Genomic DNA, 125826 nt, shown 5'->3' with positions numbered 1-125826 from the left:
GGGGGTGGTGGTGGGATGGGGACTGTTGCCAGGGGAGGGTACATCTTCCCATTGCCACCTTCCTTTGGTTGCCCTTTTTCAGAGCCTGCACGATTTCTACTTCAACAATGGAAGGCAGGAAGGACCGGAGTCATATAGTTTTTAGGGAATGCAGCCACAGGTGTGGGCAGAAGTGGCTGACAGGTGTACCCTGGCCTTGGGGCTCCAGCACTCACCTCCTGGGCTCCATGAGGGGTCATCACAATCCCTAAGGCAAGTGTTTCCCTTTTTTTCAACAGCAGTGAAGCTCTTTGGTGACACTACACTGGAGCATCTCACTGGCCCTCATAGGGATAGCCAGTCACTCATAGAGAGCACCATACAAGGTCCATCTCTACTCCCTGGGCCTCAGTTTTCTGGTCTGTGAAATGGGAACAATGATAGTAATTGGCTAGTATTTCCTGAGCACCTCCTATATCAGTGCCAAGCAATGGAGGGAGGTGCAGATTGAGGTCAGTGGGTCCTATTAGGTGGAATTCTGTGTCTCTGACAAGCTCTGGGGTTGTGGAAGCTGCCGAGCACAGGCCACCCCTGGGAGAAGCACTGCTCTCAGCTCTTGTTCCAATAAATGCATCTACTTTCTCGTAAGACCCAAGGTGTTTCATTGTCCCCGTCCCCAACATCCTTCCTGTAGGATGCTAGCTCTGGCCACTTGTTTAACAGAATTCCACTGGTGAGGAAGCCTGGGACAGAGTAAGTCAAGGACTGGGAAGTCTGGGAGTATGGAGGGAGCTCAGCAGGATGGCCCTTCTGCATCTGCTCCACGGCTGGCTCCCCAGGTCATCCCGGCACCAGAACCATATAGCAGGCTAATGGATGTGCACCCACGGGCTCCACCAGAGCAGGGTTGCCGTTTCGGTGGCTGCAGTACCCGGCACACAGCAGCCACTCAGGAAAACAGTGTCAAAGCAGGAAAGAAGGAAAAGTGAGGTGAGTCCATTTTCCCAGTCTCTGATCCAGCCAGGGTCACCAAGCTGGGTGTGCATACTCACCCCAGGACTGGAGCTGATCCCAGAAGATCCTTTGCTGGAGTCCTAGAGACCCTGTCCTTGCTGGCTGTCCCCATAGAAGAGACAGGGGCAATTTGTTCTTTGCTGGGATGGCAAAAGGAAGGCTAAATGCTGACACCCTTTGCCTGGGTGATGGGCTGGCTCAGGGGCAGGGGTGCTGGTCCCATCCAGGAGGCTTGTCCCAGGACTCTCCAAGGAAGGCAGGACAGCAGGCACTTAGGGCACAGAGCAGGGGTGGTTATTGGCTCCCACTCACCCAGGGGGCAGTTCTAGATCCAAATGTCCCATTCTTCTCTGTCTTCAGCTGTAAGTGGGTGAAAGAGACTAAGGAAGGGGGGTGGAGAACTGAGGAAGAGCCTCCGCCCAAAGCTGGCCCCAGGTACAGGGACAGGACCGTTAGGGTGCGGCCCTGCCCAGGGAAGGAGGCCCCTCAGCAGTCCACCACAAACCCGGAGAACAGGTTTCTCCACTTGCAGGCCTGCTGCTAGAGGCTCCCCTTGCTTGGTTGCTGCAGAAGGCCTGGAGGTACTTGTGGGCACCAACAAGGAGTGGGGGTGCTGGGTCTTGGGATACCCGAGCTCTGGCAGCTCAGGGCCCGGCCGGCCTGTGGGCAGCAGCAGGTCATGCTGGCAGAGGCCTGCATGGAGCCCTGGTGGGAATGACTAGCGGGTCAGAAGTGCTTCATCAGGGTGCTTGTTAGATGAGGGCAGACCCAGGGCTGGAGCCTTGGCCTGGGCCTGTGCACCCTGGGGAGGACTTTGGGGAGTTCTGGGGTGGCCAGAACACTGCCCCGGGTCAGGGCCAGAATATTTCTGTGCTGCCTGAGGACGAAAAGACACAGGTTCCTGGCTGAACTGTGTGTTTGACAGGGCAGAGCTGACCTGGGGCTCTCAGGCTGGAGCTGCTATCAGGACTTTCAGCTGGATGGGAAACAGGATCCTGGGGGGTGGAGGTGGGAAAGGAGCAGAGTCCTGGCAGCAGAGCTCAGAGGAGCCCTGCCTGGTCAGAGGCAGGGGCAGGGTCAATCCAGGTCCGTCTGAACCCGTACCTGTGCCCTATCTCTTCAGGGTCTGCTGGGGCAGTGGTCTGGTGTTGGGCAGCAGGACCTTGTTGGGTGAAAAACAAGGGCCCCCACGTGTGTATGGCGATCATCTGGAGCTGAGCTCAATAATGAAGGGCCAGCCACAAAGAGTTCCAGAAGGTGGATACCTGGGAAGACTTCCCAGAGGAGGAGGCATGGTCTGGGGAGGAGATACAGGCTGGAATGGTGGGTTGGTGGGGCTAAGGGGGTCTCCAAGCCAGCTTTCTAGCCCTCCTCTGTGGGCTAGAGGGAAGAAGGACTGGTGAGCCCAGAACCCCACATGGTGGGGTGCCCTGAAGAATGAATTTGGGCCCTCGGGTATCAGGGGTACCAGGCAAGACCTTTGAGGTCCAAGGATGGCTGGCTGCCACCTCTGTACCTCAGACCCTGGGCAGGTCTTTACCTTCTTGGACCCTCATCTGTCAAATGGGAAGCTATAGTTCCAACCCTGTGGGTTATGGGACAACTCAGGAGGCTGCACGTATGGGTCCCCTCCTGGGCCAGCCTGAGGCTCCAGGGCTCAGGGTTTGGTAAGAGGTGATGCCTGAGTGGGAAAGTTCTCAACTGCAGAGCAAGGGTCTGCCAGCCTATATTGGCAGGGGCTGTTTGAGACTCTGCTGAGGACACTCTGGGTCCCCCAGGCGTCACTGTGTCCTACTCCCTGTTCTGAGCCAGGGCCCGGCCCAGAGCTTGGCGCACACAGGTGCTCAGGAACTCAAGCAATGAGTTGCCAGATGGCAGTGTTAAGATGCACAGATTGGGGCAAGGCAGAGAGAACCACAGCTTCTAACCATTCCTGGGGCGACCTCTAGATTCCCGAAGAGGATTCAGGATATTTTGGGCTCAAAGCTGAGGAAGTGACACTGTTGAAGGCTGGATGCTTTCCTTGTCTTGCATGTGAGAGTCAAGAACGGCCAAGGGAGCTGGATACAGTGGTTTATGCCTGTAATCCCAGCTCCTTGGGAGGTGGAGATGGAAAGGATCAAGGTCTGAGGCCAGTCTGGGCAAACAGCAAGGTCCTTTTTCAAAGAACAAGCCAGGTGTGGTGGTACATGCCTGTAATCCTAGCTACTCGGGAGGTTGAGGTAGGAGGATCAAGGTCTGGGGCTGGACCGCAGTCAAAAATATCTGAAAAATAACTTAAAGCAAAAAGCGGGGGTGGGGGGGGGGAGGAAGGGCTTAAATGGTAGAGCGAACTTCCTGAAGATGCAGCATTCTGGCAGGACCTCCTGACACGCTGCCTCTGGTCCTGGTTTCATGCAGTGTGGATGGAACCTACCATGTGGGTTCTGTGAGCGGAGGGGTCTGGATGGTGTGGAGAGAAGGTAGCTCCCCGGGTCTGTTGGAGGCCAGCAGTCATGGGCACAGGCTTCCTGTCGTGAGCTCAAGCAGCTGCAAGGGCTCTATCTTTCTGTCACATGCCGTGCTGGGATGAGAGGGTTCATGGGGCCACCAGCTCAGTTGTAGGTCCCCACCGCTCCCTCCTGTCACCCTCTTTCCTGGAACAGGACTATACAGAGACCAGCCATTTCACTTCCTTCTCTCACTCTTCTGCCCCAGCCCTTCAGGGGCTCCTCACTATCAGCAGGATAGAGTTCTAGGTTGCCCTGACATTTGGTGCCCCATGGGCAATAGGGCAAGCTGACAGGCTGCTCCTCAGGCAGGATGCGCAGTCAGGCAAACATTGTTCTCAGGACACATGTTCTAGGTTTTCCTAAGGCTGGGTTTGCTTGTGGGAATACCTCCATAGCAGCTGTCTGGCCCTAGGATTGTCCTTGGACCCTTTAAAATATCACCCACCTCTATCCTGCTTGCTATATCTTTGCAGGCATACCCTGCTCAATGCATTATACACCGAGTGGATTTGTTCTCCTATGTGCTTCCTTGAAACAGTTCGGTGGGCTCTCTCTGCATCTGGGGACCTTCAGAGGTTGTCTGGACAAACAGGTCAAGGAAGGAATGACTTCCCTCTGCTTGCTAAAGCAGGCCTTGAGCCTGGGAGAGAGGTCAGGCAGGGAGTCGGGGAATCTTCTTCCAAACCTGGAGCTGGGCTCGGGCATGGCGGAGGGAGTTGGTTCTGCCGCAGAACCTACAGGGCCCCTCCTGGGCCCAATGTCCAGTAGTCCAAGACCGTGAGCCCTGGCCGAGGATAGGCCTCAGGCCTGAGCAGCAGGACCCAGGACAAGCTCCCTGCTGGCTCCGAGGTTTCCAGGAATCTGATGGGAATGAGGGTGTAGGCAGATAGCTGCCCGGACTCCTTACGAGGTCTGGGGGGTTCCCTCAAGTGAACGAGATGAGAAAGAACACTAGATGTAGTCTTCTGTTACAGTCCCTGCTGCAGACGACACCTCCCCAGCCTCTGGTTGGGGCAGGAGCTTCGAAAGTGCCTTGCTTCCTGGAAAGTTCAGGGTCTCACCTCAGGCTGAGTGGTCGAGGAGGCAGTGAATGATGCCAGCCTGTGGTTTCTGATGTGACATTTGCCAGTGCCACCTTCACCAATCAAATGTCAGCATCTTTTGAATCCCCCCCTGGGGTAGGGAAAGAGTGCCAGAGGACATGTTTGAAGCCCCAGGCTGGTGACCATGGGTGAGGGGGTCTGAGGCTGAGCTCTGGCTTGTCTCTGGCTTGGTCTGGGAGGTGTGGACAGTGCAAGAAGCCAGGACTCTGCTTGGCTCCTAGGACTGATCCAAGGCCTAGTCCCAGTGCCAACGCCAGGGAGGTGGATGGACGAAGACATGGCTTCAGGGTTTTCAACATGCCAGATTCTGCCGCCTGCCTCAATACACCACTTAAAGAGACAAGTAGTGGTGAAGGGTAGAGAAAAGAGATTTGTTAACAGCTTTGTGCAGCCATGTGTGGGAAGTGGCACAGTGAGCCCTTCAGCCCATATTTGGGGCACTGACTTGAGCTTTAGGCTTAAGTAGAGGAAGATTTGGGGTGGGGGTGAGGGGTATGCAGACTGAAGCAGTTCCTGACAGAATGTGGCCTGGCTGGTTCTGTAGAAGTCCTTCCGGCTGCCATCAGTTGAAAAGAGACGTTTGGTCTCCAGAGGAGGATTGTTCCTGCTCCAAGGTGCAGACTTATCGTCATAGCTAATTGTCCTCATTTGGGGGTGGTCTGTCCTGCCAGGCTCTGCTGTTCCTTGAGGAGAGTGTTGGTTTCTTGTCATAAAGCTGTTTGTGGATCAGTCCTGTCCTTGCTGGAACCCAAGGTGACTGTAGGACAGAGACTCAAAGCCAAGGAGACAGATGTAACACAGATGTAGGGATACCAGGCTTTCCTCCTGCTTTAATTAACTTGAGCAAAAGCAGTTTCTAAGCACCTCAGCTGTGCAAACGGGAGCAAGGAATGATCCACTGCAGACCCGGGTCCTGTTCCTTCCCGGGTCCCTTATCCTGGCTGGCACTGAGCAGGGAACTGCTGGAGTGAACCTCGTGTCCCCTCCCCGTCCCCTCCCTCAATCTGGGCGCCCTGTGGTTGGCATGGTTCACCGTCCAAGGCCATTGATCTGTGCACCTGTGTCCCCTGTCTGCTCAGGAAGATCCATGCCTCTCCCCATCCTTCCTGCCTAGCTCCCTGCCTAAGAGAGCCCTGCCTGACCCCACCTCACTATGGTCAGTTGCCATCTGTGAGCCTGTGAGCCTGTCGTACCTGCACATCCATCATGTCCCCACCTGCTCCAGGAGTTTCAGGACCTCCCCCAAGCTTGGTCATCGCCAGGTCCTGACTGGCCCTGCCTGGGTGTCCTCTTTGCCTATTGTTCAGTGTCCACAGACTGTACAGAGAATAGATGTCCAGGAGGAAAGGAAGGATAGCAGGTGCCAGGCCATGTGGACAAGAGTGGTGGGCAGGACTCAATGCTGCTGGGCTTTTGACAGCCTAGGATGCCATGGGTTTTGGGGGGATTTCAACTTGTCATTGACTGAGGAACCCATCCAATAGTGGGTGTGGGTGCCACACCCAGTCTCCTCTGGGGATGGAGGGAGAGGGGAGCCCTACAGCTGCCCAGTCCCCAAATAATTCTTATGAAGGGGTGGATCACTGCTGGCTCCTAGTTACCAGTTGCAGCTCCCATGGAGGAGATAGTCTGCCTCAGGGCCTTTGCACTTGGTATTCCTTGTGCCTGATGTGACTCTTGGGTGAAGCGTAAGCCTAGGGGGCCTGAGTTCCTTTGGGTCCCTTCATGCCCTCTGCCACACAGTGCTGCCTCCCGGTGATCCATGGTGTTGCTGCAGGGGTGCCATCTCTGGGTCTCTAGTAATTCTGGTTAAGGACACAGGGACACAGAGACAGGCCCTGCCTCCCTGCCCCAAATCTCCCTGAGCTGGCCCGAGTCCCCCAGCACTCAGGATTCCAATCCCATTTGCTGTGAGCACAGGGTACTCCTGGTAGGTCTGTCTGCTCATCCGCTCTGGCCCTTCTTCTGGGGCCAGGGCTTTGGTTCCACTTCTGACCCTGTGCTTAGAGACGGAGCTTACCAAGTGCACCATTTCAGCTCTTAACCACACATGAGGGTGCAGTGTGGAGCTGCCTGCTGCCCCTGGTGATGCTTGCAGGGGGAGGGACAGTGCCCAGGCGGTGATAGGGTGCCACTGTGGATGAATGTGGTTATCATGGCCGAGTGCCTCTTTGGTGCCCTTTCCCACTCTGAGGAAAGAGTCCTGGTGGGCAGGGGAAGAAGCAGAGGCCAGGGTCTCAGAGTGTGACAGTGGGGATGGTCTGCATGTCTGTCCTCCAGGCCTGACTTCTCTTCACCCAGGGGTCGGGGGTGGGGGGGATGCTGTTCCTGTGACCTGTTGGGGAAAGGAGTGCTCCGCACCTCACTTTAAAGATGAGGAAACCAAAGCTTTGGGGGAGTTTCTCAGTTGCATGGAGCAAGGGATCCTTCCTGTCTTGACTGACCTGTGGTCTGTTGATTGGCTGTCTACCTGCATCAGCACCCCACCCTCTTCCCGGGAGGACCCTCTGAATAGTGCTAGGTGGGCACATTTTGGCTTTTGTTTTTTTCAGAATGCAAAATGTTGTTCTGCGGCAAGTGCTGTAAATAAATATTAGCAGTGCACAAAGGTTTTGGTCTCCTGACTCCTTTGCATTCTTAGTTGCTGAGGACCCCAAAGGGCTTTTGTTCAGAAGCGCTTACATCCAAGGGTGAGCTGGAGCCTGCTCACCCCAACTTGCAAGAGGGCTGTTAAACCTCCCGTCATTCTTGAGCTGGTTGTTGAACACAGCGATTATTAAAATCAAATTAAGCTAATTACATATGTAAAACATATGAATTACATAAAAAACAAAGGTAATAAACACTTAAAACACACCACGTCCTAATTGTTTGCATCCTGCTGTTATCTCTGCTCTTATCTAGCTGCTATTTGGTTGTGTCTGTGGAGGGGATACCATGAGGTACTGTTCAGTCTTTCCAGCTCGGGGGCCAGGAATCTCACAGCAATAACTTCAAATTGGCTCTGGTGGAAACAGTCACACCAGGGGAATGGACAAGCCCACACCTCCTGAGATTTGGGTGTTAGATCTTGTCTAACACAGCGGTATCATCTGATACTCGCCACATTAGAAACCAAAAGTGATCATTTAAGAGTACTTATTTGTGAACTCTTGTTTAAAGTAACACCAGCAAACTAGTTGCATGTTAAATCTAAATCACATTTAAACTGTACTTGTTCAAAAGAAAAAATCGTGGGAGAAGAGTGACATGGCTTACATTTTTGCAAATCTCTTCGGCGTCTGGCGCATAAAAGACGGCTGGATTCTCTTATCCGCTTCCGCAGCCCATCTGTCGCAGTGTGTGGTTTTGAATGGAGGATTTGAGGAAACCTGGCCTCACACAGATCTGCTGCGTCCTGGGATCATTGTGGATATTCCTCCTGGATGCCACGCCCAACTGGACCCGTGGTGGGTTCTTAAAGTAGTTGCAATCTGGAATCTGTTATCTGGGAGGAGGCGGTACTGGGGTTTGAACTCGGGACCTCATGATTGCTAGGCAGATGCTCTGACACTCAAGCCACAACCCCAGCCCATGCAATATGGAATCCGAGAACCATCAGTGGACTTTTTCTATTTTGGTACAGTGACATTCATTGGTCCCGTTGTCACCTTGAATAGGCCTTCCTCTATGCATGATTTTGGAATGTATGCCTGGTCACCTGAAGTATGTTGACACACTTCATTGTTTTCCAAAACTCTCGTTAGCTCACCACTGATCTGGTGAGCAAAGCCTTGACGTGTTTGGGAGCTGACAGGCTCACAGCGGGGTGGGTACAAGGTGTATAAAAGCACTAATTTTCACATACTCTTGAATTTCATCCTTGACAATACATCCTGCTGTTTTTTAAGCAGCAGGCTTACCGCGTTCATTTTTTTCTTTTCTTTCTTTCTTTTTTTTTTTTTTTTTTGGCAGTACAGGGCCACCCTGCCAGCCCTGTTTTGGTTGGGATAGGGTCTCTTGAACTATTTGCCCCGGCTGGCTTCAAACCGTGATCCTCCTGATGTCTTCTCCTGAATAGCTGGGATTATACGTGTGAGCCACTGGCACCAGCTTGTTCATTTTTCTTTCTTCCTTTCTTTTTTTAGATGGGTTTCTTGCTATGTTGCACAGGCTGGCCTTGAACTCCTGGGCTCAAGTGATTCTCCCTCTTGGCCTCCCCAGGAGCTGGGACTGCAGGTATGAGTCTAGCTTTCACTTTACTTTTTGAGAAAACATCCACCAGATAGCCAGGCTGGCACAACTCAGTTCATCTTCCATTGCCTTTCAGGTAAAAAACAGTGTCCCAAGGGCCGAGTGGCTAGTTCAGTGAACAGCTCCATTTCTCTCGGGACTGCTCCCTGAGCGCTGTGGCTTAACGTGGACTTCCCACACCACTGTGGTGGACGCTCATTCAGTACCAGCCCTTGTTACTGCTTCGTCAGATACCTTGGCAAACAGGCTTTCCTTTGTTCCAGTGCTGAGTGCAGGGAAGGGACGCACACAGTGTGGGTAAGCTGGCAGCATCAACTGCCATCCTGCAAATCACAACCCAAGAGGAAAGACAGCTCTTTTTCTTTGTTTGTTTGTTTTTTTGGTGGTGGTACTGGGGGTTACTGGTGTTTGAACTCAGGACCTTGCACTTGCTAGGCAGGGGCTCTGCCACTTGAGCCCCCCCCACCAGCCCTTTTTATTTTAGTTATTTTTCAAACTGGGTCTCGCTTTTATGCCTGGGCTGGCCTGGACTGCAATGCTATTTACGCTTCCTGTGTGGCTGGGATGTCATGTGTGTGCCACACTGTGCCCAGGTTTTTATTGAATGAGATGGATTTTTTTTTTTTTTTGCCTTGATGGCCTTGGACCACAATTCCTCTCATCTCTACCTCTTGAGGAGCTAGGATTTAGGTCTTGAGCCCTTTTTGCTCTAGTTATTTTGGAAATAGGATCTTAGTCTTGCTTTTTGTCCAGGCTGGCCTGGATCACAAGCCTCTTATTTTATGCTTCCCACCAGAGCTAGGATGATAGAGCACACCCCTTGCCCAGCTTTTTCCCACTGAGATCTGGATCTTGTGAAGGTTTTTTTACAGGCTGTCCTCAAACCATGATCCTCCTGATTTCAGCCTCCCAAGTAGCTAGGATTACAGATCTGAACCTCTGGCACCCGGCTACAAGACAACTGTTTTATTAGGAAAATAGTGTAGAGCTCTTGGGCCCCTGAAGGTTCTAGAAACCCTAGGGTTTCATGGGTCACACTTTAGGAAGCAGTGCTCTGTGGTCTGGTACCAGGTATGTGCCTTGTTCTACTCTTTACTTTTTTGTACTCGGAGCTAAATCTTCAAGATCTGCTCCCCTCCCACACCAGCCTCTCTTCTTGCTCCAAATGGTGGGTGCCCCACATGAGCATCCAGCCCCCCACCCCACCCAGGAGCTGCTCTGAACATCTTTCCCCAGTCCTTTTGGGGCCTGGAGTGGCTTTCCCTCCAAGCAAAGGGGCTGGACCCAGGGCTGCCCACACACGCTCTGCCCAGTGATCCACTCACCCAGGACCTGCTCTCCTGGGACACCAGTCTCTGGAGGGGTCAGGTCCCTCTATGAAGCTCTCTTGGACCAATCCCTGGCCAATTCCCCACCCCCTCCCCCGCCCCACATCTTGGGGGCAGGGTGCCAAGCTCTTTGCTGCCACGTGCAGCCCGCTGGGCCTGGTGATCAGGCTCCAGTTGGGGCCTGGCTGGCTCGACCGGCTCAGTTGTGGCTGTGCTTGCCTGGGCCTGTGGCTTCTCTTAGGCCAGCCCCAGTTCTGCATCCACCAAGTCCAGGGGTGGGCAGCAGGGACTAACAGAGGGACCTCAGTCTGGGAAAGGTAGGGAGGTATCCAGGCAGCTAGTGGTTCCTGGGAGAGGTCCAGCTCTAGGCTCACCTACCATGTTTTGGTGGTCCTGACCTCCCGCCTCACCACCAGGATTTCTGGGCCACAGGTCCCCACACCCTGAGGCAGGGACCATAGCCAGGATTAGAGGTCTATGAGAGTCAGTGTGCTTCATGTGGGAGTGGGTGTTGAGGGTCCCACATTGGCAGAGACTCCTTAGGGGCGTTGAGGAGTTGGAAGAGGTGGGCACGGGCTATGTGGGAACACTGGCTGCCAGGTCTGGGATGAGGGAGGCTGGAGGCAAGGGACAGGCCTCTTGCTGTCCAGGTACTGAAGAGGTCAGCTCTGAGGGCCTTGGGGCATCAGGACTGAGAGGAGCTGGGTGCTAGGGACAGCTGGCCATGTCCCAGCTTAGCCGACAGCTGGGTGGGGGTCTTGTTCTCTCTGGGCCTTAGGTTCTCCCTTCAGAGAGTGGGGTTTGCTTGTGGTCTTAGTGGCCAGTTGGACCTGGGGACAGGAAAGAGAGGACTCACCCTGATGTCACCCCCCCCCCAGAGGCCGGAACTTCCACTCTGCCCCCAGGGTGCTTCCTCAACCCGGGGTGGGGGGCATGATGTGGGCAGGGGTGGAGCTCTGCTTCCTGGGCTCTGACACTGAAGGTGGGAGGAATGAGAGAAGGATATGGGGCAGGCTGGGGCTTGTGCGAGCCTCCTTGGCACTCCCAGGTGGGTTATCCCCTCCTCAGGACAGTGGGGGGCCACCACAGGTATTGAAATGGGAGCAGCCAGCAGGCCTGATGAGTGGGGACCCTCCCTGAGCAGGTACACGGATGGGAGTCCCAAGGGACGCTGGAAGCCTAGGACTGAGGAGGGCTGCTAAGTGGGAGTCACTCTTCTCAATGACTTGAAAGTAGAGTTCTGGGACTTCATGGAGGAAGGTCTACCAGTCAGGGTGTGGACATCACACCCTGGGCTCCAGCCAGGCTGTCAGGACCTAGGTTGGATTTCCTGATTAAGCAGGGACGTGGTCAGATGGCCCTCTGTACTTTGTGGTCAACCTGACCATCAGTGAGTAGTCACTCATGGCAGCAGCCAGTTCCCAAGGGCTTGAGACTGGCCTCTGGGCCATGGGTCTGAGACAGGTGTCTGTGTCTGCTCCTTAGCCTGAGGGACTGGGTTTCTGGGGGTCAGCCAGAACCCTATGGCTAGTGTGAGGAGGAGCAGGCCTGGCCAGGTATGCGCCCACAGGAAGACTGATGAGGGCTCCTGCCACTGGTGGCCTCTTGCCCACAGGGCAGCCCACCCTGCTTCAGGCCCCTCTGCTGCTCTTGCTGGCCTGGGAGTGCTAAGGCCAGGCATGGCTGGGAGTGAGGAGCACAACCGCAGACGGCAGGGGTGGGCAGGCAAGGGGCTCTTGGGTGCCAGGTGCAGTGGGGCCCAGGCCAACAGCTGACCTCATGGTCCTCAGCAGCCACGCCTTGGCTTGTGGCAGCCGGCACGGTGCTGTTGCCTAATTAGGCTTCCTGGTGCCAGCCCAGCTGAACCCCACGCCTGGCCCGCGCTCTGGCAGGCATGTCGAGGCAAGGTTCCCGCTCCCACTGCAGCAGGAAGCTGACGTTCAGGCACCCAGCGGGCGCCGGCTGGGACGGAGGCTGGGGCTGGTGTGGGCCTCACGGGCTGGTGGCCGAGACACTGCAGGCCGCCTCAGGAGGGCCTGTGCTGGGAGACCCCAGACTTGTGGGTGAGCCTGGAATTGGGACCAGTGCTGAAGGGTACCAGGGAGAGGAGGGAGGGAGGGAGGGTTTGGTCAAGAACGAGCCGGGGGCCTGTGGGTTGTCTGATATCCACTCCTCATGCTCAGGAGCCCTGGCCAGTTAGTTTAGCTGTTCATGGAGGGGGTGGGCTTGCAGACAAGGGAAGGCCCAGGGGGTAGTGGTGAGGGAAGCTAAGAGTCCCTTCATGAGGAGGTGTGAGGTGGAGAGTGAAGGCTGCTGCTTGGAGCCAGGGTTTCCTATTTCCTGCCTGTTCCTCCCGCCTGGGCAGAGCATGGCTCTGGGTGTCTGGAGGGTTCTGTCCTGGGTAGGTCAGAGGGCTCCAGGTCCCAGTGACCAAGGTCCTTTCCCTGGCCCCTGCCAGTCTCTCTGTGGCTCCCAGGGAGGGGGCTGCAGGGAAGGCCAGGTCCCAAGGAAGAGCTGGCCAGGAAGGCCCTCAGAGGAGAGCGGTGGCAGCAGGAGTTAGAAAGGAAGGTCCTATGTGGGGGCTGAACAGAGGCTGGGTGGTGGGCACTGGGGCAGGACAAGGAGGTTGGTCAGATAACGGGGTGCCTTGGGGGAACTGAACAAATTTGGGATTTGGAGCTCAGCTGAGCAGGGTCACCCTTGGCAGACGGTTGCCTTGGAGACCACAGGGGCCTCCATTTACTGCAATGACCAAGTTGTGGCTGACAGGGCCTGAGACCTCAGACCCAGTCTTACTGCAGTGATACCACAGGACTGGAGAAAGCGTGAAGGATGCCCACAGGGGATCCTCAGGGCCCACCCAGCCCCAGTGTGGCCAAGGGCTGGTGGGCAGCTCCAGACCCCAGCACAGACAAAGACCTTGGCAAGGTGGTGTTTCAGGCTCTTTGCTTTGCAGAGTGTCTTGTGTGAAACTGACTGGCTTCTGTGAAGGCTCTTACCTTGTTCTTGAGTCTGATTGAGCTTTGGGAAAAGTCCCTGCACAGAGAGATGGTCAGGATGCTCTGGAAGGACACTGTAGGGAGGGCACTTGTGGCTTGGTCACCAGTGCTGTGGCTTCATCTGCTATTTACCATAGATATGAGGTTTTGATCCTTCCCATCTACTGCTCATCCTTGGCTCCCAGGGCCTTGCTGCCCACCCTGCATCACTCCCTGGTGATCTGTCTATTTATCAGCCTCAGTGGATCTGGGCTGCAATCCAGCATCCTCCCATAGGGTGCTGTGGTAAACACTGTCTTCCCTTCCCACCCCAGAATTATTCACCTGGAGGGATGGACAGACCTCCCTCACTGACTCTCTATCCCTTTTTCTCTCTCTAGGTGTGCAATGAGCTGCGGGTCCAGACTGCATTCCAACAAGGGACACTGGGGGCCCTGGGAGCAAAGGGACCAGAGAGCAGCCTTGTCCTGCTGATGGCTGCCCCCCTCTGCTAGTCCAGGCCAGCTGCACCCACCTCTGAGAGGCCCCATCCCTCCAGGATGGCTCCCCCGCCCTCCAGCTCCCTTGTCCCTGTGCCTTCACCTGAGGACCCAGGGCCGGATCTGGACAGCAGACTGCTTTTCCTGAGTGCCAACATTCTGCCTGTGGGTGAGTGACACTTGATCTACTCCCGGTTCTTTTCCTGATGAGTGGTTCTGTTCCTTAGAGCCCCCAGGATCATGTGATTCCTGTGATGTCACCTGGGGAGAAAGAGGCTCTGACAGCTCCCCCAGAAAGAGCCCAACACACAAGGCAAGAGCAGCTGACATGCACCTGTCCTTCAATGTGGGCAGATTCTGTCCAGTTGGACTCAGCAAATTGCATGACCCACCTGGGAGAGGGGGAGGGGTTGCATTAACTTCTGGGAGGTAGCTGTCTTCCTGAACAGTCAGGACACAAGCATCTACGTGGTGGAGGCTATGTGTGTGTGTTTCTGTGTGTGTGCTGTGTGTGCTGTGTGTGCTGTGTGTGTGTAATGTGTGTGTGTTTCGGTGTGTGTGTGCTCTGTGTGTGTGTGCTGTGTGTGTGTAATGTGTGTGTGTGCTGTGTGTGTGTGCTGTGTGTGCTATGTGTGTGGGTGATCACACTGTGCACCCCGTGCCCTGTGCAGGCAGCTCCAGTTTGTTAATCCCAAATTCTCCAGATGTGCCCAGACAGGCCTCCCTGTCCGAGGGTGGGGATGTATCTGTTCAGCTGTGTATGGCCCCTGCTGTTCAGGGCCCCACAATTTTGGTTCTGTCTGGAATGGACACCAGCTGGATGGGGGAAGAGAGCAAGTAGATGCCTCAGGGCATCAGAGTTCCCCTGTGGGGAGCCTGAGGTCCTGGTACAGCAATGGGACCAGATCCAAGGGCAACATAACCAGGAAAGGGGGTTCCTGCTGCTCCCTTCCCTGCTTCTGCCCCTGCCCTGCACACACTGTCCCTGTGTCACTGCTCTGTACTACATCCCCTCCTTGTGCCTGGTTTGCTGATGTTAAGGTTGGACAGATCTTGTTCTGGGTGCTGGACTGAGGGCATGGGTGGGGAACACCTGGTCTGGCCTGGAGGTCTTTCCAGAAGGCTCCCTGAGGCAGTCCTACTGAGTGATGGGCAGTGTCTCAGTCCAGAGGGCAGGGACACCTGTGAGCAGGTGTGGGCAGGCCAAGTGTCTCTGGAGCCACCTGAGCAGGGCAGCAGCTGCTGGCCTTGTGAAGTTCGTTCTTGGTTCACACTAAAGTGGAACCAGTATCCACTCAGCCTCCCCAAGAAAGCAGCAGGCTCTTGTGTGTGTGTGTGTGTGTGTGTGAGTGAGAGAGAGAGAGAGAGAGAGAGAGAGAGAGAGAGAGAGAGAGAAAGAGAGAGAGAGAGAAAGAGAGAGAGAGATAGAGAGAGAGAGAGTGAGAGAGAGAGAGAGAAAGAGAGAGAGAGAGAAAGAGAGAGAGAGAGAAAGAGAGAGAGAGATAGAGAGAGAGAGAGTGAGAGAGAGAGAGAGAAAGAGAGAGAGAGATAGAGAGAGAGAGAGTGAGAGAGAGAGCGAGAGGGACAAGGGTGTCAGCAAGATGCCCCAGGTGGTGTGGGTCTGGGGTCTGCTCTGTCCCATTGGGTTTTGGGGTCCTGGGTCGAACAGTTTGCACAGGCCTCAGCCACAATTCTTGGGCCTGCCCCGGATTCCTGGCCATTGTGTCTCACAAGGGGCCAGGCCCCATTCTCCAGAAGAGGAAGCGAGGCTTCCAAGATTCTGGACTGGGACCTAGGCTGCAAGACCCAACTTCCCACCTTGCAAAAGATGGCAGCTCAGGAGCTCAGGAGAGCTAAGCTTCTTGACTGGGCTGAGGTAGGCTGACAGTGTGGGGCCGAGGGCTATGGGCAGTGGGACAGTGTTGGACGCCTTTAAACAGACCCTCTGGCCCTTGGTGGCCGACAGCTCCCCTGCGTAATTCGTCCTATCTCAGTTCTGGTGTATCCGTGGTAACGGGTTTCATTTAGAGCAACTCAATCCATTCCACAGGCTGAAGGGTGGGGACACACATGAGCTGCTGGTGCGTGGGCCGGGCCAGGGACTTGCAGTATTGGGGTGTGTCACCCAAGCTCCCGTGCCCAGAACCCTGAGGCATGGGAGTCCTGGTAGGGATGCTGAGACCTGTGCAGCACCAGGCTGAGCCACTCCTGGCCCTGACCAAGCACCCACCAGACACTGGGAACAGCTTCCTCCCTGATCCCTGTGCCCTCCTCCCCTGCCCATGCTACTGGGGTCATAGATGGCAGAGATGGAAGGTTGGAACTTTGGGGTGCAGGGTTGGACAGACACTGTGGCATTCCCAGCAGGGATGGTAGGCCCCCCAGGTCACTTGCCTTGGGGAACTGTCATAACAGCCAGCTAGCCACCCCTGGGAGATGCCGCCCCTGGGTAGGCCAGATGGGAGGGACTATGGTGGCCATTCTTTTCTCTTTCTGGGACTCCAAGCTGCAGCCTCTTTTCTCCTCTCAATGGGAGAAGTCGAGGGCACCTGCCCAGGCTGTTACGCAGCTGTCCCTAGCCGGACTGCATATGCCACCCTTCCTGCCCACAGGTGGGTCTGTGTTTCCCTCCAGAGGAGCTGACAGCTCTGCTGTCCTGCGGTGGACTGGACCAGTGAACTCAGAGGTGGGGTGTGTGTGAGCTGAGCCAGTGATGTGGAAGGCTCCTCCTCCACAGGGGGTCCTCTGTGAACCCAGGAGTATGCAGCTGGTTTTCCACTTCGTTGATGGAGAGAGGGCCTAGCTGGCCCTGGGAGAACCAGGATGTAGAGTGGCCAGAGATGGGATGTTCTCTAGGTGTCGAGGGTATGTGTGCCAGTAATCCTAGCCAGGGCTCTCCTGTCCCCTGCAAGTGACAATGAAACAAGTCTCTGGCTGTCAGCACAGGGCCAGCTGGGGTATATGTCTGTCTGTCTTTCTGCTTGACTGGAGCAGCTATGGCCATGAGACTGGAGGTTGAGGAGGATGGCATGAGTGCCCACACTCAGGACACGTGCCTCCTGGGGGGGCTATCCCACTTCAAAGTGTGCTCAGATCTGGGCTCCCCTGGGACTTCTCACCAGCGCTGCCAGGCTCTCTTGTATGTTTTTTTTTTCCCCCTGACTATGAAAGCAAGCCTGCCTCAGAGGAGCTGCTCTGGAAAGTGCAATACAAAAATATAAAGAAGCAAGTGAGATTTGCCAACACCGTCCACATCTCCTTGGAGCCTGTGTGTGCGGGTTTCTGTGCCCTGGGGAAGCTCCCCAGCTGCCTGTTTCTCCCACCTCAGTGCTGTCTGTCTCCCTCCCTCATGAGCCCACCTGGGGTTCAGAATGCCGTCATAGTTCTTTCAACCTGTATGCTTTCTCCTGGAGCCTGGTTTTTAATGGCTGCTTCCTGCGCCTGTGGGTGCAGCACCGTGGCCATTGCTGGGCATCTAGGATCCTTCAGAGTACAGCTGCCCCCAGTAATGCTGCAAGGAAGAGCCCCGTGAAGGCACCTGGTGTCTCTCTCCTTGTTTCTGTGGAGGCCTCGAGTCTCTGTCCGTGTGCAGCGACATTTGTTGTGCACCAGGCTCTTTGAAGCTCCCACCTTCAGCTTGCTGAGAAATCAGAGGAGATGCTGTCTGTGCGGGTGCTGGTAGAACTGGGTGGGGGGTCTGGCCTGGAGCTCATGGTGAGCCCCAGTGCCTTTCCAGTGTTGGCCCCCGTCTGGTGCAGGGTCAGTCTTTTCTAGAAGGAGGCAGGACATGTGGCATCTATGACTGGGGAAAGTGGCCCAGTGGTAGGTAGACTACAGGTGAGGCTGGTGTGTGTGTGTGAGGTGGGGGTGCAGGCAGGGAAGCTCCCTGGGGTGGGTGGGCAGTTGGGCAGTGTCTTGATGGGATCCCCTGGGCAGGACAGCAATGGATGGAGCCTGTGGCTCATGGAGTCCGGCACAGTATCTCTCCTCTTGGAGCCATAACACATAGCTGATGGCCCCAGCTGTATGTACCCATAAAAGGGAGGCTGGGGCTCAGAGTCCTTTGGGGTTTGCTAAATAAGGCTGGGGAGGGGCAGAGGAGGCCATGAGTGGTCCAGAGAGCCGGAGTTGAGAGGCCATTGTTGCAGGAGGCCTGGCCCCAGCTTGGTGTGGCCTTCCCTAGGTGGGCTCAGTGGGAGATTCCTGCCCAGCCCAGTGGGGTTCACTTGCTGCCTAGGGTTTGCACTCTCAGTTTCTGCCTGCTGCTAAGGAAAGGGCAAGGGCCCCTCCTCTCTTCCAGGGCAGTTCCTTGGCCCAGCCTGGCCTTGGGAGGATAGAGAAGGGTACCTGGCAGGCCAGGTTGGCAGGTGTGCCCAAATGCCAGGGTATTCCGTCTTCCTGTACTCTATTCTCTGGGCTCCTGGCACAGCTTCCCCTGACATCTGGTAAAAGGGGCAGAGCTGGCTTTCTTCCTGCCTGGGGTGGGTGGGGGTCTGCAGAGAGGAGAGGGTGTGGGCAGTGTGACTGAGTCCAGTTGGAGTGTCCCAAGAGACCAGCTGTGCCAGGTTTCCACCAGAAGGCATTTGGGGGGCTTTGGGGTGGACAGAGCACACTTTGGGGGCGGGGTGAGCAAGGGGACATGAAATCCTGTTTAGGTCCCTCCCTAGGGCTCTTCTCCCAGGAGTCCAGAGCCCTGAGTGAGGACATGGCCTGCTGGGAGTCCTCACCCCTGTGGACCTGGTACACAGTTGGTGCTCATGCATGCTGACATAGGGCTCTTGGGCACATTGAAGGCTGGGGGTGGGGATGGGACAGTGAGCTCAGACCTGGCCCCTGGATTAGTCTTTGGGGATCTGCTTTCTTTCTAGTCTCCTGAGGGCTGGTCAGGCAATAGCCAGGGGTTATTCCTCCCAGCTGGGGGTCTTGGTGGGTTATGACCCTGTGTCCTCTGAGCAGGGAACCCTGGTCTGGAGACTCAGTTTCATCCCCATCACGGGTTACCCCAACCCTTCCAGCCCAGGAGTGTGCAGCTCCCATTCCTGTTCAACCCCAGTGGGGACCTACCACAGCCAGCTGGACAGCTCTGCTCCGGACTCAAACTCATAGTTCTTGAGAACACAGCTTCAGGCCTCTGCCCCAGGCTTCTCTGTCTAAGCAAACAGCACCCCCGCACACACACACACACACACACACACACACACACACACACACACACACACACACTTCACACCCTTGAGCCAAATCCTGGGAACGGCTTCCACCCACAACATCTTACCTGTTCATCCTTGGGCTGCTCCTTTATCTCCCAGCCCCCCCGCCCCCCATATTCTCTTCCACTACAGGCCTCACACCATCCGAACCACCATTGGGTCCTGCTTCCCTGCCCAGACATACACACAAACACACTCACAACACACACATGTGCTCAGCCGGCCATCTGTTCTGGAGCTCACCTGCCAGCACCTTCTCGCTTGGGTCACTATGGCTCTCCATGATTTGCCCCCTGCCTGCTTTTCCTGTAGCCCCTCTCCTCTGCTGTACCACCCCACCAAGCAATGTTCAGGCCTTACCTGTCTGAAGGGCCCTCCTGCTGCACACCATCATGCTCCCCTCCCCCCAGTTTCTGCCTCCATAGCCTTTGTAACACACTTGGTGACTTGGCTGGGCTCTTGTTTCACACTGGTCACTGGACTGAGGCCGCCTCCAGCAGGGTCATATTTGAACTCCTGGCCACCCAGCCAGGAGTCCTGGGGATGCTCAGAGGGCCTTGTCAGTGGTTGTAGCGAGTGAGTGACGATCACAATGGCAGACGGCATGGCCGATGTGTGCAGGCAATGGCTGGGTTATGATGGAGATTTGAAAAGCAGGACTAGGCTTGGAGTGAGGTAAGAAGAGAAGGGCAGGGCCCAGGGTCCTGGTGTCCCTCAGGAGCAACCCTGTGAGATTGAGGGGACTGGAAGAGACCCTGGGGAGAATCTCTTTAGAGGGCCCCCCTCCTGTGCTCCTCCTCTGCCTCCAGCTCCCCACGCCCCAGACAGGGTTGTGTGCAGACCCTAAGCTCTATCAGAGAAGGCAGGCCCAGGGCTCCTGGTGGGGGCTGTCTACAAGGAGGAAGGAGAAGGGGCTATGCTTCTCCATTTTGTCCTGTACCAACCAGGGCCCTGGATGTCCAGGACCCAGTGTCTAGGAAAGGGTCCCCCACCATCCCTGACGCAGGCTGGTGAAAACCCCCTGCCTATCCACTCCCTCTTGGAGCCTAGTGTGGCTGCCCTCAGCCCCACTCCCACCTCCTCCCTACCAGCCTAGGCCCCATTCAGCACTGTGGAGTCACCAACCTCAGTATCCCAGACCAAGATTGTTCTGAATTGGCCTCAAGTAATGGAGGCTGGGAGCTGCCAACCCCCATCACCTGCTCACCACCTTTACCTTCTCCCTAAGCCAGAGCGGCCTGCCACCTCTGGTCCCACCGGGCGTTCCTCTGCAGGTCCCAGGGCTGGAGGAGCCCATGTGTTTGGCCTGGGGAGAGCTGGGGTGGTTTCTATCCCAGCATCAAGCATTCTGCCTGCCTCTCCTGCTGTAGGCTGCTCCCTGCTTAGGCCCGGGTTGCCAGGGCTGCTCTGTGCAGAGATCCAGTCTGACCTGGAGCAGTTGCGGCTCTGACATAGGGATGGCCATGTAGGAGAGGCCCTGCCACAGCTTGAAAGTGGAAAGTATTGCTTCCTAACAAGAAGAGGGGCTGTTTGGGGACAGAATAGTCCCAGGCTCTGGGATCCTGGGTAGGTGTCTTTTTGTCTTCTTTCTTTTCTTCCTTCCTTCCTTCCTGTCTTTCTTTCTTTCTTCCTTCCTTTCTTTATATCTCTCTCTTTCCTTCCTTCCTTCTTTCCTTTCTTTTTTGGTGGTACGGGGGTTTGAACTCAGAGCCTTGTGATTGCTAGGCAGGTGCTCTGCCACCTGATTCTTGTCTCCAGCCATTTTTTGCTTTTTTTTCAGATAGGGTTTCATGCTTTTCCAGGGCTGGACTGGGGCTTTGATCATCCTACTTCTGCTTCTCAAGTAGCTGGAATTACAGGCATGTACCACCACACCTAGCTTGTCTTCCAGTCTTTGTGCCCCATAAAGAAAATGTAATATTAGGAAACAATGATTCCTAAGGGCCAGCAGCAACCATAGAGATGCCTTCATTCCTCTCTTCTTCATCCCACCTCTTCTTGGTTCTAGCTCAACATAGCAAGGTGCCTGGGGGGTTGGGGTAGTAGGGTCACCTTGCCCTAGGCTGGGAGGTCAAGTCACAAGAGCTGTCTAGGCCATTGCCCTCACCCACTGCTGGCTAGGCCTGGCTTTCCTTTCCTTGGTGCCGGGCCCTAGGCCCCGTGGGTGGGAAGCAGGAGCTGGTGGGGACTGAGAGCCAATCCTGCACGTTGTCTTGAGTTCTGATTGAGAACGGGACGTCTTAAGACCAGATGCCAGTGGAAAACGAAACACACACTTTCTAAATTTAGCTAGTTGAGAATTGCACATTTGCCCAATTAGACTTATTGATTTGGCGTATGTGTGCTGCTCTGCCTGCGGTGCCCTTGCTGTGCCTCTTGCTGCCTCCCTGAGAGTGTCTCTCCAGGCATGTGTGTCTGCAGGGGTGACCCAGGGCTGCAGATAGGTCTCTGAGCCTGCTTCTGCCCTAAGCCATCTGTAAAACCCAGAGCTGGACCCTGCGACCAGCAGGGGAGTGCCTCAGGGTGTACAAGGCAGTGGAGCCAAGTCTGGCTGGATTCCTATCCACCAAGGAAAGACAACACCAGAGGGTCCCCAAAGCCAGGCCTGTTCAGTGTTTGGAGGGAGCAGTGGGCATGTGGTTCCCTTCCTATGATCTTGCTGGAAAGGGCAGAGTCAAAACAAGGGCAAGATCACATATATCCTGGGACATTGTGTGTGTGTATGTTGGCTGGGGAGGGGCGGGGGGGCGGGGAACAAGGCAACCAGGGAAGGTGCTGTGCTCCAGACCTTGGAATGCAGGCTGAAGGCGGAAGGCACATGGAGCAGGAGTCTGGCTCTGTGCAATATCTGTGAGGGAAGGAGCCAGTGGTTGTGGGGAAGGCAGATGGGGCTAATCTGGGGGTCCTGGGTGCCAGGCTAGGATATCTGATGTAGTCTGTGCCCCAAGATGGCAGGTGTACTGGAGAATCTGGGAGGCCTGATGAGGGCTGAGGGTGAGGCCCAGGTACTGGCATGTTTGGGAGACCTGGGGAAGAAAGACCAGTGGGACAAGGGGGTTAGTGGCAGAGGGTGGGGGAGGTCAAGGGCAGAGGTGGCCTGGTGGCAGGTTGTCTGCTCTGGCTACTGGAATTGCCCAAGATCACCTGCTATTGCTGTGGGTCCTTCCACTCACCACCACCTATGGCCTTTCCTTCTTCACTGCAGGCCTGGCCTCCCCAGGGATCCCAGGGATTTTTGCTCACAGTGGAGACTTCTTTCGTTGTTTCCAATTTGCATTGTAGTTTGGGCTTTCTGCAGAGGAAGCCCATGCTTCTCTATCTTGGTGCTCTTGGTTTCTGTTTCCCTGTTTGTGTCTGTCCCTGGGTCTCAGCTCTCAGCCATGTTTCCCGTGGCACCAGAGAGATGTTGATTTTTTTTCTCCTGGGGCTTCATCTGAGGACCTTGAGCTGCAACTGCAGGATCTGGCTGTGCCTGAGTCCTTCTTCCAGGACCTGGCATCTGTTCTGTGAGAAGAGACCCCCCCTGTGCTGCGGGTGTGGTTCACCTGATGCCCAGAAAGTGGAGGGGGCTGGGTTTCCCTTTTCTGCATGCACTAAGCCCTGGAGCTCTTTAAGCCTGAATGGGATGCTCAGAAAAGCCCTTGGATGGGCAGAGTGCAGAAGGAAGCCCCCAGCCTCAGTTTCAGCTGCTGCCTGGCTAGGTCCCTCCTGTGGTGTCTCAGAAGCCAAGAAGCCCTGGCACCTTAGGTACAATGACTGAATGTTTCGAGGCTTCTGATTCCATTCTGGCCTGTGCTTGGCTCTGGCCAGCCCTGGCATGTGTTGGGAGGGTCCAGGGGCATTGAGAGTGGGCAGGAGGCTGGGGATCATGCATTCTTATAGCACACAGAAACACCGGACACCAGGGACTCTTTATTCACTTACACTTCATTTGCTCATCTTGCACTCCCACTGGGGTCCTGGGCCAGCTCATGCTGTCAGGGTGGGGGTGGAAGACAGGAGTGGGCAGCTCTGTTCTGGCCTGGGTATTCATGGGGGGGTGGGCAGAGAAGTTGCTGGGGACAGCATTCCAGGAGAGGAAGCCAGGGTGGAGTCCGGAGTGCATGGCTATGGCTGAGGGGAGCCAGGAAGCAGCCTGTGTGGGAAAAGTGCATCCCACACAGAGGACCTCCTCTAATTGCCTCTGCTCCCTATGTAGCCCAATTAGGGCAGCACAGTTCCTGACAGCCCCTCATTGTGAGGATGATGGAGGCCGTGGTGGGAATGCCTGATATGACCTGCCCTACTCATCTGGCTTCAGTCAGATGAAGCATCCCAGAACACATATCTGGCACAGAGCTTCCAAAGCAGACAGAAACAGAGCTGGGAGGTGCCAAGGAGCCTGGAAAGCAGAAAGCTTTGGTGCTCAGCTGCCCGGCAGGTGCCCCAGGCCATCTCTCATGGGTCAGCTCTGGCCCCAGGGTCTGCAGCACAGCCAAGGAGTCTGTTGGGTGGCTTGAGGAAAGTCAGTAATCTGGAAGGAAACACAGAAATCAGCAAGTATGTATCTGGGGAAAGTGAGGCCCAGAGAAGGGAGGCTGAGGCTGCTCATGGATCTGTGGGAGCTGGGACATGAGCCTGTGTCTGTGTGCCCTCTTAAGTCACTAGAGCAGGGCCAGAGAGTGATCAGGGTCTGCCATGGGGCAAAATGAGGACGTTGGCAGCATTTGTCTCAAATGACACCCATTCCCCAACCCTGGTTTCCTCCCCAGTTCCAGGAACCTGTTTCCAATCTGGTGCCCATGTCAGGCCTCATCCCAGACCAGTCTTTTCTTTCCTGTCAGGCCAAGTCCAGGGATTCAAGTCTCCTCACTGGGCCACATTTTATTCTCAGGTCTGGCTAGGATTCCCTTCCCATTCTGAACTGCCCAGGTCAGACCCCAAAGGATTGAGTCCAGGGACCCCACTCGGGTGCAGAAATGGTATGGATGGGGCTTCCCTAGCAGGCTGGGGTCTGGGAGTGGCCTGATGACAGGCTGGGGGGCCTCTCTGGGCTGCAGTTGGCAAGGTGGGGTGGAACAGAAAGTTCCATTTCTTAGCTCTTGCTAAAGAAGGTCAAGGAGGGAGTGGGGACCCCTGTGGACACAGGTGTAGCTGGACACTTTCTCTTGGCAGTTTCTCCCTCTCTGTGACTGCTGCCTGCTGCAATAGGGGATGGGGCAGGGGATGGCCATGGTGGGAAGAAGAGCTGGGGCCTGCAGAGAAGCCTGGTCTGGCAGGGAGGTCCCAAGAAGGGTGCCCAGGGCCCAGGGCCTGTATCTGTTGCTGCCGTGGGCACCACCCAGGACCTGGCACAGTGAGAAGGAGTTGTGTGTGAGACTAGTGTCTGGCCTGCATTTACATCTCCCATCTTGGTCCTCTCTTCAGGAATGAGGGATGGTTTCCAAGACAGCGGTACCAAGCCCCTCCTCCCAGACCCAACCCAACATAGGGCTGCTTCCCTTGAGGGAGTTAAGGGGTGCACCTGTCCAGTTGAGGAGCCCTCTACAGCCCTCCCCCACCAGTTTCAGGACTTTCAGGCTCTGCACATGCCCCTGGCATCTTGGTTGGGGGAGGGGTGACCCAGGCCCTTTCTATTCAAGCACTAGGGTGGCAAGGGAGGGGGTTGGGAGCAATGACCGGCCCAGCGCCCTGCTTTGGCTGCGTTGAACAGCCTGGTTTGGGGAAGCGCCCTGCCCCCTCCCGGTCCGGGTCTTGGGAGCCGAGGGAAAGTGGGGAGCAGGGAGGCTGCGGGTGCATATTTGCAGAAAGAGTACTTTGGGTGCAGCGGGCGCGGGGCGGGTGCTGGCTCCGCTGTGCGCCCCGTGCACCCCGCTCTCCGGCGTCGCTCTCGCCTGCTGTGCCCACATCGCGCCCCATTCGGTGCGCAGCGCAGTCCGCGCCCCCGGCCCCCTCCCGGCGCGGGGCGGGCAGGGGGTGTGGTACGGGCGGCACGAGTGACAGCGTGCTCGGAGCGCGGCGCCTCCACGGGGCGCAGTGTCACTGCGCCCGAGCGCGCAGCGCGCAGTCTGCCGCGGGTCCCCCGAGCCGGCAGGGCGATGCCGCTAGAGCCCGAGCTCCAGCCCGGCCGCTGACCGCCCGGGTCCGCACGTTTGCCGCCGCCGCCGCCGCCGCGCCGCTGCCGCGGAGACAATGGACGCGGGAGCCGCTCCGCAGAAGCACAGTAGGTGCCGCTCCTGTTGCTGCGCCGCCCGGGCCCTGGCGGGTGGACGCGCGGGGGCGCCGCTGCCCCTAGCACGGGTCCGGGCCGCGCCCGGGGAAAGGGGCGTTCGCTGCTCCCTTCCTGCCGCTCTGGGGCCGAGCTGCTTCTGGGGTGCTGACGGCGGGGAGGGCTCTGGTCTTGGTGGGCTTGGGCAGGGGTACACCTGTGGGATCGTAGAGGGACAGGCAGAGGGATTGGAGCTCTTTTGGTGGCCTCAAGTACTGAGGGCCGCCCCCCCCCCTTCAAACTTTCCTTTCCTGGTTTCCTGAGGATGTCCTACTGGGGACTGTGACCCTGTGCTGAGACTGACCCTTGCTGAGCCAGGCAGGGCACTCCTGTCCCCCACTGGATGGTGCAACAGGAGCACTGCCATGTGGGTCTGCAGCAGATGCCTACCAGGATGCGCTGCAGTGGCACCCACCACTCTGGGCTGCAGGTGCTGCACCTGGTCCCTGGCCACCCTCTCCACCCCAACTGTGCCTTGGCCACTGTCGGGTGGCCACCCGTAGGGTGATGTGGGGGAAGAGCTCAAGCATCCGCTGAATGGTACTTCCTGGGGCTCTGGGCTTGCAAGCAGAGTTATGGGTCATCCTTTATGGGATGTGGGCACTTCTGGAGCTGGCAGAAGGGAGATGACCAGGGAATAGAAGGCCTCCCCTCCCTTCCATTCTCCTCCACTCCCTTCATCTCTTTTCCCCTCCCCTGCAATCCCTTCCCCTCCCCCTTTCCAATCGCCCCAGACTGCCTGCCTGGTGACCCTTGAGACAGATATGGGATCTGCACCGGCCAGGCCTTTCTCTTGTGTCCTTCTCCACCCTCACCATGAGAATGCAGCTTCTGTGTTCCCTTGTCCCCCTAATTCCCTAAGCTCCTGAGGTGATGCCCAGCTGCCTGGGCTGAAGCACTCAGTGCATCCCTCCAGGGGCACCTATGGGTGCCCTGCCAAGCCCCCTGAGCAGGGGCCCAGCCAGACAACTGCAGGTATGGAGGGGAGTTCAGACACCATGGGAAGAGGGACAGGTCAAAGTCAAAGGTCACCATCCTGATTCCTGCCTGATTGGTGGGGACAGGAGTTGGTCTGTACATCTCCTCCTAGGATGCTGGGCTCACAGAAGAAAATGCCCCCATCCCTCTGCAAGAAGAGAATTGACCCTTCATGGTCATGTAGTCAGAGTAGAAACTGCAGCTGGCCTGGGTGGTGGCAGGGGGACTCAGTGGACATATCTATCAGACAGTGTGTGCTGTGCTTGGCACTCCCAGGCGGTTGGTTGGTTGGTGGCCTTGATGTCTTGGATCCACGCCCATCCAGGGAGTGTAGTGACTATGAGGCTGGGAACAGGCCTGTCATCTGTCCTCTGGTAGAGATGACACACTATCAGCTGTTTGTGGGTACTAGTGGGTCCTCCTATGGGTGACCAGGCAGGGACTATCCCCAGCTGGTGCTTGGGCCAGATCTGTGGGCCCTGGGCCCACAGGAGGTTTTGGTATCTCCTGTAGGGGCCAGAGAGGCTTGTGGGTGGGAGAGGCCCTCATACAGACCCTACTGAGGGGTACGGGGGCCAGGCAGCCCCAGTTCTTGAGCCTCTCATGTCCCATCGCTGAGAGTTCAGGTTACATAATCCCCACCCCACACACGGATTGCTGTAAGAGGCAGCAGCCAGGTTTGACGATATGAGTTGTAATTGGATTTTAATTTTTAATGTCTGCAATAGATGAAGAGCTATGGGCCAATTTGTATATATTCGGTTACTCTGAGCCTAATAAGACTACTTCATTAGCTACTAACTATCACGCCTGCTCCACCGCCCGCTCTCAGGAAGGGCAGGAGCCCAGCCCAGAGCGTGTGCCAGCGACCCGCAGGCTGCCTGCCACCTGCTGCAGTGGAGGGGCATGCCGAAGCTGTGAGCTGCCTGCGGGACCCCGGAGTGGGCTGGAGACCAGCCCAGAGGGGCTCCTCTTGCTGCATGTTGCCCAGCCAGCTGGCCCATTGCTGGGCCACTCCTGTATCCACCGCAGCCCCCCAGCCTGCAATGCAGAGTGGCCGGGCTGTCCCTGACTGCCAGAAAGGAGCAGCTATCTAGGGTCCAGGCATCAACATGTTGACTGAAAATTCAGCTTCCCTGCAGCTGCCTGATGTTGGGCCACCACAGGCGTGGCCAGGGTTCTTGACCACAGCACCTCTGGGTTCAGGTGGCCCTGGATCCTCCGAGATTCTGCCGGCCATTCCCACATTCCCGGCTCACCCAGTGAGCTATGGGTCAAAGCAGGAATCAGGACTTGCAGTGGGTCTCCCAAGTGCTGGGGTGGAGCGGCCTCTGGGGTGGGGGGGCACATGGCCTCCAGGTGGATCAGGTCCTGAGCAGAAGCAGGCTCCTAGTGGTTGCTCACTCCACCCCAGCTGGAGGGGCGCTCTGTCTGTGACCGCCCTTAGGATTATTCTTAGGTCTGTTGTGTAACAGGCAGCATCGCAGGCAGACGGAGGAAGGGCTCCTAGAGACGTCTCCAGTAGTAGCAGCTAGCCAGCCGAGAGTCAGCTTTTGTCCTTTCTGCCTGCCCAGCACAAAGGGACAAAAGAGGCTGCCTCTGATGCCCAGCCCCATCAAGAATTGGGCAGCCCAGGCTGTGGAGAGGGGCCCAGGGCCAGAAGGTCTAGGTGCCCCTTCACCTCTTGGGGCTTCTGAGGCTGCGGCTTAGCCTGGCTTGGGATTCCCTCTGCCTCCTGCCCACCGTGCAGCCTCCTGTGTAGCACATGTGTGTCTTCACACGTGTGTGTGTGTGCACCTGCATGTGCCTGTCCCCTCTTCCCGGGCCAGCTCCACAGCAGCAGTGGCCTGTGGAGGGAAGTGAGGTGCCCACCCTGGCTCTGGACCTGCCCCCTACAGTTTCTCTTTCTGCCTTCCTTTCCCATCCCCTTCTGTGCTCCCAGCAGCCTTCAGGAGTCAATTCTGGGGTCTCCGCCCCCACAGATTGGAGCAGGCTCCTCACACCTGTTTTCTGAGCTCCTGCTGCATAACAGACCCCTGTGGGTGGGATGTGCCGGAAGGAGTCAGGCCTGGTGGGAAACAAGAGGGACCTCTGGGAGGCTGAGGGGCAGAGGGGGCTGCTCAGTCGTTCATTCATTCCATAGAGCCTGCATGGGGCTCACCCGCATCCCATGGAATCATGGTCCTCATTACCCTTGCTGGACCCTCAGAATATATATATGCCCCAGAACACCTGAACACATATGCATATGTCTGACACATGTGCACACCCATGCACACACCTGCATACATGTACACCCATACACCTGCACACACACACACACACACACACACATATATGCCTGCGCACATCTGCATAGGCCTGTTCTCAAAGCAGGCCAGGCTGCCTGGGGAAGGGAGAGAGCTGACTGGCATTTTTGGGACTCCTGTTTTCCCTCCCGGGACTGCTGTGTGTGAAGGGACATCTTCCCACTGGCTGGTGGGTCTTGGCAGCTGGGATGGTGTAGGAACAGGGAGAGACCAGGGCATGGCAGGAAGGGGCAGTGCAGAGCTCCAGGCTGCTGACTTGGGACTCAATTTATGACTTGTGATTGTGACTAAGCTGCTGACCTTGGAGAGACCAGGTGGCAGGGAGGACTAGGAGCTGTTAAAGGACAAGTTGGTGAAACATCCTCTTCTTGGTCTGGTGAGGGCCCAGGGAGGCCTCTAACTGGATCTTCATATCAGTACCCAAGCCAAGCCTCCTTCCTTGTCCTGGGCCCAGCCTGGACCTGGGTTGTGGGGGTCGTTGGCAGACCTAGCCCCTCCATGGCTGGCACCATCACTTCTGGGCGGTTGCTTCATTTGTCTGTTGACACAAGACCTGAGGTGCCCTGAGGTGCTGTGTGCAGGGCCTGGGAGTCCCCGAAAGGCTTTGATCCCCCTTACTGGCTGTGGGACCTGAGCAGTCATGTAGCCATCTGTGCTTCTCTTTGTCCTCTGCAAAACCACATCTGGACCCCTGCTCCAGGGGAGCTGCGAGCACCGACCAGATGATTCCAAGGAAGCGTGGGGCTCTGTGCTGACTGGGGGAGCTCAGGTGCTTATGGCTACTGGGGTCTTTGTTTCCCCCGGAGAATAGGATAACTATTCACTGATAACTGGCCTGGCCCCTCCCTCCCTGAACTCCAGGTACCTATGGGTGACCAGTTGCACAGCCCGAGATGGCAGTGTTCATTTCTTGGGGCTGCTGGAACAAATTGCCACCACTGATGGTTTAAACATCAGACATTTGTTCTTCAATGTCCCTTCACACACAGCAGTCCCGGGAGGGAAAACAGGAGTCCCTCACACAGTTCTGGAGGCCAGATATCAGAAATCCAGGTGTTGGTGGACCCTCTGAAGGCTCTGAGGGGATCCTTCCTGGCCGTCCTTGGTGTTGCTGGGCTGTGGCTGCCTCATTCTATCTCTGACTCTCTCTTCACAGACCTTCTTCTCTCTGTCTTTCCCACTTCTGTCTCTCAAATCTTTTTCTTTTAAGGCCACTTGTCATGGGATTTAGGGCTCAGCTGGATCGTCGTTGACACTTGTCTTAAGATCCTTAGTTACATTGGCAGAGATAGTTTTTCCAAATAAGGTCATGCTGGCAGATTCCAGGGGTGCATATGTATTTTGGTCAATTCAGTCCACTACAATGGCTGGGCCCCATAGGCTGGACAGGGCTGGTGCAGGACGAGCTGATGGCATGACTGGAACTGCCCAGCTGTGGGAGCCTCTGACTGGCTGGCATCCTGGCCTTCCCATCCTGGTTCCCCATCCCAGTCTCTGCTTGGGCCAGCCATGTCTCCAGAAGCCACAAGGATTGGCAAGAAGGGATCTTGAGCTCTCCTGACTGACCTCTTCATTAGGTCACCCATCCCTGGTTCCTTTGAAGGGCCAGCCTGGCTGGTCAGCTGCTCTTGAAAGTCCCCCCCGCCCCTGCCGCTGTTCCAAGTGGCTCTGACAGGCCTCTGTGGCCCCATTGGCTTTTCTGATGAGGCTGCTAAAATGGGGGTTGGAGCCCTCTGGGACTTTTGACTTCTGGCCCCAACACTGCCCCGGTCTGTAGCGCTTTTCACTTAGCTTGAAGCAAGGAAAGTGTGGATCGGCCCCCAGCCCCCTGCTAGAAGCTAGGGTTGTTTCAGCAGATGTGTGTGTTTGACATGGGTACCACGCTGCCTACAGGAAGAAATGCAGGCACAGGGTGTGTGAGGGGATACAAGGTCTACATGTGGGCTCTGCTGTTCCTTAAGAGGGTGGCCCAGGATCAAAAGTGGCTCTTCCTGGAAGATTAGTGCCCAGGTTCTTCCCAGAATGGGGCCAACAGGGTAGAGGCCATGGTCCTGCAGCTGGGTAGATAGGTTGAATCCCAGCAGGCTCAGCCTGAGCATCTTCTGTCCAGTGAGCTGGCAAAAGCAGGCTATGGGCAAGACACAAGGCTGTATGTGCTGCTCTGCCCAGCCTCTGATGGACAGTGCTGCCCTCACTGTGGATCTCAAGCAGAGGCTAGTGCAGTGACCACCCTCCCCTGCTCTGAACATAGCTGTTCTCTGGAAAGCAGTGGCCTCAGAAAGTGGGTAGTGCCAAGTGCCTTTGATGGAAAGGGATCTGGCACTGAGACTCTGGTCCAGTGGGCCTTGGTTTTCCCGAGCTTAGCTCTTACACCCTGCCACTTCTGAGAAGAGAGAGAAGCTGTTGCTCTGCACACAGTGCCTCAGTCACTCCACTGGGCCTCTGAAGACACTGAAGCACCTACCCAGTGAGTTCTGTCCCCCTGGGCTTGCCCACTACAGACTGGCTGGGGCTGGGGCAGAGGCGACTCTATCCATGGCTGTCTCTTCCTCATGCTTAGCTTCAAGGCAACAGATATTGGGGACCTCCTGCCATGGGAGGGTTTGCTCTGTACTTGCAAAATGTTAGTGTTCCAACTGCATGAGACATTTCAAGTGGTTCCCTTCTTTGCCAGTGGCCCTCACTGCAGGACAGTGGTCATCTGGGTACCTTGTTAATGAATCGTGAAATACCTCACTTTTTCAAGGGCTTCTGATTGCCTTCCTGAGCCTTCTGCACAAGCAAAGATGCACCAGGCCTTCTGGGATTGCTTCCTGTCGCCTTCAGCAAACATGAAAGGAGCTAACGAACAAGTCAGAGTCGGTCTGGTCTGTGCGCCCTGCACGTACTATGAACTGCTCCTCAGGTCTCTCAGGCCAGGCTCCTTGGAGGTCACATTAGTGGGCCTGGGACCTGCCAGTCTGGGCTCAAGTCCCCCCACACCCCTTATTTGCCACTCTCTGGGCTGTGGGCTCTTGGGCAAGGAACTCGTTTCTTTGAGCCTCAGTTTCCTTGTTTGTAAGAAGGGGCTGGTGATGGGTGTGAGAGTGTGTTACCTGTAGAGAAGGTGAGAAACCTGTGGAAGTTGAAATTGCTTCACCAGTGCTGGGCTTCCTGGCTTGAGGAGAGGAGACATTGGCTCCAGGGAGGTGACCTTGGCTTGTAGCCTCCCTCAATGACCTATTGTTTGGCCATTCACACAAACTGTCCAACCCCCTGGAAAGAGGACTCAGGATGCAGTTTAAAACAGGGCCTGGGGTGTAGGCAGCAGACATCTCCAGTGTGTGCCATGATGGATTCTGCTTGGCTCCAGGTCACCAAGGTACCTAGGCTCTACCTGAGCCCTCAGGGCCACCTCCCAGTCAAGGGCAGGCTGCTGGTAGGTCTGTGTCAGGTCCTAACTGTGGGGTGTGGGGCTGGCCAGAACTTCCCTGTCCCCCACAGTGATATGCAGTAGTCTCAAGGGACCCATCCTGCAGTGACAGGTAAGAAATTGTAGCCAAGAACTTGCCTAATGAAGATGGATCTCAGGGCTGTGCTGGTCAGTGCTGGCCCTCGGGAAGCCCAGTTAACTCTCAGCAGCTGGGTGCGTGTGTGTGTGTGTGTGTGACTTACATTGACCACTCACTTTCAGAGCCAGCCCCCTTCTACTTGCTTCCTGGTTCCCTCAAAGGGCCACTTGAGGCTTAAAGGGCTACTGCCAGGTCAGGGAGCCTCAAGCCCACCCCATCCCATCACTATGAGGGGTAGAGGTCTGTGACCCTCCCCCCATAGAGAAGGACACAGACATCCCAGACCTGCAGCCCTGGTGATGGTGATTGAACAGCGGACCCCTCCTGGGGGCCAAGGTGATGACCCTCGGTTCCCCGAGTCCCACCAGTCCTGGATTGTAGTGTGTTCTTGGCCCGTGTCCTGACTGCCAGAGGAGGCGATGATTCAGGCCCCAACTGCAGGGGAGGCTGTGTCGTCAGCATGCTGGTGCGGAAGTGTCTGTTCGCACAAGAAACACATTCTGATCCCCAGGATCTTTGTCATCCTTAGAAATGCCAAGCTTGCGAAGTGAAGTTGTGTTCTGCCGATGGAACAGGAGCTGAGCAGTCTTTTGTCCAGCACTGAGCCTGGTGGCCAGCTCCTAGGCAGTGCAGGTGAAGGAGGTGCCCTGCCTTGGCCCCCAGGTTTCCTTGCTGGGCATGGGTGTGGAGTGTTCAGCTCTGGCTGTCCTGCCAAGCTGGTGTTGCTCTGCACTCCTCTCATTCTGGGCCACATGTCCACCCAGGTTTACAGAAAGATCCGAGGCTGCTGGACTGAGGACTGTGGGCCCTCGGGGAGAAAACAGGAGGTTCTCCAGGATCTGTCCAGGTCAAGTTCCCCACTGCCCCTCCACCCGGGTACTGCCTGTGGGAGAGCAGCTCTGCGGAAGTATTTCATCTCAGCTCAAAGGCAGCAGCTGCTGTCCTGGAGTGAGCACCGTGGAGAGGGGCTGTCATGGCGGGGAGTAGCAGCTCTTGATCCTGCTGCCTCCTGCCTGGCCCACCCGGCCCGTCCTCTGCAACCAGCCTATCTTTGGGAGTGTCTCTGTAAGGAGCAGGAGGCTAGGGGTGGGCTAGGAGCTTATGCATCATTCACCCTCTCGAGCCACCCAGGAAAGCAGCAGATGGGCCCCGGGAGGCACTTAGCTAATTCATAGAAGGGACAGGGACAGGGATAGTTGGTTGGGGCTCTCTAACCAGGGCCTAGGCATGAGGCCCTCTTTCTGGGACTTGGTTTTGTCTAGGACCTGCTAATCATTCTTGGTCCTGGGGGGCTGGTATTGAACAAGTTGGCGTCCTCATCTGGTCTCCCTTGGTCCCTGGCCTTGTATGAAGGGGTGCACAATAAAAGTAGCTCCTTTGCTCTCCGGGAGTTCAACTGAGCCCAGGGCAGAGCTTCCCTTGGAGAGTTCTCTGAGCTGTTCTATCTAAGGACAGGGACAAGAGGACAGCCTGGAGGAGATGCTGTAGATCCTTCTCTGTAGATCCTGTCCTGGGGGGGGACACTGAGAGCTGTCCAATTCACCCTGGTTTGAGCCACCCCTAATTCCACCCCATGTCATGCAACAGCCTCCTTCTGGACCACCTCCTATGGGGCAGCTGGGTGCAGTGTAGTGGGACCATCCTCCACAATGTCGGTGCCCCTGTTCTCAGAGCATGGCCTGGGTACTTCCTTGCTCCCTGACTGGCAGCCTGCCCCATGTAGCCCTATTTGGCAGCAGCCCAGGAAATGGAGATCCCCTTACGTGTGTATTTCCAGTTGGATCTTATTATGCTTCCATCTTAATGAGGCTGGAGGAGGGAGTGACCTGGCAGGTAGCACAGCAGGTGAGGTCCTCCTCCTGTGGAGGGCAAACAAGGGCATCTGTGTACACAGTAGGCACCACCAAGTGCTGGCTTTTTGCTGGGGGAAGGGGCTGTGGGGCAGGGTATGCTGAGAAGGAGGTGACTCACAGGATCTCTTTCAAGGATCCCCCAGGGCTAGTGTCCTTTTGGCAGTTGCCTGGAGCCACTCTGGAGGGACGGGGCTCTCCTGCCTCCACCACCTGTTTTGTCCACTCCCTTTGGGGGGTCAGGGCTCTGTCTTCTCAGCAGAGGAAAGCCGCTCCCTGTGTCTGTATCTTTCTGTCCTTTTTCTGGGGTCTTTGGAGTCTCTGGCAGCCCTTGGACACCCTCTCTCCCAACAGATACCAGCAGAGGGCCCAGCTGGTGTGCTGTGGCTCAGCTAGGCACACATGAAGGCAGAGGGTCCTCGGCCTGGGAATGTGTTTCTTGTGTGTCCTTTGTCCAAGTGGGTAGCTGTGATTTCTGGTGTCCCCAGGATTGTGACCAAAAGGGGGCAGTGGCTGCTGGGGAAGCCCTCCCTGAATTTCCTATGTGGGGATGGGAGCACTTGAGAGCTTGAGGCAAGAGGGCTGCTGCCCAGGTCTACTCCCCAGGGCTGTCAGGTGGGTGGTAGGCTAAGGCAGGGCTCTGGTTGGTGTCGGCAGCCTAAGGGCAAGACCCTTTGCTACAGCCCCTTTGTGGTGCCTGCTGGAAGGCAGATCCCATGACTGGCTGGTTTCTGAGCAACAGTTTCCAGGCCAGGCCTGTGGCCCACTTCTCAGGCAGTGGGGGCATCGGTCACAGTGAAATTCCAGAGCAGCAGGTGGCTGCCACAGCCTGTGTGGGTGAGGGCAGGCGATCAGAGCCCTAGAGGCTCACTTGGGAGGCAGAGACAGCTCTAGAATAACAGCCCTTCCCAAGCCAACACTGGCCTGTGCCCTCTGGGCCTGAGAGAGAAACCATATTGGCTGTCCTGTGGCTGGGTCCCCATAGTCTGAGTCCTCAGCCTTCCCTCTGGCCAGCACCTGTTGATGGAGGCTGCAGTCTGCCTGGCCCTTGGTAGGTTCTGGAGATGCAAGAATGAACAGAACCATTCCTGACCTGGGTGGCCTGACACCAGAGTGTCACCTCACCATGGGAAGGGTCATGACGGCTATGAGGTTCATCCAGCAGGTTGGGTGGGGCACCTGCTGGCCACCCAAGGGTGTGCCGTCTCCCTAGGCTGCTGTCTGCTGCCAGCACTGTTGCTCCTCACTGGCTTGCAGGGCTGCTGGTGGTCCCAGCTAGGAGCCTTGAGCTCATGGCTCACCAGCCTCTTGCATGGCAGATGCCTGGGTTTCCCTGAGATCAATTTTTAGGGTGACATTTGGGGATGCTCAGATAGCCTGGGCAGAGAGTCACACAGTCTTCTCCGGAGGTCGCTTGGGAGGCTCAGGAACTTGCTCATGAAGGGACTGGTTGAGGTGGTTCGCCATGGCAAGATGGGCATGGCATGAGCTGGTGTGACACGGCTGTCCTCCTGGGTGGGCTGCAGAAGGTCAAGGTTACAGGCTTCCCATTCCCCCTGAAGCCATGCGAGTCATGCTGTGAATGGACCCTGTCCTTTTACTGGGCCAGGGTGGCCCGATGGTGACTCTAGGACTTCCTGAATGGGCTCCTGCTGGGTTTCAGAGTTCCCTCTTAGATGAGGCCCCTGAGCCTGGGGAGTGGGCACTGAATAGGTTTCTCCTATGGCCCCCCAGGGTCTGAGAGAAACTGGCTTATCCCTTCTGCCTTGGCTTGGTTCCATCAGCGTCCTGGCCCTTGCTGGGCAGTTCTGGGTGGAGCCCATTTCTGAAGATTGCTGGACAGTTTCTTTGGGGCCCAGTTTGGACTGGTGCTCACTGAAGAGTTGGTCCAATGGGGCGGGGGTGTGACTCAAGGCACCTTAGGAGCTGACTCCTTGTCAGGCACCTGGGTGTCCTCAGAAGCCTGCTGCTCAGGCTGGGGGCACCCTGCCAAGGGGCAGCTATATCTGGGACTCTCATGTGGACTGAGCACTCAAGCCATGTGGAGGGGACCCTGGGCCTTGATCCACCTCCCAGATGACTGCTTCTTCCCCAGCCTCCCCAGGCCAGACTCCTGAGATTCTGAACCATGGCAACAGACTTTGTTCTCCCTCTTACCTCTCACATTTGCGCTCCCAGTGCTGAGCTCAGAGCACTGGGCCTGCCCATCCCCTGAGCCCTCTTGTGTGGGATCCAAGGGCAGTGGGCACTTGGAACTGGACACTGTCTGCTTGATGGCCAGTCTGTTGCTTGGAGCTGCCTGGAGGCCCGACAGACACTCTGGCCATTCCTTATCCCTCAGCCCCAAAAGCCTTGATGCCCGGGACATCTATCTTAGCCAGGAGCAACCCAGAGGTGTGGGTTTGGGATCCCTCTGCACCCTGGAGCTGAGAACCCACCACTCTGACAGGAGCCCTGCCTCTCTCCATGGGAGACTCCACACTGAGCAGGCAGGAGCTGGGGACCCTGGTGTGAGAGGGCCCAGATCCAGGTCTCCGAGACAACTGGGGAGTGCCATCTGCCCTGCACACCTTGCTGTGGGCATCCTTCCAGCCCTGGGGTGAGTGGCAGGGTGTCCCTCCAGCCGTGTCCCCATCCTCACCCCTGCTCACCTGTTGAGCAGCGCCCTGTGGGTGGAGGCAGACGTCCTTGCAGGCAGGTTGTGTGTGCCTGCGTGTGTGCGCGCCTGTTTGTGTGTTTAAGTGTATTTTTAAAGCGGCTCGCAGCTGTGTTTGACTCAGTCTCATTCTCCACTAGTGCTGCAAGTGGCACATTGTAGGGTTATTTTGGGCTTGGCATTATTGGGGAATTATATTCTGCATTTTGAAGAAAACGACATCACTTGGAACATCAGGCTGATGATTCCAATTCTTAATGCGATTTGGGGAGTAGGGCCCAGAGTGAGGACCACCTATGCCTCTTGGGTCACCAGAACCAGGTCCCGAGCTGGACACTTTGTCCCCGAACCCTCCCTTCTTCCACGGCCTCCTCCGGTTCTGGCCTCCTCCAATTCTGGCTACTAAAGTGCAGACAAAGAATGAGGGTGGGGTGGGGGCTGCTGGGCCTCCCTCCTAGGAAATTCGCCAGAGGGCCCAGTCCACTCTCAGCACCCCCAGTCATGCAGCAAGGCAGGGGCCACCCCAGCCCCGCCAAGCCAGCAAGTACAATGGTCCAATGCTCACATGTTCCCTGGTGGCCAGCTCCGGTGTGACCCCCACGGCGTCTGAGGTTAGGCTCCTGCCTCAGGAAGGGATTTGTGACTGGGCTTAGGGGTGTGTGACAATGTCACACTGTGGCCTGCGTCTCCAGCTGGCTCTAGCCCATGTTCTCTGCCTTGTGCTCTTGCGTCTGTCTGTCTTGTCAGAAGACCTAAATTGCCCCTGCACTCAGCTAAGCCTTAAAAAGCCGTGGGTGTGACTCAGCCGTCACTGCTGCCTCTGCCCCAGGGATACATGAGGTCGCAGGCGTGGCTCCTTCTGGCAGCCCAGTGGGGACCCCCACAACCCCCAGAAGATTCTTGACTCCTGCAGGGTAGAGGAGAATATGGTAAAGACCTGGGCTCTGCATGCTTGCCACCATGGCTAGTGACCTCAGGCGACCCTCCCTCCCTCGGCCTGTTTCCCCATCTGAAGCCAGAGTGCTGGGCCTTCCTCTGACCTTGGTTTGTCCAGGGATCTTGGTGAAGGAGCCCCCCCTGTCTTCAGAGGACTGGTCCTCAGTGTGGATAGGATCCTCCCAGCCCCTCTTGGAGCTAGGGGGCCGTGCTTGGGCCTGTGGGAGGCTCCCAGTGGAAAGGGACCCTGAATTTGTGCCATAACTCCAGCACTAAAGGGGCTGACTGTACCTCTCCATAGGACCTTGGACAGTCCCTTTCTGTCCAGCTCAGGTTTTAGCCTGTCACCTCCTTTCTTAGGAGGCTGAAGCTGTTCCTAGGCCTGGGGTCTGGTCTCTCTGGTCCTCAGGTACCCAGGTGTGGCTGCAGAGGCTTTGGATCCTGCTCTGGTGGTCATCTCGTGCTCAGGTGGTCTGGGGCTTGGGGTGCCCGGAGCTCTTAGGAAGCCAGCCTGACCTGGCTGATGTCTGGTGGCCACACTCCAGCAGGGACAGGGACACCAGCCTGGCCTGGGTGGCTGGCCCAGGCTGCCTGTCCCCACTGACTGAGGGCTCCTCCTATTCCTCTACCCTCTGGGTCCCTCTGGTTGTGAGGTAAGGCCTATGAGTGGCCAGGGAGCAGAGACCCATGGTCCACAGCAGCCTTGTGAGGCCCTTCTGCCTCAGTTCCCTGCTACCAGCTCCTCTCAGGAATCCTGCTGTCTGGTTGCAGGTGCCTCCTGGCCTTTCCAAATGCTGCAGGGGTCTGTGGGCAGTCAGGGAGGACTCCCTGGAAGTGGCAGCTCCTTAGACTGTCCAACAAGGTGGGGGAATGACAATTCCCTGAAGACTCGGTGGTGGCTACACCCTGACACACACAGCCTTGGGGAGGAGGAGTAGGGGTGGGTGAGCTCCGGCCCTGCTGGAGGGGGCCCTGGGGGGTGCTGCCCTCAGTCTTCCAGTTGAACACTCCCAGTGACTCACTCTCTTTCTTTTCTTTTCTTTTTTTACCCTAAAGAAAAAATAAACATTTGCCTGTGCAACACTGGCTGGGTGCTGGGCTTATGCCATCTGCAGGTGACACACGGCTAGGGGCATAGAGGGCAAGCAGAAGGGCTGGTGTCGAGGGCGGGTGGGTGGAGGTCATGGGTCCTGGAGTGGGACCAGGCTCCCCAAAGGCTGTGGGCAAATGCGTGCAAGGGCTGTGGGCAGCAGTCCTGGGGCAGGGTTTGTGAACTCTTCCATATCCCGCAACAAAGGGAAGGTGGCTGGAGGTACAGAAGCCTTAGAGAAGAGCACCAGGAAGGGGCTCCTTATTGTCACCTGCTGAGTACCTGGCACCGGTGAGACTGAGAAGAGACAGGGTGGTCTCTGTCGTCCAGAGACCTTGGCTGAGGTCTTTGTCCCAGAAATGGGGGCTTTGCTGAGGCCTTTGGCTGCCAGAGAGACATTGGAGAGCAGGTCACAGAGACCACCCCAGCAGAGCACTTGGTTCATTCAGGTGGACCCTTGACATAGAAAAGCAGGGATGGGGCCTAGAACAGCTTCCTTGGGATGCTGGTCTGACCTAGACGTGCTAAATGACTTGAGGACAGAGGACAGGCATCCTGAGTGGCCTTCCTGCTTTCGTGGGGACCAGATAGCAGTGGGCTGGCACGTTGTGGACCCAGTGGCACCAGCAAAGTCACGGTGACCCATGTCTACTGGGTCTGGGGAGAAGTATGGCCCTATTTGTGCTCTCCTGGAGGCCAGTGGCCATATGGTAGCCAGAAAAGAGCTTCTGGGGAGTGGGTGAGAAATCAGAGTGGGGAGGCGGGGTTTGTGATGTAGCAAGGGTGGGTGGGGCTCCTGGAAACAGATGCTGCTGTGGACAGTGCCTGCTGTCCAGGGCAGCTGCTCCCGCTCAGACCCACTGTGCTGTGTGCTCACACCTTCCCGGGACAGTCATGCTGTGTTGAAGCTGACTGTGGCCTCCCTGGCAAACCCCGTGCACTTGGTAAGGTGGCTGCCCTCTAATCTCTCTTGAAAGATTTGGAGATAAATCTCCTGGGAAGGTGGTGGCAGAGTGGATACCACCAAGGCAGTGCCCTGCCACCAAGGCCTGCCTGCCTTGTCACTTGGATTTTAACTTGGTGGAGCCATTCCATAAACACCTGTCAAGAGTGTGTTGTATGCTGGATCACGCGGTGTGTGGGCACTGACTCTGTCCTCCACAGCAGCCCCGTAGGGACCCTCGCCCTCCACAGGCACAATCCCCAGGTATGGTCCCACATCCAAGTCTAACTCACTGACTTTTAGTCTCTGTGCTTATGTTACATAACTACTGTCCAAAGATGGTCACGCCTGGGATGGTGTGGTGTGTGGTGCGATGTGTGGCTGTCCCCTGACACCAGAGTTTCTTCTCTAGTAGCAATCACAGAAAGGATCTGATGACACAGGGGTGTTCCTGACACTGTCAAATGCTGCCTCATAAGTGACCTACCTCCTCTTTGGAAAAAGTCAGCTACGGCCACCACACCATGATCTTTCTGGGAGTGGGGCTCGGGTAAGTTGGGGGCCCCAAGCAGCACTTGTTGACACCAGCTGCTTAGCTCAGCTCTTGCCACCCAGCAGGAGCTCACTGGAGCTAAAACCAAGAGCTGGCCTGTCCTTGGCTTCATGTGGGACATGATGACCAATTCTGCACTGACCATGAGGCCCCCTCTAGCTCATGCATCCCATTTTGTTTGGGGGCCCATGAGCTTCCACCCAGGATTTTAAATGGCTCTCACGCTACCACTGGACACTGGGTGAAGTTTCTGAATGTAGCGATGGAGTTTGGAAAGCACGGTCATAGGTACTTACACACAAGATGGGGTCATCATGGAAGGCCCAGGCAGGCAGCATTTGAAAGATAGTTTCAGGTGAGCCCCAAGGATGGAGCCATCCAAGTATGGCACAGTGAAGGGGCAGGTACTGATGGCCAGGAGTGGGGTCTGTCAGCAGTCCCTCAACACTCATTGTCGTCTGGCCTGTCTGTGATCCAAGGATAAGTTTGAACTGGGTCCTGGGCCAAGAGTTCCGTCTGGCAGAATCTTCTGCTGGTATAATCTAGCTCCTGCCTGGGCTTCCTCACCTCAAGCTCTAGGCCTCGACTGAGGAGGAGGTCCTGGAACCCATGTGCACCCAGCTCTCCTTTGTACCCCAGACCCTCCAGCAGCCCCTGTTCTTCAAGGAAGAGGCTCTTTCCTGGACTTTCCAGGGGCTCTGCCACCCTGCCTCTCCCCACCAGAGCTCCCTCAAGGAGCTGGGACCACTGCCTTGGCTCTGCCCTCCCCCAGACCAGCAGCTCCCTGAGGGTTAGTGATTGCTTCTGAATTGTTCACCACTGCCTCCCCAGTCCCTAGCAAAGCCTGGCATACAGCAGGTGCTCAATAAATGTTTGTTGACAGGTAGAGGATGGGGAAGAGGCAGGAGGGAGAAGGACAAGGAAGGAGACAGGGGCTGGCTGATCCCAGCCCTGGGGTAGGAGTTGTGTGGGCCTGAAGGAACAATCTCTGGCCTGGGAACCCGGGGCATATTTGCGTGTGTGTGTGCAGAATGCCCATGCTTCTGTTTTCAAGGATTTTTAGGTTTTTAATTCATGCAAGAAGTGGAGAGGCTTGGAGTGGTGCACAGGTGTAAAGACCAGCTGCTTGGGCACATGGCCTCACGGTGCAGGCTGGGGAAATTAAAGGGGTACAGTGCTGAGGGGATGGCTGCCCTGCCTGTGGATAGTGGCTGTGGGTCTCTGAGCAGCACTCGGACCGATGAGGTCCATCTGAGCTGAGGCTTCACTGTGACCAGCGGAGTGGCTGTAGCAGGTCTCGTAGCTTCTCTGAGCCTTGGACCCTTTGATGCGGGCGTGATGCTCTCCACCCACAGGACTGCTGAAACAAGGCAGCAGGGTGGGCCTGTGAGGAGAGGGCTCCCTTTCCCCCTGTCTTCTCTTCTTCCAGCTGTTGGGGTGAGGCCAGCCCAGTGCGGTTGGGCCATGGGCCTCTCATATTCCCTCTCAGGGAGGGAGATCAGGAGCCCTGCATGGGGAGAGACTGAGAAGGGGTGGACCTGGTGGTTGGCACTCCTGTTGGATTCATGGGGGTGTGTCTTGGGCTGCAGTGTTGGCCATGTGGTTGCATTGTCCTGGAGTCCTGCCAGGCCGGCTGAGGCTCTGCATGGCTGCTGCATATGGGCACAGAATCTAGGTCAGGCTGCTGTAGGGAGGCAGGGCGGACGGCCTGCTCCCTCCGGCTCCAGCAGGGCTGCCGTAGTCCAGGGTGGGGCCTGACCCATTGACCTAGGCTAGGCTTCTCCCGTTGGTGCCTCAGCAGGACTGCGAGGTCATCCTAGGGGAGCAAGGCTTCAGGCCATGCCTATGTGCAGTGGCTCAGAGGTAGCTGTGGATGCAGGGTGAGCTACTGTTTGTCTGTGTGGGCCTGGCAGGACTGATGGATTCAGGCTGGAACCTTTCTGCAGCTCCCTGTTCCTGCAGCTGACCTGGCCTCCACTCCCTGGCAACCCACCTCTCATCACACAAACAATGCCTGAGAGAATGTTGTTCGGAGCCATCCAAAGCCCCCAGGCTGTGGGTCCCCCTTTGCTCTGGAATTGGAGCAGGCCATCATCTTGAAGGACCTCAGCTCCCCTCTTACCCTGGGACAAGGACAACCTGGCTGGAACAATCTGCCTCCCTGCTGCCTCCACCTCCCTGCTGCCTCCGCCTTGGTGGACACCATTTCTAGCAGCCTGTGCTCTTGGTCTTTTGCTTCTTCTCATCTTCTGCCTTGAAGCTGATGCTCCCTTAGAACCTGAGTGCAGTAGACGTGGGGGAACCAGGGGCTGGGGTGTGAACAGGTAGTCACACCAGGCCTAGATGGTAGCCCCAACATGGTCAGCCTGGGCAGCTGTGCTCACTAAGGAAGCTGTGGTCAGGCCAGTTCCTCATTGGTCTGTCCTCTTCATGCTCCTTGTAGCCTTGACTCTTAGAATGGAGACCTGGGCTCAGCTCACCATTGTAACTCCAGGCAGGGATTTGAGGGCTAAGGCAGCAGGGGCCTTTTGTACTGGGGACACAGTGGAGTGTGGGGGTGGGGTGTTCCAAAAGACCAGTGTCCCTGCCTCGCCCCATAAACCACTTGTAACTCACCATTCTGTCACTTCCAGGGCAGGAAGTTGCTCAGTCCATACTGTGTATAGGGTGGGTCTGGCCTCTCGCCAGGCTCTCCAAAGCAGCTTAGATTGCTAACAGAAGCGGTAACATTGACAACATGAAATTGGCTTCGATGTTGAATAATTCATAAAATGTCTCAGATGTGGGCTGCTGGGTCGGTGTCTGTCCCAGTGGCAGGGCTGTCAGCACGGACTTGTCACCTGAGGGGCCTACACTTCCATCTTTGAGCCCGCTCGGCACTTCTGAGGGGTAATTATAGCATTTGGTGCCAGGCCGACCCAGTGCTCACACTTGAGGGCACAGAGGGCCAGTGTGACTGTCAGGACCAGCCCACCATGGAGGGTGGGCTGCAGGGTCTTGGCTCTGCCTCCGTCTAGCTGGGAGGCCCTGGACGGGACTTCTCTGCCTCAGTTTCCCTATCTGGAAAACAAGGAGGTTGGAGCAGATGCCTCTGGTGCTCTCCTAACTCAGGCATTCTGAGTGACCTCAGAGGAGCAGAATTTGGGCCATGGCAGCACCCCTGGTGCTAATGGGCAGGCTGCAGTGCCCTGGCCTGCTGAGGTGTGCTGAGCCAGTTGCAGCTGTGAAACTCAGCTCATTGCAGTCGGCCATAGGAAGCGTTTCCTTGGAGATTTATGTAGGACAGAAGTTGGAAGTCCAAATCTGAGGCGCCCCACAAAGAATTCAGAGGCGTAAATAGGCCCTGCTTCTCAGCTGGGGAGGTGTTTCTCATGACCTCCTGCTTCTGGAGACTGTTGAAAAGTGGCGCCTGCTGTCCAGCCACTGGCAGGGCCTGTAAGCCCGAGAGCAGTAGAGCCTGTGCTCTTGGTCCCCCTCTTCACAGCAGTAGCCACCAGAGGGGGCATTACATTTGGTGCAAGAACATCTCCCCATGGAAAGTGTCACTGCCCTCCCTGGGGACTCCTCTTCCTCCACGGAAGGAAGCCTCAGCTTGAGGCTCCAGGTTGGCATGCTCTCCTAGGTTGCTGGTCCTTCCTAGCTGACAGATGGGGAAACTGAGCCCATGGGGCAGTGAGTTCCCATGGTCACACCAAGACAGGCAGAACCAGGTCTTGAGCTGGGGCTTCCAACCTCCAGGTGTGGGCACTGCCTTCCACGTCCCTTCTTGGCTGAACTTAGCTCTGTTCTACAATTTGCAGTCCTTCTCTTCCTGTGGCATTTCTTGGAATGTGCTCAGGCCTTCCTCAGCTGGCCATCAGCCCCGGAGGATCCAGTGCTGATGGAGGTAGGCTTTGTTCCCCAGGAACAAAGTGGCCCAACTGCCCACAGAGCTGCCCGCTGGCTAGAAGAGGTCTCTGGGGTTCAGGGCGGTTGGGATGCAGCCTGTCCTGTGTGGGAGGGGCACCTGGGGTCCCTATCTCCCTAGGGCTTGAAGTGACTCCCTCCTTGCTTGGCTGGCCTCCCTGGCTGACCCCTGCATGCTGCCCTCTGATGTCATCTCTATCACTCTACCCGGCTGTCTTTGGGGCTGTTTCCTGCTCAGCACAGGACTATGAGCAGTCAGCCATCCTGAAGCAGGCTAGGGCAGGGAGCCCACCCACAGCCTTCTGTGGTGCCGGGAGGTGGAGGTTTTGGTTACTGGGGCAGCTGTGGTCACTGTGCAGGACTGAGGGGTGCTACTTCCCACCTTTTGGGTAAACAGCAAAACTGCTGGCTCCAGGGAATTCTGGAGCTTGGTCTGGCCAGGATCATCTGCTACCTGCCATCGGACACCCTGGCCTTCTCTGGGCCTCTGTCCTGTCTATAAGGCGAGGAAGCTGAGAGAGAGACTAGAGGAGACACTGGGGCTTGCGGTATATGGTATGAGATGCGTGTAGTGCAGCTGGGCTGTGGCTATGTCGCAGCAAACTAGTGAGTGAGAAATAGCCCCTTGGGGCCAACTCTGAGCAGAGGAGTCATCTGGGTTGCCAGTGACCCTGGGGAGGGGTAGGTGAAATGGTTGCTGCCCTGTGCAGAGCCTGGGCCTGGGGCAGGCGTGAGCACATGTATACCACTCCCATTGAAGAGTAAGGACATTAAGGGACAGAGAGGAAATGGGTTCTGTCTACCTGTGGGCCTAGCTGAGAGCCCTGGGCTCTGAGCCCAAGGTCCAGCCAGCCCCCATGACTCAGGGCACATTGTCTTTTGCCTGCCCACTCCTGACAATGCCTCCAAAGCAAAAGACAGGCCCATTCAAGCCCACAAGCCCACAGTTAGATCCAGCCTTAGGGACAGAGGCAGCTCCTTAGACCCAGAGGGTGAGGACCCACCTTATGGAAGATGGCCACTGTGGGGTGGCGGGAGGTAGGGAACCTCCCTTACAACAGGAGGTCAGCTCCAACAGCGTAGTGTGGCCTGGCAGGCATGTGGGGGCCCTGCTCTGGTCTGAACATGTGAAGGCCACCCCAGAGAGTACAGGGGCTCTGTAGGGGCCCTTCAGCTCACACCCCACAACTGGCTGGCTGTTTATTCTGCCGCGCTCCTCAAAGGAGGAGATTAAACTCCCGAGCCCCAAGCTCTTCCTCGCTGCAGAGCCCCCCGCCCACTGCCAGCCAGGCCAAACGCTCTCGGAGAGGGATTTCTGCTTAAATGCCCAGAAATGAGGCCTATGAGATCAGAATCTTAGCAAATTAACATGTGTGGCAGTGGATTTTAATCACAGACTTTAATCACCATGTGGAGATCATCTCCAGGCAGAGTGCGGAGGGCGGGGCTGGCCACGTGGATGGATTATTCATTAGAATGTGAACTTGAGTTTCAAGCAGCTTCTCCCCCCACCCCCTCTGCCCCTGGTAGGCTCAGGGGCCTTTTGTCCGCTCCAGGGACACACAACCGATGAGACTGGCTCTGGGCCTTCCTCAGACTTTGATGCCCATCTGCCTCCCTCATTCCCACTTTCAGGTGAAAACTTGTCTCCCTTTTTCTTCTCTCTCTGCCTCAGTTTTTCCTTTTCTGAGATTTGGGGCTGCTGGCCTTTTGTGTGTGTGTGTGTGTGTGTGTGTGTGTGTGTGGTGTGTGTACTGTCCCAGGTATAGGGCTCTCTGTCCTGTTTCACGGTTCCCCCTATTCTTGGCCTAGCAGAACCCCCTCAGCTCCAGGACCCTTATCTGCCGTAGCCAGCTGGGATTCTCATTCACACTTGGTGACAAGAGTCAGGATGCCCCTCCCTCCTTGTGCCTCCGCCCAGTGGGAAGGACATAGAGCCTGGGACCCTGACAGTGCTGAGTGTGGTCACTTAGAGGGCAGGTTCTAGAGTTAAGGGCAGGTGCCACTCTGACCCAGGGGCCAGGGCACCATAAATGGCGTAAAGGAGGAAGGCTGCCCCTTTAAGGGAGCCAGGCAGCGGGCCCAGGGCCTTTCCTTGGGCAGGACCCAGCTGGTAGCACAGATGATAGAGCACCCCTCCCCCACACACCTGAGGCCTGGCCTGGCAGGAGGCAGTCACACCTCAGGGTAGTGATTCAGAGAGCCCAGAGGCAGTCCCATGGCCTTCTTCATGGGCCTTGTCACTTACCTTGTCCTCCCAACCCCACTAACCACCCTAGAGCCCCTTTGGGATGTGGGGGTCGAAGCCTTGCCAGAGGGGCTGTGGGCAGAAGAACTGCCTTTCTTGGGCTGGAGTGGGGGTATGAAGAATGGGACTTGACTTGGATGCTGGACCCGGGAAGTCAGATCATTGCAACTGTCAGAGGCCACAGAGCTTGCTGCCCTGCTGAGGGGTGGACACAGGCTCAGTTCACACACAGACTCTGTACCCTGCATACCCAGCAGGACCTGCTCCCTGGGCAGGTATGTGATGAGGTCTATTTCCCTCACCTTCATCGTCCCCCACCATCCCCTCGTCCTCGTAAAACTGTACAGTTAGGTGGCGAGGGGTCATTGAGGCGCCTGGAGACGGGGGGAGGGACTTTCATAGAAGCTAGCCCTGGGCTCAGCCTCCCCAGGCAGAACCCCCCCCACACATGCAGGACAGCTGAGGAAATGTTAGTTGGTTTCCCTCTTCTCTGGCCCCTCCTAGGGTGAGGAGTGTAGTCTTGGATCCAGCCCACAGGCTCTGGGAGAGGTCCTGTGGGCTGGGGACTGCCAGGATGCGCATTTGAGGGCTGTCCCCAGGGTGGGCAGCTGCCCCTCAGGTAGGAAGGGCCTGGCCCGGACCTGGGGTGGAGTTGGGGTGGGCAGGGCTGTCTGTGGATGGTCTCTGGAGCCCTGTGCCAAGAACCAGCAGCCAGTGCTGCCTCCCCTTCTGGCCTCTGAGTGGAGCTGGCTCAGTGCCCATCTGAGACACCCCTCTCTGATTTGCATGGCCTCCCACCCAGAGCAGCCTCGGTGGGTCAGGAGCCGGGCAGCCAAGGGTTAAGGGGGGGCGGGGCTCCCGTGGGAGGGGCGGTCCCAATGGTGGCTGCTCTGCCTCAGCCCGCCCCTCCCCTCCCTCCCTCTCTTTCTTCGCTGGCTGGCGGCAGTAGCAGCAGCAGGCTTTAACAGGCATGGGCGCTGTGCGCGGGGCACCCTGGCTCTGGCTGGGGTTTGGGGGACACTGGGGGTCAGCGTGGGGCCCCAGCTACCTCGAGCCGTGCCGATAACAGTGGGGCTGGTGCCTGTGGGCCATGGAAGAGCCTGGGCCCCCCGGTGGGCTCAGCCGGGACCAAGGTAAGGGGGACAGGAAGGTTTCTGGAAACCTGTGCATTGATGGCCCACTGGCTGTCAGAGGGCAGTGCTTGACCCCTTCCCCTAGGGTCTCTGGCAGCACAACTCCCTTACCCCATTCTATAACTGCTGCACAGCCCCTCTCCCCTTTCTGCCCTCTGCACTAGCGACACACTGAGAGATGCCACAGAGGTCCTGGTGGGTGGTGGGAGGTGGTGACCTTAGCTCTGCAGCCCCAGGGAACACCCATTGCCCAGAGGAGACAGAAGCTGTTGGGGGCTGTGGGCTCTGGCCCACGAGTCTCTGGAGTTCTCCATAAGGAGCCCGTGCCCTGCTTTGGTCAGCACCATGGACAGGGCAGCTGTTTTCCCTCCAGGGGCCTGCATTGTTTGCTTAGTGTCTTCAGGGTTCTGCCCCACTTTCCTGACCTGTGAGCCAGGCTTTGCCCTGGGCAGGCAGCATGGAGTCCCCTGAGGCTGACTGGGGCTGCTGGGTGTGAGAAGGGACTGTTATCAGGGCTTCCTGAATTGGTACCTTTCATGCTGTGCAGGACAGAGCTTCTCCCAGACAGGGTCTCTGTCTGCCCCAAACACAGTGGTAGCTCTGGACCAGGGCTGGAGAGGCTGAGAGTGAAGGGGGTCTCTGGCTGTAGCAACAGCAAGAGTGACTTGGGCTGGAAAGCAGGGAGAACTTTCTGATCAAGGGCTGGGGTTCCAAGAGAGTAAGAGATTGCCTTCTGGCCATTTGTTTAGATTCTGGTTGTTCTGGGCTCCACTAGTTCTGCTGCAGTTGGCATGGATGGTGGGGAGGAGTTGCGGGAGCTTGGAGGGCTGTGTGACCTCACACGGAGGACCCTCTTTGAGCCTCCAGAGACCAGAAAGACAGTGTGGGGCCACTTCATAGAGCAGTTTGTGAACATTCAAAGCCAGTATGCCTGCAAAGTGTCACTCCATGCCTGGCCTGTGCGGCTGCTCCAGGAATGTCTGTTCCCTTCCTGCAGTCCCTCCTCCCTTCTCCAGCTGAGATGCCCTTTATGAATGGAGGACAGTGTGGCTGGTGTGTCCAGGGCTGCCAATGCACACTCCATCGGGCCCTGTGGGACCCAGTGACTTCGTCTTCAGGTGTTCTCACTCCCTAACCACAGCCTCCACCCCAGGGCAGCAGCAAGGCTGCTTAAGTACATTGCTTGGGGACGGCCTGGCCAGTATTTTCCTTCTTGTCTGACCTGCAGAGAGCTCCATGAAGTCAGTGCCCTAGGTTGGCCACTGGGCTCAGGACACCTGCTTGCTGGTGGGCAACAGTGATACTGTCAGCTGCTCCAAGGCCCCAGGGTCCAGGGTTCAGGGAGACTGGACACACTTGGGGTTTGTAGCTGCTGGAGGGAAGAACCCTGGTCTTAGAAGGGGAGGGTTGGTGGCAGCAGAGCAGCTCCAAGCCCACCTCTTTGCCTCCATCCTCTGGGCAAAGGACTGGCACCCGGAAGGAGCTTCAATGGCACAGCCCTTGCAGTCTCAATGTGCAGCCGAGGATGGAGCAGATGGGTCTGCGTCCTGGGTCCAGCCCTCCATCTGCACCGCTAATGAGCTGATGACGAAGCCTCCCCAGCTCCTGGCACCTTCCTTGGAGAGTGGTGGCTCCTGCTGGGCAGCGCCTTCTCCTGGGGCAGGTGTGGGGTTCAGGGGCCCTCTGTGAGGCCAGAGCCCGTGGCTCTATGTCCAGAGAGGGCTGACGAGCATGAGTAATCGGACAAGCCTGCTTCTTCCTGGGAGTTTGCTTCCAGCACAGTACACGTGGGCTCCTGGCTGGATGGACAGACTTCCTGTGTGGGGAAGACATGGGGCAGAGTGGGGGGAGTGGGCAGCATCTCTGGATGGGAGGTTTTCTTTGGCTTCTGAGAAGTTACCTACCTGGCAGTCCTGGGTACAGCGGTCCCACACTAGTCAAGTGAAGACCCCAAGATGTGACTGATGATGGTGGGAGAGAGAACTGAGCTGCTGAGGCAGGCTCAAGGGAGTCAGAGAGATCCTTCGGTACAAGGGTGGAGTTCTGACTTGGGGGGCAATGGGCTGCTCTGTCCTGAGGGGGGGCCCCAGCTTGCTCAGACCTGGTGGCCTAGGGATCTCAGAGGGACTTGGGGCATCTGGACTTCAGGTTGGTCAGGTTGGGGTCCTATAGCAGCTGTTGCCCTGTTTCCCTCTGAAGCTCTCCAAGGCTCCACCTTCCAGCCCCTGAGGTTGAACTGACCAAGGGCTGGTCTCAGCCCAGTTCTCAGAGGAGTCTGTGCCCCTCTGGGTCAGCCTGGTGAGAGTAGAACTGGGGAGAGCCTCACTCAGCCCCAAAGGGCGAGAGGCAGGGACAAGGCAGCTGGCCTAGTCTGAGGTCCGGCGCAAACAGGGTGGACATCTGAACAGGTGCCAGCAACTTCGAGGAAACTAGGAAGTCAAACTTGGAGAGCCAGCTCAGTTTCCAGAATACCATCACTGCTGAAGCTCCCTGCTGAGTGCTCTGGGACTACAGAGGGTACAGGGTCCTCCAGGAAGCCACTCCCAGTCTTCGAGCTGGGTGGCCCTTGTTGCTTTGGCAGGGTGGAGTGGCCCAACCTTTCCTTGACTCCTGTCTCCTCTGGGCTTTGGGCTCTGCTTGGCTCCACTCAGCTCTGCCAGATGCTGCTTTCCCTCCCTGCCTGGCCTGGGTTCCAGGATATAAGGAACAGAGCAGGGCTGGTTCTGCCCAGTGCTCACTTAGGGACCTTGAGGACTCTCTCTGAGCTGCATCCCCCCTCCCCTCCCTCCTCAGGCTGAATCTGGTGACTTTCTAGGAAGAGCCCTACATAGACAGCTGCAGCCTGGCTTTTTCTCCAGCTTCTGCTAGGGGTATCCCATCCTGGGAAGTGACTTGGGGGCCAGGATCTGACCAGGCACCTGCCTTCAGGGAGTCCAGGCTAGGTGTTGCATGTCTGTTCGGTTGGGCCCTGCTGGAGGAAGGCAAGGCAGCTGAAGCCTTGTGAAAGCAAGTAGCTGGATGCAAGGACAGGATCCCCCAGGGACACAGGACTGAGGGGCACCTGTGGGAGCAGGAAGCTGTGAAATGGACTATTAATAGAGTCATCTTCCTGGCAGGACTGCTGAATGTGATTAATGCCACCGCTGTGAGTTGAGGTGCCATATGCCAGTGCCTGGGGATGACCAGGGACAGTGAGGAGACATGGGAGGGTCTCTGGAGGGACCCTCACTGAGGCCAGTACATCACCCTGGTGTCCAGATAAGGCCCCAACTCTGCTGTGCAAGTGGGAAGGCCCAGTGTTGGGGTCTTCCAGGGCTAAAGGTGCCAGGTCCCCCACGTCATTGTAGGCAGCCTGGGAGCATGGAGGAGTCTGATTGGGGAAGGAGCCCAGGTTCACCTGCACAAGAAGGGGATTCTTTGGGGACAGGCACCAGCAATGGATACCTCTGGCCTTAAAGAATATTCCGTCCACTTGCTGTCCTGCTGGCTGCATGGAGAGTTCCTGAAATCTGGCACCTTCCCATGTGGCTTTGGATCTGTGGCTGTCACGTGTGCTCCTGTCCCTCACTCTCTGTTGGGTTGTGGGCAGCGGGAAGGCCCGCTCTGGCCTGGGCCACCCCTCTGGGCTGGTTGAGGGATGGAACCTGGGGCCACCAGCTGAGAATGGGCCAGGTTGCTGCTGTCCCCCGCCCACTCTCTAGTAATCCAGGGTCAGGTCCACAAGCCCCCAGGGATCTCTGCGAGTAGTTGGGAGGTGGAGGCTAAGGCCCAGGAATGAGTCATTTGGTGTGGTGTATGAGCCATGGGTGACTATGGGGAACCCTTTCCCACCCTTCAGGGTGCTGGTCTCCCCTGGCTGTTCCAGGTGTCTGAGTGCTCGGGTGGACAAGGACAGGGTAGCCAGAAGCCCCTCAGGTGGTCAGGACATGGTCTGGTTGGCCTGCTTCAGGCCCTTCTGGTCCTCCCCACTGCTGGACTGTGGGCGATTTGTGGGGTCAGGCCCTCGCCACCCACAGAAGTCACTACTCCTGCTGGAAGTTGTGCTCCTGTGTGGTGAGGGCACTGGAGGAAAAAGGTATCTCCAACTGCACACAGCACAGCTACTGCTCCCTCCCCAGGCTTGTTGGGGCCCCCCAGGCTTGCCAACCAGGTCAAATGACCCTGTGCTGGGCACTGACTGTTGTCCCCACTGCCCAGCCTGACTCCTCCTGCGCTAGCCCTGGCTCAGGGCCCCAAGAAACAGACAGCCCTGGGGTCCTCCTGGGGAGGGCTGGGGGGAGCTGGCTCACACTCCCTGATAAAGTAAAAATAGTTGGGGAGGAGGCGCCCAGACATGCGGGGGACAGTTGCTTCTCTCAGACGTTTAAATAATCTCAGCCATATGTGTGTGGGCCTGTCCCTCCCTCCTGGAGCTGCGCTGGGCCAGGGGCCGGGCTCATCCCGGTGGGTGTCACTGTGGGGCTAGGCAGGGCTACTTCCTCCTTCCTTCTTTCAACCCCAGGCACTGTTTAAGGGTCTGCTGCCTGCTGATCTGACCTGCGGGAGATCAGGAGGCCTTAGTCCCCCATGTTCTATGCTGAGTAGTTGGGAGGTGGAGGCTAAGGTCCAGGGGTGGGTCATTTGTTGTGGTGTATGGGCCATGGGTGAGTGGGGACCCTTTCCCACCCTTCAGGGTGCTGGTCTCCCCTGGCTGTCCCAGGTGTCTGAGACACCTGTAAGTAGAGTGGCCATGGATGGACCCTTCGGAAGGTTGGTCAGGAAGGCAAAGAGGCTTCAATGAGGGAATACAGATTTGTTATGCAGCGTGGAGCCACAGCTGCACTGGACAGGGAGGAGGGAGACTGTCCCCATGCCCAGCCCTGTCTGTGCTCACTAAGTGGAGGTGAGTGGATAGGGCATGCCTGTCCTGTGTGTGAGAGATGTGTGGGGGGGGGCCCTGCTGCACCCAAAGTTACCCCTGTGCTAGTGTGCACATGCTGTGAAGCCTGTGGGTATAATTTGTGGATTTTGTTAGAGGATTAAATTGATTTTCCAGCTTTCCCTGGGGAGAGGTGGAGCTGTTGAGCTGCCGCTGGCCTCTTGTTGATGGCAGCCACGAGACCGTGTTGCTGCTGTGTTGGGACAAGAAGAAGCTCCACCACAGGAACAAAACCACACAGTGCTGCCCTGGCTTCCGACAGTGCAGGCTCTTCCTTCTTCCAACAGCTGCATGGGCTCGGGAAGAAGGAGCCAGGGCTGCAGGGATGTGACTTTTAGCAATTGGAGAATTGAGGTGCAGAGATGCAGTGTCTATGGTAGGGAGGTTGGGGCTCTCATTTTCTGACAGCTGCCAGGGCCAGCAAGTGTGGGACTGAGCTGAGAAGGAGGATCACCGGGAGTAAATGTGGGACCAGAGGTCCAAAGAGCCCTCCCTATATGCTCTCCCAGCTTCAGAGTGTCTCTGTCCATCCGTCTGTCCTGCAAAGCTGGTCACCAGGATCTCTAGGATGGGGCAATTGTTGGCCAAACTCTGGCATCACACCAGTGCTGACAGTTGTGCAGGCATGAGCTGCCTTCACTTCCCAGAGTAGACAACATAGCCTTGGCTCTCCTCTTCCCACCTGCTTGCTCCTCCTCGCTTGCACTTGTCCAGAGAATGCCTACTGTGTGCTGGGTACAGAAGAGGGACAGAAGAGGGAGCAGGCCCTTGAGGTCCTTGCCTGAGGTGCACCCTTGGGTCAGCCAGAACTCCAGGGGCATGAAGGAGTCATGGGGATCAGAATGGAGTACTGGGGGAGGGGAGTGGTCACTGGTGTGTGTGGGCATAGCCGAAGGACAGGAGATAGGGGAGTAGTGAATCAGGCCCTGCCTCTCCCTGGCCAGGGTTGCCTGCCCCCACCTGGTCTGGGGTGATTGGGGCAGGTCTGTCCCCCATGGGTTGGAGCCAGGTGCAGTCACTCCTCTCCTACCTGAGCCCTGCACGGCCAGACAGGGAGGCTGCATAGGTGACCTAGTTCAGCCTCAGGTAGGAGCCTATGCTGCTTGGAGATATGGACCATGGTTGGAGCCTCATAAGAAGTCACAGAGCTGCGCACAGATTCCTCAGTGGCCCCTGTTGGTTCTCAGGGCAGCTGGTGCCCAGCCTGGGACAGGCAGGGTAAGCTCAAGGGCCCAAGCCAAGGAGGAAATAGCGAGGCTGAGCCCAGCCCAGGTATGCAGCCCAGTCCCTGCATGACCTTTTTACATGGGATGCTGGCCATCTTCTGGCCTCCACGGGTCACACTGGTCTTCTGTCAGGCAACACCTGAAGTGGTGGTTTCACTTGGGTCCCACATGTGACTCTGGGGCTGTGGCTTATATTGGGAGGGGGCAGAAGAGCTTTCCTCACTCCCTGTACTTGGATCTGTGCCAGGACTGAGGGGTGGGAGGGCTGGGGTGGGCCACCAGGCTTGGGGTTTAGGAACTGCCAGGTGTCAGTGGGCTCAAGCTTTGTCAAGTCAGAGGCTCAAGCCTCACACACACCTGGGTGTGGCCCCTGGCTCTGCCTGGCCTTGCCTTCAGCTATACTATGGGGCCCCACAGCTCCCCAGGACCCGACACAACCCTGCCGTGCCCCTGCCTAGGCCCTGGCTTGCTTAGTGCTGTGTGCTGTGACTGCCTGTACCTCCCACTGTCAGAGGTAGACAGGGGTCACCTTGGTTCCTGGTCAATGTCAGGGGCCTCATCAGAGGAGCCCCGTATCGGGCCAGATTAGCTGGGCCTTCACCTTCCTGGTCATGGAGGATTATGGCTTAAAGCCCCTGAGGAGGGGTCAGGGAATCTGAGGTGTGGGGGCTCAGGCCTGCATTGAAAGGGGGGGACTGGTGTCAGGCCCACTTAATCTGTGTCCCCCTGGGTCCTTGTCCAGAAACTGACCCTTCCCCCACCAACAGTAGGAGGCCAACATGTGGCTGAGAGCTGAGGGTATGATCTGAGGAATGAGGAGGACAGGGGTGGCCAGCCCTGGGGAGCTCTGGGGGGCAGGGCAGGAGCATCCCCAGATGGGGCTAGGCCAGCTGGAGGGACATCTGATGGAATGTGGGCAGAAGTGAGGGGAAGGTGGCAGTGTCACTGTAGACATAATGTCACCCATGCCTCTGTGCCCAGGGTATATGCTAACCAGTCTTCCCAGCCTTACTGTCCTGATGGCCTCAGGACCTCTAGGTTCTGGGTCTTGCCACTTCCTGGGGGTCCAGTGCTCTACCTCCACAGGTGACTATGTTGTTGGGGCTTCTGTGGCCTTCTCTCTGGGGATTGTCAGGACTTATGTCCCTTCCTGTCCCAGTGGCTGATGGTTCCTTAATCTGATTCAAGGCAGAAAGGGCAGGCTGCCTGCCGGCCTCCAGTGAGCAAATAAAGCAGGGCCTTTGGCCAAGGCCCCTAACTGGGTTCTGGGTTTGAGGTGATTACATCAGATCTGGCCCTGTGGGTCTTGGTTCTCTATGGCCAGGCTTCCTATTGCCCAGGACACAGGGAGAGGCAGGCCAACAGGGTGGGCTGGGGCGGGAGGACCAGGGGTCCTGGTCACAGTGGTTGCTGTGGCTGTGAGGCATGGATGCCAGTAGGGGCTTCAGGGTACTGCTGCACCATGGCCAGGTCCCTGTAGGGGGGACCTGACCAGCGGAAGGCAGCTGGGAGGCTACAACCATGGAGCAGCGGATCTGTCATGGATTCCTCCTCCCAATCCAGGGCCTCCCAGAGATCAAGGGCTACCTGTGGCTAGTGTGTCTTCCACTGGGGTCCATGGCCAGCTACTGGGTAGGTGGGTAGGTCCGCCCTGAGCTGGACCCCCTCTCTGTCAAGTGGCTGTCACAAGGGATCAGCTTACCCAGGCATTGCTAGATGTAGAATGCAGCAACAAATGCCCTGGGCAATGAACTGACTCCCAGCTCTGACCCTGGTGGGTGTGAGGAAAGGTCAGGCTAGGAGGCTAGGCCTTGGGCTGGCAGTGGCACGGGCCAGGGGCCTGGAGCCAGGTGAGGATTTGTAGAAGGCTCAGGGGACCCACACTAGCCGGTGTTGAGAGTCATGGCAGAAACGGTTCCTGTGTCTTCAGTCCAGCTCTCCTGGGCCAGAAGGGGCTGGGCAAGTGGCCCTGCCCTGACTCAGCTCTGGCCTCTGGCTGCAGAGGGCTGGACCCTGGGACCTGAGTTTTGGGATAGCATGCTGCTACTTCTGTCCCTCTTCTAGACTGGCTCACCTTCAGACTGGGGGGATCCACTTGGAGGTCCCCGTAAGTAGAGGAGGAATGGGGGCGAGAGCTTGGCTGGGATGGAGGACAGACAGCAGCCCTGAGCACCCAGTGTGGCAGCATGGCAGGAGACAGCCTCCACACCGGGCCTGGTAATGACTTCTGAGGTTGCAACTGCATTTTTGGGTCCTGGAAGGGTCCCCCATCTGTCTTGCTGTCCTTCCTTAGCCTCAAACATGGGTCTGGTGGCCCAGGGACTGCTCTCTCTTCTCGTGTTCTCCTGGCAGATGGGAGTCCCCCTGGCCTCAATCCTCTGGCCAGCTGGGCTGGATCCCTGCAGGATTAGTACAGGGATTGGCCTAAGAGTGGGCAGGGCAAGGCTCGGCACCTCCCCCAGTCCCTAGGATGAGGCTTCTTCCAGTGCTCCTGGGCCCTAGAGGCTGGGTGGGCTGGCCTAAGGGCTGTCCAGGGCTGCAGGTGGCATTTAAACCAATGCCAGTGGGGCCTAGGAACAGCCCTGGAGGGCGGCCTTAGGGGACTCTGAGGGTGAGGAAGAAGAGGCGGAGGAGAGACAGGGATCCCCAAGGAGCCCTTGTACCCAGCATCACCTCTACCTGGCATGCCTCTGAGGACCTGTGAGCCAGCTGCCAACCATCATTTGGGCATGCCTGGCCCCCAGCCATCTGTTGCCTGCCGGACCACAAGAGCAGTGGCCTGCCTGGCAGATGTGCTCCTCTGGGTTGGAGGGAGCATGGTGGTGTACCCACGGTGGCAGCTCAGCCTCCTAGGTAAGAAGGGCAGAAAAGAGGCCCCACCTGAGGATTGGCTAAACCCCATAGAGCCTGTCTGGGTATCTGGGGAGGTAAGGCTGCTCCTGAAGGTGCAAAAGGCCTGGTCTTCATCTCACCCTGCACCAACTTCTAACCTCCCAGTCCTTTGTGTCTCCCTCTGGGGTCACCAAGATGTAGCCACATTGGCCACCCTGCCCCTCAATCACTCAGAGAAGCCCAGTGAGCCCCTTGTCTCCCAAGCAGGGCCTAGAGGCTGAATCCCAAGTGGGAAGCAGGGCAGGGCTGGGGCCAGGGCCCTGGTCAGATGTACTGGGGAGGTGCAGGTGGCTCCAAAGCTCTTGGTGAAAGGTCCTTGGCACTTGGGGTATGTGTGTGTGTGTGTGACAGTAACTTCAGCCCAGTTAGGGGGAGCTGTATGCTGGTACTGAACACTATGGCCCCTCAGCTTGTAGTGTGGGGAAGACAGCAGCTGGGCAGCAGGTGGGAGGGTCCAATGTGTCTTAGGTGGCCATGGAGGTCCCAGTCAGGGCTGCCTTCCTCACTGGTCTCTGTTCTAGCTGGCAGAAGGAGCCTCATCTAGCTGTCACCTTCCTCCTGTAGGCCTCTGTGGCCTGTCTCTTCCCTTGTCCCCAACCCACTGTGCCAGTAGCCACCCTATATCCTCATTTGCTGTGTCCCCTGGAGAGTCCAGCTTCCCCTTGCACCCTCCATGCCTTCTGTTCCCTTTTGCTTATGGCTTTCTCCAAGAAGTGCCCTGGGCTGGCACTGCCCAGGGTCCTCTGCACTGCCACTGCGGGGTCTTTCATTGTGTGGCCCTTGTGAGATTTAGTTACTCTGAGCTTCAGCCCTGAGTCCTGGGTTTTCTGTAGGTGTGCACGTATTCAGGGCCTGCGGTGGGAGACCAGCTGGCACTGGCCTGGATTCTCAAGAGCATACAGCCTCCTCCCCTGGGGCCTGGGACAGGAGGTCAAGTGGATGGGGGGGGTGGTGCAGAGGGCCCTAGGGAAGAGGATAGGTTGTGAACTCAAGCCCAGCACCTGAGTGTCCCAGCTCCCGTGGGGGAGGGTGACCTTCCTGGGGATGCCACAGGAAGGGAGTGTGGCTATGCACGAGTGGAGTTGTGTCTCTCAAGAGAGGCTTGTGGCCTGGGCAACATCCAGGCTGGTCACAGTGGTGGTGCCTGCCTGGGGCCCATCCTATGTCCAGCCTGTGGCCTCTCTGCACAATGGCTCTGAAGAACTAGCCTGGCCCCTGGTCTCTGTCTCCAACTGTAGGCTTTCAGTACTTGCTGTCTGGGTGGTGGCACATTGGGGTTCAGGTGGTTGATGGGACTGGTCCAGGTAGTGGCAGGCGGGACTGTGGCTGAGTTTCAGTTCCTGGGACTTGCCTGGCTTCAGTCTTCAAGGTCATCAGAGGAGATGAGCAGCCCTGGGGGCTGGGCAGGCAGGTGGGTGGCCACTGTGCCCTCCTTGGGCACACAGGGTCTTTTCAAGGAGTGGTGAGGTTGCCACAGTGCTCACGCCTGTCTGTCTGTCTCTGTATCATCTGTCTGTCTGTGTCCAGTGGAACGATGCATGAGTACCATGCAGGAGGGGACCCAGATGGTGAAACTCCGCGGCAGCTCCAAGGGTCTAGTCCGCTTCTACTACCTGGATGAGCACCGTTCCTGCCTCCGCTGGCGGCCCTCACGCAAGAATGAGAAGGCCAAAAGTGAGTGGGCAGACCAGGGAGGGGGACAGGTGGGTCCGAGCCTGGGGAAAGCACTGGACAGAGAGCTCTCCTGAGCAGCCACTGGACAGCTGTGCTTGAGACCCTGCAGCATGGATGTGTCTAGCCTCAAGTGACCTTGGAGTTCTGCAGTGGCCTCTGGACTGCAATGTGAGGGCAGGCCAGGGCTCTTGCCTGACTGCTCCCTGGCAGGGCTCTGGGACTCAGTGGGGATTGTGACTCAGTGCCTAGCCCTGTGCGAAATGCTGGGGTCAGCGAGGGGCAAAGGGCGGTTACCTAGCTTGGGGGTGAAGAGCTTCCTGGAACCAGAGATGGAAACCCCAGCCAAGCACAGAGTGTGAGGCTTGGATGCCAAATGTTGGCCCAGACATACTGGGTGGGAGCACTTGGCATGGGGTCTGCAGCAGCCACCTGAGCTGGACAGCTGTGTGTAAAGGACAGACGGGCAGGGTTGGGGCACACAGAGGATGAGATGGGGGCTTGGGGGTCAGGGAGAGTCATATAAGAGTCTCACAGGTGGGAGAAGGGTCTTGCAGGAACCTCTGGCTTTGCCAGTGGCAGGGCCCAGGTATGCCAGGGCAGGGCCTCAGCCCAGTGGTTGCCAAGGGCACCACCATGGGGCCCCAGGAGAGTTACACTGTCAGAGTCCCAGGAGGACCCATGTGAAGGAGAGTCCCATGGCAAGGGTATTCTGGACTGGATGGCTCCTGCTGGCTCTGGGCCAGGGAGGTGGAACCACCTCAAGGCAGCCCAGGCAGGAAGAGCCCTGACAGTTGGGAGTGACTGCCCTGTGCTGAGTGTCTTGGGGGAACTGTGGTGTGGAGATGGCGTTCTAATGGCAAGGCCATTTCCTACTTGCTGCACAATGTGAGTGAGCCAGTGGGAGGCCAGACAGTGAGGAAGCAGGCAGATGTAGGTCAGCAAGGCCCCTGGGGAAGGGGCGATGGGCAGTCTGAGAAACTGGCAGTTTGAGTCAGGCCCCTTTACCCTCCTCTATCCCTGTAGACCCAGTTGGGGACTTGGAGCCCCCACTCTGCCTTGGAGGGTCCCAAGAAAACAGGGGGAGGAACAGGGTGGGGCTGTCCCTCCCTGGACCAAGTCTGGGGCACATCTCTCTCCATTGCCACACACATACCAAGGAACTAGAGAAAGGCCTACCAGCAGGAGGTGGTAGGGCCCCTGGCTGGGTCTAGCCCTGTGTTCTCGGTGCTGAGGGGATGCTGGGCATCTGTGTCCTGTACAGCTGGGAGGGGGTCCTGCCTAAGGCACAGGACAGATTCTCAAAGCACCTCTGAACTCATTACTCACGGAGACTCAGCTTTTGAGCAGAGGCTCCATGGAGGCTGGACACTGCTGCCGGCCATGAGCTGGGGCACACCGAGCACTTGCAAACTGCTGGATGCCTGCTGCACCCTGCCTCCCCCACTTACTGTGCTGCAGTTTATTACAGAGGTGGCTGTGGGATCTTGCCATGCCTGGCTAGCAATCACCTCTCTTTGGATGGGGAGATGAGCTGGCCGGAGTTGATGAGTGATTTTTGCTGGTCCTGGCACCCACTGTGCGGCTCCAATAAACGGGAGTCCTGAGCCAGCCACACACCTGGGCTTGTCAACTGGAGGCAGGTGGTCTCCCTCCCTCTCAGGTGTGTGTGGAACCACTGGGGCAGGGGCCTCAGACAAGCACATTTGCACTTTGGCTTCTGAACAGCAGAGGAGCCCCCTGTAGATGGGCTCAGCAGGTTGCTTAGCTCCCAGCTCCTGGAGTTCTGGGAGGCTGTGACCCAGTGCCCTCCCATCTGTCCCCAGTCTCCATCGACTCCATCCAGGAGGTGAGTGAGGGGCGGCAGTCCGAGATCTTCCAGCGCTACCCAGACAGCAGCTTCGACCCTAACTGCTGTTTCAGCATCTACTATGGCAACCACCGTGAGTCGCTGGACCTGGTCTCACCCAGTGGTGATGAGGCACGTACCTGGGTCACTGGCTTGCGTTACCTCATGGCTGGTATCAGTGATGAGGACAGCCTGGCCCGCCGCCAGCGTACCAGGGACCAATATCCTTGAACACAATGGCTGAGGACTGACCTCACTGTCCACTGGGTGGAGGTCCCCTGCTCCTTGCTGGGTCACACTTTGCAGGAAGGGGCAGTAGGAAGGGACACGTGGGCTGGGGTCCCTCAGTCTTTGCTCCCTAGGCTGGAGGGTAGGATGGACATGGCTGGCCTGTGGATTTGTGTTGGCCCCTAACTTGGCCCCAAAGTGGCTGAAGCAGACATTTGATGAGGCTGACAAGAACGGAGATGGCAGCCTGAGCATCGGCGAGGTCCTGCAGCTGCTGCACAAACTCAACGTGAACCTGCCCCGACAGAGAGTAAAGCAGATGTTCAGGGTAAGTCCTGAGTGCACGGCTCGGGCCCCTCCCCTGGGGTCCATCCAGGGCTACGGTAGGCTGCAGGCGTGTGGATGCTAGTGGCCAGCCCTGCTGGGGGTATCAGGGGGCCCCAGGTGGGGACATTGGATCTGCACAGGGTGGTCTGCAACACATGAAGGGAGGCAGCTTGGCCAGGACCTATGCAGGGTGGGTAGCCAGAGACCCAGGGTTGGCAACTGTGCCAGGAGGTGCTCTGCCAATTCTAGGGAAGAGGGCTGAGCATGGGGCATACACTCTGTCCAGTTAGGGAGACTATGCTCTCAGCACTGAAACATAGCCATATTCCTCTTCTCAGCCCCTCATGAGCCCTAGTCTAGAGAGGGTGTCTTGGCCCAGGCAGGATTCTTACTAGTGGGCAGCAGCTGTCCTTAGCCACCCCATGCTGCTGGGATCCCCAACCACCCTGGTGTTAGAAGTTATGAAAATGCATCCTTCAGCTGAGCAGTGGCCTCTATTGTCTGTAATTAGTTCTCTTTCTGGAACTTCTGCGGGGGAGAGAAACTCTGCCGTCAGCGGGTCCTGGTTTGGGGCAGGAATGGGCTGAGACAGCAAACCTGGCCCTTGAGATTTGTGCCTTGCTGCAGCCTGCAAAGGAAGTTCTGTGAGCTTGGGCACCAGACCGGCCCCGACACACATGCACACAGGCACGTACACATGTATATACACACAGGCTCTTGGCGTGACAGCTCCTGACAGCTCCTGCCTGTGCTCTCATGCTAGACAGGTGGTCATGCCCTGCTGGAGCAATGACAGCAGCTAGCTTAAGGCCTGTACGTGTGTGTGCGTGAGAGGGGCATTGAGCACGAGGCTCTCAGATTGCCTGCTGAGGACTATGGGGCACTCACGGGGCCTTCCTGCGGGCACTGGGGAGTGGGGCCTGAGTCTACCTGGGTAGTGGGGGCTGGCAGATGACTCATCTGATGTGAGTGCTCCCCTTCCCACCTGACTGGGGTGGACCATCCCCACTCTTTCAGACCTCTGGGGGCAGCTCCTGGGCTCAGCAGATCCTTCCTCAGGGTGAGACTGCAACAGGGACCAGGTGACACAGGACATAGGAACCTTGTTGGATCTGGTATGTGTGTGCAAGTGTGAGCAGAAGGTCCCAGCTTGAGGTCTTGGCGTGAAGATTCTCTATGGTGGTTGTTCTTGGAGCCATGCTCTCCCACCTTGTTGTAAGGATGCTTGGCCTCTGGGCATTCAATTGGCTATTAGGGTCTCTCTATGCAGTCTCAGGCCTGGCTGTGTCCTGGATTCACCAGATGGCCTGGAGGAAGCCCTAGGCAGAGGGAAGACACCCAGATCTGGGGCTAGCAGGTGGGTCTCCTGACTGCGTCAGGAGCATCTCTGAGGATGGGGTCAGGCCTCCTGCGAGCCTCAGCATCAAAAGCACAAAGCACTTCACTGGCTGCTCCAGGGTTGGCTCTGGAGAGCAGCAAGATGGCAGGGGATAGAGGAGTGTGCTTTGGAGTCATGGGCCTTGGACCTCAGGCCCCATACTGCTTAGGCCCAGTGTTCCTGACCCATGGTGATTGGCCATCCGGAGATGGCCCTGAGATGTCCGGTCTACCTGCCCATCTGTACAGCAGCCGCTGCAGGCACTCCAAGCGAAGGAAAGGAGACACGGCCTCCAGCCAGGCTCAGGTCGCTGTGATAATTAGCAGTGATTTGGTTGTAGAGAAATCTCGATATTGCTTCCGGCTGCCTGGAACTGCCTAATTGGGGCAGAGATCTGTGTAGTGGATACAGTGGTTTCAACATAATTTCATTACATCTAAGATAACACTGGAATGTGGGCTGCCCAGCACACTCGTCCTCGTGCCTAATTGCCCAGAAGCACCCATGGGCTGGCTGAGGCCTGGCTGAGCAGAGGGCTTGGTGACAGGTGCCATCAGCTGCAAGGGTTTCCAGCTGCTGTGTGACTGTGTCAGGAGGATCTCTGAGGCTGGAGTCAGGCCTCCTGAGAGCCTCTGCTTCACAGAACTTCATTGGCTGCTGAGGGGCAGGGGCTCCACTCTTAGCTACAGGCAGATACCTGTCCTGGCTCCTGGCCGTGCTGCCCAGCACCCTAGGGCACAGCCACTTAGGTGGGCTCATCTCAGGGAGAGTGGCAGGGAGCGTGGCTCCTCTGTCTCAGAGGGGCCTTTTGACTTGTGATGTGCATTGGCCCTGTTGCCCTGGGTAAGAGTGGTCAAGCCTCAGAATTAGGGCTGTCTGCCAATCTAGCACTAGATACACTGGGGTCCCAGTGAGTGTCTGCTGGGCCCAGTGCATGTGACTCTGGCCCAGCCTTGATGTAGGCTCATGGCACAGGCACTGGAGTCATGCCACCAAGAAAGCTTGGGACAGCACAAGTCAGGGCCTGCCTGCCCTGGGGCCCCCTCTCACTGAGGATAGGAATGTTGGGGTAGTGTGTTTGCCTTGCTCACCAGTGGTTCTGGCACAGAGAGGACCTTGGGAGACCTGTCCTTCAGCCACTCCAAGTTATGTGGCCCTGAGAGAGGCTCTTCTATGACTGGTGCACCCAGCGACAGCTGCTGTCCATGGTGCTGGGCCTGCATCTGTCTCCTGAGCTGAGATAAGGCTCCGAGCCCTTCCCCTAGGGCGTGAACACTGAGCTGTCCTGAGAGCATGCCGGCTTAGAGGGCAGCCCTATGGCCTGCTCCCTAAGTGCCCATTCTGGGCTCCTCCTGGCCTCTCTAGAAGACCCCAGGGTGGGCTTCTGAGACCTTACCCTCTCCTCCTCAGTCCACTGATGGCTCTGGAAAGAGAACCTCAGAGGGTTTCATCTGGGTGCCCATGCTTGGAGCCTCCTGGTGGCCCCAGGGCTGTGGTGTGGTAGATTTAGTGGCACTTCTACTTTGAGGAAGTGTCTTCTGCTTAATATGGACTGCACCTGAAACATAGAGGCCTGAGGACTCAGCCAGTGTCTGTAGTACCTGCTGGCCAAGCACCTGTGTGCCTGGACCTGGGGGTAACAGGCCACAAGATAGAACATGCCTTCAAGGCACATGGTCAGTGGAGGGTCAGGACTGAAGCAAGAGGCTGAGCCCTGGCTAAGCCATGTTCTGGGTCTCCTCAGCAGGGTTCCATGGCACTGAGCACCTAGACAGGTGTGTTTTGAGCTGTCAGGGCCACCCCAGCCCAACTCATTGAATACTGCAGAGTCCACGCTGTCAAGCTTTCCCTATGGAGGCTGATTCAGGTGCTAAGCTGGGGCCCTGTCACCTCCAAGCAGGTCCTGGTCTTGCCCTGCCCCACCCACTGGGCCCTCACAGGCTCCAAAGTCAGTCTTTAAGGTTTCAAGCAGCCCCTTCCATAGGGGCCTTTCTGGCTCACTCCTAGGGACTTCATGGGCCACGACATGCCTCAGACTTCCTCTCTGTAGCCCACCTCCAGCTGTAGGTGCCTTTGTCTCCAGGATTTGCCTTTGGCCGGGGCATGGGGCTATGCAGCTCCCTGGACTTCTACTTGCACCTTGCCAAGTGCTCCCTAAGTCCATGGATGTGGAGCTTCCCTGGGCTCCCTGGTGGGATGGCCTGGGGGAGCCCCTGAGGGTTCCTGAGGTCATCTTGTCTACAAAAGGAAGACAGCAGCCAAGACTCCTTACCTCCTCATGAGACCTGAGCCAGGACACTGCTTGGCACCTGTGCATTTCTAATCAGTGGATAGGGTCCAGTGGTAACTACAGGTGTGGGGACCTAGAGTCCAGGGAGGGAGCAGTCCTGTGTAGGTGACTGTAGTTGGTTACAAGGTGACATGGCAAGGCATGGAGTGGAGAGGTGGTTCCAACCTGCTTTCCAGTGTCATAGTGATTACTTGGTGGGAGAAGGGCGGGGGGCGGGGAACTCACTGAGCTTCATGTACACAAGGTAGTAAGCTGAGTGGTGATGCAGGCAATGGCGGGGGCTGGGCTTGTGATCAGCAGGATCCCACAGATTTCGCATGGGTGGTGACCAGAAGCCTTGCATTGCAGGAAGCAGACACGGATGACCGCCAGGGAACACTGGGCTTTGAGGAATTCTGCGCCTTCTACAAGATGATGTCCACCCGCCGTGACCTCTACCTGCTCATGCTGACCTACAGCAACCACAAGGACCACCTGGAAGCTTCCGACTTGCAGCGTTTCCTGGAGGTGGAACAGAAGGTGAGGCTCAGGCAGGAGTGGTGTGACTGGCCAGCATGGCCTCATTTTAGCTCCCATCACAGTGGACTCATTGCCTTGGGTCAGGGCAGGTCACAGACCAGCAGCAACCCCCCAAACTGGCTTTGGTTCCATTTCCAGGCCTTGTGTCACGGGAGCTGCCAGGTGAGTGGGGAGGTTTGCCGTGTCTACCTCCTCCCCGTCTCTGAATAGCTTGGTCCTGACCATGGACACCCCTAGCTTCCAGAGGGGCACCTGTGGCTTGCCCACCCTCTGACCTCATGTTGAACATCTCATGGACTAGTGTTCCATGGCCCAAACTTTGAGAACTGTCCCTTTCCCATGTGGTCCAGACACCTGGGCCTGGCTAACTGGGGGCCTAAGGAATCTCAACTGGGCCATTTTTCCAGTAAACACCAAGATGCTCTTTTCCTTGATCCCAGGAAGTCTGTCTACTCTTGGAGAACCAAGCCAAGTACCCCCTGGGCACTGCGTGACTGACTGGATCCTGAGTGTTCAGAGCTGCAGGGGTTGGGTCCCTTCCTGTGCCAGGCCTGGGCAGGGAGCAAGTACTGCCCACTCTGTTATCAGGACCTGCAGGGGGCCAGGGAAACCCTGTGGAGAGAGCACTCCTGTAGGAGGGTCTCAGGCACCACGAGGGACCCATAGGACTCTCATAGACATTTTCTAGGGAGGCGGGCAGGGATAGGGGCAGGCCTTGGGGCCAGGCACCTGACCTGGACACTGCTGAGGGACCCTCTGCTCTGCCTAACCAAGAATCCCCCACTCCCACCAGCTGCCTCCTCTGGTCTGCACTGTGGGCTTTCCTGCCCCACCTCGTTGTGTTGGCTGGGCCCATCCTGTCCCTCTACCACCCCCTAGCAGGGCAGGCTGGTCCCATGTGGCTGGATCCTCCTCCTCACCCCCTCCACAGTGGGCAATACTAGTATGAGGCTGTGGGATGTGGCCCGAGACAGCAAGCCCTCTGCTGGGCACTGGTACTTGGAGACTGAGGTCAGGAACGTAGCCCAGATGGAGGATGGGCAGAACTGACCCTTCCTTCCCTGATCTTTGCCTCAAGTTTCTGGAACCTCTCCCTGTAGCCCGGGACCCAAATAGTATCTTCTGGCAGGTGAATTGAGCCCTCAGGCCCAACTGCCTGGACTCTGGGCCTCCCCAAGGGCCACAGCTGGCTCTGGGCTTTGGCCTCATTTTGCCTCCTCCCCTTACCTCTCACCTGGTCCCTGGGGATTTCATGGAGGCCCCTGGTGGGCCAGCCTCAGGACCTATTCACAAGATCTTGATTAAACTGTTCTGGTGTTCAGAGCTCCCTCAGGGATGGGCTGCAGTGAGGTCACTGAGCAGAAAGGTATGCTCCCTGTGCCTGCCAGCAGGAGCCAAGCCCAAACTTCTGGAGAATTCTCAGCCACCCAGTCCCCTCCCTGATGTGGTGGCCCATGGCCCACCACTGTGAGGGTGACTCCCAGCATGTGGGTAGGCAGAGCAGAGGGTGCCTGGTCCAAAGGTCAGCCTTGATCCCCAAGGTAGAATGAGGGCTTCACTCCTTGCTCCACCCTACATGGATTTCTGCTCTACTCCAGTCCCCTTTGCACAGCTTTGGGACCCCTTGCATGGCAGCAGAGGATGGTACCTCTGATGAGGTCAGGGATCCCTCGCCTTTGGAAATACCTTCAGTCTGAGAAAGTGATTAAAAATTCATGTGATCCCCTTATAGTCTTCTGGCTGCTGAGTCCCAGGTAATATGGCCCTGGGGATAGTCAGTGCCTCCAGTCCTAAAGTGCAAGCAACCTCAGCTGCTATCAGCCCAGATGTGGTGACCAGAGGCAGGAGCAGGAGGCAGTGGAAGGATGTGAGAGTTGCCTAAGGTTAGCCCAGACTGGTGATGGGCTAGCCTGAGCTCAAGCCCCTGCTCTGCCTAGATGAAGGGTGTGACACTTGAGAGCTGCCGTGGCATCATCGAGCAGTTTGAGCCCTGCCCAGAAAACAAGAGCAAAGGGATGCTGGGCATTGATGGTGAGTGGGACGCCACCCTCAGTCCAGCTGGCCTGGGAGGAGGATGGGGCACTGATGGGCAACTGTGGGCCAGGTTGCTCCACAGTCCATGTAGTATATAGGGCAGGCAGGCATGAGCTCAGCCCAGTGGCAAGGCTGACCCCACACCCACCCCACACTCCCCTGCAGGCTTTACCAACTACACACGGAGCCCTGCTGGCGACATCTTCAACCCCGAGCACCACAGTGTACACCAAGATATGACGCGGCCACTGAGTCACTACTTTATCACCTCGTCCCATAACACCTACCTCGTGGGTGACCAACTCATGTCCCAGTCTCGGGTGGACATGTACGCCTGGGTCCTACAGGCCGGCTGCCGCTGTGTGGAGGGTGAGCAGTTCTGGACCTCATGTCCCCCAGCCCAGGAAGCTGGCCTCAGCTGTGGGGTAGTGTCTCCTGTGGGAACTGAGGTGGGTCTGAGGAGCCATGGGGGGGGTCTGTGGGAAGAAGAGCTGGGAAGTCCTCTTCTGTGTCTGTCACTGAGCAAGAGGCTGAATCTGCTTTGGTTGGAACCCCAGCTCATGTAGCTAAGCCCTTGGGGCTGACCAGGGTCTGCCTGCCCACAGTGGACTGCTGGGATGGGCCAGACGGGGAGCCTATTGTCCATCATGGCTACACTCTGACCTCCAAGATCCTCTTCAAAGATGTCATCGAAACCATCAACAAATTTGCCTTCATCAAGAATGAGTGAGTTACCGGGTCCGAGGGGTTGGCAGGCATAGGAGGGGCTCCAGGGTCTGACTCTTTCTGCCTCTCCCCATGTCTTTTCTGGAAGGCAGTGGCTGTAGGGGTCAAGGGACAGCTTTTGTTTCAGTGTCTCTCTTTGAGGAGAGGGACAGGGGAGGGAGTGGGGCCACAGGTCCTGGGAGAGGGAAGATGGTGGATAGCGGCATGATAGGCCTAGGCTGCTCAGGGCACGCATGCTGTGGCCTGTCTACAAGTGCTAACCAGCAACCCCTGATCTCAGCTGCCCACAGCATTGGTCGTTCTAGCACTAATTACCCCCTAGAAGCCACACTGTGTCCAGACTCAATTTGCTGTCACTCAGCTGTTGCTGAAGATATTGTTGAGGAAAATCCAATTTGGTTTCTGGAAATAGAAGGCTGCCCCCTTGCTCAGGTAGCACTGCTTCCAAGTCATGGCTAAATAAGGCTCTTGGTGTGGATGGAGCTGATTGAATGAAGGAAGAGGCAGAAGCCAGGTGAACTTAGGAAATCAAAATGGCTGGGTGGGGAAGGGGAGGGTGGACGTGAAGTGGCTCGGGGTGGTGTTGCAGGTGGGGGCAGCTGGGGGGCACACAGTTCTCCTCTAACTGCTGGGGCCTTGGGGCAGAGCTCACACTTCATCTACCAGCTTCATCTTTGTAGGCCTCTTGCCTACGTACTTTTGCCCCAATCCCTTCTTACCCTCTCCACATCCCTTGACTGTCCATCTCTTGCTCTGGTTCTTGCCCTCTTGGCCTGGGTCACCTATATTTTCTAAAAGAATCATGGTTGCCTTATTGTAAAAATCAAAGTGAAATGAGCACATGGATAAAAACAAATAAAACTGAAGACCTTGTATTGCACGGTCCCATGCTGTACTCCCTATTCTGCACCCTGTAGGTCATAACTGTGTTCTGTTAGATGGTGTGGGCCGGTTCATGTCTCCTTTATGGGGTCAATGTCAGAACCCCAGAATCATTCATCGAACAGTGTCTAGGTCGGAGGGAATATGTTTCTTTTAGTCTATCTGTTGCTCTACATTGCTTAGTCCATGACATTTTTTAAACCATGGCTTTGTCAAATGTTTCCTTTTGTTTTCCTGGAGTTTCTAGTTGCCTTTGCTTCTTCTCATTGGGGAAAGAAGGACATGCCTTCTTTACTTGCCCCAAGATCTCCCATCTCCTTTCCTACCCATTCATTTGTTTTTAAAAGCTCATGGTTGGCCACCTCTTAAAGAGTCGGCATACCCACCCATGTCCTGGGCTTGGTGAAAACTCTTCCTCACCCAATGGTATGGGTGACCTGGGCTCCTATATACGTGGGGTCTAGCCCTCCCCTGGGATCTTGACCTTATCCCACTCCTCTTGCTTTGGGACCACAGATACCCAGTGATCCTGTCCATTGAGAACCACTGTAGTGTTGTCCAGCAAAAGAAGATGGCCCAGTATCTGACCGACATCCTTGGGGACAAGCTAGACCTGTCATCTGTGAGCAGTGAGGATGCCACCATGCTTCCTTCTCCACAGATGCTCAAAGGCAAGATCCTGGTGAAGGTGAGTCTTCTAGGATTATCATCCCGCTGGACCTCTGACCTGGGACCAAGCTGGAGCATCACACCATCTGTGGGCAGACTTTTTTTTGGTGGGGGGGATGTCCAAGCAGGCCATGCACCTAGTTGTCCTCAGTTTCCCCATAGTAGCCTCTCAGTCTAGGGATCACCACGTGCACATTGAAGCAGTTCCCTTGTATGCTGCCCCTACAAGGAAGTGAATGGTCTGTCCCCTGCCTCAAGGCCTGAGATTCCCAGAGCCATCTTGAGGCCCCCTCCCCTTTGCCGGCTGCTCTGTTGGGTGCCAGTCACTGGATTCCCGTACTTCCTTCAGGGCCCCTCCCATTGTCCGCCTCATCCCCCAGGGGAAGAAGCTTCCAGCCAACATCAGCGAGGATGCGGAGGAAGGCGAGGTGTCTGACGAGGACAGTGCAGAGGAGATCGATGATGACTGCAAGCTCCTCAATGGGGATGTGAGTGAGGGAGGGGCTGGGAGTGAGGAGACAGCGGCCCCCAAGAAAAAAGTTAGGGAGGGAGGCTCTTGGAAGGGAGGGAGATGCCGAGCTTGGTGTACAAAGCTGCCTAGCTACTGGGGATGTGCTTGACTGGGGCCTGTGGATCTGTGCCCTCCACACAAGTCACGAACCCCTGTTCCCCATGAGTGAGCCATCCATACACCTGCTGGTGTTCTGTTTGGGTTCCCATTTCTGAGCTAACTCTTGGACATTTTCCACTGCACTGGCCCAGTCTTGGCTCTTCAGGGAGGGGGCAGCACTGAGGAAGGGGTCTATCCCGGGTTCCACACCATTTCTACCCATATCAGTCATCACTGGGCTCTGAATCAGAATACCCCAGCTTCCTGGCCAATCCCAGTTGGACTCTGGATAAGTCAGTGGTCCTGTCCAGTTACCCCTGTACCCAACACCATCCCTGCTTCTAAGCAACACCAACTCCAAGGCTGTCTTTATGCTGAGACCTCCTGAAGGAGGAGCCTGCCTAGCTCTGTGAGGGTCCCACTAGTGGTCACCTCCAGAGTGCCCTCATGTCCTCCTCAGTGCAGCTGGCCCTGCCTCTGGGCTAGGGGCTGCAGAGGGAGACTGAGGAGTCTGCCAGGGCCTTGGCTCACAGAGGCCGGGGGCTCTTTAATTGGCATCTTCTCTCCTCTGGGCACTGCTCTGAGCTGTTGCTGCTTCAAGGCATCAAAGATTGTATTTCTCCCCCAGGGGCCATTGGATGAGAAAATAACTGTGCAAGAGGCTTCCTGGCCTGGGCTAGCTAATTGCTTCAGAAGGCCCCGAGGCGGTGGAATTCTTCCTGCTTTGGGTGTGCCTGCCGTGTCTCTGGTGACCCAGAGTGGTGTTAAAACCATCATTGTGATGTTTACTTAGTGTCCACTCCTACCTGAGCACCAGGGATGTTCTAGTGCCCAAAACCCAGGTCTTTCTTCAAGGACTCCAAGTGCAGCAGGGTTACACTAGGGCTGCCTTGCCAGGGAACGGTACCTTGGCCAGTTTGAAGGCTCCTCCAAAATCAGCCCCTCTCCCTCCATCACCTCAAGGTGCGATGGCCAGTGTGATGCTTCAAATCCTGTTGCATGCCCTGACCTCCTCCAGTGAGGCCCACCAGGCTGGGCGCTTGCATGTGAGCTGTCTGCTGGGTCCCCAGGCAGAGTCATGCGTGGAAGGAATTAGGCAAGCCTGACTCTGCGTTCTGCCCTCAGCTGCCTGCAGGCATCCCTGGGGTGAATCACAGCCTCTGTGAGCTCCCGAGTGGTAGTGTGTGCTCAGGGTCCCCTGGGCCATCACCACTGCTGCTCACAGGGCTGGGGACAGGTGCTGATGGCTGCCTCTGGCTCTTGCAGGCCTCCACCAATCGGAAGCGTGTGGAAAACATCGCTAAGAAGAAGCTGGATTCTCTAATCAAGGAGTCAAAGATCCGTGACTGTGAAGACCCCAACGACTTCTCTGTCTCCACACTGCCCCCGTCTGGAAAGCCTGGGCACAAAGCAGAGGCCAAAAAGGTGATTCCCTGATACTGACAGGTGCTCCACCTACAGCCAACCTGTCGGCTCTGTGTGTACACACCTCTGCACATACATGTACTGGTGTGTGTACCTATACACGTGTACGCCTGCATATATGCCTGCAACTTGACCTGCAACCCAGGCACACACACCTACACCCCCCGAACATTTTCACATGTGCACATACACCCATACACACGCACATCCCTGCACCCACACACCTGTACACATGCACACGTCTGCATGCACACCTGCATAATACTTGCATGTGCATAGACTCCTGCATACTTATACCCAGGCACATCTCTGCACACCCCTGCACACACACCCACATATACACACCTCTGCATGCACACCTGCACCACGCTTGCATGTGTACACACACCTGTAACCCGTGCACACCTCTGTACTCACACCTGTACACTATTCATGTGCACACACACCTGCACACATATCTGCACTCAGTCACACCTCTGCACACACCTGCACAGACACCTGTACACACACACCTCTACATTCATACCCGCACACATCTCTGTACACTAGAACATCTCTGCACACTCATATATATCTCTGCATGCACACCTGACAATACTCATAAGTGCATACACACTGGCATACATATCTACACATGTACCCCTTTGCACACTCCGTGCACACACATATATATACTCACCTCTGCTGCACACCCTCACACATACCTGTGCATAACCGCACACCTGCACAACACTTGCGTGTGCCTGCGTACGCACACACACATACCTGTACACACACTGGCACATTTGCACGTGGGCATGTGTCTCCCACCCCGGGAGACCTGCAGCTCCTTGTGGAAGGGGACTTGAGCATTGTCCACCTTGGGCAAAGTGGGGTCTCAGAGCCCAATCGGTCCTGAGCGCTGTCCAGCTGGTGGAAGCATGGCTGTCCCCCTGCCTGGAGCTGCTCACAACAGCATGGGAAAATATCTACACAGAGAGAATGGCCATCAGGGACTGTCATGGCGGACATGATGAAGTGCTCTTGGTGATGCGTGCGTGCATGCCGTGTGTGTGTGTGGTGTGCCAGGCAGGGTCAGCCAGGCTGAGTGGACTGGGTGCCTCTTTGGAGGGGGCAACAAGCCTTGAAGGATGGGTTTATCAGCCAAGTGGCCTGAATAGAGGAGTTGAGTCGTGCAGCAGCTGACAAATGGTGGCTGTGGTGGGACAGGCAGCTGGCCTTGGAGCTGGGCAGATCATCTGTAGGGTGAATAGGCTGGAGTGTCTCCCAGTGCCTGAAAAGCCCACTGTGCCCCTGCTGTCAGCCCACTTCTTGCTGTTTTCCAGGCTCTCTGGGAGAGTGGAAAGGGGGCTCTTCCCAGTTGGGGCTGTGCCCCCTGCCAGGACCAGTATTTTTAGAGATAGTGTTTGTGTTCCCACCCACAGCCCTGGAGTGCTTGGCACAGCTATGCAGGTGGCTCATGCAGGTCCCAGTCCCGTGCACACAGGACTTTATTTTTAGTTCCCAGACGTTTAGCAGGAGAGTGTGGCCCACTGTGGGTCCACTCAACCAGGTGGGGTTGATGTCAGTTCTGCTTTCTTTGGCCAAGCAATTCCTGGGGAGGGGCTCTTGGGAACACACAGCAGAACAGTCTGACTGGTCCTGGCTGCCCTTGTGTCTGAGAGGCCACTGAGGGGCCTGTGCTCAGGGAGGGCTCCCTGAAGGAGGAGAGGAGGGGCTTGGGCTGAGCCACTCAGGTGGGAGGGCAAATGCCCCGCTCTAACTGTGGCACTAGGTTCTTCCTGCCTGACCATGACAAGACCCACAGGGGCTCAGGGGCCCTTAGGACAGGCGGGAGGGGTGTGCAGAGTGGAGCTAAATAGAGGCAGAGGGCCATGGGTAGGGCACTCGTCCAGCCAGGGAGCTCTGGGGCAGTGGTCTGGGCACACAGGGTCGTCACAAAGATGGCAAGTCGCACCTTGTGCCCCTCTTTCTGTGGGACGGGCTGGGTGCTGGCCCCTCTGCATGTGAACCTTAAGAACATGAGGCTGTACTTGGGGATCCCTGTGGAGAGCAGGATGCCTGGGGGCAGCAGGTGGATACCTGGGGGACAGAAGACCCCTGACACACCCAGTGGGTGCTGACCAGCAGTAGTCCTGGCTCTCCACTGCTTCCCTCAGTGAGGCCCAATGCAGGATCTTTCCTGAAGAGGTGGCTCTGTCTGTGGAGTGCACTCTGCAACACTGTCCAGGTCTTATTGTTTCCCAGGCTTACCCTACCACCAAAAGGGGCCCAGGGGTGGTGGGGGCCTAGCCCTTAGCTGCCCACACGTAGTCTAGAGTGGCTGGATTGAGAGGACACTGGCCTTCCCGTGCAAGCTGTGTCTGGGTGCTACATCTCAGGGCTGTCATGTACCTCCTTAGCAACACCAGAATGTGGTCATTTGTGACTTGGTTACGGTGGCATTTTGGGTGATGTTTAAACAACCTTGTAGTTCACTGACCTCAATTGGCTCCTGCCATAACACGCGTGCAGCTTCTGTGCCTCTCCCAGCACACAGTGGACTCATCAATGAGCTAAGAAGAAAGTGGTAGTATTGCTGGAGGCCGAGAGAAACGGTGTCTCTAAGGACACGGGGGACACTGATGACCCTGAGCACATGGGGTGTTGTGATTCTGCCCCGGTTTTGGATCCGTGGAGTCTGCTAACTGGGAGGGCCAGGCTGGCAAGACCTTGTGACCACTGGGCATCAGGAAGGATCAGCTAGACCTGGTCCTGACTCCCTGAGAGAGAAGGAGGAGGCAGGGTATAGAGTGACTGGTGTCAGCCTGTGTCACCTGGACTTGACAGGCTGTCTGACATGGAGCTTGGGGCTGGCAATGTGTTCTGCTTCCAATGTGTCTGACGAGGCAGTGTCAGGGCGGGGGGTCGAGGAGGGCAGGCGTGTCCCGGCAGATGAGGTGGGGAGGAGGCATGAGTTTCACTGTGAGAGCAGCTGTGAGCTCAGGGTTCCATGCTGTGAGATCCCCACCTGACTCTAGGCTATTTGAGCAACTTTGCAGCAGCTCTGAGCACTTGTGAGAGTGTGTGCATAGGGCTATGTCCATGTGTGTGCAGAGTGTGCCCCTGTGTGTGGACAGGTGTGTCCAGTGTGTGCAGAGTGTGCCCATCTATATGCAGGATTATATCCATGTGCATGAATGAGTGTGCCCATCTATGTGCGGGGGGGTGTCTATATGCAGGGTTATGTCAGTGTTTGTGCTGGGGTGTCCATGTGTATACAAGGTGTGTCCATATTTTGTGGGGGGTGTCATGGTGTGTGTTTGGCTGTCATGGAGTGTGTCTGGGTGTCATGGTGTGTGTGAGGTGTCATGGAGTGTGTCTGGGAGTCATGGTGTGTGTGAGGTGTCATGGAGTGTGTCTGGGAGTCATGGTGTGTGTGAGGTGTCATGGAGTGTGTCTGGGAGTCATGGTGTGTGGGGGGTGTCATGGTGTGTGTGTGGTGTCATGGTGTGTGTGTGGTGTCATGGAGTGTGTCTGGGAGTCATGGTGTGTGTGAGGTGTCATGGAGTGTGTCTGGGTGTCGTGGTGTGTGTCTGGGTGTCATGGTGTGTCTGGGTGTCGTGGTGTGTGTCTGGGAGTCATGGTGTGTGTGAGGTGTCATGGAGTGTGTCTGGGAGTCATGGTGTGTGTGAGGTGTCATGGAGTGTGTCTGGGTGTCATGGTGTGTGTGAGGTGTCATGGAGTGTGTCTGGGTGTCGTGGTGTGTGTCTGGGTGTCTGTCATGGTGTGTGCTGGCATATGTCCCTCATGTGGACTGGTGCACACCGCGGGGCATTTGCAGGAATTCTGCCACATGTGTGGTTCAAGAGTGCATTTGGGGTTTCTGTACAAGGGGCTGCTGGGGAGCTGGCAGTTCCTTGGAGCAGCAAATGTGAGGCATGGTCTCCCAGCAGCTCTGGTGGGAGCCTCGACCTGCTATATTCAGGGTGGATGTGAAGATTTGTGAGGTGGGGCAAGGTGCTTCTAGAGCCAACCTGGGGTCCTGGGGCAGGGGACTTGGGGGTGCCCTGGGTCTGCCTGGGTGTCCTGAGCCTTGGGGAGTGGCCCTGGAATTCTTTCTTTCATTAAGTGACGCCCCTATTCGGCAAGAAGCAGGGCAGGACATTAGGGCTGCAAGGATCCTCTGGAAAGGACTGCACTAACAGGCTTCGGCTTGGCTGGAGAACATTCCAGACACAAGCCGCATTTATCTTGTATTCTTTGTCCTTGGGAAAGATGTTCAGAACCAGGTACTTGAGTTTAAAAGCACACATTGCGAGAAAGTGGTGTTGGCATGTGAACAAACTCGATCCCAGCCTCCCCATTTTCCAGGCCTCACCTAGGCAGCTGCGCCCACTCACCTACCCGCCCTGCCTTGCTCTCAGGCCGGCTCAACGCCACCTCTTCCTGGAAGACCTTTGGGGGCTGTCCTGCCCTCTCTGCCTGGTCCAAGTCTGGGCTCACCTTCTGAGCCTGTGTTTCCCTCAGGGTCAGAGCAAGGCTGAGGAGGGCGTGGAGTCCGGGGAGGAGGCTGGGGCCAGCAGTCGGAACAACCGTCTTCTTATGAGCAGCTTCTCCAAGCGCAAGGTGAGTGGAGCCCCTCAGCTGGGTGCCGTTTATGTCCACTGTCCTTCCTGCACCAGGTGCTAGCTGTGGCTGGGGTCGGGAGCCCAGGGGCAGGGCTGCTCAGGAGCAAGTGCCTTGAGGGCCCTCTGGTCACTGCCTTCCCTAGCCTCCACTGGCTGATGCCAGAGCTCAGGTACCACATGGCTGTCCCGAGAGTACACCAGGGTCAGGGTGGAGCAGGACACAGCAGAGGCCTCTGCAGGTTCAGCTGGGCAGGGTGGGCCTGGTAGGCCGTGTGGACTGCCTGAGAACTCAGGTAGGTGGCCCCTGCCCTGCACCCTCCTGGCCTGTGCCATGGCCTGGCTTGACTCCATGAATCACGGCTATTCTGTACAGAAAAAGGGCAGCAAACTAAAGAAGGCGGCCAGCGTGGAGGAGGGGGACGAGGACCTGGACTCCCCAGGAAGCCAGAGCCGAGGGTCAGTTCCCTGCCCTATTTGGGGGTCCCTGCTCAGTCTTGGGGGCCTGTCAATCATGGACTCACCCCCCCTTCTCTAAGGGTGACTCTGGGAGGCTGTCCCCTGAGTGCTGGGCAGGCCTGGGAGCAGGCATGGGTCCCACTCCCCTTTATTCTGAACACTGAAGGAAGCAGAGGGGACTGAAGCTAGCGAACAGTGGGGCAAGGGGTGCTGTAGACCTGTGTGGTGGCTTAGACAAACAGGACTGGCACACTGGGGCAGGGGTCCTGATACTGCTTGGCCTACTAGTCTTAGTTCCCACCTCCTCCTGTCCTCAAGGCCCCCAGCCTCATGAGCTTCCCAAGAGTCACATCTGTCCCTGGGCCTCCCATGTATCTAATGGCTTCTTCAGACACCCCTGGGATGTCACTGGGGTCTCACTTCCACATCCAGCTTGGAGCGCCTCTCCCCTCATTTTGGGTTCCCTCTGCCCCTCATCCCTCCTTCTCCTCCTCTTTTCCCTCCTAGACCTTGTGCCCTCTGTCCCTCTCCCCCTTGCTTCTCCCCCCTTGTGTCTCAGCACATGACTAGGACCCTGCCGGTCATTGCCCTGCCTGACTCCAATTTCTCCCCCACCCAGAGTCCTCATGTCCCTCAGAGCTACTCCTGGTTGTCAGGCCCCCTCGTACCCCTCTCACACCTGCTCACGAGTTCCCAGGACCTCTGTATCTGCGGGTAGCTCCCTGCCAGCCCATGTCCAGCTGCATTTCTACAGCCCTGTGGTGGGCTGGGAGTCTGTCCCCACCTCCACATGGTCCCCAAGGTCCAGCTTGCCTGGAACATTCTTGCACTTTGGCAAGCAGATGGACCTGCCTAGGTCCTGGAGCCTGATCTGTGGAGCTGGGCACCCAGCTAGTCCTTGCTGCTGCAGGGTCCTGACCACCCCTGCCATACACCTGCAGGACAGCCCGGCAGAAGAAGACCATGAAGCTGTCACGGGCCCTCTCAGACCTGGTGAAATACACCAAGTCTGTGGGCATTCACGACGTGGAGACAGAGGGTGAGGGCTAAAGGGTGATGGGGGGAGGGCGGGAGGTCACCTAGCATGGGCTGTGCGTGTCCAGAGGCCCATGGACTTACGCCTGGCTGGTGTGTGGTACAGTGGCATCCAGCTGGCAGGTGTCATCCTTCAGTGAGACTAAGGCCCACCAGATCCTGCAGCAGAAGCCAGCACAGTACCTGCGCTTCAACCAGCACCAGCTCTCCCGTATCTACCCCTCCTCCTACCGAGTGGACTCCAGCAACTACAACCCGCAGCCCTTCTGGAATGCTGGCTGTCAGATGGGTGGGCACCGGGTAGTATACAGGGTGGGGTGGTGAGGAAGGCTGTCCCTGCTGGCCGGAAGCATGCAAGCAGGCCTTGGGGCCTCCCGCCCCCTTGTCTGCATGTGGCTTTGGATAACCTCCAGGCCTGCTGCCAGCTCCACCAGGCCACATGTGGCCTAGGGGCACTTTAGACCCCAGGGCAGCTGGGACAAGTCCAGGTCTGTTCTTGCACGCCTAGGGTGTGTGGGCGACTGTGCCAGGCTCAGCAGCTTTTGCCAGGTGTAGGGCCCTGCGTTCACAGCTGTGAACCCCAGAGCCCATGCATAGAGGGCGAGTGGCAGATGATGGGGGATGGGGGGGGTGGCACGGGCATGACATACAGCTGCTGACCCGGATGGCCTCCTGTCCTCCCCTGCAGTTGCCCTGAACTATCAGTCAGAGGGGCGGATGCTGCAGCTAAACCGGGCCAAGTTCAGTGCCAATGGCAGCTGTGGCTACGTGCTCAAGCCCCCATGCATGTGCCAGGGTGAGGCCTAGGGCTGGGGCCGGTTCCTGCAGGATCCCAGGGACCCTGGGTGGGGAGGGGAGCTGCATAAGACAGTGAGGTCAGGGTCAGGGTGAGGCTGGTATTCAGGTGCCAGGATACCAAGAGGTGAGGGTGTGCCTCCCTCCTGAGCCTCCCCCACACACCCTGGGCCTCATGAGATTCAGGGACCTGGTGCCATCTGTGGGGCTCAGATCCAGGCACCATGGACCTGGGTCTCTGCTGGGCATTTTAAAGAGCTACCCTCCCCCTCAACACCAGTTTTCTCCCTGACCTGCCTCACAGGCCTGCGGGATTTACCATTTAGTCCTCCCCCTTCACTATGCCCTGTCTTGGTCATGTTGAACTGTCTTATTGCATGGTGCTACCTGGAAGTCACAAGCCTGAGCGAGTCCCTGGATGCCCTGTGTCACCTTCCCCCTTGTCACTCTGCCCCCCACCCCAGGGCTGGGGCTTCCCATGGTTAGATGGGGGCTGTTCACAGCCAGAGCCCTGCCAGCTGTGAGCAGAGCCCACTGGAGGCTGCCACTCTGCCTCATGCCCACGTCTTCCCAGGCGTCTTCAATCCCCACTCTGAGGACCCCCTGCCTGGGCAGCTCAAGAAGCAGCTGGCCCTGAGGATCATCAGTGGGCAACAGCTGCCCAAGCCGAAGGACTCGATGCTGGGCGACCGTGGGGAGGTATGGGTGAGCCCGCACCGGCGAGCTGGGTCATGGGAGGGCCCCAAGACCCCGGTGCCACCCCTTGCCCTGTCCCCAGATCATTGACCCCTTCGTGGAGGTGGAGGTCATCGGGCTCCCCGTGGACTGCAGCAAGGAGCAAACTCGAGTGGTGGACAACAATGGTGAGGGTCTGGGCCTCGGGCAGGGGAGGGTGCCTGAGGCCACCATAGCCCCCCGCCATGTTGGCAATGATCTTGGAAGGAGAGGCCAGGGTCACCTGCTGTGGACCCCACCAGTGTGGGTCCCACAGGTGACAGTCCTTGGCCCATGACTCCCAAGTGTCTCTTCCTCTTGTGGAGGTAGAGATGTGGGTCAGCTGGTCTCCAGTGGGAGCCAGCCAAGGACAGGCCTGGCTCATGTGATCCGCGCCCCCCCCCCACCATGCCACCGATGCCTGCAGGATTCAACCCCATGTGGGAGGAGACCCTGGTGTTCACTGTGCACATGCCTGAAATCGCACTCGTTCGCTTCCTTGTCTGGGACCATGATCCCATTGGGCGTGACTTCATTGGCCAGAGGACACTAGCCTTCAGCAGTATGATGCCAGGTGAGCAGGGGGCCTGGGGCTGTGGGAGGGACAGGGTCACTCCCAGGGAGAGGTCCCTGCAGGCTGAGCAATGCCGGTGGGCTTCCTGGAAAAGGCAGAATAGTCAGGACCTGCTCGCTGGTCCTACTCAGGGCCTGGGGACCTTTAAGGGAAGAGTGAGGGTTTGGGGTGAGGATAGGTTAGGGCCCTGGTGATCCTGTGACCCCACTGTCCCAGGCTATCGGCATGTGTACCTGGAAGGGATGGAAGAGGCCTCCATCTTTGTGCATGTGGCTGTCAGTGACATCAGCGGTAAGGTGTGTGTCACCTGCGGGGCCACCCGTGGTTGTGGGAAGGACCACCCTGCCCCCACCAGCAGTATCCCAGGGAAGCTCCTGATCCATGGTGTTCACCTCCCTGGGACTCCTGTACCTGTGACGTGGGGTGTTGGGGGATGCTGATCTCTATCTCCATGGTAGATGTGGGCAGCTGAGGGCAGGTGTGTGAGATGAGCGTCCCCACTTCTGGAAGGAATTGCGTCCTCCCTCCACGTACTAGTCCCATCTTCCTTGGTGGCTTCACCCAGGTCCTGCCTATCAGGGCACTGTCCACCTGGCTTCTCAGTTAGGAGGGAGCACTATGGCCCTAAGCCTCTCTACCATCTCTACTTCCAGAGTTGCCTGGAAGGCGTCTTCCTGGGTTTGCCCTCGACCCCATCCCTGCCCCAGGTCAGCGCATGACAGACTCTCAGTCAGTTCTGTGTGGGCCAGGCACTTTTATAGGACCCGGCCCGGTGTGGCCAGCACTCAGGGATCTGTAAACGCACAGCACATGGATCCTGCCTGGGCCCATCATTGACCTTCTCTCTTCTGCTGTGCCTGGGGGCCCAGGGGCTCTGCAGGTGTCCAGTTCTCCTTTGCTGCCGTCTGTCTGTCTGCGTGTTGTATGTCTGCGTGTCTCCACAGGCCCGCGGGCCCCACCCCAGCCACCGTAACCGCCTCACCTGCCTTCACTCTGTCTCTTTGCTCTTGCAGTGGGCTTCTCTATGTCCCAAGTCTACTTTTAGAAGCGCTGCCTTGTTAGGCATCTCGAAGGTACCCCGATGCCGCGGGACGGTGTAGCCCGCCACCCCACCTGCATGCCAGGCCACGCCCCCCCATTAGCATCCGTGATTCCTGGTAGCATTTTGGAGATTGTCAGCTCATGTGACATGGATCATGACATGGTTCTGGGGTCCCCTGGGCCATCCTCAGCCAGAGAGCGGCATTTATGAGGCAGATCCAGGATTCCACTCAGCCAAGTGTCCTGTCTCCAGCTGCCTTCCCATCTGACCTGCCCCACCCCAGCTCTTTCCTCTGGCTGCTGCTCTCGGGGGCACTCTTATGGTCCTGCCTTTCCCTGCCCTCTCCTTCTCACTCTGTCCCCCATGCTGTCATTTTTCAGTACCTCCCTTTCCCTCCTCACTCTATGCCAGTGTCTAGGGTGGGGCATCTGGGCCCAATGCGCCGAGCCTGAATCCTGGATCTCCCTCTAAATGGCTTTCCAGCCACAGTGACCAAATTGCACTGGATTTGGGATCTTGAATCGGGAAGCTGATTCAAGTGCTGGCTACTTTACCGCCTCTGCCAGAAGGCCCTGGGCCGCTCTGCACATAAGCACAGCCCATCTTGGGGAGCAGTGGGTGTTTGGGGAATCTGGGGCACAGGGGTGTTTGGCATGTGAGGATCTCTCTGGCCTCGGCCCTGTCCAGCAGTGACCTGGGCAGGGACTGCAGGAGAGGCCTGTGCAGGGGCCTCCAGCCCAACCATCCAGGAAGGTTCTCTGTGGCCTGGTGCTGGTGGGCTAGGAGCCTGAGTCCAGCTGGGTGGTGATCCACCAGCAAGCCAGCCATGGGAGCAGAGAGCAGGTCAGGCTAGAGAAGACGGCCTGAGGAGTTCAGAAAGGCTTCCTGGGAGAGGTGGCCCCTCCAGGGCCCAGAAATGGCACCTCGGGAATGGGCAGGGCAGGGCCATGGGGGAGCAGGCCATAGGCTGCATTGGCTGAGTTTGCTTCATTAACGTCCCCAGAGGGTGGGGGGTAGGTGGCCCTTTGTAAAGAAAGCTGCAACTTCTCTTTCTCTGCAGAGCATTGGCTGCAGCCCTCAGAGCAAGCCAGGGTTGAGGTTGGCCTTTGAGAGAACTTGGGGAAATTGTCCTTGAATTCAGGAAGGGGAAGGTTCTTAGAGGGGTGGGGTCCTGCTGTCCCTGGTCAAGCTGCCGTGAGACTCTGCTCCTAGTGGCTGAGGTCCTGACACACACCCCTGGCTGGCCAGCCTGGTAGGAAGTTCCAGACCATCTCACCGACACACTCAACAGTGCCCTCTGGAGAGCTGGTCCTTAGGCCCCAGCCACTCCTGGGCAAGGTGGTGCAGGTGCCAGCTATGTGGACGCTTTCTCTTACAGGTCAAACAGGTTCTGGGCCTAAAAAGCCTCTTCCTCCGTGGCCCAAAGCCAGGCTCGCTGGACAGTCATGCTGCTGGGCAGCTCCCACCCCGGCCCTCCGTTAGTCAGAGGCTCCTGCGGCGCACGGCCAGCGCCCCAACCAAGAGCCAGAAGCCAGGCCGAAAGGGCTTCCCGGAGCTGGCCCTGGGCACGCAGGACGCAGGCTTGGAGGGGGCAGCTGATGATGTGGCACCTCCCAGCCCCAGCCCGGCTCCAGAGGCCCTGGCTCACAAAGGATCCGGAGGCAGCAGTCCCAGAGGTAAGGCGCCAGCAGCAGCGGTGGAGAAGAGTCCAGCGCAGGTGCGGCGACCATGTGCCCCTGAGGGTCCTGGGCCTGCAGGAATGGCAGCCACGTGCATGAAGTGCGTGGTGGGCTCCTGCACTGGTGTGGATGCTGAGGGCCTGAGGAGGGAGCAGCCACCCAGCCCAGGGCCTACAGGCAGACACATGGCCATCAGCCAACAGCCCCAGGCCCGGGCAGACTTGCTGGGGGGACCCTGCTGTAGCCTGGACCCTCAAGCCACCCCAGGGAGAAGCAGAGAGGCCTCCAAGGGCCCCAGGGCCCGGCAGCAGGGTCCAGGCGGCACAGGCTCCATGTCCTCGGACTCCAGCAGCCTGGACATCCCGGGCAGCCCCAAGGTGGCCCCCTGTCAGCCTGAGAGTGCCGACAGGCAGCAGAGGGCCTTGCAGGGAGAGATGAACGCCTTGTTCGTTCAAAAGCTGGAGGAGATCAGGACTAATTCCCCCATGTTCTCCACGGGTAAGGCCTGCCACTCCTCCCGCATCTGTGTTCTCTGCACACCCTGGCATGCCTGGGCCGTCCGCCACCCACTGTGTTCACGCATCTCTGCTTTCTTTTGTTCCATTGGCTTGGCCTGCCTCAGCCCCTTCCCCTCTGCCTGAGAGGCCCTGGCGCTTTGGAGGGGTGGAGCACGGGGAGTGTGAGTCACTGTGGCAGTGCTGAGGGTCTGCAGGTGCTGGCCGAGGGCCCTGAGCACCGCCAGCCAGGCCTCAGCAAGGGCTTCCCTGGCTGAGCCCAAACCTACCTCCCTGGGTGACATGGCAGCTGCCCTTGGTGGCCACTCATGGGTCCCGGCAGTTTCCAGCTCCCGATCCGGGTCAGGTTGGGCCAGGTCCCAGGGCTTGCCCTGAAGTGACCCTGCTCATAGTCCCTCCTGGGAAGTCTGATGTAAGTCAGTGGTGTAGCCACGGGGCTGCCCACAGAGACTGGGGTGTGTGGTGCTCAGAGCCTTGAGGTTGGCACCCTAGAGTTTGCGAAGTCCTGAGAGAGCTCCTGGGACCCTAGGTCCGTCACTGCCCAAACGGTGCTGGCAGCTCTATTTGGGAGAGTCGCCAGCCCACAGTGAACCCTGTCAGTGGGAGCATGATGCACCGAAACCCACCCTGGGTGGGAGGGAGCTACACCGAGCCTGTCCCCTGCCTCCTCCTCCCTGTCCCTGCCTGGCCTCGCTGTCCATCTGTCCATCTTCCAGCCTACCCCACCACTGACCGAGCTCTCCTTTTTGTCCCTGCACCCCGTGCTGCCTCCATAGTTAGGGACTGAGAGCTGCGAGCACCAGGTAATGGGCTCAGCCCCTGTGCATCCGTGTTGCCCAGTCCCAGGAGGACCTACAACTGGCCTGCCAGACCCAGCAGCAGCAGGGTGGGGGATAAGCTGAGCACACCATGTTGGATGTGTGTAAAATGGTCAGGCCTGGCTGCTGGGGGTGCCCTGGGGAGGGAGATGAACCACAGACCCTTGACATAGGGGTCAGGAGACACCATTCCTTGACCTGATTCTCCCTCTCTCCCTCCCCATCTGTTTCTGCCTGCCTCCCTCCCTCCTTTCCTCCCTCCCTCTCTATCTCTTCTCTCTGTTCCGTCCTGATTCTGAATTTCTCTATCTCTGACCCTCCCTGTCCCCCTTTTTGTCTATTTTTCTCCCTTTTCATCTCCTTCTTCCCGTCTGTCCCCTCCTCCCACTCTCTCCACCTCTGTCCCCCTGACTCTGTCTCTTTCCATTTCTGTCTCTCTCCCCCTTTCTCTCCTGTCTGTCCTTCTCCTTGTCTTTCTGTCTCTCTCTCTCATTTTCCTCTCTGTCTGCCTGTCTCTGTCTTTCTCTGTCTCCCTTTCTCCCTTCCATCTCTGCCTTCCCCGTCCCTCTCTCTGTGTCTCCTTCTCCATCTCCCTGTCTGTCCCTCTCTCCCCAGATACCCGCCTCTTCCCCATGCAGCGGCCCATCTCCCCCCTGTGCAGCCTGGAAACCATTGCTGAGGAGCCGGCCCTGTGCCCTGGCCTCCTACCCCAGGGGGTCTCTCCCGCAAGCCCTTCCCAGGAGGGGCGGCAGTGCCCTGCAGGACCTGGAAGCAAAGTGGCTGCTCCTCCACAGTCAGCTCTGGGAGCTTCTGGGCCCCTCCAGCTCAAGACTGGGGGCCACGGGGACAATGAAGAGCCCCCTCAAAAGCTGCACAATGGTGGGGGCCCTAGTGGGGCATGTGAGGGGGTCCCTGGGAGCCAGCCAGACAGCAAGAGCCACCCCCAGGCCCTGGGCCATCTGCCCGTAGTTAGAAGGGCCAAGAGTGAGGGCCAGGTGCCCTTGGAACCCGTGGGCACATGGCGGCTCCTGGCTGGGCCCTCCCCTACCCCTGCCGTGTACTCGGACGCCACGGGCAGCGACCGGTTATGGCAGCGGCTGGAGCCGGGTAGCCACCGCGACAGCGTGTCCTCGTCCTCCAGCATGTCATCCAGCGACACTGTCATTGACCTCTCCCTTCCAAGCCTGGGTCTGGGCCGCAGTCGTGAGAGCCTCGCAGGGGTCCCGCTCGGATGTCTGTCCCCGTGGTCCTGCTCAGCCTCAGCTGTCCGCCCAGACCCGCCTCCTGTGACCAAGAGCAAATCAAACCCCAACCTGCGGGCCGTGAGCCAGCTGCCTCCCGTACCTGATGAGCTGAGGCCCAGGCCCCTGGCCCCTCAGCCACCCGGCCTCCACACCCGGCCCCCCTGGCGTCGCCTCACCGTGGTGGGCCTGCAGGACTGCCCAGTGACAGCCAAGTCCAAGAGCTTGGGGGACCTGACTGCTGATGACTTTGGTCCTCGCTTTCAGAGCAGCTCCCACAGCCTGGGCCCCCTGGGTGCTGCGCGGCAGGCAGTGGGGCCAGGGGCCCGGCAGGACACCCTGACAGAGCAGCTGCGCTGGCTCACGGGCTTCCAGGAGGCTGGGGACATCACCTCGCCCACCAGCCTGGGCCCCGCCGGGGAGGGGGCCATGGGGGGCCCCGCCTTCCTGAGACGCTCTTCCTCCCGCAGCCAGAGCCGGGTCCGGGCCATTGCCAGCCGGGCCCGTCAGGCCCAGGAGCGGCAGCAGCGGCTGCGAGGCCCGGGTCCACAGGGACCCCCAGAGGAGGAGCGGGGCACCCCAGAGGGCGCCTGCTCTGCGGGCCACGAAAGCTGTGTGGACCGACCAGTCCCTTCCAAGGGAGCCCCTGAGCTGACCTGTGGTGCTGTCGATGGCCTGCTGCTACGGCTCTGAGCCCGCCCTGCTCTGTCCACCCTCCTCTGTGGGTCGTGTCCCCTCCGCCATCCTGTGGCTGCTAGCTGGGGTGGCCCCGGAAGCAGTCTTGCGGGGAGTTGGGGGGAGGCAGTCTTTGCTCAGGAAATGGAGCGACTGGGTCCCCAAAGCTGTTGTCCCCACTCGCTCTCTGTGAGGTGCTCACAGCCTGCTCCTTGGGCCTGGCGTCCTCTTGTCACCTGTCCCCCCTGCCCAGGGCTCACGGAAGACAGCCCAGGAGACCTTCTCTACAACTTTTAAGATCGATACATGGAGATTTAGATTTTTAGAGGCAAAACTTACACAATGTTGAAGTGATACTGAGTCCTTCCTACTATTCCGTCCACCCCCACGGGTGTGCGATGAGCCCGCTTCCCCTTGGGTCTCCAGCCTGATGTGCACCTGTCCCAAGGAATGCCTTGACATGCCCAGTCGCAGGGATGTTTGTCCCTGTCCTCACCCGAACTGTACACTTGATTTGTTCTTACCTGGACATTTTAAAGAGTATAAACCAACACAACTCCAATAAATGCATTCATGTCTGCTCCTCCCCATGTAGGACTGACCTGCTTGCTTCTGGGCCACGCCTCACTTCTCTGGGCCAGACCCCAGAAGGCTCAGAGAACAGGCCCCAGGGAAGACCTAGTGAGCCTGCTCCTCAAGGCAGCAGACCCTGGTGCTGAGCCCGGCCACTCAGCCAAAGGCCCCAGCCACGGGGCACTGTGCTCACACTGGGTCCTCAGAGCATGTGGATCTAGCCTGTCCCTCCCCTGGAAAGCTACAGTGCTGGCCAGGCCTTGGGGCTATGCTGGGATCTGGCTTCTGTCTCCCACCCATGGGGATCAGAGTGGCCCACTCTATAGCCCAGGGAGTCCTGTGTCCTGCTACATGTGAGACCTCAGCTTCTACTGTCCATGAGCCTACTGTCAACTGAGAAAGCGCACCTTATCCCTCTGGGGTAGGGACCCTTGGGAAGGTAGGCATGGGGCACGAGAGCTGGGGTCCTCCGGAGAGGGCCTCTCTGCCCTGTCTTCCAATGGGCAGAAATTGTGCACAGTGACAGGGCCTATGCGAGGTCAGGGTGGGGTGCCCACTTGGCACCTCTTGCCCTCCAGGGCTCCCTGGATGAGCTTGGCAAGATCCTCTGCCTCCTTGCACTTGGGGGCCACTTGCATGTACAAACTAGCCTGAGAACAGAGGTGTAGTGAAGGGTGGGCTGGCTGCCCAGTGGTGTTACCAGGGAGGGAGCCCAGCCTGAGGGATCTGAGCCCTTTGTGTGTGATGTGTATCAGTGATACTGGTGAGCTTGCCTGGTGACCAAGGTCACAGCGAGAGGCGGGGCCAGTGCAGAGTAAGCGCACATACCAGCCTCTGGCCTTGGTCTGTTCGGGGTACAAGGCAGCGACCAGAGCCTTTCTACTCCAACTGGGAAAAGGATGGAGGTGACAAGAGGCACATAGGGGGTGGGGTATGGGGTATGGGGGTCTACCTAGGGACACAAAGGGTAATTCATTCACGAGCTGAGCTCCTCCCTGCACAGGAAGGGTATCTGAGGTGACCATAGGCAGACCCTGTGGTGTTCGGAAGCCTGTGCTCAGAGCACTGAAGTCCATCTCACCTCCTGAGTCCAGCCCCAGGCAGGTGGGAGATCCAAGGACATAGTGACTCCTAGGTGGGCCTGCAGCCAGCATGAGCTGGGAAGTGGGACTATCTCCCTTGTGTGGACAGCTCCAAGACCCAGCTGTGTTGAGACCTGTGGAAGGCAGGGCCAGAAGTTTCCCATCAAAGCTGGGGCTGGGGGCAGCAGACTGACAGCTCAGTGCTGTAGGCAGCTGACCTGCCAACTCAAGGTCCCTGGGCTGGGCTGGAGGCAGGTGCAGCCTCTGCCCTGGGGCCCTCGGGAAGGAGAAGGTGGACCGTAGGCAACAGGACCAACCAGTATGGCCTGGCTGCCTCCTGGCTGTGCAGTATGTGGTGCCTGCTGCCCTCTAGTGGCCACCCTCGAGGGCCAGGGCTGGGATCTACTGACCCACAGCTGCTCTTGGGTTGAATCACAGCCACTTGCAGTGTGGAGGGGCACAAGGGTGGCGAGGTCCGGGACGTGTCACCATGTAAGGGCTGGCAGGGCCCATTCTGACTCCTAGGGTAGGTCACGCTGTGTCCCCTGGGCAACAGGTCATGGCTCCAAGCAGGAGAAAGGGGTGGGGTGAGGCTGGAAGACCCGGCCTGGCTTACCTTGGGGTGGCTCCAGTGTGGCTACAGGCCGCACCACACAACTCTATTCAGGTTACCCACATCCACCTCCACGGTTCAGGACAGCAGGTGTTGGGGGGTCTCAGTGGAAAATGAGGCACAGGTAGGGGACAGTCACTGCCACAAAAGGTAGGTAATGCCCAGCTGGTCTTGCTTCACTCCTGGCCTGGTCTGTTTCCCAACTGGGGGTGCAAGGGCGGGGGGCTGGTGGCAGCATGGCTTCCTTGAGGTCTGTCCCCAGACCATTGAGCAGAGGCCTCTATGCCATCCCATGTGCATACGTGGCCCACCTGCCAATGCAGCTCCAAGATGGCTCTCAATGAAACATGGCTGACCATGGCCTCACATTCTCACACGGGAGAAGTAGCAGCTGAGGGAGAAGCCAGGGCTGTGGGGAGTCTTAGGCATCTCAGTACTCCCAGGGCTGGGCTCAAGGCCACAGCAAAACACACATGGGCTGCTGGGCTCTGCCCAGCTCCCTCCAAGAGCCTCTTAAGGCAGGACTGCTACTCAGCAGCTTGCGCCATCCCTAGGAGCAGTGGGGACAGGAGGGGACACGGGCAGGCAAATACACCAGTTTGCTACTTCTGGGTCAGGAGGCTGGAGTGAGAAACACAAGGACTTAGGGACAGTACTGGGAGTATCTGGGGCCCAGCAGAGTTCCAGAGAGGCTGCAGATGAAAGCGTGGATCCTGTCTCCCTAGAGGAGTCAACTGAGATGCACCACAGACCTCACAGGGCTGCCCTGCCTGCCCAGTGGCACAGCTAAGACCATGCAACTCTGGCCCCTCTTCACTTGAGCTATGTGTCCAGACACTGCCCCACCAGAGATGTACACATCTATTCATATATTTATATATATGTATATATATATATATATATATATATAAAAGATTATTAACAGTTAAATACATTCCAATACGAGTGTCACATGGGACAACCTGCATCGGCTGGCCCGGTGCACGCGCCATCAGTCACAGAAGCACAGTATAAATACTCTGGTGTGGACTGTAGATTCCTTGTTCAGTAAAACATTCCTGATGAGTGATGGGGGCAGGTTCTGGTGGGAGCAGGCACCTCACTCAGCGGGCACTTCATACTTGAAGATGACGCTGAAGAGCCGGCCACCCAGCCGCTCAGCCAGCCAGGCGTTCTTGATCACGGCCAGCTTGAGGCTCTCGCAGCACAGCGCTGCATGGTAGTTGGTGTGAACAGCGCGGCCCATGCCCTCGATGACCACTAGATCAGCACCGCGCTCCTGCACCAGGACAGCCAGCCCCTGGTCCAGACGGCTTCGGGAAGGAAGGCAGCAGTGAGGTTGGGTGAGGGGCTGGCCATGGCCTGTACTGAGCACACTGGGTGGACACCAAGCCCTGCTTTCCTTGGAGGCAGTAACTGCCATGAACATGGCATGGGGAGTGCCCATGTGGGGGCTGACGTGGTGCCTGTCCAAGTCCAGCCTCCCAGCGGCTTGCCTCCTCCCACTTGGTCAAAGCTCTGCTTTGGACACTCCTGTTCATGCTAACTCCTTCCCAGAGAGTTCCACATCCTTCCTTACTGGTTACCAGTGGAATTCCTCTATGGCACAACTGGTACAGGAAGCACTGAACATAATTAACTGACTCATGGGGACTGGGGAGGCAGAGCTTCACACCCGTGTGGGGACACCTAGGCCTCAAGGTCAGGCAGGCTCTTAGAGCTGCACAGTGCAGCCGCCCGTCGGCCCCCACAGTCCCAAGGAAGATGGCTTCCCAGTTCTGTGGTCAGGGAATATAGTGGGCAACACTGGCTTCTGCTGCCCTGTAGAAAGGAAGGCCTGGGTTACCTGAGATCGAGACACGGGGAACTGGAGCCCGTCTGCACCAGCAGCAGCCTCTCCTCCCGGAGCGCAGAGCTGTGGAGTATAGGTGATCAGTGTCCTGTGAGGGCGTCTCGGGAACGCTCTTTACACAGCTCCCACAACCACTAGACTGCCCCCCCCGCTCTGCATGGCTGGCCAGCACCTACTGGATGATGGGGTCCATGGCCGCGATGTGCTCGGCCACGATGAGGGACTCACTGTAGGTCACATCGTTCAGGGCGGGGCCGGAGTTGCACGCCAGGATGACCTGCAGGGAGGCCCCAGGCTCTTAGTTTCAGGGCTGCTGCCTAGCATGGAGCAGCCTCGGTTCACCCAGGTTTCCCCTGGCTGGCCCCACCGCGTGGCCAGCTGCCCCAAGCAATCTCATGGCTCTGTGGCCTCTGGGAGAGAACAGGTGCATCAGGACATGGGCCAGGGCTGAGCTCAGAGTGTGCCCTCACCCTCCCCACCACTGTCCACCTCATGGATGAGGTATGACATCACATCTGTCCCCAGGTACCTTTCCAGGAGGCTGGGGTCAGCCCTGGGCTTAAGCAATTGGAGCCCAGGCTCTGAACGACAGCCCACACCGCAACAGGTCCGGCTCCCCGCCCAGCCCTGCCCACACCTACCTGCTGTGGATGCAGGAATTCTACCGCCACCAGAGGCCCACAGCAGCGCCAACCCCACCAAGAGTGGAGAAGCCCAGGGTAAGGGTCCCACCCACACGGCCTCTTCACTCACCTCCGTCCCTCTAAAGAGTAGCTCCCTGACAAAGGGGAAGACTCCCAAAATGATGTCTATTCCACTGTTATCTGCGAAAATTAAGGCACATTTATGAGGGGGCCCCTGTAAAACAAAACCAGGACGTTCAGTTGGGAACAGGTGCATCCAAGTGTTTCACACACCACCGCACTCCATGCCCCCGAGGGACTGGGCCCAGGGGCCTGAGGGTCCCAAGCACGGCAGGTGCTGGGGACAGGGCAGCCCGAGGGAGCCTGTGCCTGCTTCTTCCAGCATGGCAGGCCCAGAGGACTTTGGTGCTGAGGCCACCTGACCTGACTAGTGGTCACTGTAGGTCAGGCAAGGTACTGGCAATAGAACTCAGGGCCACAAGCATGCTAAGCAAGCACTTTTTCACTGAGTGTGCCTCCAGGTTGGGAGTGGGGACTTTTGACCTCAGACTCTAAGAGGCAGGAATGCCTGCTCTGCTGTGTCCCGGGCCTCCTAGGATAGCTCCACCCACCTCCCAGTGGCCTAATGTTCCTCAGTGACCACCTGCCTGGGCCTGGCCCCAAACTCTGGGTCTGTCTGTTCCCTGAGTGCATGGAAGGCAGCTCCACATACCTTTAATCTCTGGAGCCACTCGTTATAGGAATCCACAAGCCACGGCCGCTCTGCAGAGACAGGGGGACAGGAGTCAGGCAAATGCTGAGGAGATGCCACTGCAATGGCTTGGCTCATCTCTCCAGGGAGGTCCTCCCACTCCTGGAGCCACACGATGCTGGGCCCACTGCCCAACCTCTCCTACAGACACTGACCACTGCATGCAAGGTGCCAAAGCACAGGGACGTCATACCTTGTAATTTTCTCTTTGCTTCTTCAAACCCAAACTGGGACTCAGACTCGAGGACACTGCATGGAAGAGGAGGATACGAAGTTAAGCTCCTGACTCATGGCTATGTCATCCCCACCAGTTCCAGTGGTCAGCAAGACACAGAGGCCCCCTGAACACCGCTGAAGACAACAGCCAAGATTCTGAAGCTGAGTGTGAGCTCTCTAGAATGGCTGGGAGCTGTAGTGTCAGGCTCCTCCTATGACTGGCAGCCACAGGCACTGTCCCTGCTTGGTGAGTGCCACTCACACCACTCAGCCAAGCCTGGCAGCGAGGACCCTCCCCAAATGCCCTCAAACACAGTGTCCAAAACACACAAGTGGACCCAAGTGTGCCAAGGGGGCCTGAGACACCAGCATGCCCTGTTTGAAGGGCTGAGAGACCTGCCATGCGGCTTCTCCAGTAATTAAGGTAAATCAGGCCAGAAATGGCTTACTCTGAAGTCACCCTAATAGAGGGCACCTATGTGACTCAGGTACACACGCATCTCACATCAGGGCATGCTGAATTCCTTTCTCTACTGTATGTGAAAATGTGGACTTTGACCACGGAAAATATCAGTCTCAAATTTCAAATCTATGCCACTAGGCCTCCATTGCATCTGTCGGCACAGAGGGAGTGGCAGCCTGGAGCCCTGGGCAAAGCACAGTACCCCTTGCTGTCAAAGTGGGGCTGGTGCAGCCTATGGGTGGGACTGGCACATACAAGCCACAGGGCAAAAGGGAGGGGCCAGGCCGGGTAAAGGCAAGGACACCTACTCAGACACAGCCTTGGCACCCCAGTCGAACACATTTCCGGCCAGCAGCCCCTTCACGAGGGCCAGCTGCCGCTCCTCCCAACCTAGTGAGTCCAGGGAGCGTGTCACGTTCTGAAAGCACTTCAGTGCCAGGCCATTTTCTTTCTGCTTCACCTGTGGAAAAACACAAGCTGTCCATGACGAGCACAGATGTGCTGTCCCCACAGGGCCAAAGATGGGGGAGGCTTGCTGAGGACACAAGGGCGCTGACTGTCTCTCAGTACAACACTCCGTTGGGGGTTCAATATTCAGGCTTGACCCTTCCAGGTTGTGCCAGGTTAAAGTACTCCCTGATTCAGGGCAATGCACACATCTGCAAGACGCTGGGAAGGTGAGGCCCAGGAGTGCTTTGGGTCATGTGACTGCACAGTCCAGCAAAGGTAGAAGGGTAGAGGACATGACCCCAGGGTGCCACTGGCCAAACCTCAAAATCTTCAACACCAGAGCTCCCATCCCAGACATAGTTGTGCAGAAGTCGGTAGGGATATGGTGAGGGATGGCAGTAGACACAGGGGTCAAGGGGCCCGGTTCCTGGCAGACAGCCAGGCAGGCAGAAACTTCTCCTTCTCATGGCTGATGCCCTTGCAGACCCGAGGGGCACTCGGCTCCTCACACAGGCAGCTGTGCCTCTTGGTGGGCCTGCCCAGCCCCTCCTATCTGTTCCCCTTCCTCCTACCCCCAGATCCTCAGCAGAGCTGCCCACTGACACCTGGTCATTGCAGTTCCATGATTCAGGTCTGTGGCCACCATGGGCTCATGGTTGCTATCAGACGTGCAATGCCTAGGCAGGACAGGGTACTGCTTCACATACCACACCCTGGCCCTGGCCATTCGTCAGAGGCCTGGGAGGAAGCCCTGACCACAGCCTGCGGAGCTCACCTTGGAGTAGGGGTCTGGGAAGTTGAACTCATTCAAACAGTGCTCCCTCGTGTCCAGCAGGCTCCGAACAGTCAGTGTCCCATAAGCACTGGGGACAGAACCAGGGCATGGCTGAGTGTGACAGGCCTCACAGACTCCAGTAAAGCCCAGTGAGACTCTGGTGCATGGCCACAAGAGGCACAGAGGAGGCAGAGGGAACCACGTCATCTGGACCCTGCCAGGCCAGTGGGGGACCCCATGCTAACAGTGCGCTACTTCTCGGTGGCACAGAAGAGGTGGTCAGCTCAGGGATACAGCACTCACAAGGGCTGGTGTCGCAGTGTCTGCAGCTTGCTCCAGTATTTCTGCCGGAACTTCTCAGCCCTCTCAGCTGCATCCATGGACTCAGGCTGGCTGGCCACAGCACGCTTCACCACCTATCAACAGTAGGTGATCAGAGACTTCCTGCCTTGTCCCTAGGCAAATTTCCCCCAAGCAACCACAGGCCAATGGGGGGCTTGTGGGCCTGCCCAGCTGTGAAGCACAGCGTTGCACAGCAAGAGCCAAGGCCTCTGCAGAAATGATGGTGATAGCACATCTGCCTGGTGCTTTGCTATTTATGAGGGTTTTCCCCTTGCCATTCGCCCTGCCTCCACCCTGGGAGACAAAGCGGGGTTTCCCAGGCCTCAATGGGCAACTGAGAGGCACAAGGCTCAGATCTATGTCCTCAGATATGAGTGGCTCAGGGACTGAGGCTGGGTCCCTCACACAGGGCATGTCCAGTTATTCTCTGATGCTTTAGGGAGAGTGGGTGCTCCAACTATTGTTCCTAGGACCTTGAGCTGGAGTCAAATCCCTAAGCTCAGAGTTCAGCAGCTGCTGCTCCAACTCTGACCCCTGTGCCTCCCACAGGCAGCCATAAGCATGGTGCCTAGACTTGGTGCTGCCACCAGACAAAGTGCTGGTGTTGGAAAAGGTGAGAAAAACACAAGCCAAGCATGACATCTCCTGGAGCTCATGGGGACCATGGGGCAACCCTAACTGCTGTGCCTTCAGAGGTAGGCACTAAGGTTTGGACATAAAGTGTCCCCCAAAAAATCATGTACTGAAGGTACGTGGTCCCCCGTGCAAGCAGGGTTCAGAGGTGGGACTTTGGGGAAGTGATTAGATCATGAGCCTCTGCCTTCATCAATGGATTAATCTACTGATGGATCCAAAATGTAAACAGACGATTGGGAGATGGTGGATTTATTGTAAATGGGGCCTGGTTGGAGGAAGTATGTCACTTAGGAGTGTCATCTTGTCACTTAGGAGTGTCATCTTGTCACTTAGGAGTGTCATCTTGCCTTGCCCCCTTCCTGTCTCTCCCTCTCTGCTTCCTGGCAATAAATCCTTCCTCCTGTAAGTTGTTCCTGTCAGGTATTTTGTCACAGCAACAAAAAAACTGACCAACACAATCGGGTCCTGCAATTCCATTATGTGCAATTCCACTCGTGTCACAAGCAGAGAAATCGCTGGTATGATTGCACCTGCAATCCCCAGTCTTTGGGAAGCCAATGAGGACTGCGAGACCAGTCTGGGTTGTATCACCAAAATGCAGAGTAACCTACATAGTGGCTGGCTTTCTGCAGAGGCACAACAACCAGTGAAAGCATGTGGCATCTTATGAAAGCTGCCTAGCTGCCTAGCTGCCTATCGTCCTCCACTGCTCACCTGCTACAAGACCAGGAGACACGTTTTGCCTGAGGAACAGAGTTCCCCTCCCCATGTTCAAATCCAGCTCATGTGGCTTTTGGAAAGTATCATTCTGCCCTGCTCCACCTCATCTTTACCCTGCCAAGTCTCAGAACGGCCCAGGTGTTCCCAAGACAACCATTAGAGATACACAGGCCTCTCGCCGTGTTTCCCCCTCACCCCATCCAGGGCCTCCTCGAAGCAGGTCAGCCAGTACTTTCGGGCCAGAGCATCGTCAGTGAGATCCACTGTATCGGGCACATAGGAGGATGGGTCCAGAAGGAGGGGCAGGTTGACCAGGGGTCTCTCTAGTCGGTCCATCTCTAGCAGGTCAAACTGGGAGGACAAGGAGAGACAGATGGAAACATCACAGGTTTTCAGAAAGATCACATGTTCTGTTGTAAGCTTTAGTATTGTCTAGAAGAATGAAAGAGATCCCCACCTTCCTTGTCGCTGCACCACAGGTGTGACCCAAATTTGACATCCTGCAGCCCCCCAGCCCCCCAGCCCCCCAAGCCAGCGCCTTGGACTCATCCCCTGGCCTAGCAGTGGGGTGGATCTACTCTGAAAGACTTCAAGTCTGCTCTCACCAGCCCCCTGCATCACCCACACCCACCTCACACCACTGCCCCCTGGTGTCACTCCCATTTCCACAGCAGCCGTGGCTCCTGAGCTGACCTTCTGACTGCCCTGGTGCCAGCTCATACCACTTCCTCATGACACTCAGACCCCGAGCTGCTGCTCTGGTCCTGAACATGCGCCGTGTCTGCTACCCAGGGCTAAGAATCTGCAGTGTTCACAAAGTGCCTGATGCAGTCTTGTCCCCACCATGAGCCCACACATCTCTTGTCCCTGCCCTGTCCTCCTCTCCTCATGCAGGCTCTGTCTGCAAAGTGCTGCAGGGCTGCTCATTGCACACTGGCCCCAAGTTATACTTCACAGCCACCAGCACCAAGCACACGAGTGTTTCTGGAATGATCACTTGCCCCACTGGCTGCTGCTTCAAATTGGGAGGAGCTGAAGGAGTGTGTGCACAGTGGCTGGGGGCTCAGCAGCATGCTGAATGCAGTAAGCAGCTGCTCCAGGGCCAGAGGAAACATCAAGGGACACAGCACAGCCAAAAGTGACAGTGTGACCTCAGTTCCAGGGGCCATCTCATATTGCCCTCAGGTGGCTACTGGCCATGTCACAAACCTGGATCTGGGCCCTTCTCTGCACTCTGAGCAGGATCACTTGGACAGTAAGACCCACAGGGGGAGACTCTTGTGAAATATGGAAACACCTCTGTGAGGCAGGAGTTGATCAAGAGAGAACTGGAATTTCCAAACTGATGAAAGACGTACAGGAGTTACCTGTGTTAACCATTAATTAACTACACCATTAACTTCTACCGTGTTTTCCTTCCACTTTGCATGCCTCATGGTCTTTAAAGGCTCTGCCAGCTTTCCTGGCAAAAGGGCTTCAAACCTTAGCTCTGCCTCTTTGGCAATGAAAAGCTCAAAGAGAAGCCTGGTACCTACACATCTGTCAGCCTGTGCCTCTGTGGCAAGCCTCACAGCGAGTGCAGAGCTGCACGGATCCCAAGGGGCTGGGTGCAGAGCCAGCTTCAGATGCCACACTGGCGTTGCTCTCTGTCCTGGGAAAGCAGCCTGTACCTACTTCAGCACTGATAAAAGGGCCTTTGCCCATGGCATTATTTTACTCCAGAATCTAAGGAGCATGCATCCAAGCAGCCACTTGACAGATTAGAAACTGAGGCTGGAAGATAGTAAGCCCCATTTCTGAGTGGCAGTTCTTGCCTGCACCTGTTCCACAGGAAGGACAGGTATGCAGAAGGTGTGGCAGGACTACCCTACATCAGCCAGGGAGAGCTGCTTCCCTCAGAACTAGCAGCAGCCTCACTTGACCAGCTGCCTTCGCCATTCCAACCTGCTCTTCCCCAATGTGCACAGTTCCTGGTAATTCTGAGCTACACAAGTCAGGTGCCAACTGGGATACGCTGTCATTTAGCCTCACAGCCGGTGAAATGACGATTCCCAACACAGTGGACACCTGGCTGGCAAAGGCCGGGTGGGCTCTAACCCAGGAACGTGGGCATGTGTCTCCTTGCCCACCAGCCTAACAGCACTTGGCCCACCACAGGCTAGGGCAAGTCCAAAGTCCAGACACAGAGGGCCTCACTCAATACAGACTTAAGGAATGGCTGGCACCATTCCCTACCAACACGAAATCATCAACAGAGAACGCAGACCAAGGGAAGGAGGCCACAGTTACTGCAGATCTGCTGCGAACCTGCTCTGCAAGCTTGGGGAGAAGCCTTCCGCCCTCTGGCCCCAGTGCTCTTGTGCTAGAGGGGCTGGACTGCACAGCCCTAGGCTCCTACTGGCAGCTATAGAAAGTAAGACCTAGTGTGTGGTCAGACTAAAACCATCTGTGTGGTGAGCCCCACAGCAGCAAGGGGCTTTTCTCAGGAATGAAAGAAGGTGCCCGTGCAGGCTGCTCATACAGGCCACTACTCACTGTGCCGCTCCTTGCCCGCTGTGTAGGGCACAGCTCCGGTGACGTGCTCATCAGCCCAGAGCTGCCTGCATAGTTCTCACCCCAGCTGTACTGGTTAGGATCTGGAAAAACGAGAAGCTGGTCACCGTGTCAGCCTCGCCTTTGATTTAAAAGGGGAAAGTGGGGGAGGAAAAGGGATAAATCATTTGTCTATTTAAACACTAAAAATACCAATTCTTTAAAAAAAAAAAAAAAAAAAGCAATACACATGGGCTGGAGGTGCAGTCTAGGGATAGAGCACTTGCCTAGCATGAGTGGGGCCCTGGGTTCCATCCTCAGCACTTATAGAAGAGAAAACAAAAAACAAAAACAAAAACCCATTCTTGTGGTTTCCTGAGGCATCTCTCCACCCTCCCCCAGGCCCTCTACCCCCACTGCCCTGACCTGGAACACAGGCCCCAGACCTGCATAGCTGCCACTGCTCAGGGGTGCACTGTGACACTCTACTTACTGTCTTGCTCGGCTCCTTTCAAAAATGCCCCAATGGCTCCCAGGTAGCCTTCATGTCTCAGGAACAGTGCCTGGACTTCTCCCTGCCGTGGCCAAGCCCACAGGTAGCTGATCAGCACTAGCAGCCTCAGCCTCTGAAAAATCGCTCACATACACTTCCCTGGGGACTGGACCCAAGTACCAGAGGACAAACTGATATCTAAATGACAGGAAAGTTTCTTGTAGGAAATTACTCCCACCCAGCTGCCCTGGCCCGTGCCAGGCTGCTTGTGCAGGGCACCTCCACAGAGCTGGCACTGCCCCATCTCACATGCTAGTCTGCAGCTTCTGGGCAGACCCCAGGCACCTCGGGCCCAGGTGAGGCTCTTATCAGTGAGGGACAGTCCTAGACTGCCCGTTAGCAGTAATGTGCTCACTCTCAATATGCAGAATGCCTAGAATTGGCCAGAGGGAAGGGACAGACTCAGGGAGGTTTAGGCAGGTGGCCACTAGGCCTCTTGGGAGCCTGTCCTCACAGGAAGCCCAGCTGCCAGAGATGGCGAATGTACCCTCTTCCCAGCTCCTCATACATAGTGCCCCTTTGGTCTGCTATGGATTCTGGCTGGGGTGTGCCATTTTTGGAGCTATTAGGGGGTGTTAGAGCAACGGGGATAAAGCAAGCTCCGAGCTGTGCCCTGGGAGAGGACGTGGGTCACAGTCACCTTGGAGAAGAAGTTGATGCTGTAAGTGATGGTGCGCATGGTCACAGGGTGGCCCCGGATGAAGAAGCCTCCGAAGTACACCCTGTCCAGGCTGTGGAGCTTGGCATAGAGGCAAGCGAGCTGCCCGATGTCATTGCTGATCATGTGCAGTAAACTCTTGGCCATGTCTTCTTTGGAGAACTCTGGGAGGGAGACACAGAGCCCAGGGCGTGACGTTAGCACCGGGGCTGGGGAAGGCAGGGCTCTGAGGGTGTGAGACTCAGTCCTGAGTGTCAGGACTTGTTTTCAAGGGGAAAGAAACAAACCACTTTTCCTAATTCGTATTTCCTCAGAAACAAAGATTGTTAGAACTTGTTTGCCGAGCTCTAGTGAGCACTAAGCAGGCTTGCTGCAAGTATGGTGTGTGCGAGTGGCTCCAGAGCAACCGGAGACCTCATCTCTTCACATCACTGGGCTACACCCAGGTCATCATAAGTCCCTCCATTTGGGGCAGAGGCCTGGCAGGTACCTCTGTCGGCAGTGGCCGACTTCCCAAAGCTGCTTGCGATGAGGTTGCCGCTCAGCCCCAGGGTCTGGTGGGCCCCGCCATAGATGTCTTGCACCAGCATGTCCACATTGGCGTGCTGGCCCCTGGAGGCCAGGTGCAGCAGCTCATCGAACTTCTGTAGGGGCAGAGCAGAGTGGTGAGGTGCCAAGCAGCAGGTGAGATCCCCACTAACCTGGAAACCAAGTTCTTAAAGGGAAGCAAGCTGGGCCGGCCAGGAGCAAACAGCCCTGCCTTAGCACATGGGACCAGAGACAGTAAGGTGAATTGGAAGCCGCAGGTCACCTAACCAGTGGTACTTGGGCAGCTTGGACCCATTCTCCAGAGTGCAAGCAGCTCAACTATGGGGTCCCGAGGCTGTACACAGAGTCAGAGCAAAGGCCTTGAAAAAGCCTTGTTACAGTAACCTAGCTATAGCCCTTCCTGAGAGACCCTGGAAAGCAGAGGTTTCTGCAGACCAGAAGCCCCTTCTGCAACTGCTGGAATACCTTTGTTTTGGTGAGCAGCGCCCCAAGCCCCCAGAAGGTGCCACCTCCAATGGAGCTGCCTCCGATCCACTCGAACCTGTCTTCCGTCTCCACCTGGGGCAGAGCCAGGGCAGGTGAGTCAGCAAGCGGCTGTCAGTCATAGAGGCCACAAGGAGCACAATGGTCAGTCATCCCCCACCCCCTCCCCAAGAGCTGCCACGGGGGAGCACTCTCCAAGGCTGCGTCTAGGTGGCACTGATGCTGGTAACAGGACCCGGATGTCCCTCCAACAATGGCTCTGTGGGCTGGAGGCCTCATCTTCATGAAATGTGTCAGGTCTGTCCCTGTGCCTGGCACTGGTGCTGACATCAGCTCCAACACAGCATGTATAATGAGCGGCTGAGTCACTTGCTTATCTGTCCTGCAGAGTCTCACCTTCACGATGGAGACGCCAGAGCCGATGTTGACCAGGAGGTATGGGAAGATGTTGGGGTGATTTGTCTGAAATCGGAACTCAGGGTTGGAGTCTTTCTGATACATGAAGGCCTCGTGAGGGATGTTCTTCAACACAAAGTTACACCCCTTTATCAAGCAGGTCATCACGTCTTCTTTGTCCACTCTGGAAGGGAAAAAGCCCAGCCACTTGGAGCAGTCCCAGCCCCAAAGGAGACAAACCATGGAGCAACTGGAGGTGATGGTGAAAAGCAGCCAGGCTATGCCTAAGGTCCACCTGGATATGCTGCCCCCTGGCAAGCTGGACACTGGCTTCTCAATTTGACAGCTCTGCCTTCAGCAGCAACCCCTGCCATGGCCCCACTCACATACAGCACCAGAAACTGCACAGAGGGTCCAGTTCCACCTGTCCACACCACACCCACAGCAGCCAGCATGAGGCTGCGTGTCTTCCCTTCTCGGCCCCCACTTACTTCAGCTGCAGCTTCTCCTCAATGAGGTCCTTGAACTTGTATGCCCCGCCCCCTGTTGCTTGGATGACCTTTGTCTCTGTGTTGACCAGGTGGTCTTTGATGAAGTCCAGGCAGGCTTCGATATAGGTATTCTCAAACTTGATGAAATGCAGACGAGCTGTGATCTCTTCCTGAACCGAGATCTCGTAAGGTGGCTCGTGGTCCTGCTCTGTGTCCTAGAAATAAGTTGGGAAGTCTGCATGGGGTATGGAGGCAACAAACCCATCTGGTTGTGAGAACCCCAACCCCAGTGTGTTGGCAATTGCGTCATCCATAAAATACAAATAATGCTGATGTCAACTTGGGACCCAAGGCAGAGTCCTTGGGCAGGGTGGGGGTGAGGGGAGTATCTGAGACCTGAAAAACCCAAGCTGGGAAGAATAATTTCCAAGGAGTGGGGACGAGGAGCTATTCCTATAAAGGTTGGAAGGGAAACTGAGCAAAGGAAGGTCATCAGTATTAGAGATGATGTATATGAGCAGCAGAAGGACAACAAATGAAAAGTGACAACGCCAAGTCCAAGGCCACAGAGAAGTGATCACTCTTCACTGTAGAACCATCCACACATGTGGCCACCTGCCTGCCATGAAGCTCACCTTTCCTGGGTAGTCAAAAGACCTCACTTTGGCCACTTTGTGCTGCACTGTTGAATAGTAGGCCAGCTTGGTTAAGGATCCACCTACAAGGGGAAGACACAAACCGAGCAAAATTCAGAACCGGGATGAAGATCTGGAGATCCGTCCTCCGAGGAGCTCTCTGGGGAATTTCAATACTTCAGTGCACGGCCTCTTCCTCGAGGACTGGAATCTCTGTGGACAAGGCGTTTGTTGCTATGTGAACTTAAAATCCCTGTGGGCACAAAACAGAGGAAGGAAGAAATGAACCATCAAATTAGAACACCTCTTCCTTTAGAAGTTCTGTTTTCCCTCAAGTCCCTAGCCACCCTGAGTTCAAGATTTCCCTCCTGCATGCACAAAATCCTACAGCAGAAAGGCAGACATCCTGCATCCTGTGCAAGTGCTCTGATCTTGACAGTGACCCAAAGAAATGAGCTAAGGCATCCAGAAGGTTTTCACTTAAAGAAATGCAAGGTCAGCCACCCATCACGACAAGTGGGGCAGGCAGAACACAGAGCATCTTCTCAGGTGCACAGAGAGCAGCAAGTGGCTTTCATTAATAGGTAAGGACTAGGGCCAGAAAACAGCTCTTGCCCCTCAGGGTGCTCTGAGCTGGTGGTGAGCTCCAGTAAAGGCAAGAAGCCTGTTTGCCTGAGACACACTTCAGAAAAAGCTACCAGGAGTCCCTGAGGAGGCATTGCCAGAGATAAGTCAGGGCAGGCCTTCCAGGCAGAGAAAAGGCACTTTTGGAGCTACAGCTGTATTCACAAATTCAGAGTCCCTCCAATGACAGACAGGAAAAACAGAAAGGTCAGAACTATGAAAAGACTTCAACAAACTGCTTTTCTCACATGGCCTGACAGGAACAAGGCAAAAATCTTTCACTAGGACAGTGAGAAGGCTACAGTTATTTTTCTACAAGGTTGTTTTGTGAGAAAATACCAAGAGAATACATGAGAGCAGAACTCAGGTCTGCACACAGATTTGGAAACATAAGTGTCTAAAGGCAAAGTGCTCCAACTTAATAAAATCAAGCCACCTTTTCTGAGATCTACGGCAGCCTGTCCCATCTGAGCTCCCTGCCTGACAGTCTAGTAGCCTTGTTTGTCAGGCCGTAGACAGACCCATGTTTGGCTTAGTGAACATGTCCCAGGTTTAATCTCATTCCCTGGCCCATGGTCGCCCTAAGCCTCTGGATCCCTCCTCTATGCCCCCAATCCTGGCCTGTACCCAGGGTCTCACTAAATGCTTGTTGTCCAATTCCCCTTTTTGAATAAATCTTTTCCTAAGAAGATACATGCTCCAAAGGGGCATGAAGATGGATTTTAAGAGACTCACCAGAAGTTACTACAGACAAACTCCCAGGTCACAGAACCTTTAACTCATGCCTAAAATAGATGCTGGGGTTTGGGGTGGGAAGGGGGTGGGGTGGGGGAAGTTGCCAGTGGGGCGGGCAGAATGGTTTCTGTAACACCTCCACAATGTCCAGCCTTGAGAAGTCTGTCAGCTGAGCACCTGTGGCTCATGCCTATAATCCTAGCCATTTGGGAGGTTGACATCAGGAGGATCAAAATTCAAGGCCAGCCGAGACAAATAGTTCAAGAGACCCCCCCATCTCCAAAATTACCAGAGCAAAATGAACTGTAGGTGTGGCTTAAGCCGTAAAGCACGTGATTTGCAAGTGCGAAGCCCTGAGTTCAAACCCCAGTCCCACCAAAAAAAAATCAGTCAAGATGAAGCTGTAGCTGCCTGCTCCCCACCAGACAGGGAGCAGATGTGGCCAGGGGTCCCTGTCTGACAAGTGCTGACGCACAGCAAAGCTGGCTAGGCACATTCTCTGTGGCCTCTGGGAGCTAGCCCTCTCTGCTCTGAGGCTTGAAGTGACCCGATGACTTGGGGGGTGGGGCTTCCCAGAGGTGCAGTCACCTGCCCGACACCAGGCCCAGGCGCCATTCTTCTGCTACTTTCTCTTGCCTTGTCTTTCCACTTTGGACACCAAGGAAGGGCAGGCAACCTGGTACACACCACTGCCCTGGGACCCCTTCCTTCCCAATGGGACCCTCCCCACCGCTTGCAGAAACCTGAAGTCAGGTCAGAGCTTCCAGTATGTTTTGATAAACAAAATGTCCCTAGTGCTTTCAAAGAAGTCAATCAACCCAGCTGACATCAGTGTCCCCATATGAAAGAGAAAAAGGGCTCGCCAAGAATACAAAGTAGGTGCAGTTTCCTGGATCCAGAGACTTGGGTAAGGGAAGAGGAAATGGGAGAAGGCTCTTTTTAAACAACGCTGCTGACAAGCACACTGGCTTTGTGGATGCCTGTGTGCCTGGTCTGAGGATCCCCACCCTGAGCTATGACCTTCCATCAGCTGCAGCAACAAAAGGCCTGTCCTCACCAACAATAAGTATATCCTTTTAAGACCCAGACCCAGGGGGAGCTTTCAGGGGAAGTAAATACTAAAAATATCCCAGCAGTGTCCTTTTGCCAAGAAACCCCCTGGAGAGTAGGCCCATGCTCCAGAACCCTTAAGGACTAGGGCAGCCTTCCCACCACAGCTTGGCTCTGTGGCTATTTGTTTGTTGGCCTCTAGGGCTCCATTTCCCTGGCTGTCCCCTAGGTGTCAGTCAATGTGACTGCCTTTCAGATACATTTAGTTTTGACTTGCTCCCACGAAACAGAACCCCTATGCATAAGGGGACAGGAGAAAGCACACACCCTTTCAATCCATGTGCCTCACTGTGGTGAAGGTCTCAGAAGCCTGGGGGAAGGGCTGCCTCTGGAGAGGTCTGGCTGTGGACAGTACCCACCCCCTCCACCCAGCCTGCAAGCTCACCACCTCCAGACTGACATTAGAAGTCACCAATCTGTCAGGTGTTTCTCCAAAAAGCTTCTCATGTGCAATCTCACCTGCCACCAGGCCAAGCCCCCCAAAAGCACCACCGGTGATGCCACTGCAAGGTGGGATCTCATCATTACCGGCTTCCCAGAAGGGTACACTCCTGCCGGGATGGGGGATTTCAGACACATGAGGGCAGGGAATGCATTCAATGTCCAAGAGGCAAACAGCAGAGGAGACCAGCCTGCCACTGCCCAACTCTGCCAAGGAGGCCAGAAGGAGTCTGTAGCACACCCATTCATTCAAGAGGATGCCCAGAGACAGAAGGCTCTCCTGGGGCTTCACGTCCCCCGCTGGCATCAACCTGCGCACAGGCTAACAGCTTGCAGGAGACCGACGCAAGGCCCCCTAGGAATCCACCCAACCTGAAACAGACGGAGGAGCAGAATGGGTGAGAGTTGGCCGGTTCCCATCCGGGTGACCGTGAGCCACTCCTGAGTGTCTTAAGTGTCCCTATCTGCAAAACGGGCGATGCCAGCACCCCCTCAGGGGCTTGCTGGGAGGTGTGCGGGAGCCCAGCGTGGGAGGAGTGTAGGACAGGCCTCCTGCGGGTCAATACTTAGGCCAGCAACCACCAGGCCCGCAGGAGAAGGTGGCTCGAAGGTCTGGCGAAGCCTGAGGAGGCGGAAGGTATACAGGCCCCCCAAGACCCCGAGAAGACGCGGTCGGGGTGGAGGGGAGGCTTTTCATCCAGAGCGCGGCGCGAGTTCCCAGGTCTCGCGTCCACATCGGGTGGACTCCCGCCAGCTGTCAACTGTCGAGGGAGCCGGGCTCGCGCGCACTGGGCTGCGGAAGGGCTGTGCCGAGAGCCGTAGCCGGCCAGGCTTTGGGGTCTTTCCCGAAGAACATGTCCCCAGCCGTGCCTTCTGAGGCGCCCCCAACCTCCGGCTGTGGCCGAGAGGACTACGAGTCCCGGCATTCCTCGCTTTGCCCGCCCAGTGCCTGCCGGGAACTGTAGTCCTGCTGCTCCTCACTAACCCAAGCAGGAGGGCCCCGAGGACTACAAGTCCCGTGGGGCAGTGCGGCGACCCGTGGGGCTGCGCGAGCGGCCCGCGCCCCCGCCCTTCGTCCTTCCCGCCGCCCCCGCTCACCGCCCGCCGCCCGCGCCGCCGCTCGGGTCTCCCGCTCCAGAGCCCGGCCCGCGACTACCTATATCGATGGCGAAGCGCTTGGCGTTCTCCAGATTGCGGAAGATTTCATCGGGGGGCAGCGTGATGCTCTTGTCCAGGCTGTCCCCGCTGCTCCCGCCGCCGCTCGCTCCACACTCCGCCATTTTGAAAGTGCCCGGCCACCCTCATCAGCCATGGAGATATATGCGCATATATTTGACTGCTAAACGCCCCGCGCGCATATATTATGCTAATGAGCCCCGCCCCCGCCCCGCCTCTCTCCGCTTGAGGGCCGGCTCCCGCCTGTGCAGGACTAGGGCTGGGGACACCCGGACTGTGGAGGAGTGGGCTGTTAATCCCCCAGAGGTGGCGCATCAACACAGAACATCTGGAATGTTTTTGTTCCTTCGCGGAGCTGGCCAGATGTTAGACCTAGTGTTCTGAGCCCTCTTCCAGGAGGCCCCCTGGGTCTGGTACTTGCTGCTGTGAACTTTGCCCTGCAAACTGCGGAATGTCATCCGTGTTCCCCAGGAACGTGGACTTTCAGTGTTAAGATTCTCATGCAAACTGGAGGAGTTGAGGACCCTGCACTCAAGGAGTCCCCAGCCCCGTGTGTCATGCACCTGCAGTTGGGGGAGTTGTGCACTTGAACGGCAGTCTGCAGAGTGCAGGGCGAAAGGAGTGGAGGCTGCCTGGAAGAGGACACCTTCTGGCAAGACAGGGATTCTGGAAGGCTGCAGGGAACAAGCTAAGGAAGCAACCCATGAAGAACGGCGGTATAAGTGGGGGCAGGGCAGGGTTCCAGGGTCAGTCATACATAGAGCCTTGGCTGGCTGGAGCCCCTTGAGAAAGACATGTCTTCCAGAAGCCCTGGGCAATTTGGAAAAGAGCCCAGTGTTGGAGTCAGACAACATACCCTTTAGCACCTGCCTCTTTGGTGACTCTGGGCAGGTCATTTAGTGTCTGGCCCTTAGCTTTTGTCTGCAAGCTGAGGATGTCACTAGGTGCCTGGCAGGTTCCTGAGGGCACAGACTCCCAGCTCAGCATGTCAGGCAAAGCTTCAGGGAGGAGACAGCCTCCCCTGTGCCTTCCTAGGGCATGGGTATACTGCTCTGTGTGGGTGAGCCCACTGCTGGCAGGCAGGTCTGCTCCCGAGAGTGAGGACCTCACAGCTCAGACTCTGGCATCAGGGTGTGCCTGGCCACAAGGGCAGCAGTTGCCTCTCACCAATGATTGGAGAATCACTGATGTATTGCTGTTGTGCAATAAGCATGCAGAATGAATGGGGACTCTGTCTTCTGCTCACCACACCCTGGGGGCTCAGCAGGGACCCCAAGAGGCCACTGGTAGTCACTGGGCTAGTGGACTGGAGTGGTGCCCTGCACAGGTATTCTCTGCAGAATAGACAGAAAAGGACAGGAGGTGGGGGGGAGGGGGACAGAAGTACTGATCAGGAAGGCACAAGAGCAGGTTGGTTCCCATGTCTGTGACTTGTCACTCAGAAAATATGTGGACACACCCAGCTCCTTCCCACTCTTTGAGGAGTCTAGGCATCTGGGAACTGTGGTTCTAGACTCACCCACTGTGCCTGCCTAAAAATAACTGCCCTTTCTGAAGCAAAAGATCACCCCTAGTAGGTTCATGCCAGCACTGCCATGGTTGGCCAGCCTGTGGGGCGGGCACCTGTGGATTAGCCAAGCAAGTACCCTGGGGGCACCTTGGGATAAGTGCTTTAGAGCATGGATGTGGGGGGGCAGTGGCTGGGGGCAAATGCAAATGTTTTCTCCTGTTTGGCCCAGCCAAGTCCATTTTTGTTGTAGCAAGAGATACACTGTGGCCCTTGGTTCTTTTTCAGTGGACAGCTGAAGGTCCTGTAGCTATCACTTTGCTCCCCACCCCTACCCCCACCCGGAACGGGGAACTAGTGAAAAGCTGGGGCAGACACCCAGGTCTCTTCTGCACAGTGAGCCAACAGTTCTGCGGGCCTTTCCCCTTCCTGCCTCTCCTCTGCTACTGTGTCTTTCATCTTCACTTCCCCTCTCTCCCTACTTCCCTCAGTCAGGACCCAGCTCTTCTTCCTGTGTCCAGAGGGTCAATGGCAAGCACCCCTCCCCACCATGGTTTCATAGCATAGTAGGGCCTACACTGGTTCACCCCTGCAGGCCACCCTGTGGCTGCCAAGAACAGATGTGAGGCACAGACAGTGGAGGTCTTGACAGATTTTATTAGATGCTTTCAGAGTAATCCGTGGACTCCCACGTGACTGAGTTTAAATTCTAAGTACAAAGTCGTGCCCACATGCACCCACCCACACGAGAAATCCTTTAAGGATCATAAAGGAGACCCCCACCCTCCCCAAACAGCCCACTATGAGCTCCCACCAGACAACCAAGCCCATGTGACCATACCCATGGTCCTTGGTGTCCATGCAGGCTGAACTACTTTCCTATGAGGATAACACCTGGAGTTCCGCCTTCACAAAAGGCAAGTGTGCCCACAGCACGGCCCGCCTGCGGTGTGCTTGCCCAGCAGCAACGGGCCCTGAAGAAAGTCCTCTACAGGCTGGGGTGCCAGCAGGCAAGCCCCTGACCCTACAAATATCATAGAACCCCGGTGACCGGGGACTTCCCAGAAGTCACTTGCTGAAATGCAAACACAGAACAACCCCAAGGGGTCAGACACTTGGCAGAAGGTGGGCCTTGATTATCCTAAAATGACAACGCCTCTGCACACACATTCTCTGAGAATGACCCTCCTGCTGGCCCGCCAGCCTAGAGAGGGAGCCTTCCGGGGAAGGGTGCGTCCAACCTGGGGCTGGACTGCGGCTGGGAAGGTCTTCCCTACTCGCGAGAGGTACGGGCTCGCCCTCTGGTTCTCGTGGGGCGTCCATCGGTCGCCAGGTCACCAGGGCCGCCAGAGGCCGCAGGCGGGCTGGCGCGCGGCGGCGGAGGCCTTGGCCGAGGAGCGCGCGGGCGGGGGCGCAGCTCCGGGCGCCTGGGGCTCCTTGGCGGGCGCTGCGGGCGCAGCCGGGGGCCGCTGGAAGTGGTAGAGCAGCTTCATCTGCGTGTCGCTGGCGGCGTGCAGCGTCAGGAACTGCACGGCCTCCTGCAGGCACCACGAGTAGCCCTCGCTGTAGTCCTGGTGCAGGCTCTTGGGGCCGGCTGCCGCGGCAAAGGCTGCAGGGAGACAAGGCGGCGTTAAGCCGGGCCCGGGGCTCGGGCGAAGGGGCGAAGCGCGGGGAGCGCGACTCACCTTTGCTGTGCTTCAGGTAGCTGACGGCCATCTCCAGGATGTCGGCCTTCTCCAGTTTGGAGTTGGGCTGGTGCCGCGCGAACTCCTGCTCCAGCAGCAGCTTCAGCTGCTCGATGCTGCTGTTGATGCGGTCCCGGCGCATCTTCTCCACCACCGGCTTTCGCAGCTGCGGGAAGGAGAAGTGTCAGGAGGGCCAGGGCCATGGGGGACCCGACGGCGCGCCGGGGCCACGGGGGACGCGACCGCGCGCCAAGTGGACTGGCACTTACTCGGTTTTTCTCCTTGGGGCTGAGCATCTCCACCGCTACGGTGCTGGGAGCCATGCCTGCCGCGGAGGAGACCAGAGACGAGCGGAGCGGAGCAGGCAGGGCCAGGCGTCCCGGGCTGGCGCGGACACAGCTCCGTGCGCCGGCCCTATATAGGCGCGGACGGCGGCCTGGCGCCTGGGGCCCGGGCGCCGCGGCTGTTCCCACACTCGGCGGCCAATGGCGGCGCGGGCCGCACAAAGGCTCCGGCCCATTAGCGCACGCTAAATTGCCTGTGAATTGGCGCGGGCACAATGGGCGCTCCCCGAGGAGCAGGTGGGCCGCGCGGCACAATGTCCGGGCTGTGGGAACGCGCTTGCCCTCATTAGCATCCCGGGGCCTGATGCTGGGAGCCCCGAGCCTCAATATGCTGCCTTTTCCCAGGCCGCGGGGAGGGGGAGGGGGCAGGAAGGAACGACCCCCCCCCAGCCGCGCCCCTCCTCTCCCCAGCGACTCCCCACTGCTGGCTGGCAGAGGCCACAGGCGCAGATTGGAGAAAGCTGTAGAATTAACAAGTGCAGCGGCTTCCAGGGGAGCGGGCACCCTCCCTGATGGGGACCTGCTGCCCGGGCAAAGGGAACAGAGGGGGCCACACTGTCCTGGAACAGGTGCTCTGTCACCCGTCCACAGATGGAGGGTGAGAGAGGGACTAAGATCTCAGGATCAGCCCTACTGGCCTTTGTTGCCAGTCTCTGGACTGTCACCCGGGACTGGCGACTTCTTTGCAGTTAGAAATAGGCTGGCACACCTCCCTGGCTAGTTTTGGGCAGCTTCAGGGAGCCAGGATATGTGAAATGCCCAGCACCAAGTTCCACACCTAGAAGCCCCCCAGGAGTCCCTGCACCACCCTGGCCCTAGCAGTTTACCAGACAGGGCTGCTGTAGGGTCATCAAGTGCCCTCTGTCCTCTCTCCACCCTAAATCTGGCCTGGAGTCCCACCACAGCATCCCAGAGCAGGAAGCCCCAGCTCCTGTGCGCAGGTGTGGTCACTGCTTATGCGGTGGGAAGTGATGAGTGACAGCACGTCATCCCTCTGCACAGCCTGGGGGCACCTGCAGTTCGTTTTCCTCAAGCATTTTGCCTGTGGGAAGACATGAAATCAGAGTCCACACAGCCCTAGGGTCCCTTGAGAGGAGCTGATAATCTTGACGCCACTGGTGTCTTTGGGGGCCAGTCTTACTCTGGCCACCAGGACCCCCCCCTCCACTCCCCCCACCCCTGGAACAGTCAAATTCCTCTGATTCTCAGCAGCTGGTAGGAGTCCAGTGGTCCTACCAGGACTGAGGGAGAGGGGGCCAGAGCTGCCCCCTAGGAGCAGATTGGGGGCAAGTGGAAGGGAGGACCTCAACCCCAGAGCCAGAGCTGGTCAGAACACTTGGGCCTGAGTTTAAACCCAGGATCTGAGTTCCCAGATGGATGGCAGGCCCATCTGAATGTGGCTGGGAATTTCAGGGCTTATCAAGGATCTGATCAAGATACGTGCTTTACCCCATGTCTTGACATTGACCCACAGCTACGATGAGGTTTGGTGGGCCTGGCATCAGGAGTCCCTCAGCACAAGGAGCCATTGATTACCTGCAGATAGACCTGTCCAGGACAAGGAAAGGCTTGCTTTAAGGCAGCACAGAATGGCCCTGCATGGTCAGCTATTCATTAGGATGGGTGCCCGTACTCACCTGTCTCCCAGACCCCACACCACCCACATCACCCCGAGCTTTGAGCAGATGGGATCCTAGCATGACACTCTGGCCTTTGTTTGATGTAAAAGAGCAGAGGGCACCTTGCAACTCCTGAGATGAGCTTCCAGGCCATAGGCCCATGTCTTGGCCTCCACAGCCCCAAGAGCTGGCAGTGGTTAGCACTGTGGGGATGGGCAGGCGGGCCCCACAGACTGTAAGAAGTGACCCAGTGATGCTCAGTGGAGCTATATTTTTGCAGCCAGCCAGAGAGGTTCGTGCTAGGTGGAAGTCACATTTGGATATGTCCTGGATGTGGGCTTTCTGGGGGACAGCAGGGTGACTTAGTCACCTGTGTGCCAGCCCAAGCCCAGAACTCTGCAGGTTCTTGGCAGAGGGCTCACCAGCCCTGAACCCAGGCTGCCTCTGGCTACGACCTCTGCTGGTTGGAAACAGGTTCTGAACCCACGTGAGTGTGCCCTGATGGCCTGCCTGGCTGCTGGCAGCTGCACCCAGATGTGTGGGGGGCAGTGGCATCCTGGCCAGACCTGCTCTCCCCAGGCCTTGGAGGGGACATTTGACTGGGGCTCTGTCCTGTTCTCCTGGTCTCCTCCCCCAAGCCAGCTCCTGGGCCCAAAGGAGACACGTGCCAGGAGATGTGGTCCAGCCTCCACCCCACCCCAACTGCCCGCCCACCCGTGGTGGGCCAGGAAGGCAGCCTGCTGGGGGTGAGGGTGGTGGGTGGGCCATGGGGGGGGGCTGCTTCCCTCCTCCCCCCCAACCAGAGCAGCTTTGATCCAATTTTCAGTTGTGGGAAATATGAAATGAGTGGGATTAAATCCCAGCCGGATGAAAGACTGGTTCCCTCCCCGAGTGCGGGCCAGATGGCAGCCCAGGCGGCCTCCGAGGCACACGCCTGGCCTTTGTGGGCCATTTAACACTGTGAATGGGGCCAAAGTGTGGGAAACTCGCTGGGCTCCTGGCTCACACCAGCCCACGTGAGTAGCTGGGAGGGGGACGGGGGTGAATGCTGCTTCATGCTGGCGGGCTTTGCCGCGCAAAAGCACTACAGAAGGTGGGGGGGGGGGCACGAACTTGGATCCTCTGCCTTGGCTGCCCCTAGCAGTACAAGGTGGAATGGGAGGTCTTTTCCCCCAGCTGGGCTCTGAGGAGGGAGGGAGTTTGCCATGCCTGCACCTCCCAAAGCCCCCACCTGGAGGGCTCAATAAGTCTGAGGGGCCCACTAGTTGGGGTGGGGGCACTGTCTGGAGTTGACAAGGCCACTCACGTTGAGGCATGGCATTTTGTTGTAGACTTGGGGGGTTCCTGGCAAATCCCACTAGTCTGACATGGTTATGCTGGAATCCACGAATTTAGGACCCAAACCATTTCTACATTAGCCTACATTCTCCCAGACTGACTGCAAAACCCAGAGTTCCCCGGGCAGAGAAGGGGCCTTGGTGAGGGTGGAGAGGCTGCAGGGATTTTGGCTCTAATGGAGGATTTCTGTTTTTTTTTTTAATTGAATTCATGTTTAATAATTATAGGCACTGTGCCCCTGCCCAAAGGAGGATTTCTTGTTGGCCTGACAGCAAACTCTGCAGCACTGTGATAAACAGTTTGACAGGTTCTCAAAAAGTATTTAGACTTTAAAAATGAATGAAAGGAATGAAATAGGTTCAGTTTGGGAGTGGGTGTCAGTGGGAGGGGAGGGCAAAAGGAGAGGTGAACGTGGTCAGAGTACTTTATACACATGTATAAAAACAGAACAATGGAACCTGTTAAGATGTGTTAGGGAGGAGGGGGATGAAGGGAAGTGACAGAGGGGGTAAATTTGATGAGGTTCATCTTATGCATATATGGTAATATCCCAGTGAAACCCCTTTGTACAACTAGTATGTGCAAATAAAAAGGTAAAAACAATTAAACAAAATTAACATTTACCTCATTAAAAAAAAAGTCATAGAATTACCATGTAATCCAGCAATTCCATTTCTGGTCTGTATCCCCAAGAATTGAAAACAGGGACTAAAATAGATATTTCCACTGTCATAACAGTATTATTCACAATAGCCAAGAGAGAGAAGCAACCTAGGGGTTAAAAAAAAAAAAAGAGTCACATATCTATACCATGGAATATTACTCAGCCTTAAAAGAACATGGGAATTCTGACACATACCACAACGCAGATGATCCTGAGGACATTGTGCTGGGGAAAAAGCAGCAAAAAGACAATTCAGTATGACTACCTGAACTACCCAGCCTCTACACCACCTAGACTAGTCACATTCATGGGCATTCATGGACAGAAAGCAGGGTGGCTGCCAGGAGCTGGGGGACAGGGAGGCAGGGCCTCGGTGTTTAAAGGGAGATGAAAATGGGTGATAGTGATGCCTGTGTAACGTTGTGTTCTTAACACTACTGAACGACACTTAAAAATAGGTAAGCATGAGCTAAAGGTGTGGCACCTGCCTAGCAAGCATGAGGTCCTGCGTTCAAGCCCCAGTGCTGCCAAAAACAAGCAAACAACAACAACAAAAAATGGGTACGATGGTTAAGTTTTATGTCATATGCATTTGCCACAATAAAAATAAAGGACTTTTTAGAGAGGGGTCCCAGGGCTCTCCCAGGACTGGTCTGGAAGAGGCATGGCTGCACCTGTCCTGCCTCCTGCTCACATCTGCACTGTCCTGCCCCGCCTGGGTCTGCAGGGCAGCAGTGTACAGCAGTGAGACTGCTGGCTCCCAGGAGGTGCTGGGCTTCCCTGCCCAGCTGCTTCTGGTTCCCAAGGGCTTTCCATGGGCAATGTGGGGGACAGACAGGATAGGGGAGTACAGGAACCAGGCTGGCCTTCTGGGAAAGGAAGGAGGGAAAACCACAGTTGTCTCCCGGTTTTTCCCTCCTCTGATCCAAAAACCCATTGCTTAGGGTTGGTGGGTAGAAACTGCTGGGTTTTGTAGAGAGTCGCACTGCCCAGGAGCTGGGGACAGGAAAGTGGCCCTATTGCATATGGTAGGGACAGCATCGCCCATGTCCTGGTCACTGCAGGCTGTGCAGTGCATAGCTTGTGACTTGCACCCTTGGAGTTGTACCTTGCTGTGGCTCCTGTCCAGGACCCATCCAGCCCTCCATCACTGACCAGCTCACCTGCTGCAAGGAAGCACCCACGTTTCTCCAGGTGGACAAGGTACAGTCACCCCACCTATTAAGGACACTTGGGCAATGGAGTGGGGCAAGTTCCCATGGCTGTGGAGGACCCAGGATCTAGAAGGGGGTCCATCTCTCCTTGGGGCTCTAAACAGGAGCTGCAGTTGAGTGGGTGGGGGTAGTAAAAGCCCCCACGTTACTGCACATCTACAAAGTACCAGGCATGACACAGGATGGTGACTTAGACCAGCAGGCGAGGGGAGCACCTCTGTCCTCAGTTCAGAGTCCAGGGTCTGAGGGTCTCAGAGGTCAAGTGGCCTGCTGAAGCTATGTGTACCATGGATCAGCTAACACGATGAGTCAACACTGTTGAGCACTTACGCACTTTTGTATCATTCTCAATTTAGACTTAACTGTAAGGCCCTTTTATGTGTGTGCTGCCAGCCTAGAGAGATGGGTGAAGGCCTCGGCTGGGATTTGAACTCTCAGTGTTTGCTTTTTCTCCTTTCAGAGCCTTAGAGAAATGTGGAAGTGGCGAGAGAGAAGCTAGGGAGAGAGGGTCCAGGAGCAAATGTGAGTGGCAGTGGCGGTGATTGGGGGAGCTGGTCCCTGGGAGGGGCCGGGCCTTCTGCGGGTGGAGGGATGGCACAGACCTCAGCCCAAGCTCCATCCCGAGGGGCATCCCCTGGGTGCAGGTGAGGGCACCGCATCCACCAATCCCATTAGGAGCCCTTGCTCTATATGGCAGGTGGTTGGTCAGCGGTGACCAACTCGTGGATGAAGGGTGATCACAGTGTGAAGGCGGCCAGTGAGGCTCTAGTGCTTCCCTTTGTCACCAGGGGAAGGTCTCCAGAGAGTGGAGTGTGGGACTGTGAGGCCCCACTCCAGCGTGGGGGTGCTCTGTGGGGGTCAGGAGGAAATCCCTCTGCTTCTGTGGGTACTTCTCCTAGACTAGTGATATCCTGCTAGTTCCCACACCCTCCTCCGCCCTGAGGACCTGGTTCTGGGAATCTCCCCAGATTCCCTTCCTTTGTTCAGCAGAGGCCTGGACACAGAGGCTGAGCAGGGGACAGGCCTGGCTCTTCATTGGGGGTAGGGGAGCACTGAAAAGTGGCGCTGGAGAGGCCCTAACATGTAGGAGGTAACTTTGGGTGCGGGTATGTAGATTGGGCCTATCATGGTGGGCAAAGACAAACACCACCAGCTGGCCAGGAGGTGCACTGGATTGGTGACAGGGCACTCCCAAATATCAACACAGTTTGGGGCGTGAATTTGGTTGTCAGTATTTTCTTAAATGAGCTTGAATAGTTTCAAGTTACTTGAATAGTTTTTAAAGGGGCTCCCCCCTACGTACACATGGAACCCTGACACACGCATGTTTTCAGACATACACACGTGAACATGTTTCTGCTCCTGCAGGTCACTGGGGAGTACGCAGGTATCTGGGAGGGAACGTGAGGCTCTCGTGGGTTTCAGTGGATTTTTTCAGTGAAGAATCCTTGAGGAGGAGAGAAAGAGAGTGACAAGGGGGTCCTAGAAGAGGTTGTTCCAGAGGAGGTCCTTAAAGGGAGTTTCGGTGTCCTAGGCAGGAGTTTCAGGAAGCACTTTCCAGGCGTGGAGTGTTAGGACCCAGGCTGTGAATGAGCTGAGGGAGGACCCACGTCTCCAAGCCTGGCTGAAAGGAGGCTCCTATGGGTGCCCACGTACATGTGCCTGTTTTCGTGCACTTGTGTGTCCACCCGTGTGTGCTTGCCCTTGCATGTGTGCCATGCTTAGCTGTCCTTGGTGAGGGCTGCCATCCCCAGCCCTGCCCTGCTGCTCCCACCTCCCAGAATGCCTGGATCTGCCTAGCCTAGCACTGCTCCCTGCCACCTTTCCCGAGCAGGTGAGCCCTGGGCTCTGCCCCTCCAATGGAACTATCTGGTTGCCACCACCCTCCCCAATGTGACAAAAGACTCTTCCAGGTTCCCAGTAACCCTCAAAGGTAGGAAAGCCTTTCCCTATTTTATCAGTGAAGAAGCTGAGGCCCTGAGGGCAAAGCGACTTGCCCATGGGCCAGCTAGTTGCTGTGACTCCACCTGAGATGCTGCTGGACAGTGTACTGAAGATGACCTTGGGACAGAGTGCAGGCTGCAGGGGAGCCTGGGGAGGGGTCCACTATCCTGGGGGCCTCCTGGTCCATCTCTGTACCCCTGACGTGGAGTGATGTCTCTTGTGTTAGAGAATGGGCTGGAGGCTGCTTTATGGACGCTACTCAGGCCAGTGCTGTGAGGCTAGTGCTCCTGAGCGCCCTGTGTGCAAAATCCTCGGGGGTGGGGGGGCTTTGCTTCTGTGCATCAGCTCTGATCTGAAGACTCCTATCACCACACTCATTGCACAGAGGAGGAAACTGAGACTTTGGGAGGGATGTGGACTGGATTGCTCCCACGGCCCCGTGTAGGGCCAGCCTCCCCAATTCTGTCTTGTAGCTGTTCCCCCAACTAGGAGTTCTCCAGATTGAGATTGCAGGCAGCTGCTGAAATCACCACCCTGGGGCCTCCACTTCCCCTTCCAGACCTGCTGTGATCTCCAGGACTTTGAGGGCCACAGGCTTGCATGCAACAGCAGCCTGACTGTTTTCAAGCTCAGCTTGTAAACACAACTGCCCTCCCACAGGAGACAGAGCTGGGGTGCAGAGCCTGAGAGGAGCTGGACCTTGCCAGGTTGCTCCACAAGTAGGTTTATGTTGGGAAGACCCCAGGGACAGGCAGTGGGGTGGAGAGCAAGGGAAGGCTGAGGGTGGGTCCAGGCCAAGAATGGGCTTTCTCACACAGACTGTTGCTGGGCCTTCTGGAGCCTGTTTAACTGTCTGTAAGACAGGCTTTCACTTGGGCTCATTCGACTCCCCAGCAACCCTCAGAGGCAGGAAAGTCTACCCCTTCCTTCAACTGGCTCTAAGTTGAAAGAAGTGAGATGCCCCCTGGGGGGGCTGAGGAGGTTGGGCCTTGCTGAGAACTGCATCCTCCTCTACTTGACCATCCAGGCATCTGGCCCAGAAAGAGTGTTCTCAGCTGGGGCTGCCTGCCCTCTGCATCCAAACAGGTATTCCAGTCTCTGCACTGCACAGCACTTAACCAGGGCCACTGGGTCAGGACTGTGCCCATCTCCTACCCTCAGGACAACCTGATCTGTGAGGGTGGGGAGCCACGGGGACTGAGTAGGAAAAGTCCTTGTGTAAGAACAGGCATGGCATGGCTGCAGTGTGCCATTTCCAAGGCCACCTTGGCGGGATCTGGTCGCTGTAGGTCAAAAACTTCCCACTGTGCTTGTGGGATTCAAGAGACCTTGGACCCTTCTCCCTGAAATGGCTTTTGGATGGTCTTTTAGCTTTGAATTCCAGTCTCAGCTCTGGATTACCCAATGTCCCTGGGGGCTTTGGTGAGAGGGACAAAGATGGTTGCCCACCTGGAGGGTGCTCTGTCCATACAGCGGAGCAACTGCATCCGATTAAGATGAGGCTCTTCCCTCGTGGACCTGTGACTGGGCAGAGTCCCATCAGCAGCCCCAACCCAAGAGCCAAGCACGGAAGGCAGTCATGGAGAGAAGGTGAGGGCACAGCAACAGCCCTCTGGCCCCTCCCTCCTGGGCCTGGGGACTCCAGGGGTGTGTGTGGGGGAGGGGAGCTGGCACCTTCACACTGGCCACAGTCCTATCCAGGACATGGGTGGCTGTGAGGTTGGGACCCATGCTCCCGGGGTCCCATGAGGGAGCACTGCAACCCGGAGTCCCAGGCTGGACTTGAGGACCCGCAGCTTTGCCACGAATTCAGGCCCCATGTTCCCAGGAGGACTGCGCTCCAGTCCCCGGAGCGCAGACGCAGGCTCCACCAACCCCAGCCTGGCGGGACTCAGTTCCCCCCCCGCGGAAAGCCGGGATGCTGCGGTGGCCCTGGGGGCCTACGGGGTGGGCTGGCGGCGCGCGGAGTGGGCGGTGGGAAAGCCGGGGGCCCGCGCTCTCACGGCGCAGGGATTAGGGCCGCCCGGCCCACGTGGCCGCGCTCTGCCCGCCCGCCCCCCGCGCGCAGGGGCAGGGCCGGGTCGCCGTCCCAAGCTGGTTAAAAACCCCGCGGTGTCAGAGAGCAGCTCGTTCCCAACTTCTGAAAGGCAGACGAGCCCTTTATTGCTCTATTATAACGCGGAGCCAGATGGTCTTTTGGGAGTTGCCTCCCCCGCGCCTCCCCGCCGCCGCCCCCATTCATTCGGAGGCAGGCCCCGGCACTAATGCCGCGGGGGGCCCCGGCACTAATGCCGCGGGGGGCCCCGGCACGCTTCCCGCGCCGCCGCCGCCGCCGCCGCAGTGTGGGAACCGCCCGCCCGCCAGCGGGACGCACGGCCACGCGGCCGCGTCCACCCGCCGCCCAGGGGACTCCGCCAGCCAGGGGGCGGGACGAGGACCGGGCCACCAGGGCCAGGAGAGACCCACCCGGTCCCTGGCTCTCGGAGCGGGGCGGGGAGGCCTGGGCGTCTCCCCTGCTGTGTGTCCTTCACCCTGCCGCTGAAACGTGGGGACAGAGAGGGTGGGGGCCTAGACAGGTTTGGGAGCGCCTTGATTGATGTCTGTACAGCGTCTAGCTTGCAGGGGTGAGCACCAGGGCCCCTCTCTGGTTTTGTATTCACCGCCCCCACACACACACCAAGAATGGCTTTTACATCTTAAAATAACAAACATCCAAAGAAGAATGTTTCATGACATGAAATTCAAATGTCAGCGTCCAAAAACACAGTCTTGTTGGAGCAGTGTGGTCCTGCGTTTACCATTGGGGCAGCTTTTCTGATAGAGGAGAAGGTAGGCAGGGTGCCAGCTGTGCACTCCTGGACTAGAAAAGGTATCAATGACCACCCCCCCCCCCCGGCCTTTATTTTTATTTTTGGCGGCACTGGGGTTTGAACTCAGAGCTTCATGCTTGCTTGGCAAGTACTCCTACCACTTAAACCACTCCTCCATCCCTTAATGGCCCTTTACACAGAACAGCAGGTGGAATGTCTGAGCTGTCGGCTGTGCTCCTTGTTGTATGCTGCCCCCCAGGCCAAAGAAAGCTGCCTGCTCCCCTTCCTTGGCTGGCATAGGACCTTCCCTCCTGGAAAGTTCCCACCAGTGATCTTACCTCTAGAGGCCCAACATCATCACACCCACAGGACAGACAGGCAAATTGAGGGCCAGAAGATTTCAAGGACAAGCTGTCCGTTGGTGGTCAAGGCCAGACTGGACCCTGAGTTAGGGCAGGTGGGGCTCGGGCAGCCTCAGCCCTGGCAGAAAGGATGGAGAGTGGGGTCCTGTGTTGTCCCTGCATTGCTCACCTGGCCCTTGCATCAGTCACGTGCACTTCTCCTGGGGCCTGGAGAGTAAGGGGGTCTGTGCCCCCAGAGTAAGGGGATGCTCTTCTCTTCTGCAGCTGGAGAGACCAACCTTGTCTAGAAAATACCCAGCTCCCCTTCCCCAGCTAGACTGGCTGGGTCACCCATCCACTCCCTACTCCCGTGAACCCCAGCTTCCAGCTGGCTGGCTTAGCTGATCTTTAACAAACTCCCCAGCCTGGCTCAGTCACAGGGGCTCCCTAAACAAACACAGAGGAGAGAAGAATCCAGAGTGAGCAGTAGCCAGCAGGCATCAACAGAGCTTTGTGGATGCAGTTAACAACTGTACCTGAACTTGAGGCCAAAGAGGACTGAGGGCCGTGTGGGGGCTGGGGTCTTACTAGGCTATGCCTGGGGTCTCCTGGGGTGGATCAGTTACCTCAGCCTCCCTGGAGTAGGGGCTGACGGCCCATTGCAACTCTGTGACTCTGGGATTGGAAGTCCCTTTCTCACCCAACTGGCCTGCGGAGTGTTGTAATTCTGCCCCCCCGCCCAACCCCAAATGCTCTTGGTTTTGTTGGCCAACTGCCAACATCTGGTGATGATGGAGAGGAGGCAGAACCTCAGCTCTGTGGACACAGTCCAGTGGAGGTGGGGAGGACCCTCTGCGGCCATAAGCCCTGCCATCCAGCTGTTGGGGGAACCTGAGAGATTACAGATAGGGGATTCAGGCCCCCCATGCCTGCAATGAGCACTTCTAGGAGACCGATCTCCTTGTCCCTCCCCTGACACCCGCAGTGCTGTTGCCCCAGCTCCATCCCAGGGTGTCCACCCTTCATCTACTCTTCCCTTTGGGGCACAGCATCAACTGGGGCTACAATTCCACCCCCGCATTACAGCTGGTCAGTCAGGTCAGCTGTCAGGGGCAGGGGGCTTCCAGCCCTGTGAGGGCGCCACCTTGCTGAAGCTCAAGGAAAGCCAGAAGACAGGACCCACACCTATGGCCAGAGCCACACCTGGTACTTCCTACAGCCACAGGCAGGGGGAGGGGGTCGAGGAGGGAGGGGCGTGTGGTATCTCCTGGGACCTGGCTCACAGATGGAGGGAGGAGGGAGTGAGAGGCTCAGTGGCACTCTGGGATCTTAGGAGGAGGCAAGTCAAGCTGTCCACCCCCAGCAGGCCAATAACCACCTGCTTTATTAAGTGGCTACTACTGTGTACCAGGCACAGTGCCAAGAGCTCTGCTTTAGGGCCTGGCTTTGGGTTGTGAAAAAGATGGATGAGAGCACTGGGCAGAGGAGGGCCTCTGAATCTTTTTGGTTGCTCCTGAAGTCTGGCAGTGACCTCATCTTTAATGACCTGTCTTACCCCAGGACCGGGATGGGTCCTGGGAAGAAGTGGTCACCTAGTGAACCACTTCTTCTGGGAAGAAGTGGACACCTAGTTGGTCACCATTCTCTGGCTTTGAAGGTACTTCAGCGGGTTTTGGGGCAGTCGCTGCACCCTACCCACTGGGCAGCCTGCCCCACCCTGGAACGACCCCTAGAGGAAGCCAGCAGCCCCCGTCAGCACCTGCCCCCGACCCCACCTTGGGCCCTGATTCTCTGTGTGAGGTGGGGAGGGGGAAGCCAAGGTGTGTGATGACTGTGACCTTGGAGACTGGTCAGTCCAAGGCCACATGGTGAGGCCCCGGGGGTGAAGGGCACAGAGGCTGCGGGCTGCCAGGGCTGCCAGTCCTGGCTCTATGCTTTTCCAGGCAGCCTTCCCCCTCCCTGGACTGAAGGGAATTTGGGCGGGAGGCCTGTTCCCGGTGGGTTCCCACACCCCGCCCCCCATGGTGGACATTCATTTTGCACAAAAGGCGCGTGCGCGGCAACAAACTCATTCGACACGGGGCCTCCTGGGCTTTGTGTGTTGAGCTCCAGGCCCCAGAGGCCATCTGGGGAGCAGTCCTCCCAGCGGGCGGCGTGGGGGCTCCCCCCAGGCGGCCTTTGAGGCCCCGGGAAGAAGCAGCAGCTCCCGGGTAACTGCTCTGGAAGGCCACACATCACATCTGGCCTTCCAGCGCCTTCCTGTTCCCACAGTCCCTGTGTCCCCCACATGCACTGGCCCTGGTGTGCTATGTGTGAGGACGGCCCTAATGGGGAGACCTGCCTCACGGCCTCACCCCAGCAGAGTCTAGCAGGCAGGGCTGTAGGCACAGGGTTCAAAGCTACCATGTGCTGGACTGTCTGGGCCTCAGTTTCCTCATCTGTGGCATGGGGCTGATGACACCCAGACCAGGACGCCCTGACGATGCACAGTTGGTAGGAGCAAAGCCTTCAGACTGGCTTTGGTGAGCCAGTACTGGGGCTTCTGCCTCCCCCTCTTCGTTTGGTTCCCTGTCTGAGTTCTGGACTAATGGGCTCTCAGTCAGGCAACTGGGCGTGGTCCTGCTGTCCTTGCAGGACACTGAGCTAGGAGAAGACATGTCTTCTGAACAGCTTGTATGTAGCCTCCAGTCCTGAGTGCCCCAAGTTGGCCTTCGGCCCTGGGCCTGCCTTGGCTCTGTCCAGCCTTGGGCACACAGTGTTGGGAGGAGGATGGAGGACTCAGGCTCAAGCAAGCCCTTTTGCTGACCCCTCACCCTCCCCTAGGACCAGAGCCTGGAGAGTGAAGGGGGACTGGGGCTCCCTGACAGCCCTGCCTGTGATGCAGGGTGTGGGGATGGTGATGGGTGGGCATTTCTTAGTCTGGGTGGCTAGACTGGTGGCACAGGGAGTGGGGTGTTTGAGAGTCTCTCCACTCAGCAGACCCTTTCTGGCCAAAGGATTTCTGGGGCTCGATGGACAGACCCTCTGTGGTGGTGCCCCTGCCCCCAACCTTGCTGGGGAGGTGGTCCCCGAGAGGGTGTCCTGCGGGCCCAGAGATAATCCCTGCTTTGAGAGGCTGTGAGAGGCTGGCCCGGGGACTTTCCCACAGCCTCACATAAAGGGCCAGGCGCCAGCTGCTCTCCCACAAAAGACACCCGGCCATTCAGGGACTGGAGACAGGCGGGGCCAGAACAGCAGCAGCACAGCCTACCTGGCCACCCCCAAGCCAGACTGAGTCACCAGGGAGGTGCCTCCCTGCTGGCCATCAAGAGACCAGAAGGTTCCAGAGCTGGGACCTAGGAATAGTCCTTGAGCAGCACCTAGGCCAGTTACCCCACCCCTTTTGCCCAAGACTGACACTGTTCCTGGCCCTGTCATTCACCCTGGGGGCCAGGGCAAAGGACTCCCAGGAAGACCCTGCACACCCCCACCACTGTGCCTGGCATGGTGCCTCTGCCATTGGCTGCCCCATTCCCCCTCCTTCTGCCACACGTCCTGCAGAGACTCACACTGGCTGGCACTTCCTTGCTCTCTGGCTTGCCATCCTGTTCTTACTCCTGCCACTCACTTCCACCTCCACCCGCCCCCCCCCCCCCCCCCCGCCAGCAGCTTATGCCGCTACTCAGTGCAAGGGACCTAATGTCCTTGTAGTGTAAGGACCAGCCTGGAGGAGGAGGGAGGCACTGGGGGCTTCCTGGAGGTGGCCATTGGAGCCTGACTATCAGAAGGTGCTGGAGAAAGATGGGGGCCTCTGGGAGTAGCAGCCCTGACATTTCATTTTTGGGGCAGCCCCTGAAGTCACTTTTATCATCCACGGAGGACTGCTAGGTCCCAGCATGTCCTTGGGCTGAGGATGCCTCCGGCGGGGGTGGGGGAGGAAAGACCAGTCAGATGCGAGGAGCTGGGGAGGTTCCAAGGAAGGACAGAGTATGGGCCCTGAGGACAGGTCAGGTGGCTACACTGTGGCCCAGGAGACACTTGGCCTGTGTCTTTCCTGCAGAGAGTTGGGCACAGGGGAGGAGTGGTTCTGGATGCCATACCTAGGGATGAGCATGTCCCCTAGGGGTGGCCATGTCCCCTGGCTGCTTTGCCTGGGCTGACTGTTAGACTGCTAGGACTCCCTGTGGGGCTCTGAGCTCAAGGACCAGACTATGGGGCAGGGAGCCTCCCAGCCAGTGACCCATGTGTCCCTCAGCCGTCTGCCCAGTCCCCCACCTGCAGGGGGCTGGGGTGTATCATAATCCCCAGGGGGGGATTTTGTCTAGCTCTGGTCATTGATTGGCTGCTGAGCGTGGGAAAGCTTCTGTGCCCCCCCCTCCCCCGACTCTGGCCACATAAAGGCACAGCCACCTCTGGCCTCCACAGCTGCTGCTCTTCCACCCAGTGTGCCAGGTCTGAGGTCCCCAGAGTGAAGAGCGGGATCCTGTGTAGCAGCAGCTCAGGGTATGACTGGGTTTGGGCAGTGTCCGGGGCACTCCATTGCCAGCCTGCTGCCTCAGCTGTTGGAGAAGATCACGTGATACAGCCCAGCTAGACCCTGGGATCCAGAAGCAGCATCCCTGGTGAGCACCGTGCCTGGCCGGGGGGGTGGGGTAGGGGTGGCGGGGGGAAGGTGGGCAGGTGGCTTGTTGCACAGGCCTCCGGCTTCCCCCTGCTCCCGAATCCGCCCACCGGCTCCCCTCCCCTCACTCTCTGCAGCCCGACCTCCCCACCAGGTGCTGCAAACTCCAGGATGGATTTTGAAAAGGCCTGGCGATGCTTTTGCACGTCCTCCCGGCTGCCTCCCCGCACCAAGCGTGGACCAAGCTGAAGAGCATCTTGCCGAAGAGAACACTGCTGCTGCCCAAGAACTGTGCCCTGGAGCAGCCCCACAGGGGCCCTGGGTGGCGACCTGGTGGCCGCTGTGCCTGCAATCAGAGCAGAGGGCCCAGGTCGACAGAGGCATGGCTCCTCTCACTGTGGGAGTTGTGTGTTCTCTCCTACTTCCCACACGGAGCAGGAGCTGAGCCTTGCGTCCTGTGGACGAGTGGGACACTGGAGTCCCTCCTAGTTTCATATTGAAGGAAGGGGCCCTGGGGACATAGATTTTGTATGATATAGAAGTTTTACACTGTCTAGATAGTCCATGGCAGGGGGAGCTGGGCCAGTACCTCATAATGGGACAGGTGTGTGGGGAGAGCCTGCAAGGCCTCCCAGCCAGGCCAGGAGGTAAATCCTGCTCCTTCCAGGCTGGGAAGGGGCTCCATGCTTTATGTTGAAGCAGACTGGGGTGGGCAAATGTACTGGACAATGCTGGGGGTGCCCCCTGGCGTGTGTGTGTGGCCCCTGCGGTGTATCCCTCGGGCAATGGTGGATGTTTGTGGGGTGCATGCTGTGTGTGCTTCAGATTGGAGCACTGTGGAGTCTGAATAAAGGTGTTGGTCTGCAGCCTGTGCTTGAGTCTCTGTCCCCAAAGCTGACTGCAGCTATCGAGATGCTCCCACCTAGTTATGGTCAGGGAGGCCCTATGCCAAGGGCTTCCTGGGCTGGACTTTTGCCCTGCTGACCTTTTTCTTGGTGCTGTGATCAAGGCCCTGTTCACTCTCCTGGACCTTGATGACTGGGAAGACTCTGAGGGCTGTTCTGAGTCTGGACAGATCCTTCTCACCCCAGGGCAAGTTGGGGATGCTGGTTTTCCCGGCACCCCCAAGAGCAGTGATGGGTGCGAGCTGCCCAGGATGTCCCCTTCAAGACTCTGGAAGCACACCATCATTAGCCCCATTTCAGAAGCAAGGGTCCTGCAGACTTGGGGACCTTGTCAGGGACACATAGGGAGTGAGGGGACCTGGAGCCCCTCAGAAGTGGGCTGGATTCTCACCTCCATCTAACTCTGCCATGGCTGCCCCTCAACCACTGTGTCTCTGATAAACACTGCTTTCTCCCTGACCCAGCCTCGAATCCCTCACTGAGCACCAGGATCAGGAGGGAGGAGAGCCCTGTAATTTTCCTACGAGAGGGACAGCATTGTCAGAGGACTGCAACCAGTGCAGCCCTACCCAGGAGACACTGGGGCATAGGGCTGCCTGGGCAGAGGGAGCTCAGGACTGAGGTTTTGCTGCCCCCTAGTGGCTTCCACTTGCCCAATGGAGAAGTCCTGGCCATGCCACCTCCGGCTTGGAGGAAGGAAAGGGGTCTGGGGTCTCCCACCCTGAAGCTGTAGCTGTTAGGGTGAACCCCAGGTGTGTGTGTGTCGTGGGGAGGGGGTAGAGAGGCAGGTCCAACCCAGTCGTGGCACTGCCTGCTCCCAACTGCCACCAGGGGCTGAATTTCAGCACCTGAGAATGGTGAAAGGATTAAAAAAGCCAGGCCTGGGCGGGCCTTTCTGAAGTTTCTGGGAAGTTGAGACCCGAACGGGAAGTCACCTGTCTGGGGAACTCCCTGCCCCGGTGGCTGTCCCCACAGTGCTAGTCATGACCTGGCTAGAGGCCCACAGACTTGGCGGGAAGTAGAAGTCCTTGTTTTTTTTTCTACAGAGAGAGACAGGTCGGCAGTGGGCAGAGACCTGAGCAGTTGCTAGCAGCCTTACTGCTGTCCCTGAAACTTCTGTGCCTGGTGTGGCTCCAGCCTGGGGGACTGAGCTGCTCCTGAATTAATGAGGCTCCCCTATCTGCTCCCCACTTCATTGAGGTTATGGCTACCCTACCCCTGGCTTCCCAGGGAGGGGATAGCCTGATGCCCATCCTGTATCTCATTGTCCAGCACACAGTAGATATTTCATAAATGTGGGCTAACAGAGCAGGACCCATGGGGCCTAAGGAGCCCTGGATTCGGGGTGACAGGCCTCCCGCTTCCCACGGGAGGCAGAGACTCTTTACACAGCAACCAGTGTCTAGTGCCCTTCCCTTCATGTCCGTCTCCCAGTCCAGGCCTGACTGGGGCCTCTGCCCAGGGGCAGATAGTGGCTGTGGCTGGGCCCTGTAGGGTCTTCTTCCACCCTGTGCTTTAATGGTTATTGGGGAAGTGGGTCAGGTGGCTGTCATCAGATGGTCCCAAGGAGGGCACCTGACTTCTGCAGCAATACTGGAGGGCTTTGGCCACATGCCTTGTTTGAGGGCAGTCTGAGGGGTGAAGTCGAAAGACCTTATAGGGTCAGAGAAAGCAAGCCTGAGGATAATCACTGGGTAATAAGGAAGAGCGAGGAGTAGCCTACAGATTGGGAAGACCCTGCCTCTCTCCAGGCTCAGGCACCTCGACTGAAGTCATTGTCACACGGGGCCAGTATGCTCAGACACGCCGTCTGGGTGCTCTGCTCCATGTCACATGGGTCTGTTGCTCAGACACACTGTCTCTGGGCCCTGCCGCATGTCACACGGGGTCTGGGCCATCTCAGGGTTCTCTCCATCTCACACAGGACCCATTGTGCACAGACATGCCTGGCTCAGGCGTTCTGTTCCTTGCTCTGGAAGTGCTGGACATGCTTGGGGATTCATCTCTCAGGGGGACATGAGGATGGCCTTGGTGGGCTGGGCAGGCCCAGGTGAGCCACTGGCATGTCACTTAGCCTTGGAGCTGGAGCAAGGGGTATGGGACCAAACCATTCCCTAGGTACCCCTTGCTGGACTCCTCCAACTCAGTTTATAACAGATGGACTCAGCAGTGTCCAGCACGTTACATTTTGAATGTTCTGAAGTCCACTGCTCACTCTGTGCCCACTCTGCTGTGGTGGGAGTTCATGGGGGAGCATGGAGGCCAGCCCTGGAGCTGGACTCAGTCCCAACTCAGTGCTGCTGTGTCTGTGGGCCCTGGG

General features: G+C 57.3%; 3 protein-coding genes across 9 annotated transcripts; 1 reads left to right on the top strand and 2 right to left on the bottom strand.

The window, feature by feature from the left end:
* The first annotated feature begins 8715 nt into the window (after positions 1–8715).
* Positions 8716–85619, top strand: Plch2 (phospholipase C eta 2). Of its 5 annotated transcripts, XM_074081559.1 has the most exons (24): positions 12062–12212; positions 13529–13796; positions 57801–57947; positions 59771–60014; positions 60220–60349; positions 64365–64535; positions 66473–66566; positions 66735–66938; positions 67175–67295; positions 68694–68865; positions 69227–69334; positions 70723–70881; positions 75391–75489; positions 75865–75947; positions 76889–76986; positions 77089–77271; positions 77671–77778; positions 78352–78476; positions 78556–78640; positions 78919–79065; positions 79282–79361; positions 81486–82284; positions 83078–83104; positions 83735–83856. In XM_074081559.1, exons 2-23 carry the CDS (start codon positions 13688–13690, stop codon positions 83086–83088), a joined length of 3477 nt encoding a protein of 1158 aa, XP_073937660.1. In that variant the 5' UTR covers positions 12062–12212; positions 13529–13687; the 3' UTR covers positions 83089–83104; positions 83735–83856. The 5 variants fall into 5 exon arrangements, with proteins under 5 accessions (XP_073937657.1, XP_073937660.1, XP_073937656.1 ...); XM_074081556.1 differs by lacking the exons at positions 12062–12212; positions 83078–83104 and adding an exon at positions 8716–8806 and having other exon boundaries at positions 81486–81783; positions 83735–85619; XM_074081555.1 differs by lacking the exon at positions 83078–83104 and having other exon boundaries at positions 81486–81783; positions 83735–85619.
* A 2702-nt stretch (positions 85620–88321) lies between these two features.
* Positions 88322–104677, bottom strand: Pank4 (pantothenate kinase 4 (inactive)). 3 transcript variants are annotated; one of them, XM_020171454.2, is made up of 19 exons: positions 104516–104677; positions 100450–100532; positions 99815–100029; positions 99324–99507; positions 98910–99002; positions 98386–98539; positions 97878–98059; positions 97178–97259; positions 96688–96788; positions 94348–94503; positions 92758–92870; positions 92455–92542; positions 91538–91689; positions 90744–90799; positions 90512–90561; positions 89909–90013; positions 89332–89432; positions 89150–89218; positions 88322–88616 (listed from the first exon to the last, which is right to left on the bottom strand). In XM_020171454.2, exons 1-19 carry the CDS (start codon positions 104637–104639, stop codon positions 88403–88405), a joined length of 2322 nt encoding a protein of 773 aa, XP_020027043.1. In that variant the 5' UTR covers positions 104640–104677; the 3' UTR covers positions 88322–88402. The 3 variants fall into 3 exon arrangements, 2 of the variants coding, with proteins under 2 accessions (XP_020027043.1, XP_073937662.1); XR_002212872.2 differs by lacking the exons at positions 88322–88616; positions 89150–89218 and having other exon boundaries at positions 89909–89979; XM_074081561.1 differs by lacking the exons at positions 97178–97259; positions 98386–98539; positions 98910–99002; ... (2 more) ...; positions 100450–100532; positions 104516–104677 and having other exon boundaries at positions 97878–98016.
* A 1855-nt stretch (positions 104678–106532) lies between these two features.
* On the bottom strand, positions 106533–108126 carry Hes5 (hes family bHLH transcription factor 5). Its single transcript, XM_020171467.2, has 3 exons — positions 107997–108126; positions 107728–107893; positions 106533–107651 (listed from the first exon to the last, which is right to left on the bottom strand). The coding sequence occupies exons 1-3, from the start codon at positions 108048–108050 to the stop codon at positions 107377–107379; spliced, it is 495 nt and encodes a 164-aa protein (XP_020027056.1). The 5' UTR covers positions 108051–108126; the 3' UTR covers positions 106533–107376.
* Positions 108127–125826: the final 17700 nt, after the last annotated feature.

The sequence above is a fragment of the Castor canadensis genome, chromosome 7, assembly GCF_047511655.1.
Source record: "Castor canadensis chromosome 7, mCasCan1.hap1v2, whole genome shotgun sequence".
Taxonomy (NCBI): domain Eukaryota; kingdom Metazoa; phylum Chordata; class Mammalia; order Rodentia; family Castoridae; genus Castor; species Castor canadensis.
The sequence above is the reverse complement of the archived record's forward strand: the minus strand, read 5'-3'. Positions and strand labels throughout refer to the sequence as shown.

Excerpts from the sequence above, each read along its gene's own strand:
- Plch2 (XM_074081556.1), top strand. The coding sequence starts at position 13,688 with ATGGCTCCCCCGCCCTCCAGCTCCCTTGTCCCTGTGCCTTCACCTGAG. Across the intron at positions 57,948-59,770 it reads CAAGAATGAGAAGGCCAAAA|TCTCCATCGACTCCATCCAG; the intron begins GTGAGTGGGCAG and ends ATCTGTCCCCAG. Across the intron at positions 75,948-76,888 it reads CCAGGAAGCCAGAGCCGAGG|GACAGCCCGGCAGAAGAAGA; the intron begins GTCAGTTCCCTG and ends ATACACCTGCAG.
- Pank4 (XM_020171454.2), bottom strand. The coding sequence starts at position 104,639 with ATGGCGGAGTGTGGAGCGAGCGGCGGCGGGAGCAGCGGGGACAGCCTG. Across the intron at positions 92,543-92,757 it reads ACACTGCGACACCAGCCCTT|TGCTTATGGGACACTGACTG; the intron begins GTGAGTGCTGTA and ends TTCTGTCCCCAG. Across the intron at positions 90,800-91,537 it reads GGTGCCAAGGCTGTGTCTGA|TGTCCTCGAGTCTGAGTCCC; the intron begins GTAGGTGTCCTT and ends TCTTCCATGCAG.
- Hes5 (XM_020171467.2), bottom strand. The coding sequence starts at position 108,050 with ATGGCTCCCAGCACCGTAGCGGTGGAGATGCTCAGCCCCAAGGAGAAA. Across the intron at positions 107,894-107,996 it reads GCCCCAAGGAGAAAAACCGA|CTGCGAAAGCCGGTGGTGGA; the intron begins GTAAGTGCCAGT and ends TCCTTCCCGCAG. Across the intron at positions 107,652-107,727 it reads CTACCTGAAGCACAGCAAAG|CCTTTGCCGCGGCAGCCGGC; the intron begins GTGAGTCGCGCT and ends GTCTCCCTGCAG.